Here is a 141,668-nt window from a genome sequence, read left to right as displayed (position 1 = left end):
GGTGAGATATAAAAGGGCTGAAAAATAATATAATGGACTGAGTCTAGTAGTACTCTAATGTTTTTGTAACTCTTAAATTCTTAATATCCAATTTTGCCCTTCTACAATTTTCTCTCTCGGGTCTTGACCCAACACCCCAAACAGCCACCAAATTAACCCAACCAACCCCAACGACCACCTATTCCAACGAACATTATCTTCTCTCCTTGGTTGCAGTAGGCCTGGCAAACGGGTCGTGTCTATCGTGTTCGTGTCGTTTTCGTGTAACACCTGTTATCTTAACGGGTCGTGTCGTGTCACACCCGTTATCTTAACGGGTCCTTAACAGGTCGTGTCACTTTACCCAACGGGTAAAGTGACCCGACCCGTTATGACCCATTATGACCCGTTAAGAAAAAAATATATTTTTTTTAAATTTGCACATACCACACATTGCCACATAAATATTACTTCAAAACATTAAAACATTTCTCGTTCAAGTACTATATCTACACTCGAAAATAAAAGCCTAATAAAAAAAATAATACATACACTACTAATATATTACAAATATTAAATGTGCAAGGATAAAGAGTTTTTGTTTTTAAGATTGTAAGTCTTTCTCAAAAGTTTACACCTTCATTTACAAAATCTTCAATTTACATCGATCATCATGAAATTGTATTCAATTTACACCTACATCTATATAATAATTATAGTTTTTACTTTTTAGGGATATAAAATTATTAAATTAATGTATATAATTATTAATATGATAGTTGATTCATACTTTTATTAAGTATATAAATTCCACTAGTGTAAATATTTTAAATTGAAGATCGAATTCATTCATTGTATTCATATAGGGTCAAGGAGTGTAGTTATAAAAAATCATCAAAATCGGAGTTAAAATAACCGTTAAATCTTGATTTTTCGTTTATAACCGTCGAAAAGCTTTGTCCCGTTCCTTGATCTCTGAATGTTTTTTTTTTGTGATTTTTTGCTGATGTGATCTCCAAGCATATACAAACAATTTTGACGGTTTTGATCATTGAAATTAGTTTTGGAGAATTCGTAAAATGATAGATTGACTAACACTTAGAGTTTATTTATACTTTTATTAAGTATAACATAAGATTTTGTGGTATCCACTTGTGTAAATATTTTAAATTGAAGATCGAATTCATTCATTATATTCATATAGGGTCAAGGAGTGTAGTTATAAAAAATCATCAAAATTGGAGTTAAAATAACCGTTAAATCGTGATTTTTCGTTTATAACCGTTGAAAAGCTTTGTCCCGTTACTTGATCTTTGAATGTTTTTTTTTTTGTGATTTTTTGCTGATGTGATCTCCAAGCATATACAAACAATTTTGACCGTTTGGATCGTTGAAATTAGTTTTGGAGAATTCGTAAAACGATAGATTGACTAACACTTAGAGTTTATTTATACTTTTATTAAGTATAACATAAGATTTTGTGGTATCCACTTGTGTAAATATTTTAAATTGAAGATCGAATTCATTCATTGTATTCATATAGGGTCAAGGAGTGTAGTTATAAAAAATCATCAAAATCGGAGTTAAAATAACCGTTAAATCTTGATTTTTCGTTTATAACCGTCGAAAAGCTTTGTCCCGTTACTTGATCTCTGAATGTTTTTTTTTTGTAATTTTTTGCTGATGTGATCTCCAAGCATATACAAACAATTTTGACGGTTTGGATCGTTGAAATTAGTTTTGGAGAATTCGTAAAACGATAGATTGACTAACACTTAAAGTTTATTTATACTTTTATTAAGTATAACATAAGATTTTGTGGTATCCACTTGTGTAAATATTTTAAATTGAAGATCGAATTCATTCATTGTATTCATATAGGGTCAAGAAGTGTAGTTATAAAAAATCATCAAAATCGGAGTTAAAATAACCGTTAAATCGTGATTTTTCGTTTATAACCGTTGAAAAGCTTTGTCCCGTTACTTGATCTCTGAATGTTTTTTTTTGTGATTTTTTGCTGATGTGATCTCCAAGCATATACAAACAATTTTGACGGTTTGGATCGTTGAAATTAGTTTTGGAGAATTCGTATGCCATTAATCAAGTTCCGTGTGTGTGTGTGTATATATATATTTATTAAGTAGATTTAAATCTATTTATTTTGTACGTATAAATTATAATTGACTGGTACACGGAATAGTACATACGTCACGTGTCACGTGTTCATTATAAAAATAGTGAGATATGTTATGATAGTCATGTGCGTGATAAAAAGTTAATAACTTAAAAAAAAAAAAAAATTTCTCACCACTTCTATTAATTTTCATTTTTCCCTCTCTTTTTTGTTTCCTTTTCAATTTTTTCTTATCATTTTCACTTTTCCCTCCAACATCTTTCCCTAATTCCCTCACTTTTTTGTTTTATTTTCAACTTTTCTTAACATTTTCATTTTCCCTCCATTTTTTTTTTCAAAAAGGACGGCAAGTTGGCAAATGCATGATCATGCATATTAAATTATTAATTAATATGCATTATAGTTTTTTATAAAATTTAATATATATATATATATATATATATAATATAATTAGTATAGATAGACTTAATATTTTGGGGGTATAATTATTATAGTATATATAATTATTATAATTATTATAAATTTTATAGTTAATTTAATATATATATATATATATATATTTATTATAATTTTTAGGGGTATAAAATTGTAAAATTAATGTATATAATTATTACAATATTTTTTTAGGGTTATAAAATTATAAAAATAATATTCTGCTTATCGTGTATCGTGTTTACCCACGTGTATACCCGACCCAACCCGTTATCTTAACAGGTGCTTATCGGGTTACCCGATAAGACCCGATTCGTTATCGTGTCGACCCAAACACCTGTTAATTTCGTGTCGTGTCGTGTCGGGTTATCGGGTCGTGTCAGAAATTGCCAGGCCTAGCTGCTGCTGAGTTTGTTGTGGGTTCTTATTGGTTGTCTTCTTTTTTGTCACCCATTTCAAATGGGCCCAAAAGAAAGGACTTTAGGGAAAGAAACCTTAGAGAAGAACTAGAGCAATAAAGAACAAGTTTGCAGGAGTAAAGCTCCACATGGCATATGACTCATCATAAATGGACAAGTTATCAATGACATGTGGCACAAATCAAGCAAAGGAAGCTCAAAACTTCCCCAAAATTCGGCCAAAAGGGGGAGATACCCCTTAACATCGGCAAAGGGTCCAAATTGCTCTCAAAACCGGAAAGAAAGTTAAAGCATCTTCACAATACAAGCAAGAATCGAAGATTGCTTACAAAATAGGCAAGAAAGCCTTATAATTCGGCCAAGCAAGGGAAAGTGGCTGAAACAAGACACAAATCAAAGCCAAATCCACCTAAAGGCATGGCTTTGGAAGTCTATAAATACAAGGTCCCAGGACAAACAAAGGGTCGACAACTTCTACATTCAAATGCCACAATTCTCACATTGAGAAGAACCTCTGCCAAATCTTTGAAGGCTAATACACTGCCAAAGCTCTCTTTAAAGAACACACAAACAAAGCAGAAGCTTTCTTTCAACCAAACCCGAAGCACTCCCTTGAAGAACTAACAAGCACACATGTCGATTCCTTCAAGACTTTGTTGTAAGCTCAAAACTTGTAACGATGTTTGATTCAAGATCAAGTCGTCAAGACCATTGAATCAACGAAATCTCACATCAACATCACCTTTGCTGCAGGTCATACACAAACCTTAAGGTGAAAACTATCTACACATTGTTTCAAGCTCAAAACTTGAAGCAGATCGTTCAATTGCTTGTCCGAGATCAAGTCATCGTAACCCTTGAATTAACAAGCAACCATCTACATCAAAATTGAAGACAAAATCAAAGGAAAAATTGTAAACAGAGATTGTAACCCTACAAATTCATCAATAAAAATTTACTTTGTACACCTGTTCTCATTTCATTCGATACAGAATTTTCGCGCTTACAAATTTGGCACCCCCATTGGGATATCTTTGCCTCTCATCTCTGTCTTCAAATCCGCAAAAAAGCACAAATTGCATCAAGAAATGATCAAGATGTTCCTGCAACCAACGCGAAGAACAAAAACATCATTTCCATAAATGGTGGCACTTTCGGCGTCACAACCCAAAGCAGGCAAGAGCTCTGTCTACCATGTTTTCTACTCTGCCAAATGAGCAAGAACACCCGAGGCACGAGCCCGTGATCACCCTGGCCTCGCTAAGAGTGCCAAAGGAAAAAAGCCCGGTGAGGTACTCTGAGTTGTTGACTTCCGATGCTGACTCAAGCAGCAACTCGTATCTCATAGCCATGCATGTCATGACTACTGGTGCGACTTCAATTGAGGAGTAGCTGGCACAAATGAGTGAAGCAATCACAAGGCTGATAAAGATTGTGGAAGAAAAGAACTTGCAGATAACTAAACTCATCAACAATTTGGAGGCGCAACACGACGAGAAAGCTGACCCAAATGTTGATCCACAAAGAAAGAAACGGACGAAGAAAATGAGCCTCTAGTAGAGAAAGCCTGAGAGAAGTTTGAGGTGGACTGAGCTACCACGCTTATGGGATCTCTCTCTATCTAACATCTGCAAGAGATGATCACAAACACCATTAAGATGGAGTATGAAAAAAGCTCACATGACTCTGTATTGTACTCAAAGCCCTAATCCAAGAAGATTGACGCCTTGAGAATGCCAAAAGGTTATCAACCACCCAAATTCATGTAATTTGATGGAAATGGCAATCCTAAGCAATATATTGCCTATTTCATTGAAACTTACAACAATGCTGGGATGGAGGGAGACTACCTCGTCAAACAGTTTGTTCACTCGCTAAAAGGTAACGTTTATGACTAGTACACCGACCTCGAGCCCGAGTCCATCAACAGTTGGGATCAACTTGGAAGGGAATTCCTCAACCGCTTATACGACACCCACCGCACCATAAGCATGCTAGAGCTAATAAGCAGTGGAAGGATGAACCTGTTGTCAACTACATCAATAAATGGCATTCATTAAGTCTAGATTGCAAAGATCGGCTTTTTGAAGCCTCCATCATTGAGATATGCGTTCAAGGTCTGCATTGGGGGCTATATTACATCCTTCAAGGCATAAAACCAATAACTTTTGAAGAATTGGCAACTCGATCCCATTACATGGAGTTAAGCATTGCCAATCATGAAAAGAAAGAGTCGATCACTGACTTCAAAAAGGATAAGGTGTTTGCTCCAAAGGTAGACAAGACTGGGAAAAAGCTCGCCAAGGAAACTTTCACCGTCCATACTACCCCCATCAAGATCTCCTCTAAAAGCAAAACAAAGGAGATAAAAGGTAAGCCTTCTTGCACCCAAGATAGGTAAAAAAACACCTTGAGGGAATTGGAGCAGAAGACATACCTTTTTCTTGACTCTGACATTGCTGCAATGCTAGACGACTTGCTAGAAAAGAAGGTAATTAAGTTACCTGAATGCAAGCGCCCTAAAGAGATAAATCGCGTTAACGATCCTAGGTATTGCAAGTATCATTGTATCGTGAGTCATCCTGTTGGCAAGTGCTTCATCCTTAAGGAGCTTATCATGAAGCTAACACAACAAGGGCAAATTGAACTCGACCTGGAAGACACAGTCGCAACACATACTACCAAGATTGTGTTTGGATCCTTCGATCTCGTGCCTCTCTAAGTGACACATGACCATTCACGTCTATGCTCAAGCCACACGGCACCTTCCGTACAACCATCGTTAGAGGCAAGCAACCAAAATGCACCTACCGACGATGAAGAATGGTGGACACTGGTGACCTACAAAAAGACAAAGAAGCCAAGACCACAAGCTACACGGCCAAAGGTGGAACAAGGGAGAAAACATCGCCGCTGTAACAATAGGAAGCCTAAAAGTAGCATAATAGCTGATAAGCCAATGTACATAGGGAAACCTATGGAGCAAGACCCAAGCATTCCCGTCTCCTTGCATGAGTACTTCCTAAAGGACTTCTTCCAATAATGCACTACCGCTGCCTGTCACATGGTTAAAGTGTAGATAAAAGGGCCCTCAAAAGGCAAAGTTATCGCCATCAAGGAAGAGAAGACCCTCACACCCAAAGAAGGCCTACCAACATACTTTAGCATCGAAGAAGCACTACTATTACCAATGGAGATGCGAAAAGCATTAGTAGCAGTCTTGGCGAGTCCCGACGACCACGAAATGCAAGAAAGCAAGGACGAAGGCTTGAAACTTCGGCCACATGAGTATGCCATATGTTGTACCGCCCATAACACAATCAACTTCACTGACGAAGACTTACTACTGGGATCAAAGCCTCACAACCGTTCTCTCTTCGTCTCTGGGTACGTGAGGAGGATAAAGTCAACCTCATACTTGTGGATGGTGGATCGGCCACAAACATCATGCCAAAGTTAACAATGACCACAATTGGCATCAAGGTGGATGAACTATTCTGAAGCCACCTCCTAATCCATGGTTTTAACCAAAGAGGACAAAGAGCAATAGGCATAATCCGAGTAGAAATGACCATTGATGAACTCAAATCAAGCAAGACATTCCATGTGAATGATGTAAGAACTTCTTACAGCTTGCTCTTAGGAAAGCCTTGGATCCACGAAAATGGAGTGTTGCCGTCCACCCTTCATTAATGCTTGAAGTTCTACTGAGAATGGGTAAAGGTGATACAAGGCGACACCAAGCCATTCACTGTAGTTAAGTCACACTTCGCGGATACCAAGTTCTACATGGATGAAGACATGGTACTCGAAACTCTTCTATAGTAGATCAAATCCACAAGCAAAATCATACCTAAGAAACAAGAGTGGCAAGCCATGCCCAAGAAGCAAGAAGGGGAAGTTGTGCCATCTTCAAACAAAGGCGATGATGAGCCTGCCAAACCCACAACAACCAAAGAAGTGTGACGCCCTCAAAATGACCAAACCTACTGGTTTTTCGATACATCCCAATATCAAGAAGAAAGAATGGGCAATCCCCATTCGAAACTGGAACAAGCAAAGTCGATACATAACTGCACAAGGACGATGTAAAGTTGCTCAAGACAAACGCGGTTTTACCTCTGACACAGCCATACAACGCTAAAATTTCAAAACCACCACAAGGTTTCGTAAAACCCCTGCCAATAGGGGCGGAACCAAGCACTCTTCCAACCAAGAGGACCGAAGAAAGTTTCGACCCAAACATCTACAAACTCATGTGAAAGGCTGGGTACGATTTTTGCCTCCCCTTCAAATATTGGAAAAAAGGTTTCAAACATCATCAACGATAAAGAACGTGACCTCACCAAGACTTAAAAGAAGTTAAAGGAGCATGATTACGGAGTTGACAACAACAACGCTGGACTTGGCTTCACACCAAATACACCCGTGAAGATTTCAAGAAAAACATAAAATGTTAGCACTCAACACATCAGTATAGCGTTGAACAAGATTAAGATGAGCCTAAACTCGCCCCTCGAACGTCAGTCTTCGATAGGCTGAATCCTTCAAAACCCTGAATTTGGATAGTTAATCACATTAGTAGTCCAGATCGAACTTTCGTCTTCAAACAGCTTAACACACCAACACCCTAAAGCTATTTTTTCGAAAGGTTGTCAAAACCTAAGAAGCAAAGCAACACGGCTAGCTCTCCTCCACGACGGTCGCCCTTCAAAAGACTTGAAGAAACCAAGAAGCCTTCTAGCAAGAGAAAGACAACGCCGAAGGAAGAAAAGCTCGACGATTTAGCAGAAAAATACGACTTTCGAAGCTCGATTTCTTCAAGGATTAAGCGCCAAACAACCTTGGAAGTCAACACAAAATGACAACTAAATGTAAAGAGAAACACCATCGTATACACTAGCCTATCTTTATGCCAACAAGCCCAAGGGGATGGCACTGAAGAGAAGGTCCAAGACATCTTCCATGTCATGATCCAAGAAGACAAAGATAACGAAATCCCCAAGGAAGACGTCACTACTGCACCACCACAACTTAAGGATAGGGGGCAAGCCACTGTTGACGATCTCAATGAGCTCAACTTAGGCACAAATGAAGAGTTAAAGCCTATCTTCGTAAGTGCATTGCTAACTGTGGACGAGATCGATGAGTACTACCAACTGCTATTAGAGTACAAAGACGTCTTTGCTTTAACCTACAAGGAAATACTCGGCCTTGACCCTACCATCGTCAACATTGTCTTGCAGTCAAGCCTGGAACGTGATCGATAAAGCAAACTCAAAGATGCTATCGAACCGAGTTCATCCCACAAATTAAGGCCAAGATTGACAAGCTAATCGAAGCAGGCTTCCTTTGAGAGGTGCAATACCCTAAGTGGATCTCCAACATCGTCATTGTCCTTAAGAAATCTAGACAAATACGTGTTTGCGTAGACTTCCGAGACCTCAATGATGCTTGCCGGAATGATGATTTTCCTTTGCCAATCATCAAAATTATGGTAGACGTGACCATTGGCCACGAGGCGTTATCATTCATGGACGACTCCTCTGGGTACAATCAAATCCGCATGGCTCCCGAAGACGAAGAACTAACAACCTTCCACACTCCAAAAGGTATCTACTACTACAAGGTAATGCCCTTTGGCTTGCAGAACGCTGGGGCTATATATCAACGTGCAATGCAGAAGATCTTTAATGACATGCTACATAAAAATGTAGAATGTTACATAGACGACGTAGTTGTCAAGACCAAAAAGAGATCTTATCACTTGAAGGATTTACGAATGGTAAATTACGACACTACAACCTTAAAATGAACCTGTTGAAATGTGCATTTGGCGTCACTTCTGGGAAGTTCCTCGGCTTCATTGTCAAGAATCGTGGCATTGAAGTAGACCAATTGAAGATCAAGGCCATCCAAAGCATACTCGAACCAAGGAACTTACACAAGCTAAAAGGTCTACAAGGGCAGCTAGCTTTCATTAGACGCTTCATTTCCAACCTTGCAAGACGTTGTTAACCCTTCAGTCAATTCATGAAGATGACGCTCTGTTCATATGGGATGACGCCTATCGCAATTCCTTTGAGAGCATAAAAAGGTACATGGCAAGCCCACTTATCTTAAGAGCTCTCGTGCCTAGAAAGTCGTTCATCCTATACATTCCGCATAAGAGTGTTCCATTGGAGCACTCTTGGCACATAAAAAAATGAAGGCCAAAAGGAAAGAGCACTCTACTACCTAACTTTCACTGGTGCCGAGCTTAACTACTCACTTATCAAGAAGATGTGCCCTGCCCTAGTCATTACCGTCCAAAAGCTAAAACACTACATTTATGCTTACGCCATCCACTTTGTTGCTAAAGTTGACCCATTCAAGAACGTTATGTCCAAACCCATTCTGATAGGGTGACTAGCTAAATGGGCGTTGTTTCTCAATCAATATAAGATCACCTACGTCGTAGCTAAAGTCGTCAAGGGACAAGCCCTAGCAGATTTCCTCGCCGACCATCCAATCTCAGCTGATTGGAAAATCTCAAACGACTTGCCTAACGAAGAGGTATTGTACATGGACATCTTCCCGACATGGACAATGTTCTTCGACGGATCAGCACGAATGGACGAAGCAGGGGCAGAAGCAGTTTTCATATCACCACAAAGATAAGTACTACCCTATTCCTTCTGACTAAGCGAGCCATGCTCCAACAACGTCGCTGAGTACCAAGCACTGACCATTGGACTCCAAATGGCGATCAACATAGAAATCACAACGTTAGAAGTGTATGCCAACTTCAAGCTCATAATCAAGCAACTCAACTGCTACAAAAGTTCGAGATTGTGACGCTAGAACATGTGCCAAGAAAAGAAAATCAAATGGTGGACGCTCTCGCTAACCTAGCCTCAAGTATGGCGCTAGGAGAAGATGAAGATGTGGGCATGCCAATTTGCCAAAGATGGGTGATCCCACTCATTCCTGAAATACTACTAGATGAGACAAACATCGTCTCAATACTTCCAGTCGACACTGAAGAATTAAGACAGCCATTGATCGACTACTTGGAGCATGGAAAGCTTCCAGACGATCTTAGACACCACTCAGAAATACGTCTATGAGCACCTCGCTTCCTCTACTGCAAAGGAACATTCCACCGACGCTCTTTTGAAAGAGTACTTTTAAGATGCCTAAGTGAAGAAGAAGCCAATCAAGCCATGGAAGAAGCACACTTAAGCATATACAAAACGCATCAATCTAGACCAAAACTACACTTCTAGCTCAAGAGAATAGGTTACTACTGGCCGAGCATGGTGAAGAACTACCTAGAACATGCCGCTAAAATGTGCCAAGCATGCCTATTCCATGCCAACTTCATACATCAACCGCCTGAACCATTACCCCTTACAGTTGCTTCATGGTCGTTTGATGCATGGGGATTAGACGTCGTAGGACCGATCACACCAAAGTCATCTACATGAGAAGCCTACATCCTAGCCATAATAGATTACCTTTCCAAGTGGGCTGAAGTCGTACCCCTAAGGGAAGTTAAGAAGGAAATTGTCGTCCGTTTCATCAAAGAGCATATCATTCATCGATATGGTGTGCCTTGCTACATCATCACCGACAACGAAAAACAATTCTCCAACTGACTCATGGATGACCTCTGCGAGACAAATTCAAGCAGCACAAGTCTTCCATGTATCATGTTCCAGCCAACTATCTTGCGGAAGTATTCAACAAAATGCTATGAAACCTCATGAAAAAGGTGATCGGCCGAACAATGAGAGTCTGACATAAAAGAATAAGAGAAGCACTTTGGGCATATAGGACGACACATAGGACTCCTACCCAAGTTACGCCTTATTCTTTCATACATAACGTGGAAGCTGATCTGCCGCTCGAAAGTTAAATCCCCTCACTAAGGATGACTATACAAGAAGGCTTGACTAAAAAGGAAAACGCAAAGCTACGACTTCAAGAGTTGGAAGCACCCGACAAAATGAGGCTTGAAGCTCAACAACACTTGGAATGCTACTAAGCACGGCTATCTAAGGCATTCAACAAGAAGGTTCACCCAAGGTCTTTCCAAACTGGAGATTTTGTATTGGCATTACGAAGACCTATCATCACAACTCACAAGACAAAAAGCAAGTTCACATCAAAATGGGATGGACCTTACATAATACAAGAGGTCTATACCAACGGCGCCTATGTAATCATAGCAGAAAATGACTTAAAGATCGGCCCTATCAACGGCAAGTTCTTAAAGCGCTACTTCCCCTAAACCAAAAAATCAATGCTCTTTGCCAACATGAGCCTAAACTACACATGACACAAAGTTCCTCGCCTACACGAGCCTAAACTAAACACGGCAACAATGTTCCTTGTTCGCACGAGCTTAAAAGGCAACACCCAATGCTCCTTGTTCGCACGAGCTTAAAAGGCGACACTCAATGCTCCCGACCCACAAGAGCATAAACTTTGTACGAAAAAGTCACCATCAAAACCATCAAAAAACAATCCATCATTGCTTTGAACTATGTCATAACTTGATCCCTTCTCAACTGAGGGTACGTAGGCAACTTGAAACTTCAAAACTTCAAGTACAATCACATCAGCAACAACAAAACAAATGCAAACACTTTGAAGAATAAGGAGCAAATTCAAAATTTGAATACTTTATTTCTTTAAAGGAAGAAGTCGGCTCCAAAGCTTTATTACCATAAAAATAAATAAATAAATAAAGGCTTAAAGTACAAAGAACAGAAGACACTACTTGAAAGCTATGTCCCTAAAACTACGACGACCATCTTCAAGCAAGCCTTCCAAAGTCTTCAAAGCCTCCACATCGGTGGGAAACAAGATGGGTAACTCTATAGCCATGCCTTTTTCTTGCTCTAGGCATGAAATCTTCTCTTGATGCTGAGAAAGTGTAGCTTCTTACTCCAAGAGAACACCCTGAAGTAGTGATGCTTTGACTTCCAAATGTTCTCGTTCTTACACCAACGCTTCTAGACGCGCATAGACAGAAGCCAAAGAAGTCTATGTGGCTTGATAACCATCCGAATCGACTTGCTGCGAAGATCGAACATGGGCAATTGATAAGTCTATTACAGCAAGTTGCTGAGCTTTAACCTCTAGATTCAACTTCTTTAAGGAAACATCATGTAAAAAAGAATACTTATATGAGGTAGCCATAAGCTCGGTAATCTTGACTCTTAAAAGTGAGGAATCAGCGTTAAGGTTGTCAATCACAGAAAAAAGCTTCGAGAAGTCTTCCTTGAGCAATGCAAGGTCCTCCAATAGGCACTTTGAAATCCTCTTCTCAATGTGGCTCTTGATATCTACAGCCGCGTGAAGGTTGATGTGATGGATAAGCTGCTCAGTGCCACTAAGGTTCGGCCTTCTAAGAGAGATCTCAGAACTAGTTGGCAAAGGTATTGGATGCGTAACAAGATCTGGCATGCCTATATCTACATTCAGCAACCATGGGTCATTTGGCAGATTCGAAACAAGCTATGCGCCAGGCAGATCTCCAATCTCCTCGTCCGTGGGTAGACTGCTTCCAAATAGCATTTCCGTAAAGGAATGAACGCACATGTTCACCAAATCAAAGGAACAAGAAGGCCTAGCCTAAAGAAGACAAAGAAAGATGTTAGAAACAAAAGTTGAACCAATGGCACCTGATGGATCTAAGTCTCTCTTTGGCTTGGTTGTCTTGTTGCGGCCACTTTTCTTCGAAGGCTTCTTGTACTTCATGGAACCCCAATACCAAAATCAAATCCATGAAGATATCTTCACACCTGACTTACCCTGAGGCTTCTGGGAAAGCTTGTAATACGCCCAAATCAAATAGTGGCAACTCACATGCAATCCTCAGCTATTGCGATGAGAAAATTCTTCCATACTAGGAAGAACCTCGTCATAAAACTTACCCTGGATCGGCAAGCCTCTTATCTTGTGGAGATCCCAAAGTGAAATTGACATCTCCCATTGAGCCGTGTGAAATGTGTTGGTCGCTAAACACCAATGCTCAATGAACGCACGAATAATGGAAAAATGACGATCATAACTAAACAAAGATGCGTATACAGCGTGATAAAGGCCCACGTTAGTAAGCACATCTTTGGATCGGCTCAAGACATCTTCAAGCCACTCCCAATAAAACTCAGCAAAGACGGTTTCTCCAATAGTCGACAAGGTGTTATTCCAAGTCATAGCTCTGCTATGGATGTGATTGCCAAAAACCTCAAATGAAGTCGGTGGATTGTCACAAACATGGTGCGAAGGACTCAAGATAAGAATCCTCGATGTACACGCTTTCTTCTTCGTATTTGATCGACCAAAATCTATCACCTCATAAGATACCTTAAAAGACCACAACTTGATATGCATCGAGTTGTCTTTCGCAGGACGAACAAGCGTCTTAGGGCTAGTCAACGACGCATAAAGCTTCAACGTCGTTCCCCTATCTTGCAAATCATCTTCCTTCATAAAAATGGTGATGGTATAGCTCTTAAAGCACTTGAAAAATACCGTGGCTGCAACAAAACAAACAAGGCAACATAAGCATAAGAGTATGATGGCAAAAAGAAAAAAAATTGCTTCACTAAAGCAAAAGACATGCAAGACAAACCTCGTGAGCGTTGAAGGATAACGATGACAAAGTCACACCGATGAAAAGAAATCAGCCACAAAGCTTGAGTAACAGAACAAAGAGGGCAGATATAAGATGATCCTTCAAAGCACACTACAGTAGCAAAGAAAACCAAAATGCTACATAATCACACGACACAACCCCACAGCGATTATGCAAGCAGTTTCTTGCACTGCACAGCAACGTCACCACCAAGGGAAAACTGTGACCAAAAAGCACTACACAGCGTAACCCCGCAGTCTTTTGCACAGCACCACGCGGTAAAAAGTGAGGCATTGCAACAAGCTTCAAGTAGCTACAACTCACGACATCAAGCAGAGTCAATGTGCATAGCAAGGATGTGTTGTGACAAGAACACACACCCAATTGTCCTATAAATAAGGGTCAATTGCTTCCTAATGCTATAGGGAAGATACATACTAAATAACAAAAGGAAAATTAAAACAAAGAAGCACATTCCACTTGCAACAAGGAAGCAAATTCCAAGCAAAAAAATGTAAGGTGATACAAGGCAATAGAAAAAAAAATTATGTTTTATTTTGCAACAAAAATCATCAAACAAAACAAAACAAAACAAAACAAAACAAAATTAAAGAAAGGGCTTCAATATTTCCAAAAAAAAAAAATTTAAAAAAAAAACATCAAAGGAAAGTACCTCTCCTTGCCAAAATACAAAAAGAAATCCCTCTAAGGCAAGGACAAGTCTTCAAGTTTCCCAAACCAAGAGGAAAAATACCCCCTTGTCCGAAAAAAATGGAAAGGGAAAGGAAAAAAAAATGCAAATCCTATTTACCCAAGGACAAGCATTAAATCTTTCCAAAACCTTGAAGGAAATCACCCTCATTGCCAAAATTGAAGGAGGCTCCTACTTAAGGAAGGAAATGCATTTTTCCCATACCCACAAGGAAAAAATTCAAGTCCCAAAATACATCAAATGTATTTTGCCAAAGATTATGGAAAATCAAATACACACAATAAATATGTGTTGATTTGTCCATTTTCAAATTTTCTTTCAAGATCAAGCCTCTACAGCCCTTGAAGAAAAAAAATTTCATTTTCACTCAAGATCAAGCCTCTGCGGCCCTTGAAGAAATATTCGTCCAAGAAATACGCCTCAACAGCCCTTGACAAAATTCATCATCTCAATTCAAGAAATATGCCTCAATGGCCCTTGAAGAAATGTTTTCATTCAATAAATACGCATCTACGGCCCTTGAAGAAGCAAACTAATTCAAGATCAAATCTCGACGACCCTTAAGTTAGGACATTCAGATTGCAGGACTTCAAAACACGTTTCCTACATGTGATAACCATATGCCTACAACGGGCCTTGAAGTGGGGGCATTTGTAGACATGTAAATTTCGTTGCATGCAAATGATGCATCACAAAGCTCTACATGGCATATGACTTATCACAAATAAACAAGTCATCAATGACATGTGGCACAAATCAAGCAAAGGAAGCTCAAAACTTCTCCAAAATTTGGCCAAAAGGGGAAAATACCCCTTAAAATCGGCAAATGGTCCAAATTGCTCTCAAAATCGGAAAGAAAGTTAAAGCATCTTCACAAAACAGGCAAGAATTGAAGATTCCTCACAATATAGGCAAGAAAGCCCTATAAGTTGGCCAAGCAAGGGAAAGTGGCTGAAACAAGATACAAATCAAAGCTAAATATACCCAAAGGCATGGCTTTGGAAGTCTATTAATACAAGGTCCCAGGACAAACAAAGGGTGGACAATTTCTACATTGAAGGGCCAAAATTCTCACAAAAAGAGAACCTCTGCCAAATCTTTGAAGACTAATACGCTGCCAAAGATCTCTTCGAAGAACGTACAACCAAAGCTGAAGCTTTCTTTCGACCAAAGCCGAAGCACTCCCTTGAAGAATTAACAAGCACACGTACCAATTCCTTCAAGACTTTGTTGCAAGTTTAAAACTTGTAACGACGTTTGATTCAAAATCAAGTCGTCAAGACCCTTGAATCAACGAAATCCCATATCAACATCACCTTTGCCGTAGGTCATACACAAACCTAGAGGTGAAGACTATCCAAGCATTGTTTCAAGCTCGAAACTTGAACCAATCGTTCAATCGTTCATCTAAGATCAAGTCATCGCGACCCTTAGATCAACAACCTACACATCTACATCAAATTTGGAGACTGAATAGAGGAAAGTTGCAAATAGAGATTGTAACCCTACAAATTCATCAATACAAATCTACTTTGTACACGTGTTCTCATTTCATTCGTTACAGAATTTCGTGTTTACAGAACTGGTTTGGTTCTGTTGTTTCAATATAAAGATCTTATCTTTGTTTTAGTTTGTAGTTAGAAGTTGAAGTTAGATTACAAGAATTGGGAAAGTAAAGGATAAGTGGCTCAGATTCACCTGTTATATTTTTTGGAATTGCTTATTTGATTTCTCAATTTTTTTCCAATTTCTTATATTTAGCTTTGTGCCTCGGTTTTTCAATTGGGGTTATGCTCCCTTGGTGTTGGATTGAAGCAAATAGCATGAATATTTTGTTATATATAGTTCTTTTTTTTCTTTTTTTCATTACTATGCTTTCTAGTCCGACTTTGTGTCAAACGCTTTACTAAATTAGTCCAGATTTGTCTATTTTAAGCAAGTCAAGCGTAATCCCTTAAGCTAGTCCAATCTAAGATAGTCCAAGGCAACAAACACACAATCGTGGGACTCACTCTACATCGAACTTCAATGATCCGAACTGTCTATTTTTGTAAGTCTCATTCATAGATCATCCTTACAAAAAATTCAATTCAATCCAAAATCATTTGTTTGTTTAACTATCATAATGAAATTTCATTGTTTCTTATAGAACAAATTGTTTGTCAATTTCTTTGAACGCAATTAGATGTCACAAATATTTTCGATTTGGCTAATATTTTTTAAAGATGATCTAAAAGGTGCGACTTGAAAAATAGACAATCCAAATAATTCGATATGATATGAGCCTCATAACTAATCACGTCATATATATCTACACACACCATTGTAATCTTGATTCACCAACCCCCACCATAACTAATCACGTCATATATATCTACACACACACACACGCACACCATTGTAATCTTGATTCACCAACCCAGCAAAATGATATTATTATCTTGATTCACCAAGCCATGACAGTGAAAGCTTTGAATTCGCCACCCGATTGTTACTTTTTAATCAACGACGTGGTTTTGTAAATTGCTATTAGTCAAACAAATATACTAAATGCAAGTGGCTTTTGACTATCGTGATGAAAATATATTAAGTTGTTGCATAATGACGTAGGTTCGAACTCTGTCAATAACTAATCTAACATCTAATTTAATAAAATCTATCGTTTTATAAAAAAAAAAAAAATACTAAACTAATAGTGATTTTTACATTGATTAATTCTTTATATATAAAAGTTAACTTTTGTATTTTTTTTGTATATTTTTTGAAATTCTAATGGGAAAAGAACAATCTAGGCATTGTCATTTAACTGTTACGATGAAATTTCAATGTTTCTTAGAACATACATGATGTTCATCAATTTCTTTAAACTCAATTAGATACCTCAAATATTTTTTATTTGGCTAGTACTTTGTAAGGAAGATCTATGAGATGCAACTTGAAAAATAAATTATTGAGATTGTTGAAGTTCGATGTAATATAAGCCCCACAACCAATCCCTACTTTGAAGAAATGGATATCCCTTCCTTCGGAAAGTGCTCGTCTCCAGATCCCTTTCCACCAAATCCATTTAGTCCGGGATCCGGGCCGTTGGATTTTGATTCAACGGCTACAATTATTATAACATTTAAAGTGACCTTCTGTTTATAATCGTTGGATTAAATTTTAACAATCCAGATCCCGAACTAGATGTTGTAGTGGAAAGGAATCCGGAAAGGATCCCTTTCCCCTTCCTTCAAAGATAGATACGATCGTTATCTTGATTCACCAACCCAGGAAAGTGAGAGATTTGAATTCGCCACCCGATTGTTATCTTTTTAATTAACGTGGTACTGTTAATTGAGATTAGTGATTTTTTTTTTTTAATGTGGAAGTGATTTTTACGTTCATTATTTGTTTATATATTAAAGTTCGAGACTAGAATAATGAATATTTTTTGGATACTAATTGCATCCCCACATATCCCCAATTGTAAATACTATCTTGTTTGAATAAAATCAATGATCTGAACCGTTCAATTTATCAATTTTTACTTAAAGATCACTCATAAAAATTACCATTTGAATCGGAGATTGTTTTATCATCCCAACTCATCAAAATAATTGTGGTTCACCATAAATATATTACTTGGTATCTATACCACCGTTGATTTGTTGTATACATTTGAATGACTAGATAATTTTTTGTTGAAATGACTTTTTATGGGGGTGATACTCAAATGAAGAGTAAGAAACTGAAGGGTTCCAACTATAAATTTGTATGATCAATACACGTTATTCGCAAGGGAAGAATAAGCTTATCCCTCCAAGAGGAGGAATGCAAGTATTACCTATATTTTTTAAAGCCACAACTTGGTCAAAAAAGTAAGCAAACGGAAAAGAACACCTCAACAAAACTATACAATTTTCGCTTAATGTCAAAATGGTCGATGTGTTATAGTCATTTGACCAATTTAGCCTCTGTGTATTTAATTTGGCATTTAGTCTTCGTGTTAATCTTTGCTAACCAATTAAGGACATTACATCCAATTTCTATAAATTCATAAAAATATTATAACCCATTATAGAAAGATATTTTTCAATTAAGATAAAAAGAAATTTAATTTCAAAATGAAAAAAAAAATTATTAAAACAAACCCACCTTGCCATCCATCCTGTCCTTAACCCAAATCCCAACCTTAACCACACACGCTGGCAACTCAACGAACGCGTCTCTAGATCCACCTGTCATTGCACGAGTTCCATTATTGTAGTCCTAATAAATTTAATCATGACCTCCTCATCTTCAACTTTGTAATTAAAAAGTAGACTGCAATTAAGAGAGCCATATACTACCCTTTATCTTTATTTTAAATTTAAGTTACAAAAAAATGCATATCAATAAGAAATAACACATATAAGAGATAATACTTCAAATCTAAAAAACTATTAAGGTTGTGACACAGAAAAGAGGGAGGCAAGAAAATTGGGAGAGGATAGAACGTTAGACAAGAGGTCGGGAAGTTGGGACAAGAGTAATTTTTCTTTTAATTTTTATTCTATTTTATTTTTAAATATTTTAAATCAAATAGATAATTTTATAATAGTTTATGAAAATTTTAAGAATGATTGGATGGAATGTCCTTAATTGACTAATAAAGATAAACACAAATATCAAATTGGCCAAATTAAAAACGGAGTGACTATACTGACCTAATTGCTAAAACACAAAAACCATTTTGACATTTAAGCCTATATTTTTTTCATATAAAACCATTTGAGAAATTTAGCCAAAAAAATCATCATATGTCCACGTTGCCATGCGCTATTTTATTTTTAATTGTGAAATTCCTTTGGTCTCGTTGCAAAGTAATTTGTTTTTGTTTTCAAAAGTATTGGGTTTGAAATACTGTTTTCCTCGAGTCATACTGTTATCTTTTGAAATAGTATTCTCCTCTAGTGCCAATGTTATCAATCGTTTACATGTAAAACCCTTTTTTTTTATAGGGAATTTAATAAAAATAGCCTAACAAAACAAGGTCTTAATAAAAACACTCAATGAACATTTTTTTTTGTATATACGATATTATTTACATTAAAAATGAGAAATTAAACTATTATCAATATGGTATTGCTTCAAATTTTTTTTTTTTTTTTTCAAACATGTGGGGAAAAAGCTGGGATGTTTTTGTGTTTGGTAAACAAAGGCCAACCTTTTTTTTCAAAAGTATTGGTCATTTGAAGCCAAAAAGTGGAAGTAGCAAATAGCAACTTCCAAAATATAAATCTTTTTTTTTTTTTTCAAAACACGAGTTAACAGTATCAATTTGAAAGCCCACTTTTACTTTAAAAAAAAAAAAAGTTTATCAAATACTCAATTGCATTTTTTATATCTATTTATGTTCACAATATAACAAAACATAATATTTTTTTAAAAAAATACAACAATATCATACTAACTCTAAACTTCACAATATACTACCGAATAATTTACTTTTAATTCGGCATATTTTCAATGATAAGAACAAATAAATAGACCCCAAACAAAGGCCCGGTCCTGTTTGGGTGAACAAAGACTCGGTCCTTTCTGCTTCCGCGGCGTTAAATGGCAGAGTTGTCCTTCGACTTTTCTCAGCTTAATTTTCTTTTAATTATTAGGAAAAACTCCCATCTCCTTATAAAATTATATATTCCAAGAAACAATCAAAATACCTGATCACAAAATAGGACAAACAATAGTGCTACCGTGGTTTTCTTAGCTGCCACTCCTTCCTGTTGAATTTCCAATCTTTTCCGCCCGCCGTTCAATCTTGAATCTTGTCCAATGGGCCGTTCAATCTTTGAAATCATAAGCTGGAAGGGAAATACTTTCATCCACTTGTATATTTTCTTAATTATTATTTTTAAGATCATTTTTAAAAAATAATTAATTAAATTCAAGATCCTTAGTTATTCACATGCATTCAAGAAATAGATTATCTTGATATTAACCAACATTTCATTATAAATTGTCCATTTATTAATTATATATGGATGACAAATTGATATTTGATTTAATTGATTTTTTTTTTTAACAAACGATATTATCTACATTAAATAGAGGGGTTAGCCTTAATTAGCCCCACAATAAGCTAGCAATAATGTGATCCAAATTCGTTTGTGGCGAGAATTGAAGCTAAGACTTCTCACTTACAAGTGAAGAAGAATACCACTAGATTGTAATACTAAGTGGCATTTAATTGATTTTTTATAAGAATAATTTTATAACAATGGTTAATAAATCAACGATTTTAAATACGATAACGGCAAAATTGGACAGGTCCAAGAAAATAAAATAATAGCAAAAATGGACAGGTCCAAGACTGCAAGTAGTTGGACTTTTCCACTCCTCCACAGTTATAAAATCAAGCATCAGTTAGCATTCATAATACTCAAAGAAACAAATTGAGACCTGGTCGAAGTCTGAAACAGCTAAAACCTCCCTGAAAATTCCCATAGAGCAATATGGCACTTTGGATTTGGGCAACAATTGGGGTGCTTGCACTTGTTCACATCCTGCAAACATGGATATCAAAAGGCAAGAACAAGAACAAGATGCTACCTCCTGGTCCGAGAGGGTTTCCTATCATTGGCAGCCTCCACTTGTTAGGGAAGGTCCCTAACAGGGATCTTTATCAACTAGCCAAGAAATACGGCGACATCATGTACATGCGGTTAGGCCTCCACCACAACGTTGTTATCTCGTCCCCACGAGCGGCCGAGCTGTTCCTCAAAACGCACGACCTTACTTTTGCAAGTAGACCACCTCATGAAGGTGCAAAGCACATCATATTTGGTCAAAAGAACATGAGCTTTGCTGAGTATGGCTCGTATTGGCGCGATATGCGAAAGATGTGCATGCTCGAATTACTTAGCAACCACAAGATCAACTCTTTCAAGGCCATGAGGAGAGAAGAGGTTTCTCTTCTGATTCAATCTGTCCAAGAGGAAGCCAATAATCGACGGGTTCCTATCAATCTCAGTGGCAAGATCTCATCGCTCGGCGTTGACCTGACCTGTCGGATGGTGTTTGGAAAGAAGTACAAGGACGATGAGTTTGACGAGAGGGGTTTCACGGCGGTGATGAAAGAGGCTATCCAATTAGTAGCAGCACCTAACTTGAATGACCACATTCCTTTTCTTGCGCCGCTTGACCTGCAAGGGCTCACCAAAAAAATGAAGACTATCAACAAGGCGTTTGATGCTTTTTTTGACAAGATAATCGACGACCATCTTCAATCCAAGGATGAAGAAAGAACAAAGGACTTTATTGATGTCATGCTGGGCCACATGGGGTCTGAAGAATCAGACTACCGAATCGAACGCGTGCATGTCAAGGCCCTTATGTTGGTAAGTATACATATCATTTTGCATATTTGTCTTTTCATTCTTGCTTGACATCAAGGAACTTGTTTCTTGTTGTACGATTTAACATGATGTGGTCTAAGATTGTGATTCTGAACTATTAGGTTGACTTTCTTTTGAATATATTAAATTGACTGTTAATGGTACAAATTTGTACTTCATCATGTACATTAAATTGTCATCTATGTACATGTACGTATCGCACTACTATATATATACTTCATCTAACAATGAAAAATTTATTGGCAGGACATGTTCGCGGCCTCAGTGGACACACCGTCAACTGCAATCCTGTGGGCGTTCTCAGAACTCCTTAGGCATCCACAAGTTATGAAGAAAGTCCAAAAGGAGCTAGAAAATGTTGTAGGTCTCAATAGAATGGTGGAGGAATCAGACTTGGAGAAATTGGAGTACTTGGACATGGTAGTGAAGGAAACCTTGAGGCTACATCCTGTGGTACCATTGTTGCTCCCTCATTTATCCATCGAAGATTGCACTGTCGATGGCTACCACATACCGAAAAATTCGCGCCTCATCATAAACGCATGGGCAATTGGGAGAGACCCAAGTGCTTGGGAAGATCCAGAGAAGTTTGTACCAGAAAGGTTTGAGGGCAGCAATATTGATGTTAAAGGAAAGCACTTTCAGCTTGTACCGTTTGGCTCTGGCAGAAGACGTTGCGCTGGAATGCAGTTAGGGCTTACTGTGATACAGTTTGTGTTGGCACAGATTGTGCATTGTTTTGATTGGGAACTTCCAGACAACATGTTGCCAAATGAGTTGGATATGACTGAGGTGTTTGGTCTTGTAGTTTCTAGGACCAAGGATTTGCTCCTTATTCCTTCATATCGCCTTCAGACTTGATCATGTTTTATGTGTCTGTAGTGTCTATATATTTTCCTACTTGTCATACGTTTATGTCGTGGACTAGCTATCTTTTCTGTGTTTCCCTCCTTTTTTTTAAAAGAGAGACAACTAGTAGCAAACCACTGTTATCTTTCCCTTCCGGAGGCATCTTTTCTGTGTTTCTACTGTCTTACATTTGTGTTCTTCACTTGATGAGGAGAACAAGAATGTAATAAATTAAATAAAGTGGTGTCAAATTTTCAATAATGAAAAGTCGTTATGAAACAACCTCAACAGCATGCTTACAGCAACTCTTATGAAAGGAAGTTGATTTTCACAGACCATTTAAATCTTTCACAGTTCTTTATTTTTCGATTATCAAATTAAACAAATCAAATAAAACAACAAACATAATTAAATAAAAATGCGTAGAGGAGAAAAAGGGCCCCTTACGGAAATACAAAAATGTGCCATTAATATTCTAATTCACTTTAATCACTTTCTATGTATAAAAAAATAAAAAAAAATAAAAAAAAAACCACGCAATTGTTGAATTAAAGGGTAGTTAGATCCAGGTTCAAAAATCCAAGCAATTTTTTAAATTGAACGTATATCATAAGAAGCTTACAAACGATACATCTATTACATACGCATAATATCCACGCAAAAAAATATATGTATGATCGAGGTATATTAAATAAGTAAAGAGATTGTTAAGTAAAAAGATTGAATGCAACGTGGTTGAAGGGGATTTAATTCTTATGATTTAAGATATTACAATTATTTGAAACTTTCAATTTTATCACAAACTTAATAAAAAGATACTAGTCAGTGGACGGATGAGGATCCTTTTCGGATTATTTTTATGGAAATTCTAGAGATCCTCACATCATGACCGTTCATTGTACATCATGCGATCAATTTTCGTTATGTAATATTTGTGTTTAATTTTAAATAAAAAATTCAAAGTAATTTATGATCACACGATATACGATAAACAGTTAGAATGTGAGAATTCCTAGAATCTCCATAATTTGAATTCGGATGGAATCTAAATCCGTCAATGAACCAACTTCTTATTGGGGCAACACCATTTTGTAAGCACGAATGTATGCATGTATTTTGCTTTGAAACGTCACCTTAATATAATGATAAAAATTTCATAATCAACCATCTTATCCCGAATTTGAATTAGTATGGCATTCGTATCGTTGACAACAATGGGTGATGCAAAATTTAACATATTACGTGTTTTTGTTTTTAATTTTGGAAATTTCCAAGTACTACACGTTACGAGGTCCTTGTAGAAATTTTAAGAAAATTTGACTATAAAATAAGAATGATTTTTGTTTTTTGTTGACTCAAGCAGACACTCCAAGTGACACTAGAAAATGCCGGCAATATGTGTGGTAGCGGTCAACTGAAGGAATCTATTTTTTATTTTTATTTTTATTTTTTGAAGTTAGTGAACTACCTTATAGTCTGCTTAATTTATTTAGCCCCGTGACTTTGCTTTCCATTTTTTTTATTTTCTCAACAAATATCAAGCCGTTAGGTGATATAATTTCAAAAATGCTCCTTTTTGTGATAGTTCAGATGTCCATTGTTGTGATTCATGCTGCTAATGTTCCCAAATAACCTAAACACTTCTTTGACTTTTTAAAACGTCAACGCGCCTCCAGATTATGCATTAATAACTCTTGGTAGTTTGATTTAGACCGTCAAAGAACAGTTTTGTATGTGTATCTTCAACAATGCCATTACGGGGACACTTTGTGAATAACTCCTTGTACTGCTCTCATGCCTAGTGGAACTCTTCATGTGGTTTTTGAGCAAAAGACAAAATTTCCCTCCTCATGGAAAGAGTCTTGGAGGCTGGATGGAACTCCCTTAGGAATTTTTCATTCAATAGCTCTCAGGAAGTAATGCTGCCAAATAGAAGTGTGAAGAGCCATGTCTTCTCCTTTTTTCTTTAGAGTGTAAGGAAAAAAGAAGTTTGATAGATTCGGCTGAAAATCTCTTAACCAAGATGTTCTTGCACCCCATCAAAAATTTAGTGATACGCATGTTAGGATCATCGTGAGATAACACATGAAAAGTAGGCGAATTCCAACATGTGATGCCTTATCTCAAATGAATCACCTTCCTCATTTTCTTGATAAACAATGCAACTCAGCAAGTCATTAGCACGAACTGCTAAAGACTCTCGCAAGGGTTGGCCAGCTGCTAGTATCACTAATGCTATTGTATCCTTATTGTTCAAAACCCCAGTAAACAGATTCTCCAGAAACATTCCATGTAGTGAGGGTTCCCACATCAAATTACGCTCCCTTCACCTCTGTCTTATTTTACGCTCACAGGGACGGAGGCACTAATAAGTCAGTATAGGCCAAGCCCCACCCTCACTCTTTTAGCCATTCGTAACATTCAATTTTATATATTTTTTACAAACTTTAGTAGTATACCTCTTTTAGTTTATATAAAACTCTTAAATTTTGTTCACCAATAATTAAAATAAGAGGTCTCTTTTTCATTGAATTTCCCAACAACACTCATCTTAAAAATAAATTTAACATTTTTATTTTATAAATAACTCTTAAAATTAAAATTTAAAGTCTATTTTAGTTTTACAAAAAATATTGTCAACCGAATAATAATAAACTTTGAGCTTTTCCTCGTCCCTTTCTTGATATTTCATATATTTCGTCTTCCAAATTCCCAACCCACAACATTATTAAAGTTTGTAAATCTCTTAGTTCTCTTTGAATTTTTTTCTTTCTTCAAATTCCCAATCCATTCTTCTCATTTTTTTGTTCGAAAGTTCCCAATTTATTCTATGTTAACTTGGGTCGAGATCATCTCCTTGAGCCATATTTTGAGACCACGTGATAATATAGCTATTAATGGTTGGACTAGCTCTTAAAATCATTAAAGAAGAAATCTAATCATCAACCGTCACATGATGTGGTCTCCAAAATATGGTCTAAAAACATGATCTTCCTAGCGTTTTTCATTGATTTGTTCCTCTTTAATTTTGATTAACTACTCTCTATATTGACTTGATATTAGAAGGTTAATTTCAACATGAAAATGTATTTAGTGCCTCAAAAAATTTAATTAGCTCAAACCCCAAGCATGTATTATACATTCTTGTAAATGCTATCTATTTTTTTAACATTTACGTGAGGCCCCTCTTCACGTAAAATGGGCAAGCTGTTGTCTCTATGACCTAGTACTGCCCATGCATAGATTGCAAATATGCAAAAGAAAAACCAAAATTACAATTAAATAAAAATTATTTACAGAAATAATTAATCAAGAATATGATACAAACAAATTATTTAAAACAATCATAGGTAGCGATGCCAAATTCTTGATAGAATTTTTAATAGTTGCACAAATAGGGTTAAATGCACTCAAATACTTGCAAGAGTACAAGATAATTGTAGTATACTTGCTCATGCAAGGTCATTCTCCACAAAGATTGGTTGAATAATTTGTACTTAAACTAGTCCTTCATTAACTATTTAAAAACAAATTTTATCAAAGATTTGAGATTTTGAAAATTGAAAGATAAAAACAAACTCAGACAATTTTAAATAAATTCATGAAAGTTTAAAGGTATTCAATCAATGTGACATCCCACATTGCCCAGGGGAGTGATCCTTATATGTATATTCTCATCCCTACCTAGCACAAGGCCTTTTGGGAGCTCACTGGCTTCGGGTTCCGTACGAACTCCGAAGTTAAGCGAGAAGGGGGCTAGAGCAATCCCATGATGAGTGACTCACTAGGAAGTTGCTCGTGAGTTCCCAAAAACAAAACCGTGAGGGAATGGTAAGCCCAAAGCGAACAATATCGTGCTACGGTGGTGGAGCGGGCCCGAGAAGTGATTCGCCTCGGGCCGGGATGTGACAATCAAGATGTTAAAGAAGTCTATAAAATCATGGTGTATTAAATCAGAAGTTATTTTAAAGGATTTTAAAAATTGAAAGATTTCAATAAATTTAGAGGAATTTAAAAGATTTTAAAAGATTTTAAGCTTTAATAAAGCATGCTTGTCTTCTAAGATTTTGAATGAATTCACCCAAAGTTCAGGGGTTTATTAAACTTTGTTAAACTTCATAAATTTATAACTCTTTTAACTCTTCAAATTGTCAATTGAGTACACTCAGCTTACTATATTAATACACTTGCTTTTGGGAAAAATACCGCTTGCTAAATTTATTTTTATTAACAACGAATGATTGATTGTGCTTATCCTAATATTAAAAATATTTTATGAGCTCAACAAGATTGCACCAAGCACCTCAAGAACAAGCGTCTTCATAAAACATTCCCAAATGTGCCTTAGAGCATCTCGAAGAAAAATTCTAATTTTTTGTTAAACTAGCTAATGAACAATATACAACACTAGTTTAGCTACTCAAATTATTTTATCTACTCAATTTAACTTTTTATTAATATTTTATTTTAACAAACTATAAATAATTTATTACTCTACGCACTCACTTTTTAAACCAACCTCCTCTCTTTCCTTTTGTCCTTGCTCAAGTGTCCACCTTGAATTTATTAATTTTTTTAGTATTTAGCAAGTAAGTAGTTGCACTCAAAATTTAAAGAATAACTATTAATTTTAGGAAAAACTAATGAAAATGATTTCAAAACTTTTAGTTTTAACAAAAAATTATGCTATAACTTTATTTTAATGATAAGGACAAGAGAAACAAAAAACAAAAAAAAAAAACCTACCTAAAGGCGCGTGCAATGAGTACCCAACCAATCCTTCAATTCCAAGCATATTTTATTCCTCTAAAATTAAAATTTCAAATTGAAGTGGGTTCCATTCGATTCAGAACCACATTTGGGAAGGTATGGTTGGGAGGGAGTCGGTCAGGTGTGGGCATTGACGTTGATCTCTATCATGTTTATTTTATCTTTTAGCCATGCATGACTTTATCGGTGTGGATGTTGATCTCTATCATGTTTTTTTTTAATTAAATCTTTTTTTTTTTTTGCATTCTAGTGAGAGAACTTGAAAATATGGTACAAGTTTCATAAATAGTGTAGAAAATTTCATAAACAGTGTCATACCATTAAATTTCATAAACAGTGTAGTACCGTTAAGTTTTATAAACAGTATAGTATCGTTAAGTTTCATTAACAGTGTAGTACTGTTAAGTTTCATAAACAGTATAGTAAATTTCATAAACAGTGTAGTACCATTAAGTTTCATAAATAGCGTAGTAAATTTCATAAAAAATTTATGTGAGTCTGCGCGTCAGCATTTTTTTAATATTAAAATTATATATTTTTTTGGTCCTTTTTATTAAAATTTAATATTTTTTATTAAATTTTAAATCTTTTTCATTAAATAAAACTATAACATGATTTTTTTTGTTAAAATAAATTTAGTCCAAACTCTATTTCTAAAAGTTCCTTTCATTTTATTCATGGTAGAGATTCTTTTACAGATCTCATAAAAATAATTTTTTTAATTTAACTATTTTAAATTTACAAAGTGGTCATATAATTGTTGAACAAAATATTAGCTCAAGCCTCAACCTCATCCAAATGCAACCGCCCCCAGAAATATAAAAGTTCAGGACAGGGACAAATGGGTAATTTAGTCATTTAACTACGACAATCCAAAAAGCAACCCAAAATGGAACGAAGGCAAATTGTCTGTTCTGCATATTTTTTTATAGAGATAATATGATAAAAAGTAATAGGAATATAAAATATTGATGTGGTTAACTGTGATAGCATAAATAGAAAAGGATAGGAAGGGTACCCAACAGGAGGGCATCAATCTGCCCCTCTTGTTTAGGTGCCCTCTCCATCTTCCTTTATTTTGTGCGATCACAATTAAACCAAATTAATATTTTATATTAATCTTTTTATATAAGTAATAAGATAAAAAATAATAAAAATATAAAAAATTCACATGATTTAACGGCCACGTACAAATAGAAAATGATGGAAGGGCATCAATCTGCCTCCAAATGGAACCTGGGTAATTGATATCGCCGCAGACAAAGCGGGAATCAATGGACCCCAAGCAGATAATCACGCTCCTTTTCTTAATCTCCGCCACCGTCATCTCCGCCCATGAATACCTCCGACCACCGCCTCGCAAGGCCCTCCATTTCCCATGGAGTCGAAAATCCTCTTCTCTTCCCCAGCAGGTGAGTGAATCGCCACCTTCTCGCTCCTCTGTTTCTGTCACTTTCTGGAAATGTCAAGATTTTCTGTGGAAAAATTTGGATCCCAACTCCACTTTCCACGAAAGCCGGAAAATATTGCTCCGTTTTAACTTGGGTTCTGTTTGGTTTGCCAGAAAATACTTCGCTTTCTGTCTAATCTTTGATTTGTTTACCTTTTTCTTTGGTTTGGTATGTTGAGTAATATTTTCTTTTTTTTAACAAACAATATTATCTTAGGTTTGACTTAGTCTGACAATGAGCTAACAATAATAATAATATAGTTCAAATTCGTATATTTCAAGAATTGAACCTAATGTCTCTCACTCGCTTACTAGGGAAGAGGAATACCACTAGAACTTACTACTAAGTAGCGGTATGTTGAGTAACTTGATTATTATTTTTTTAGGTAATAGAGGCAGCTAGTGTAACATTAAGAGAGCATGGTTGGAAATTGATCGAAATCAAGATGGGGTCGTTGTGTTGGTTTGCTCAGTGTAATGCTAGTTTTTGTTTGCGGTTGTGAGCTCTGTGGTAGTGTAAGATTAACAGGTGTTATTCCAAACTATCATTTTTTCAATCGTAGGCGCCACTAAGAATCAAATTCATTCTGACCAAAGCGACCTATCTCGATTTGAGTCCTTACCTTTGTCCACTGGATTTTTCTGTTATTTTCACTCAGACACTAGGTACTGAAAGTCATTTCGTGTTGCACCATGAGCTGCAGCACATTTTGTTCCAGTGGCTACTTTAACCAGCACCATATAACCTCCCCATTTGCAGCCAATTTCATACCTCTTCCTAGGGCCATGTTTGCTAACGCCTCTACCCAATTAAGCCTCGTAATTTTGTTTCAAGGCTTTGCCAATTATGACCTTAATTCATGAACCTTCATAGCTGGATAGGGCAGAAATAAACATACTTCAGGTGAAAAGTTTTCTGGTCAATCAATTGACTCCGTGCGTTCTGTCTTAAACAGAATAAGTTTCTAAGGTTTTTGGCTGAAGTACATATGGGAATGTTCCTTGAATTTCAACAAATCCTCTTTTATTCAATTAATTGGCATGTTAATGCGTATAAACTGAATTGAAATTTGGAGTTCTTGGATGTTATGATTGCATAATGAACATGATTATCATTGATAGCGACATAATCAACACGATTTGTACTCGGGGAAAGTAATTTGTTAGGTATTAGGTCTTTGTCTGATATTTTATTTTTATGGACTCCCAATTTTACAGTGTTCTTCAGGTTTTATTAATTATTTACCCTAATATTATACATTTCTGCACAAATGCCTATTGCAGGTGCACGTCTCTTTGGCAGGAGACAAGCACATGCGAGTGACGTGGGTCACTGGTGATAAATCTGCTACTTCAGTTGTCGAATATGGAACATCATCTGGGACATACAGTTCTGTAGCTCAAGGAGAAAGCACCTCTTATACTTATATACTCTATAGCTCAGGAAAGATACACCATACTGTCATTGGGCCTCTTGAACATGACACCGTCTACTTCTACCAATGTGGAGGCCAAGGTCCTGAGTTTCAGTTCAAGACCCCTCCAGCTCAATTTCCAATTACTTTTGCTGTGGCTGGAGATCTCGGACAAACTGGATGGACAAAGTCAACCCTAGACCACATAGACCAGTGCAAATATGATGTGCATCTGCTTCCTGGAGACCTTTCATATGCTGATTACATTCAGTCTCGGTGGGATACATTTGGTGAGCTGGTGCAGCCACTTGCAAGTGCAAGGCCATGGATGGTAACCCAAGGGAACCATGAAAAGGAAAATATACCATTGTTAAAGGATGGGTTTCAATCCTATAATTCAAGGTGGAAAATGCCGTATGAAGAAAGCGGATCAAGTTCAAATCTTTACTATTCCTTCGAACTTGCAGGTGTCCATGCTATCATGCTCGGTTCATATACTGATTATGATGAGTATTCAGATCAATACAGGTGGTTGAAGGTTAGTTAAATCCTCTTCTCCTATCAGAAGGAATAGTCTTTTTCTACACTAAGTAATAAACAGTATATTAGTAATAATCATTCTGATTCTTTATCAGTAGATTCTTGGATCTTGTAACTGTTTACGGTATGTGCCATCTGTTGGATGTTTTCTGTAACATTTTCATATAGGTCTTATATGTGTTTATGTGACATATTCTCATAGATCGCACTATGCTTTGATTGGCTAATAGTTTTTTGGATGGGTGCACATGGCATGCCCTCCCACCATGTGTCTTCATATCCTTTGTCTATGGAAACTTGAAAAGTTCAATGATGGGTAGTACGGATGGGCATTGGGTACCCATTGCACATTGGGTGCTAGGGATGTGGCGGTGGCAGTAGGTACCTGTGCTCATCCCTAGTGGCTACTAGTATCTGTTTGTATGCTCAATAAGTAGATGAACCCATTCTAACAATCCATCACAAAATAAGTTGGTACAGAAGTTAGGGATGGTCAAAAATATCTTTGGAGCCTCAACTGTGGAAGTAGAAACATATAAAAAGGAAATTTATTAACATAAATCTCGTTCTCATGTTGTTCCCAGTGTAGCCTTTAGGTGCAGAAGGTTAGTTTGATGATGAGGGGTCCATATTTGAATATACCTACAAGGCATTGTCTTCAAGTATTATTACTACACTACCAGTTTAGATGTACCTTTGGAGTCGTTTACTTTCATCTTCTATCTTGCTTTTGGAGCTTCTTGCTTCTTTCACTGCCTCTCTTGAGTCAATCTTTTTATAACATAACCAGTCATTCAGCTGCACATGTGACAGTTATTTGATGTCATTCTTGTGAAACAGAGTGATCTTTCAAAGGTTGACCGACAGAAGACACCTTGGCTGCTCGTGCTATTTCATGTTCCCTGGTACAATAGTAACAAGGCTCATCAAGGTGAAGGGGACAGCATGATGGCAGCAATGGAGCCATTGCTTTATGCTGCCAGTGTGGATATAGTGTTTGCTGGTCATGTTCATGCTTATGAACGGACGGTATAGCTATGTTAATTTCGCATGTTTTTCTATAGTATAAATTGAGGGCACTCAATGTTTAATCCATGACGCCCTGTTTGACAGAAACGCGTGAACAATGGAAGATCAGATACATGCGGTGCTGTCCACATAACCATTGGTGATGGCGGAAACAGAGAAGGGTTAGCTCACAAGTATGTATCTGTGCTCAAAATTTTCAAATTTCCAATTTTGGAAAATATAATGTTTGCTCAACTTTCATGTGCTTGGAAAAACAATCCTGAAATCGGTTCTCAATGGCATGAGATCTGGACATTTGAGTTTTCAATTCTCTATGATGTACTCAGCACATATGAGTCTCATCGGCATTAGACTCTTTCATTTCAAACGTGGTGGTTGTTTTAACTGTTAAAGTACTCCAACATTGGTGTTGGAAAAGAACGAAAGCTTCCACCCTTTCAATACAGAGCGGGGGTTTCCATTACCAATTTTTTGCAGTATTCTGTATATTTCAGCTGAAACAGCAGAGAAAAGCTGATTATATATTAAGATTTGATCCAATTTTTCACAAATTTACAGGTATAAAAGCCCATCACCTGAGTGGTCAGTTTTCCGGGAAGCAAGTTTCGGTCATGGTGAGCTGAATATAAAGAACTCGACCCATGCCTTATGGACCTGGCATAGGAATGACGATGACGAGCCTGTAAGATCCGATCAGGTCTGGATAACCTCGTTGGTTAGTTCGGGATGCGTTGCTGAGAAGAGACACGAACAAAGGAAGATACTCATCGAACCATAGAAGATGTAATCAAATGAAGTTTATCAAATCAAGGGGGTCTACATTTAAGATGAACTTTGTGCTATTTGAGCTCTCTTCTGGCTGGCCTGTTCGGAAAAGTGGCTTTCTACAGTTCGAATGTGCAAGCGTTTCTGTGTATTTGTCAAACTTTATGCATGCATGTACCATGTATATTTATGTAGTAGAATTTTCCCTGTATTTATGTAAAATGTAACTTATATATAGTAAGATTATCCCTTTATGTTGTTCTTAGTGGTAAATGTTATGTATTTCTGGTTATACATACAGAACTGAGGGTTCTGTTATACAACACTTAGGTTAAATTTTTAGAATAAAAAAATGAAATTAAAAATTAAAATAGCTATTAAACGGCCTATTAAAAATTAAAAAAAAAAAAAAAACGAAAACTGAAATAGCTTATAAATTATAAATGGCCATAGCCCCTTTAGCAAGTAACGCGAGCAACGAATAGGTCCCATCTTGGTCAAGGGTGGTGCTGTTTACAATAAATACTAGGATAGTGTTGTTCACACGTTTATTTTTAACTCTCACACTTTTGTTAATATTTTGTAATTGATATTTTTCAATTCATTTGATCCGACAGCTGAAAATTAAAAAGAATGTAAGTAGTAAAAAAGAGTGAATAGCACTACCCTATATACTATCCTCGAATCCATTTTCGACTCCCATTTGTAGACCTAGCATTCATGTCGCGTTTCTTGTGTTCATGTTGTTTTCGTGTCATACCCTATAGCTTAACGGATCGTGTCGTGTAATACCCGTTAAAATAAACAGGTAATATGACCCGACCCGAAATCAACCCATTAATATTATCAAGTAATATAACCTAACCTGTTACCCGTTAAGAAAAATATATTTTAAATCAATAAAAATGAAAATGAAAAACATAATTTGACCCAAAAAAATGTAAAAGATAATACTAAATTTCGAAGTTGACCCCTTCATAAAAATTGTAAAGCTTTTCATTGCGAGTGATTACATTTTTCATACTTCTACAATAATTATTATTAATTTTATTAATTTTGCACTCAAATAAAAAATATTGTTCATGAGATTTGGAGGGTTTTAAAAACCTAAACGACCATGTAACCATCGTCTAAGCGTTGAGGATGCAATTATGAACGTTTATTATGCTTTCATATCTTTCAGACTTACATATTAATGATTATGAATTTTGTTTATTTTGAACTCCCTTAAAAATACTATTCATGAGAGTTTGTATGGTTTTAAAAATTTAAACGATCATATACCCATCCTTAAAGCGTAGAGGATGTGACTACGAGCGTTTGCATATTTGTTTCATGTTTTTTGCACATGTAAATTAATTATTATAATTTTTTTTAATGTGTTTGGTATTTTTAAATTACTTTATATTTTTATTTTTGATGTGTTCTATGATTTTTAATCTCAATGTTTGCCTATAATATACTATAAAAATAAATAAATACATAAATAAAACTTAAAATTTAAACTTTATATAGAATAATTATTATTAAACAATATATACATATTCATGATATCTATTATATTCTATAGTAAGTTCTTTTTAGTAGTTTAAAAAATTAAAATCATCAAAATAAATTTTTTCTTATCGTGTTAAAACAGGTTACATGAGTGTCTCTCTCATGTAAACCTGTTAAGGATCCATTATTAACGAGTTATTATCGTGTGATCCAATAATGACCTGATTAGTTATCGTGTTGACCTGAAACCTGTTATTTTCATGTCGTTTACGTGTCGAACTAACGGATCGTGTAAGAAATTGCCAGGTCTACCTATTTGTATCATTGGATAGAAAATAGAGCATGTGTATTTTGAATTCATGAAAAAACTTAATTACTCACAAGCATGGGATTTTCAGAATAATGTATAAAAATTTAAATAACATGCCATATTAAGTCGGATTTGATTATTATCGGACCCGATCAACCTTTCTTCATTTATGGAACCATTTATAAATTATCATATTCAAACCTCATTCAGATATTCGGATTAGAAATCTCAATTTATATCCTATTAATTACATCAGATTCAAATTAAAATCTCATCCAAGACAGGTATAGCTTAAGCTAGACCGACAATACAAATTTTGCATCTAGGTATATTTATTATGTGGATACGATATATAATTATGAAGTAAAATATATCACAACGATGGATACAATTTATAAATATAAGGAAAAATATATCTCAAGGATGGATACGATTAATTATGTAACTTCCATAATTTCACCGAAAAAACCCTTCGGCGTTTCACTATAAATGAACTTGGACACTCTTAAGTGGTAAAGCATTAGAAATGAATGAGTTCATAGCAATGAGTAATCTAAAATGGGAGAGAATTGAGAAACTAACTAGATTTTCTTTTCATTCTTAGAAGTTTCTTCAACCTCATGATCCGGAGGGGGAGATCAAGGAAACTAGTGTTAATATGGTGATGCCGACGCTGGTGGAGAGGTGTGAAGAGAGCGTAGCGCTGAGATGGGGGTGGTGCGGAGGATGTCCCTCGCGTCCAAGGGACCACATCATCCGTATGCCCACACAAAACCAATTGCAGGTTATCTTTATAAAGAGTGTTAGCATTGGGAGAGTTTAAAAAGTCTGTAGTTCGACAATCATTGAGAGGGTATAAGTTGAGAAATGTTTAAAAAATAGAACCTGTCTTCTTCAGGTGCCATGTTAGTTACGGGGTCCCATTCCGTAGCAAGTGCATTCAGGTTGCTCTGGAACGGAGCAACCCTTTCGTCACTGGCATCACTGGCATCATCGTCAGCTCCTGCAGGACTAGACCCAATTAACACGACACGATCCTTTGAAAAATGAATACGAGAGTTAGACAAGGAGATGATAAACTGTGTCGTTTTAGGAAGAGAGGCTGCCTCTATGTGACTGCCTATTTTTTGTAACCAACGTGTCTATTTAGTTTAAGTTATTTTGAATACAATGATATATTTATACAAAAGGAATGAGAGGATTGCGTTAAGTCATTATCATATGTTTGTTTAAGTTATTTAATCTGCGTTTTGTTCCTCTCTCTTCTAGAAGACTTTTGTTCTTGTTTAGTTTGTGTTTAAATTTAAAACTCCTATAGTTCATTGCCTCATGAAGTTTTTTTAATACAATATATATACTGCTACTTAGTATTACAATCTAGTGATATTCTCTTCACGTGTAAGTGACAAGTCTTAGGTCCGAGTCACGCGATTAGCGAGTTCAAAACCAATTTATTCCCCTAACCCCTTAGTGTGTAAACGATAAATGAGGGGTGAGGAATTGCACTAAGGTACACAATAGACTAGCCATTATAATTGATTTCAAACTCCTCATCTACAAGAGTCGAATCTAAGACTTTTCACTTTACTTGAGAAGAATAATCATAGTACTAAGTAGTGGTTGCCCCATAAAGTTAAGTGGTGGTTGCCCATAAAGTTAAACATTAGATCTTATAATATAAAGATCAAGGAGCAAGGTGGAACAAGGTCCTAGTTCATAGGGTATAGAAGTTTATCCCTAAAAGTAAAATGTCATAAAAGAATTAAACCCAAATCGATTCAGTTAAATCCAAAGAATTAAAGTTGAGCCAACTAACTCAACCAAAAGCTTGAAGTGTCTGAAAAAGCTAACCTTAGCCAAGCACAAGCTCGAAAAAAAATCACTCGTGTTGAGCCCGTAGCTTGGCCAGGCTCATTTACACTCCAAGCACAACGGGCTTAAAAATGGCAAGGTAAATGGTAGTTCAAGGGAAAGAATTGACATTGACAAGAAAGTGCAAACTAAATGTTGGAGGAATGGGGTTTGACAACGAATGCTAGTTGGATGACATTTTCTTTGTCCTCTTTGGCATGTAATATTTAAGAACAATGTGTCAAACATAAAATTTTGATATTATACCTTGCCTAATAGAGCATTGGCATTTGCATTCGAGACTTCTTTAGAATTGAGTACCAAACCTGACCGCACTTAAGCATCTGTGGATTTTTCATATCTATCTATGCACTTGGAGTCTTGCTCTTGATCTCCTTCCCCCTCCAAAGTATAATCTGCTCATCCTTGAACAAAAGAGGGATGCAAGGCGCCAGATCCTGAATATATAAAGTACAGAAGAAGAAAAAATTAAGAAGAATGGGTTAGAAACCCATAAGCACCACCAAACTGTCTAAACTTAACCAATACAAACAGTACCCTTAATTTTACGCCTATCCTTTTGCAATCGCTGGTACCAACATGCGTGCAGTCTAGTCTCACTACCTCTTCAGTATTGAAGGCCTCCCTAACTCTATCCACAACATTCACATACACACCATTTCTAGCTGCAGAAGAAAAAATTGTGCTAAGTGACCACGAAATTTTTCCACATCCCATTTACTATTATAAACAACAAAGGAACGCAGACATCAGCCGAAACATCCAACAATCAAAATTCACTTCCTAAGTTCACCTATTTTAAGAGAAGACACTTACTAAGTTTCATTAGAGGTGGACAGTTTAGTCCTCCGTTTCTTAACTCCTTCGTTTCTTCAAATGACAAACTGTCAGCAACATTCTTCACAAGCTTTGGATATATCGGAGGATACGGCTTCCAGAGCATTACAGGTATTACAGGTCAATTCTACGGATCATAGTTTCTACCCCGATATAAAATAAGGACATTAATGTGTCGGTAAATAATCTTCCCACCGCACTTGTCCTGCATATACACTACCATACCCATCAGCTAATAATTTCCGAACAACGAAATTCAACCTATGATTCAATTATGGAGCATGAGTTAAGTTCAAACCCCAAGGTGGAAGCAAACATTGTCCATGTCAATAGCTGGCACTCCCAAACACTTGATCCTCACCGCCTCGGCTCGCTTCCAATGGTTGTGGATATCATCTAACATGTTATGTGTAACTCCTCCCTTTCCTGATACAAAAAATTCTCATCCAAGTCAATGACTACAAAGCTTACATATATAACCAGTTACATATTATACTATAAAATGCCTGAATAATTTCAGAATCCTAAACCCTAACCGAAAACCCTTACCCATATTGATTTGCCGAGAACAATCACTATGACGGTAGCGTTCCACCAGCTCCGCCGCTTCCTCCTCCGTTAGTGGGTCTCCGAGAACCCGTTTTCTCTCCTCCGCGACCCGGTCCAAGTCCACTTCTTGCTGGGCTGGTGTAACAATGCTCGTCCATTTCCGATCAAGCTGACCGGGCCCAAAAGGATAGAACTTGGGGGACTCTCGGTACGCAATAGGTTCGACCGCTGGGTTGGTCTCCAAATCCGAGGAGCTGAAGTCGAAGGGCAGGTCCGCTTTGAGAGGCCGGGACGGGTCATTCTTCGGGTCCGGAGCTTTAGACAGAGTCATGTTCTTTTTGGGCTTTGAGTGTTTGGAAACCGGAGAGAACGGAGGGTCGTATTCGTATGCGTCATCAGAGAGAGACTGGGTCAGAAGGCGGGAGATCGAAAGGAATGGTTTGATTGGGTCTAGGGTTAGGGTTAGGGTTTTGTGAGGTGAGTGACGCCATGAGAGTTGCTTCATCATCGCAGCGCAGCAGAGTTCAGTTCGGTTTGGTTGCTAACCAGACTGACTTGGCACTCGGACTGGGTGGGTTGAAGAAATGGGTATAACAGTAATTTGCGCGTGGCAACGAAGGGATAACATCGTAAATGCGACGGCCACAGTTAAAAGAAACCCATATGTTATGTCAAAAGAGTGCTACTAGAACTAGACACGCCCATACCAATGTTAATACATCTTTGTCGTGGACAAAAATGTATCAGCACATGTTGTCGAAGATGTCGTTTTAATATGATATATTATTAATACTCCGGTATGCATCAAATGTCCGTTCTAATTTTGATTCAACATTCCCGACTATTCAAAACAAAAACATATCAACATGTTACTGATACATCTTCGACAAACACGATACAACCGTTTGTCATTATGGCTTGCCAGTTGGATTTTGACAAACCGAGCATAAATAATTGAAAAGAGAAGGCAAAAATTCATGGTTGTTTTCAAATTCATTGATATCCATGAAACATGGCTTTACACAAACAGGTTTCTTGAAACACAAACCGAGCAACTCCAATGGCTTTCATCGCCAGGTTTCAGGATGATGTTGAAATTGTAGAAATCGAGGACAAAACTCACTCCGGCGAGACATTGCTTAATCTCTCTTCTTTGCATCGTATCTGGTCCTCGACCATAGACCTGAAAACATCCAAGAGGTTGTCCAGCCCCTCAGCCAGCGCCCCAGGGCTGTCCCCTACTGCTTTAAGTGCATACACAATGCTCTCAATAGTGGAGAGAAATCCCGGCTTCGGCTGAAGCCTCACTTCACTGTACAAGCTCATCTTCTCCACATTCAACTTCAAGTGGGGCAAGAGTTTCAACCAGGGGTTTTCCCCATACATTCTCTTTGCCTTTGACCATGTTCCATCCAAAACAATCAGATTCTTCACCTTAATATCCATCGCCTCAAGGTCCCCGACACTGACTGCTTCTTCAGATGGAAATAAGAGTACAGATCCAGGAGGAACTTCTACCTCAAACTCCACATACTCATCCAACTCCACGCTTCCCTTCAACGGCTGCTTTTGCAACTTCCGTACAACAAACCCCTCTGATAGTGCACCACGCGCATCTGCTATGTCTAAAATTGTATCAAATTTCAGATCCTTGCAACAGGTTTGTGGCATCCAATTATGCGAAAGTGAGCTAATGACCCCATGCTTACCAATGGTAGCAGTTATAACAGGATCACCATTACCCCTTTCGATACCTTCAACCGCATCAAAACCTACATCAGAATCCTCGGATAATGCATCCAACGCAGTAGAAGCAGAAACCTCATCGACATTGCATTGCCCATCTACGTGTATACCATCAGTGAAATCTTCACTACTGAATTCATGTTCTTTCTCCACAAAATCTACATCCCCTAATTGGCTTCGAGAACTACTCATATCACCTAAATCACTACCAAAATTGCATTTCTCACAATCAATCAAACTACTATTGTTTCTCTCTTCTGCCAAATTTGCAGATAACCCAAATCCCAACTTTCCCACATTTTCTTCCCCTGAGCTGAACCCATCACAATACTCAAAATCCAGCTTCTGGGTCTTTCTACTTTCAACAACTTCATCAAAACCTAAACTTTTCAAACCATTCCGGTCCGAACCCATTTGAGAAACCGAGTCCAGCGGCCGGATAACGAACTGGGATTCAAAATTAACATCAGAAACAGTAACTACACTGAGATTCTTGAGGCCTAATCTAGCAATCCTAGCGGAATTAAGTGGGTGATTCTTTTCTAAGCTGTGTTGAAGAATGGTCACACTTACAGAGTTATGGAGCCCCGGGTTCTGAATCCGAGAGCAGAGGCAGAGCCGGGCCGGTTTGGAGCACGATGGGCAAATTGGTCGTTTGGAAGCGGCCTGAGTAGTCACCATTTTTAGGGTTTGAGGAAGAAAGCAAGGGTTTTGGAGAAGTGAGCAGAGATTGTTGTTTCGGCTCCGAGAACCGAACCAGCGTCTATGTGTTCGAGTAGCCATGGTAGAAAAAGAAAACAAATGTGATAAGACGACGAGTAGCCTAATGTTTTACAAGACGACGTCTCGTTTTATATATGATTATATAAAGTTATTAGAGTAAATTGCCGATTTATTCCTAAAATTTCACCTAACTTTCGATTTACCTTCAAATTTTTAAATTGGAAAATCAAATACTTAAACTAATTTTTCTGGCCGGTTTCCTCTTGCCGTTAGTTTTCCGTAGATTTTATCCAAATTAAAATTAACTCTTATCACGCGCATGCCATGTGACTCTCCTTTGAAAATAAAAAACGTCACTTCGCTGGACATTTAGACACAAAAATTATAAAATCACACAAATTTAGATAAGTCAATATTTTAGAAATCTAAGATTTTTAATTATTTTAAAGAACAAGACGATCGACTTATTCTCCCATATTGTGCGCATATTTTTATTTAACAAAAATTTAGATAGAATGAAAAAATTAAGAAATCGATCGAAAAATTATCTTAAATTCTTAATTTTTTAATTAAAAAATTTAAAGAAAAAATCAAAAATTAAGTGAAAGTTAGGGGGAAAATCGGCAGTTTAGTCAAAGTTATTATATTAGAGGTATGAGCTTTCCACGCGCCAATACTGACGACAAACACAAAAGTCTCTGCCTGTAGAAGAAAAAAATCTTTAATTCGTGAGCGATTAAGGATAAACCAGTCTGGTTTTTTCCCCGATAATCTGAGAGTTTTCCCGGAAACCCAGTTGGAGAAGATGCACGATTTTTGCTTCACGATCCCCTACGGGTTGGTGCTGATCGGCGGAGGAGTTTTTGGATATTTCAAGAAGGGGAGCACGGCTTCTTTGGCTGGAGGCGCGGGCATCGGATTGCTCCTCACTCTTGCTGGATATATCAGTCTCAAAGCCTTCGAGAAGAAGAAGAACTCGTATCCTGCTCTGATTCTCGAAACGGGTACGATTTATTGATTTTTGATTTTTTTTTGTTTTAATGGTGTGGATTCCAGATTTGAAATGAAACTTTACGGAGATCATAGGACGTTAAAAGGGGAAATAAGTAAAAATAAAAAACCAAATCAGAATCCGGATCTTTGTTTGTTGAGATGAAAACATCGTGGGATCACAAAGTAGGTAACTTTTATGTAGTTTATTTATTTGATTGCATTAACTTTGCAGATGTTTATGTTTGAAAACTGACTTCTTTTTTGAGGTTGTTTTGTTCCCTCTAGTAATCTGGAGGCGTTGTGTTTGTTTCCTGTTAAAACTGTCTCTAGGTTTGTAGTTTTAGCTTCGGTTTCTGTTTGTCGTTGTGGAGAAGAACTTACATACAACTCATAGGCTAAGGTAACGGTATCCCGAATCAGTCACGCTATGCCGTGTGAGCAAGTTAAACACATGGTGACGGGTGATAGGCTTGGGATATCGTCACCTTAGAGTAACGCTAGAAATGCCAACGTAAAATCCCAAAGGTTTGGTTCTCCACTGATGTCGAAGTACGTTATTTCTTTATGTCTAGGCTCATTCTAAGCAGGGTTTATTTATGCCATAGAACTAAACAGTTATGCCTTAGTCAATGCAATATGATTTGACCATGGTACGGCAATTTGAGCGAAGTGGTTTTAGGTGTAATGTGCTCGGTGATTGCCTATCAAAATTTCAAGAATTTTAAGAATTGAAGAGACTAAGAAAGATGGTTTTGTATAAGGTCGCATTTGTTGTTTTTCTCGTCCTTTTTCTGTCTTCATGTTCGGCTCCTGTTACATTGATGCTCAATCTCTGTGAGATGTTGTTTTGGAACTAATTGATGCGCCTTGTAACAGTTTGTGCTGCCCTGCTTACGTGGGTCATGGGACAGCGCTATCTGCATACTTTTAAGATCATGCCGGCTGGTGTTGTTGCTGGTATCAGGTGAGTTCAGATTAAATCTGCCTTTTTATGTGTTTCTCATTCTTCAGTTCGCTGGATATTTATCTATCAATTATTTACTAGTGCACAGGAGCATTTCCAAATTTTGTGTGTGATCAGTCTGTTAGTTATTAGAAGTAACCTTATGCATCCGGTATATGACTTCATTGATTCCCCTGTTTTTTATTTCCAACGAGTAAATTCCATTCCCAATGCTTGAATATCTTATTTTCGTCCCTAGCTGGCATTAGCATAGAGTAATTGAACAAATGTAACCTTTTTAATTTACTGGTATTAATCAGTTTGTGCACTGGAGGCATGTGGAACATGTGTTGATGTGGTCAGTGGTTTGTGGATAGTTAGTTCTTTCAAAGATTAGCAGATGTTATATATAGTTGTCTTTCAAGAATGGCCTGTCTATAGCCCTTTAAATTTTATCGACGTCACTATTTGGTGAAACTTGACTTGGTTGAATTTTCATCCAAATTCAAATCACACACTTGGATATCATATTTTCCGGTCAATCCACCCAATCATGTGTCCCCGCTCACTGAACGAGTGAAGCTCTCCTGAATCATATTTTCTGTTGAAACTGTTTTAGCGCTGTACAATCAGTGCCATCGGAATATCATACTTGAATGATTCACCTTTTTCTGTCTTCCCGCATTCTCCACTATCTGTGGTCTCTGCAGAATAGGAGGGGTAAAAGAAGTCGATTAGGAAATGGGAGAGTAACGAGAGCTGGAGTGGAATCTAATTCTCAATCCTGTAACCCTGTTATATGATTGGGCATAAAGGAGGGAAGGCGATGCGCCTATATCAGATTATAAAGTCACATGTGGTTATCATTTTGCAGTAATCGTATAGCTTTTCTATCGTTGTCATGAATCCTAATTGTGGACTCTAATTTACCTATGATTAAAACCTTTACTTGGAGATCCTAACAGTTTCTATTATTCATAGATCTTCCTTTGTAACAGGATATATTCGAAGTTTTTGAATCTAAACTACTTTCTTTTTTTGCAGCGTTGTCATGACTGGATTTTATCTGTACAAAATTGCAACGGGTGGAAACCATATTCCGGCCAAGACCAAGTAATGGTATTTGAGGACATACTGCCAAAACTTATAAGCTGACATATTTAAATTACACCCTTCCACTTCCACATGCCCATATTTGATGTTACCAAGCTGTTAGTCAATCCAATATCACTAGATACTGTGCTATCAGGTGTGTCAGTGTGTGTATAAAACGATAGACAAGTCTGAAATTTGTCGAAATCTTGCTTCATTCATTGCCTCGTCCTTTGTTTACTTACTTTTAATCGAATCAAGTGACTGCGGTAATAGACCCTTTGATTTCTTTGTTTAGCCAACTCTTGTTTAATGGTCGAGGGGAACGGCCTTCAGTGCATGGGATTATAACCCTAGTTTCTCATGAATTCAAGTAAAATTCTGCTTGTTTGAAAACAGGAATTAGATGGATGGAAGACTTTATTTCAATGGGAACCTCAAATGAGTCCTAATTTTACTTAGGCCTCGTTTGGTGGTGAGGATTGAATTAGATTCACTATATGGATTAGCCATGAAGGAAACTTCTCTCTTCCACCGTAGTAGGATTGGAAGCAGTCCTTTTGGCCATACTCTTTAAGGAATCAACTGTCTCGGTTAGGCCTAGATTCTGTAAACCATCGTCTGCCATTAACTAAACTCGTCCTTTGCCTCGCGCATGCCATTGAGTGTCCGATCATGTCCCGACTTGGTCCAAAAAAAAATGAAATCATTAAGGGAGTCAATGTGAATGTGACCAGGTATCTAGCAACGATCAAGTCAATCTAAGTTTGTCAAAAACATCTGGTGTTTATGACTCATCAAACCAATCTCTTGACAAACTGGGAGGAAACTGTCATGAACTAATGTTTATGCCATCTTACATTTGTATGTTAGATGAAAACTAACGAAAAGTTCAAAAAAACTTTAGTTTTAATGAAAAAAGACGAATGAAGGTGTAGTGAATGGTACCAAAAAAATGTAAAAATATGGTTTTTCGTTAAAACTCCCTTGTATTAGACCATCAAATCAATCTCTACAGAACTTAGGCAAAGCCAACTTATGGTTCGAAAAACCCAACTCTCTTGCAAATTCTGCTATGCTCTGGTGTATGGTATACACCTACAAAAGGCTGGATGTGGGGCCAACAATCTAAAGACCAAGGGCGGCTAAGGACCCATCGAATACAATACAGTGGTGCATGCTGCAAGACCCTTGCATTCTATGCACAATGTCATCTCCTCTCATTACTACTTGTTCGAACAATGTTGTGGCTCCCAATTACAGAGCAGTTAAGAATACTAAGAAGAAGAACAAACACATTCCGGAAAATGAAGAGATTACCCCTTTGCATTAAAATTCGTGGTCCATTTATCATCTACATTGTACAACAATTGGAGAACTTAGACTGCTTACCCGACAGAAGAACATATTTACAGCTTCCCCATCTTTCATGCCTACGTATCCAACCGTAAAATTATGCTAAAATCAACAGAAACGTGAACAACTTCGACCATGGGTGTAACAAATGTAAACGCAACAAAATCAGGACTTAGCAATTCTGCGACCGGGAGTACTTGGGGGGCAGTGATGGGCACCTTTCGTTCATATGGGGGTACGTTTCCATAGTGTTGTATAAAGGTAATTCCATTCGATACTTCCCTTTAATTTGACAGAAAGGAAGCTTCACGGTGTCACCATCATTGCACCACTTTGGCAGGCGGCTTGAATTATTTTCAAAGAACTTGAGCATGTAAGCATCTTTTATCTGCATCAATGACAGAAAAAAAGGTATAATTAATAGAATCAACATATAAATTCCTTACGAGATAACTTCGTTACAAAGTACCAGCATTGAAATACTTTTTGATCAAGAGCTACATTAATCTAACAATTTCCTTGTTTATTTTGTAATTGTTACAACACTATCCAATTATTAAGTAGAAACATTACTACTTCATCAATTCATGTTGAAGAGGAAACAAAAGATATTCGTCATTCATCTTGTGTCTCCCTAGAACTAGTATCAATTCTCCCCCTTTCCAGATAGTGCATTAATTTTGGAGATGATGCAAAAAGGTGGCCCGGTTATTCAAAGCAAACAGATTAAATTTTGTTCACGATAAACTCACCGTAAATTCAGTGACCTGGATAGAGCTTGCAATTGGACCAAACAGTCCTGCCTCCTTATACATTTCAAGAATGAAGGCCACACACGATGTTGACTTCCCATCACTGTATTCCCAATCATCCTGTTCGGGAATTGTCAGCAGTTGGTCAAAAGATGATCCTCTCTTTTCAACTTCAACTAGAATATCCGGAAAAGTTAGGTTCTGCATGAAATACAAAGGGTACATCAGAAACTCAAATGGAAATTAATGACTCAACGATATTGACTAAAAAATGAAAATCTTGACCAATTGATACTGCACGTTTCAAACACCTTTGTTCCAAGTCTCGTGTTCAAGGCTTCATTCCACATGTTCGCAGCATATGCAGGCTGTATTTGATTCCAAACAGTCATAACAGATGCAACCTGCATAACCATAAAGCTAATGATCAGGAAAATGTTTAAGGTTTAAAAAAACATATTGAAGCTCACAGAAGCATCAGCAGAGAGTAGGAGAGTTGCCTCACAAATCACTATGAACCTAAACAAGGCATTTCTTTCTATCTTCTGTTCCAGTGAAAGAGCCCACTACTTATAACCCTATTGGAAACGTTTTAGTTAGACGAAATTTCTACCTTTATCCTCATCATAGACCCCTTTTAGTCCGCTATGAAACAGTCATATTATTTCTGCATCAGCACTTCGATATCCATACCCATCACGTTTATAGAGTTGTGTGAAAGCCAGAAGTTAATGATCATAAAGAGAAAGATTGGGGTAAAGCACCTAATAGTTAGCTTTTCAAGTCCTCTATTGAATCCCAGCCCTCAACCCAGACAGGTAATGGAAACTACCAAGTTCAATAATAACTAAACCGGAACTAAATAATCAAACACAAATACTAAGGGAACTAGTTACGATTGTAGCATTTACTTATACGTAAACTTAGCCACATAATGAAATATTAAATGTAGTAAAGATATGATACCACGTGAGCATCCAAAGGGGGTGGATAGTTGTCTTCTATAGTATCTATCCAGCTGAATATCAAGTTATGAAAACCATAAGGTTGACCTTCCATGCTCCTTGCATACTCCCAGGCAGCAGTCTCATTGAACTTAGCTCGTATATCAGGATGCAAGGGAAGCAATGCAATATGGGGATTGGAATCATCTTTATTTAGCTCAAATTCCCACCATTCATCCCATGGAAGCACAGCAATAATATCTTCCCCCTAGAATATGGAAGGAAAAAGCACCTTCAACATGAACTTCTTGAGAAGCACCACTTATAACATTAACAGCAGATTGTATTATATAGAATACTAGAAGAAAAATAGTAAAATTTTAAAAATAAAAAAAGTTGACCCGCAAATTCCTGTGCATTAATTGGAAATGAACCTCCAAACCAAAGCTTTATTCTTGAGGGAGAGAATATGCCACTAGGCCCAAGGTAAAACAGATGTATAATACGATATAATATTTTACGAACTTGTAGCTCACCTTCTCATTTTCGTGTCCTGATTCACCAACCCATAGCTTTCCTTCAGAATCCCTTAAACAAACAGCAGAATGACCAGCATAAGCTCCACTCACCCACTTTTCTAGAGTCTCAAATCCACCCCACCGTCCACGAATCTTAGATATTGCTAGGAAATCTCCAGAGTGAATATCATCAATGCTAATATTTGTTACCCAAGGTTGAGGACGCTGATCAAAGGAAGCACCCATGTGCTTCTCAAGAAACCCAATATTAGAGTTCTCACCCCATCCAGTATTCGTAAACAAAGGGAAGACATCCCACAACGCTTGAAGGGTGCCTAACATCCCTGCTTGCATAAGGAAAATAGAAACTCCCTTGTTTTTCACCTGAAAAGGTAAGATTAAAGACCAAATTAATCCCAACTTTTCCTTTCAAACCAAATCAAAATATCAAATAATATCTAAATACTAGAAAGTGGCAACTCACATATTCAAACTCGTCTTTTCCTTGCCACTCTTTAAACTCAAATGTATGCTCCCGAGACAGTAAATAGTAATCCCATGTGACAGTGTATGGAGTTGCAAAGACGTAAATATCCATACACGTCCAACTGTGAGGCTTACTAACCTGCGCACAGACAGATTCAGTTTTTAATCGTTATAATACAAATCAGGTATTTTCTCTACTTTAGTAATCAAAGAATCATAAGAAGTTCAGGTTCATAAATATGAAATTAATGACACCTATGTCGACACACCTGATACCTACTACCTGAAAATTCCCAAAAATTAAGCCAACATGATATGTTTTGGATCATAAAACCCACAAAACAATCTAAAGAAATACCAGAAGCTCAACTCAAAAATGTAATCAACACCTCAGGTCCGTTTGAGAATCATTTCAGTTTTCAGTTTTCAACTTTTAAATTTTAAATTTTAGTTTCTAGTTTCAGTTTTCATTTATACAGTGAAAATGAAAACCGAAAACTGCAATCGAAATGGTTATCAAACGGCCCTCACTATCCAACTTCCCCAACTCTGATGTTCTAGAATATCCAATAAACTTACCAATTGATTCAACCTAAGAAAAAACCAACAGCAGTAAACCCACAAGCCTAAGCTCCCACTATACAATCAACAACTCAAATAACCCACAAACCCAATTATCCAAATGCATAATAATTTACCTACAAAAAAGGATTAAAAATAAAAAATAAAAAAAAAATAAAAAAAAACTAAAATCCCTAAGAAAAACCACAAGTTAGTCATTTTTGAAACAAGAACGTAGAAACCCTCCTAAAAAATTCAAATTTAATGTCCTGGTAACCAAAACTTCAAATTTCCACAAACCCAGCTAAGGAATCTCAATACCCAATCATCCAAATACTCAAAAACTACAAATTGCCAAAAACCTAACTCGAAAATGAAATTTAATAAAAACCCAAAAAGTGATCCGAGACCTTGAGATGAAGAGTTCCGCCGCCAAATTCGCTGCCAGTCTTGTTGTGGAACTCCATCCACGCCGTGTTCTGGTAAAAGCACGCGCCTTTCCACTCAAAACTGTCGTTCGGGGACGACGCCGAGCCAACGAAGGTGGGCAGGAGATCGACCGCGCCGTGCAGAGAGTTGAGGATTGGCCATGAAATCTGTCTGGGCAGGAGAGGGAGGACGTCGCGGGGGTGAAATGGTAATTTGACCGAGTGTACGGAGAGAAAAGTGAGGGTGGTTATGGCGGCTGCGAACAGTAGAGAGGGAGAGGAAGCCATGGCTCTCTCTCTGTCAGAGGAGAGAGATCCCTGAGGTTGTTGAACCTGAACCCGTTCCGTTAGAGAGAGAAACGTTTTCTACACATTGATTTCGTATCACCACTTCCAACGACCAGTTTGTTTTGCTTTTATATTTATTTTGTCCTTTTTGATAGATTGTTAACTAACTTTATCATCTATTTTATTTTTTAAAATTCAAATTCATCTACTTTGATTTGTGAATTTTCTTCTCTCTAGAACTTATAGGTCGTTTCTTAAAACATATGTCGACCCGACGAATAATACTATGTCGCATATGCAATAAATTTAATTATAAATCTTCATTATTCATTAACATAGAAAATATTATATTTTAAAAAAAGCTGAAGAGATGAAAAAAAAAAATTAAAAAAAGTTTAATTAGTCTAGCGCACTCATATCAAACAAATATAAGAAATTAATAGATTCACAGTGATGTGAAGCGAATTTTGAGTTTTATAGACACGACTTTTAAGTTTGAGAAGGTGAAATGGGACTAAAATCAAGTTCTAGGGTGTAAAATGAAGCGACCTTTGAGTTTAAGGAAGTAAGGTGATAACTTCTAAGTTACATGGAGCATAGTGAGATTAAAATCGAGTTTCAGATAGTGTAGTTAAAGATAAGCCTAAATTGTATTTGTGCTTTGTGTGTAGATTTTTTAGGATTGTGACATGTGTCATATTATTATTGGTTGGTTGTAAAATTAGTTACAATTGTTTAGGAGGGCCTAATTTATAAATAAAAATGCCACATAAATCAAATTTATAAACTAGATTTAGTATTAAAACACTTCCAAACAGACTTTTAAAGTATGAAAACGGCAAAACAAAATGATCATTGTGTCGACCCACAATGACTTAATAGTTTCAAAATTATATCAATACATATTAGGTAAAATAATTTAGGCCCTCGTTTGGTGGACCGCATTAGATGATAAGTTCATTGTGTAAATCATAGCAATGGTCACTTAACTTTAATCAAATTGGAGCAATGATCCATCAACTAAAAATTTATTATTATTGGTCCCTCAAATCGTCAAAACGTGTAGCTATGGTCATTTTCATCAACTCCATCAAATTCTGTCGAAATGAGTTATGTTGAAAAAACTATTGCTACAACTTGGATAAAGATGAGGGATTATTGATACAATTTTTCTTATTTGATTTTTCATATTTGCCTCTTGATTTAGCCTCACGTGCATGACACGTGACTTATTTTGACGAAAATTCTAACGGAGTTGACGAAAATGACCATAACTGTACATTTTGATGAGTTGAGGGACCAATAGTAATAGATTTGTAGTTGAATGATCATTGCTCCAATTAGGTTAAAGTTAAGGGACCATTGTTACAATTTACTCTATGTTCATTTGAACTGGACATGAATATTAAATGTGGTGATATTACGGATCAGATATGAATTTCAAACCGTAAATATGTGTTTCCAAAATTATTATAAATTCAAAATATTATGAGTTTCCAAGCCACTCCAAGTCCGCCTATAATCCAAGCGAGGACACTAAACGTGCCTAAAAAAGTGAAATTACTTAAATTGGGTTCTGCCGAGCTTATACTAGTGCCCTAACTAAATTTGTATATTAATTTGCTATTGAGCTGCGATTAAGAAGAATGAAACATGAAATGTTCAAGTTCCAAAACACGAAATATTGTGGCTTGAATTGAATGCAATACATTTTACTTTTGTATTCCTGTTCTTTCTGGTTGTTTATGATAATGTCAATTGACGAGCAGATTTTATATTATATATTTAACCTTATTCTTAGTATATTTTGTCTATTATTTTGGAAGAATTTTGATACTTTAAATTGTATTTTCATATAGGACTTTCGACTTCATTTAGAGCAAAACGTGTTCAAATGGATGAATTTTGGAGTAATTCCAATTGAATGACGTTCGTGAGTCGATTAGCTTAATTGTCTCAAAATATCATATTTTTCCACCAAGCAATTATTTTCTGGCAATAGAATAAAGGAGTAGTGCATGATGTTAGAAAAGTGACGTTTTGGGCTTGACTGCGAGTTTTGGAGCCCAAGATGACCTATTTTGGATTCGGTCCCTTCTGGAAATGTGTTCAGAATGTTTTGATCTTTAAAACAAGTTGTCATAGCCGGATTTGGAAGAGATTTGAGGCTAAAACATGGCTGGACAATTCCTTGGCAGATTCTCCTAGCTTAATTAGGACTTTATTTTCTAGTATATTTTATTAGGGACATTTTAGATGCGGTTCCTAATTATAAATATTCTTTAAATGAAACCTTGTTGGTTTTCAATTTTTTATCAAAGTCCCTGTATAATTAATGTGATAATGTATTTCTATGTAGGTTACTATATTTTTTAAATTATAAATTATAGTTGTTTATATTAATGAGATTTTATATTAAAAAAAATGTAGTATCCCACATCGCCCGTGAGGGCGTGGTCTTTGGGCCTTATATATCCATTGCCAGCATGTACCTTTCAGTGAGGCCTTTTGGAGCTGCGGCTTGCAAAGACAAAACCGTGAGGTAGCCCTCTGCTGCGACCTAGTCCAGAGGGGGAATGCTAAAGCGGACAATATCACTGCGAGGGAGGGCTGGAATGTGACAATTTGGTATCAGAGCCAGACTCACGGTCGTGGTGTGCCGACGAGGACGTCGGGCTCCCTAAGGGGGGTGGATTGTAGTATCCCACATCGCCCGTGAGGGCGTGGTCTTTGGGCCTTATATATCCATTGCCAGCATGTACCTTTCAGTGAGGCCTTTTGGAGCTGCGGCTTGCAAAGACAAAACCGTGAGGTAGCCCTCTGCTGCGACCTAGTCCAGAGGGGGAATGCTAAAGCGGACAATATCACTGCGAGGGAGGGCTGGAATGTGACAATTTGGTATCAGAGCCAGACTCACGGTCGTGGTGTGCCGACGAGGACGTCGGGCTCCCTAAGGGGGGTGGATTGTAGTATCCCACATCGCCCGTGAGGGCGTGGTCTTTGGGCCTTATATATCCATTGCCAACCTTAAGTTTCAGTGAGGCCTTTTGCGGACTCCCTGAGGGGAGGGCAGGCGCTGGCTACGGCTGAGTACCGGTCCGCAGGAACAAAACCGTGCGGTAGCTCTGTCTGCGGGCAGGGAATGCCAAAGCGGACAATATCACTGGAGCTGAGGGTTGGGTAGTATCCCACATCGCCCGTGAGGGCGTGGTCTTTGGGCCTTATATATCCATTGCCAACCTTAAGTTTCAGTGAGGCCTTTTGCGGACTCCCTGAGGGGAGGGCAGGCGCTGGCTACGGCTGAGTACCGGTCCGCAGGAACAAAACCGTGCGGTAGCTCTGTCTGCGGGCAGGGAATGCCAAAGCGGACAATATCACTGGAGCTGAGTGTATCCCACATCGCCCGTGAGGGCGTGGTCTTTGGGCCTTATATATCCATTGCCAACCTTAAGTTTCAGTGAGGCCTTTTGCGGACTCCCTGAGGGGAGGGCAGGCGCTGGCTACGGCTGAGTACCGGTCCGCAGGAACAAAACCGTGCGGTAGCTCTGTCTGCGGGCAGGGAATGCCAAAGCGGACAATATCACTGGAGCTGAGGGTTGGGATGTGACAAAAAAACCTATAATTTGTGGGATTAAAATTAAATACTAAAACAAAAATTATACACTTCAATATATTGTGTGTCTTTATTTTCTAGTATATTTTATTAGGGACATTTTAGATGCGGTCCCTAATTATTAATATTCTTTAACTGAAACTTTGTTGGTTTTCAATTTTTTATCGAAATCTCTTTAATTAATGTGATAATGTATTTCTATGTAGTTACTATATTTTTTAAATTATAAATTAAAAATTTATAGTTGTTTATATTAATGAGATTTTAAATTTAAAAAAAAAACTATAATTTGTGGGATTAAAATTAAATACTAAAACAAAAATTATACACTTCAATATTGTGTGTGTGTGTGTGTGTGTGTGTGTGTGTGTGTGTAAACATGGTACATTCATCAAAATTAACAAAAAAAATTATTGTACCAAAATATAGGTACATTCTTCAAAATCATACAAAAAATAATAGATATTAGGCTTAATAACATTAGTAAATTTCTTTGATTAAATTTGACATGGATACATTCTCAAATCAAGGAAAAGAATGTACCCATATAAGTTTAAAAATGGATTAGAAAAAATTGAATAGATTATATATATAATATATATATAAAGGTACATTTTACATACAACAAACTGGTATATTTAAGAATAGGTACATTTTTTTTAACAAACGATATTATCTACACTATGAGGGAGGGGGTGGGTTTTGCCTCACAATAGGCTAATAATAGTGGTTCAAAGCCTTTAGCGAGAATCGAACCTAATACCTCTCACTTATAAGTGAAGAGGAATAATACTAGATTGTAGTACTAAGTGTCAGGATGGGTACATTTTAAGATTAAAATTTTGAAAAGTTACATGAATGGGTAATATAAGATTAAAAATTTGAAAACCTTTTTATAAAAAATTAAGGGGTACAAACTTACTCTTTTTTTTTTCTTTTTTTTGGGAAATGTTTTGAATTGAAAATTAGTTAGGAGTTTAATAAAGATGTGAGTATTAAAATCCTAAACCAATTATTAATTTTTATTTTAAATTATGTAGTTGACATGTAAATTCTCAATTTCTAGCCCCTTGGGCTTTTCTTCGGCCTTGGGCTTCTCGGCCCTGTATCGCAACCTGGTACCGAGATCACCTCTTCTTCTTAACTAGAGTCGTCATCCGGGGCCGGGTCATAAAGCTTGGTCAACCCTAGTTTTTACTTCTTCTTTCATGCGACTTTGGAGACAGGAAATTGGCTAGGGCTCTTGAAGATTTTCAGACTTTTAGTTTGAGATGTTTTCAATCTTTTTCTTCATAATAATATTTTCTTTGATTTTAATTATAAATATGCATAACTAATCCGTTTTGCTAAGGCGAAGCCTTAAGCCTTAACATGAATGTGTAATTTTTATTTGATTGCTTATGATTGATTGCATGTATGCTTTGAATTATTAATCACTGTGCTTAAACTATTTAATTATCTTAATGCTTGATCACCATTAGGATCTTTAGAAAAGTAATTTGATGCAAGTTTGGTCGGAAGGTTCCCTGAAATTGATGCTGGCTTCCTGTGGTTAATAATTGTAATCTCACTTAAGATGAACACTACGTCTTAAGGGTTGCATGGTTTTTCAAAAGGATTTCACAAAACATAATGAGTCTCTCATGTTCATATTTGATCCGAACGTCCGGATGGATTGCATGTTAAATATACATTCTATTTGGAGATTCCAAGTAGCATATATATATTAGGAAAACCTAACATTCAAAGTGGCATTTGTATATCATAAGTAATTGGTAAAAATACATCGGATTGCTAGGTGCTGGCGGAACCCTAGTGCTTTTATAAATTGATATTTAAAAGCTCTTTTCTTTTATTGTATTAATTTTGGCTGAATTTATTATTTGTTTTTAATTAAAATTTGTTTTTAATATTACGCAATTTCCAAATCATAGTTCTAAATTTTTAGTTTTAAGTAGTTAATTAGGAATTGTTTGTATGTAGTTAATCAGGAATTGTTTGTACATATATTATTTAAATAGTCCTTGTGGAGAATGACCTTCCATAAGTGTCTATACTACAACATTCTTGTACTCTAGCAAGTATTTTGTGTGATCTTAATATTCTTTTCGTAGGTACTAAAAATCCTATCATCAATCTTCGCAGATTGAGCAATGTCTTGTTTACAGTGTTTAGCTAAAACTTTTTAAATCCACGACACGTACAAAAGTTTATGTTTTTGCATTCAGCTCAACGTCATGAGAAATTTTTCCAGGTTCCCAACTCATTAGCTGACCTGGAGTTCCACCAATCTTGAATTGGCACCTATACACATTTTAACACCAACCCACCGTTTAAAGATTAGAAAAAAAAACATATTGGGATTTGGACTCACTCCTTCCTATCTCCCTTCTTCGGGAAAGTGAAAGGCATTTTATGAATTCAACACCAGCCAGCCTTCTCTCTTCCTCTCCTTTTGCCGTTTCCATGCACACCGGCAACCAAGCAATCTCTGACGAAAACATCCAAGATTTTTGCATTTACATTATTCAAAATTATAACTCAACAATTAATTTCAAAATTTTTATGCCATCTCTTTTAAAATCATATTTCAGTTGGGAAAGACTATAGAAGAAGAAGATGGTATCAAATTCATACTTTAGTTGGGTGATAAAGACTGGAGTTTTGGGTGGGTGTTCATAGTGGTGGGCATGATGTTGTTGTTGGGCGAAGGGCATCAACATCGAGTGGGTGATCTTAGTGGTGGCAGTAGAGGACATTCAGATGCAGGTGGTGGTGACGTTTTGGTCGGAGATTGCTTGCTTGGCAGTGTGCATAGAGACGGGGATGGACAGGGAAGAGAGAAGGTTGGTGCTATAGTGATGAAAAGGCCTTTCCTAAAAAAGGGAGAGAGGAAGAAGAGACTAGTGGGGCCCAAACCCCAATATGTTTTATTTTTTAATTCTTAAACAGCGTGTTCTATGAAAAATATTTACAGGTGTCAAGTCATTATGGATGGAACTCCAGGTCAGCTAATGAGCCCGGACAATGGAAAAATTTCTCCAACATCATAGTTTGGAACATCAATAATATTGCTTTGTTTAGGAAATCCATTATTCTTCTGCAAATTTAATTTAATTTTAAGAGATAATTGCAGTAGTGGTATATATATATTAGTCTAATTGGAGTTTGTATCTCTAAATTAAATTTCCATGAATATTGGTCATGAACTTATTACAATGTGTAGTAGTAGTTCTTAGGTTACTCTTTTAGAATTTTCATCCCTGTTTTACCTTTTAAACTCTTATTTAGGGTGAATTTATAATTATGCTACTCAAATGAACTGTAACTCTTTTAGAATATTCATCCATTGTTTTGCCTTTTAAACTTTTATTTTGGAATCTTGGATGAAATTTCTTAATAATATTTTCATTTTGTGAATCCTAAAACGCCACTTAAGCACCTATATCATTTCACATTTTCTAACCAGAAGATTTGAATTTTTAGTTTAATGATCAAAGCTTCAGTTAGGCCAAAATTCAAGTCTCTAATTCTTTTTAATTCTACATGATGAGCAATTAATTCTTTTTAATTCTAAAATTGAAGCAGGCAGCAATTTTAAAAATGCTTTTTAATTCTTTTTAATTTTTTTTAATTCTACATGATGAGCAATTAATTCTTTTTAATTCTACATGATGAGCAATTAATTCTTTTTAATTTATTTTTAATTCTAAAACATAGTGCTTTGAATTATTAATCACTATGCTTGAACTATCTAATTGTCTTAATGCCTAATCACCATTATGATATTTAGAAAAGTAATTTGATACAAATTTGGTCGGAAGGTCCCCTGAAATTGACGCTGGCTTCTTGTGATTGATAAATGTAATCTTGCTTAAGATGAACACCACGTCTAGAAGGTTGCATGGTTTTTCAAAGGGCTTTCACAAAACATAATGAGTCTCTCATGTTCATATTTGATCTGAACGTTCGGACATATTGCATGTTAGATATACATTCTATGTTGAAGGTTCCAAGTAGAATATACATTAGGAAAACCTAACATTTAAAGCAGCATGTGTAGATCATAAGTAATTGGTAAAAATACATAGGATTGCTAGGTGCTGGTCGAACCCTAGTGCTTTTATAAATTGGTATTTAAAAACTCTTTTCTTTTATCATATTAATTTTGACTGAATTTATTAGTTGTTTTTAATTGAAATTCGTTTTTAATATTACCCAATTTCCAAATCATATTTCTAAATTTTTAATTTTAGGTAGTTAATTAGGAATTATTTTTACATATATTATTTAAATAGTCCTTGTGGAGAACGACCTTGCATGAGCATCTATACAATAACATCTGAGTACTCTTGCAAATATTTGTGTGATTTTAACCTTCTTTTAGTAGGTACTAAAAAACCTATCATCAATCTTCGCAAAAGTTCGATTGTGTAGTGTCTTGTTTATGGTGTTTACTTAAAACTTTTCAAATCCACGACACGCACAAAAGTTTCTGTTTTTGCATTCAGCTCAACGTCATAGTTTGGAACATCAATAATATTGCCTTGTTTAGGAAATCCATTATTCTTCTACAAATTTAATTTAATTTTAAAAGATAATTGGTGTCACATCCTGGCCGGGGGCGAATCACTTTCCAGGCCCGCTCCCCCACCGTAGCAGGATATTGTCCGCTTTAGGCTTACCATTCCCTCACGGTTTTGTTTCTGGGAACTCACATGAGAACTTTCCAGTGGGTCACCCATCATGGGAATGCTCTCGTGCGCTACTCGCTTAACTTCGGAGTTTCCATGGAACCCGAAGCCAGTGAGCTCCCAAAAGGCCTCGTACTAGGTAGAGATGGGAATATACATATAAGGATCACTCCCCTGGGTGATGTGGGATGTCACAATCCACCCCCCTTAGGGGCCCGACGTCCTCGTTGGCACACACGCGACCAGGGTTAGGCTTTGATACCAAATTGTCACATTCCGGTCGGAGGCGGAGCACTTCCCGGGCCCGTTCCACCACCATAGCACGATATTGTCCGCTTTAGGCTTACCATTCCCTCACAGTTTAGTTTTTGGGAACTCACATGAGAACTTCCCAGTGGGTCACCCATCATGGGAGTGCTCTCGTGTGCTACTCGCTTAACTTCGGAGTTCCCATTGAACCCAAAGCCAGTGAGCTTCCAAAAGGCCTCGTGCTAGGTAGGGATGGGAATATACATATAAGGATCACTCCCTTGGGCAATGTGGGATGTCACAATTGGAGCAGTGGTCTATATATTTTAGTCTAATTGGAGTTTGTATCCCTAAACTAAAATTCTATGAATATTGGTCCATAAACTTATTACAATGTGTAGTAGTAGTTCTTAGGTTACTCTTTTAGAATTTTCATCCATGTTTTACCTTTTAAACTCTTATTTAGGATGAATTTATAATTATTCTACTCAAATGAACTATAGCTCTTTTAGAATTTTCATCAATTGTTTTGCCTTATAAACTTTTTTTATTTTGGAATCTTGGATGAAATTTATAATAGTATTTTCATTTTGTGAATCTTAGAAAACCATCTGAACACCTGTCTCATATCGCATTTTCTAGCTAGAAGATTTGAATTTTTAGTTTAATGATCAAAGCTTCAATTAGGCCAAAATTCAAGAACCAAATGCTCTAATTTTTTTAATTCTAAATGATGAGCAATTAATTCTTTTTAATTCTAAAATTGATGAGCAATTAGTATATATTGACATGAATTTTCATTTGAACGATGCCGTATAAAAGGTGATCTAATTGGAGAATCATGCTAGTTGTAGATGCTTTTGAGGAAACGAATATCCGACGCCAACTGCATGCCAAGTGTGTCCTTATCATTTACTAGCAATCCTTTAATTTGCAAGAAGCTTCTCAACGAGGAGAAAAGGACCACCACCACATCTCAAGTGCTTTGCTTATGAGGTGAGAGTTATGAGCCACCACGCAATTAAAATACCATCTTTGTTCTTGGTTTTTTACGAGAAGCAATAGTGATTTTTCATTGATAAGTGATAACGATTAAAAAGATTGCCAAACAAAGTACATTTTTTAGTGACCAATTCATTTTGGGACCGGCGGGTTATGGACATTATGCTTTCGTTGCACCACTCTGATTGTAAAAAATAAAAAAATAAAAAAAAAAATTAAATAAATAAAAAAATAAAAAAAAATAAATAAATAAAATAAAAAAAAAAAAAAAAAAAAACTCCACACTTAGACCATCTCCAATGGTTGGGCTAAAAGTCAAATTTTTTAGCCCGAAAAATTTAGCTTTTAGCCCAAAAACAGCTTTTCTACTCCAATCATTCTACCCTAAAATTTTAGCCCGGGATTATTAAAGAATGAATTTAGGCTTTTTTTTTGTTAAATTAATTTTTTTAAAAAAAATAAATATGTAGACTATCGTAAATTAATTTTATGTACATTTTAATCTAAAAAAATTTAAATTCCGATAAATATTAGCTAGAGTCCACCCCGATTTCTGGGCTAAATTTCGGGGGGAATTTGGCATTGGTTTAGCATTTAGCATTTAGCTCAAAATTTCCCCTTGGGTTGGAGTGCGTTTGGGGGGAAATTTTGGGGGGTAATTTGGCTTTTAGCCCACCATTGGAGTTGGTCTTATGAGCCCCCGCACAATTAAAAGGACTGGGTTTTTCTTCCTTCGCACTCGTCCCTTCGGTCAAACCAATCCAACGGCTTAGATGATTCCACGTCGGTAATCTGTCATATGTAAGACTTAGATGTTTCCACGTCTGTAATCTGTAATCTGTCATATGTCAAAGGTAGCTCGAGCTGTGTGAAAAGCATGACATGAGTTTTCAAATTGATCACCATTAATAAGAAGATAATGATGCTCTCTTGTTAATGAGGTGTTTCCAAGCTGCCAATACTTCGGATTTTTAATTACTTGAGCTACAAGTTAATTGAACTTTTGCATTTAAATACACCATTTAAATTCATTGCTTTTTATTTCTATAGAAATACAAATTAAATCTTAATAATATAACATGTTTGAGTGCATGAAGATTAAAATGATAAAGGAAACCTCAAGGAGTTAGTCTAATGGAACGCAAGCAAAGGTTTGGAACCCCCAACCCGAATCCAAACTCCCACGAGATGCATTTTTTAGGTCACCAACTCTACGTCAATGTACTATTTGCCTTAAGAGCCACAAGTACGCTACCATTTCATGTGGTACTGGGACTGTATAAGTAAGAAAATCAGTCTACCATCAATATGTGGTGAGATACATTCTATACATGTATTAAAAAAAAAAAAAATGAAGGAAATCATGAGACTAATATTTGATGTTTATATTGGGGAGGGTGACATTTTAAGTCCAAAAGAACGTTGTTCGTGAAAAATTCATTCACAACAAGGAGGTTGAGGAGTTGATAAACCCACGCTACCCTCTGCCTACCACAACATTTCTCCACAGCTTCTCACCACCACAAGAACCACCTCCTTCGTTCCCAACCACTACTCCAAACTTGACAAATATACATATATTGCCTCCAGTTAGCCACTTATACTGTCTTTCATTAGCACCCTCCAATGGCTATCTTAACCCAAACCAAGTTCCTCCCAAGTCCCATAAACCAACTCCACACATCCCACTCTCCAATCCTCCGCACTAGCGTGCATTGCTCCGCCTCCACCACCAAGGCGAACCCCGCCCCTGAAAAGCTAGTCCTCAAACCACCACTGCAACTGTTAGAGCCCTCACCCGCCCTACTCACAGACACCACCATCCGTCCTCCTCAACCTAATGACCCAAGTTTGCTATCCACATGGTCTCACCGTGCATGGGTGGCTAGTGGGTGCACAACAGTCCTAGTTTCTCTAGCCAAGTCCGTAACTTGTGCAGCTGATTCACACATATGGCTCGAGCCCTTTTTGGCAGGCTTGGTTGGGTATGTGCTGGCAGACCTCGGGTCTGGAGTGTACCATTGGGGCATTGACAATTATGGTGGGGCCTCGACTCCAATTTTTGGTCCCCAGATCGAAGCGTTCCAAGGCCATCACAAGTGGCCTTGGACGATCACTAGGCGCCAATTTGCCAACAACTTACATGCCCTAGCTCGTGTGGTGACTTTCTTTGTGCTTCCTATAGACCTAGTGTGTGATGATCCAGTAGTTAATGGGTTTGTTGCAGTGTGCTCTGGCTCCATTATGTTTAGCCAACAGTTTCATGCTTGGGCACACGGCACCAAGAGCCGCCTGCCGCCAGTTGTGGTGGCCTTGCAAGATTTAGGCGTCTTGGTATCGCGGCCGCAACATGCGGCACACCACCGGCAGCCTTACAACAACAATTACTGCATTGTGAGTGGGGTTTGGAACGAGCTTTTGGACCAGCAGAAGGTTTTCGAGGCATTGGAGATGGTCTTATTTTTTAAGTTAGGGTTAAGACCCAGGTCTTGGAGTGAACCTAGCTCTGAATGGATTGAAGAAACTGAGACTGCTTCACAACTTCAAGGCCAATGAACCTTTTTTACCTTTACATTCTTTTGGGGATTTTAATTAAATGGGTGATTTCCGCACTCACATTTTTACGTCCAACTCTCCTCTGTTTTCTCTAGCCATTGTATTGAATAAATCAAGGAAGAAACAATGGACGGAACTAAACAACGGCGTGTTGGAGGTGAATAGGGGAGTGCAGAAAACCTTCCCTTAATCGATTACCCACCATTTCTTCGGTTCACAATATTATTTACTCACTGCAGTATTTCTTTCAAAAGATTAGGTGATGTCTGTATATGATCACCAGCTATTGTATCAGCTTCATCTAGTTCAATATTCATGTACCAAGAAAATACGCACTTTCAAACGCAAACGTCTTCTTTATACGATGAAATACATTGTCCAGCAGCACTGTTGAACCAACTAGTGTTACAAACGGAAAATACAGAAATCAGCAATCTTTGGGTATGCACATTTAACCCTTCGAACTTCAGTATGTTGAGAAATCTTGTGTTTGTTAACCTTCGGCTCCTACTGGAGTGGAGATGGAGGATACACAGGGAAACCAATATCGGCGGACACCATCTTTGTGACCATCATCAATCATTGCAAGACCCTCCTGAGAAAATCAATGGTTTTATTAAGCCAAGGGAATCCTACTATACATTTAAAATAGACCAAAGGGAAAGAGAGGATCCTAAATGAGTCGATTAGTAAATGTCATCAACTTACATCTAATAAAGTGTCAAGGGCATCGATTGCACGGCCAGTGGTCCAAGATAGCCGTCTCTCCACCTCAACAACAGTCACAAAGCCTTTAGCCTAAGAGAACAGAAGCAGAACATAACCGTAAACATCAATCTAGACGATAAAAAGAAAATTAAGATTATTGAAACTGTTATTCCAGGTGAAGTTAGGAGGACGATAAAACAAAAATTGGAACCTGGGCTAGCTCTAGAATTTCATTATGGTCTTTGTTCAACTCAGTTGGAACGGAACGAACGAGCTTTCTCTTTCCAATAGAAATGACCTCATAACCATTACCCAATACCTGGAATCAAGTAACAGATGTGAGTGCAATGCAATGCTTCACTAAGCTATAATCATGCTAGTATGGTGCTGCCTACTGCAGGGATATGATACGATGAACTGCTTAAGGGAAAGTACATGAAATTCTTAAGAGTCGATAGCATGATAACAGATCATGAAATACAGAGTTTGAATATCTGAAGGTCAAAAATATTATTTCCTATTAGAAAGAAGGAATTGTAAACTTTGACATGTACTGAATGAATTGCGATACAGAGGAAAGGGTATCATATAGCTATCAGTAACGTACTGCTAAATGTACCTAATCTCACAACAAACCAATTCTGACTAAACAGCACCACCGATTACTTACAGCTGCAGTAACAAACTTAAAGCTAACTCTACTTTAAAATGAGATTATACTCGAACAATTGCTATTGTCATCAACCCTGGTAAGAAAACTTATTCCCCTATGTTATGCAAGGACAAGCTAAGCCACATAACCTTGAGCTTGCTTATAGCACGCAGGCAATCATCCTCGGAAACAGCTTCGCGATCACTCTTCCGCCTCTGACGAAGCAGACCGCATAGTTCCTGCAGGTTGATCAAACCCCCATTGTGGGGTCTTGTTGCCAAGCAAATGTCAACAATTTGCACCCCTGTCTAACCAAATCCGCTCCCTTTTAGAACACACTTACATATCCGAAGCAACCATAACAATTCACACCCAATCAAAGATATACAAAGAGATTAAGGAGACGGATACCAACCAAGTTCATAGTAGAAATCACCAATCCCCAAAAGCTCTGCCCAAAAGCCCTTATTGGATGCCAATGGATCTACTCCTACCTTGGTGCACATGTTATGAAATTGTGATCTGAAAGCTGGGTTCTTTCGAATGTCATTCTGCACCATGCGTATCAAACAGTCAATATAAATTATTTATCTTGAAGCGATATTACTACTCTAAGCTACACTAAGGAGAGGGGAGAGGGTTTGAACCCGAGACACAATGGATCAAAAAGAAGGCCTATCTGCCTGGGCAGTCCAACATTTGCCAAATAGCCAATGTAAATCGAATACAATATAAAAATTTTGACTTAATTTGGTATTGAAAGTGATTGATTGAGAAGAAAAATGGGACCTTGTGCTTTCGAGCGAAATCTTCCAACTGGGTTCGGAAAGTGGTGAGCTGCTCCTTCATGAGATCGGTTCTGATCTTGGCAACATTCTCGCCCAGCTGACGATATTGGTCCTGCAAGAAAAGCAAGGATTGGATAATTGAACTCGGTAACAAGTGGCCGCAATCAAAGAAGGAGAAGAAGAAAAATCACAAACCCTAGCGGCGGCAGCGGTCTGCAAGCCGCCGATTCCAGGTCTCCTCCTCATGGTTCTTCTTCTTCCGCGACCCGCTTCAGTGGAGCTGAGAAGAGGAAAGTAGTACGGAAAGCCAACTCACAAGCAATAACTTAGTAACCTAAAATTTGTTTAAATATATTGTTGGGAGTTACTTCGTCAACGATCAGAGTGGCGCAGCGGAAGCGTGGTGGGCCCATAACCCACAGGTCCCAGGATCGAAACCTGGCTCTGATATATTCCATTCAATTTTTTATTATTTTTTTTTCCGTCGATTGAGCGTAATTAACGGGCCATTGCCGATTTGCAGAAACTCTAAACTCTAGAGAGTAAGAAAGAAGTTGTTAAGAGCCTTTTATATGACAGTTTAGTAACAGTTTGGCCTTTATTTTTTTTAAATTAACAATTTCAACTTAAGTTACAAATATTGACAGACTTGAAGAAAGAGAGACTTTTTTTCTCCGACACAAATAAGAGTTAACAAGATATAGATAAACAGTATATAGAGAAAACAGGCGTGCACAAATTATTTCGCAAACTAAATTATGTGTATGCATAAAATTAGGTATGGTTATTATTATTATGAAATATGGTGTAAATGCCACACATATGAATGCGTGAAGCAAACCAACATATGAATGCGTGAAAAAGCAAACCAGCATGCCCATAGTAGATTTTGGTGACACCAATTAAAAGCGTAAACTGTACGTCCATGAAAACGGGAAATTCAATCCACGACTGAAAACTAATTAAATTTCACCACTGCATGTTGGAAATATGCATTTGAAGGCACATTTCTATAAGCTTACTTCTTGCTTGATCCTCAGTACGAAATTACATTCGGTTGGTCAAGTAAGACGAGACTCTCTATATGAGAATCCATGAAGTAGTACTCACATGCCACATCCATCTTTTCTAAACTATTTAGCTTGTCCGGTCTCAGGGTCGACCATATGACCCGGCCATCGACCATTTTGAGCACTAATTCACCACTCTTTTGAGAAATAAACGGCTTCTCTGTATCATGTTCTGCAGGCAAACAGTTTACAATTTAGTCCACGATTCCACCACGCCATACTCTGTCATCACCTACATGTGATAATCATATCCGTTCTGCCTTACAGATTCGACTACAAAGAACGCAAGGTTCACGTAACGCTGAGTCCAATGGAACGGACCATTGATGAAAGCAGGTTCGTGGAACGAAGCAAAACCTTCGATGAAACTCACACTTCTCCAAGAGGAATTGGCTAACGACCAAACCTCAACTTCGGTAGGTCCACTCAAATGACTTATAGTTCTCAAAACTTTGTAGTCATTGTCACACGAGTCATAGGAAAAGACATAACTTGCTACACGTTTAGTTGAATCCAGCCTGGCTAGGGTAACGCTAGGCCTCGCAAAACCACAAACTTTCCAACACTAGGGTTCCAAATTACGATTGCTTTGCAGTCAAAATAGTTAGCATTTGAAACAAGGCATACGAGGCCGTTACAAGTCCCGATCATGTCGAAAAACCTAGCTTGAATAGTAAAATTTTCACAGACGATAGGTTCTTGATCGTAAGCAAAACGATTAACAAGCTTGGCATACTCACCGAAATCCGAGTTATCCCGATGCAAATAGTAGGTCCTACTGGTGTTCTTTCTCTCGGCTAAAGCCTTCAGTAGGAGGGGAAAATCGGGTAGGTTTGTTTGGATTGTCCGGCTATGATGAAACTATTAGGGTCTCCTAGCCGTTAGGGTTAGGCTTTAGAGTTCCATGTTTTTAGGCTTATTTGTTGTTAAGTTGAATAATTCCTCCTTTACTTGAGGAACAAGATTGTCTTTCCCATTCAAACTAGTCATGCCCACGATTGTAGGTCCTGTAAAATCATGGGTGGTTATTTCCTTTCTTTCGCAAGTGTAAGGCTATTTTAAATAGCCAAAAAGGTTGTTCAGTTCAATAAGAATTCTCCCAGCTTTTGAGTAGTCATACTTTGCACAAGCTTTCAGCTATCCACTCGGTTTCAACATCTGGTATCAGAGCCCCATCACGGGGCCTGATCAAAACTTGCGACTCAGGTACTAGAGTGAAGAAACAAAGATATGGCGGGCGAGAGTAGTTTTGTGCAACCTGCTATTCCAAAGCTTGATGGTCACTATGATCATTGGAGTATGTTGATGGAGAATTTCCTGCGTTCCAAGGAGTATTGGAACCTGGTAGAGACAGGGATTACTGCTGCAGCAGAAGGTTCAGATCTTAGTGAGACACAGAAGAAGAGCTATGAGGATCAGAAGTTGAAGGATCTCAAGGCTAAGAACTATTTGTTCCAAGCCATTGATCGGTCGATCTTGGAGACCATCCTGAAGAAAGATACAGCAAAAGATATTTGGGATTCCTTGAAGCAAAAATATCAAGGAACAGCACGTATCAAGCGTGCTCAGTTACAGGCTCTTCGTAAAGAGTTTGAAGTGCTACATATGAAGGCTGGGGAGACGGTCAATGACTATTTCAGTCGAACTCTCATCATAGCGAACAAGATGAGAATGCATGGGGAGCGGATGGAAGATGTTGTGATCATTGAAAAGATTTTGAGATCTATGACCTCAAAATATGACTACGTTGTGTGCTCCATCGAGGAATCTAATGATCTAGACACCATGTCCATAGATCAGCTACAGAGTAGCCTCTTGGTGCACGAACAACGGATCAGTCGCCATGTAGACGATGAGCAAGCACTTCAAATCACTCATGGATCCCAGTAAGGAGGAAGAGGTGGAGGCCGAGGCACTTATCGAGGAAGAGGGAGAGGAAGGGGTAGGTTTGGGTTCGACAAATCTACCCTGGAGTGCTACAACTGTCATGGACTAGGGCACTTCCAATAGGAATGCCCTAAGCGAACCAAGGAACAACCGGTGAATTATGCAGAAGCAAAGGAGGAGATGTTGTTGATGGCTCTTGTGGATACCAATGAGGCTGCAGTGGAACACATCTGGTTCCTTGACTCTGGGTGCAGCAACCACATGTGTGGGAACAAAAATATGTTTCAGGATCTGGATACTGGGTTTCGAGAATCAGTGAAGCTTGGGAATGATTCAAGTCTTACTGTACAAGGCAAGGGTAAGATTCGAATGGAAGTAAATGGACTTGTGCATGTTATCACAGAAGTATTCTACGTACCAGATTTAAGAAACAACCTGCTGAGCATTGGGCAGTTACAAGAAAAAGGGCTGGCAATACTTATTCAACGTGGAACATGCAAAATCTTCCACAGCGAGACAGGCTTAATCATGGAGACTGCAATGACACATAACAGGATGTTTGCTGTGCGTGCTCATTATGTCCCAAGGAAACAACAATGCTTCTCATTGACCACAGATCAAGCAGAACTATGGCACTGTCGATACAAACATCTCAGCTGGAATGGACTCAAAGTGCTTCAACAAAAGAACATGGTGGTAGGGTTACCTAAGTTTAACGCCTCACAACGAGTGTGTGAAAACTGTTTGGTAGGACGACAACACCGTGATCCATTTCCGAAAGAAAGCACGTGGAGAGCCTCCAACATTCTCCAGTTGGTGCACGCTGACATATGTGGACCAATCAATTCGAGTTCAAATAGCAAGAAACGGTACCTCATCACCTTCATCGATGACTTCAGCAGAAAGACCTAGGTTTACTTCTTGGTGGAAAAGTCAGAAGCATTTGCCACATTCAAACTATACAAGGCAAAAGTTGAGAAGGAAACAGGAATACACATACAGGGTCTTAGAACAGATGGGGGGGCAAATTCACATCACAGGAATTCACCAATTTTTGCACAGAGAATGGAATACGTAGACAGTTGACGGCGGCCTATACACCCCAACAAAACGGGGTCGCAGAAAGGAAGAATCGAACCATTATGAATATGGTGCGAAGCATGCTGGCAGCAAAGCAGATTCCCAAGACTTTTTGGCCTGAGGCAGTGAATTGGACGATGCATGTCCTAAACCGATGTCCCACTCTTGTCATGAAGAATAAAACACCTGAGGAGGCATGGAGCGGGCACAAACCATCAGTGGACCATTTTCGAGTATTTGGAAGCATTTCTCACGTGCATGTACCTGATAAGAAACGGGTAAAACTTGATGACAAGAGTGTTAAATGCATATTATTGGGTGTAAGTGAAGAATCCAAGGCATATAGACTGTTTGATCCTCTCTCAACCAAGATAATTGTTAGTCGAGACGTGGTGTTTGAAGAAGATAAGCAGTGGAGTTGGGATGATGACTACAAACCATTCATACTGGCTGATCTCGAATGGGAGGATGAAACAGCAACAGAAGTGGAAGTCGAGGAAGATGAAGAAAGCGAAGAAGAGTCCGAAGCAAACGAAGAACTTGGAGATACTGGACCCGAGTCCGATGAAAGTAACAACACAAATCCTAATAACGAACGTGCACTTCGTGACATGCGAGCTAGAAGACCACCGGTGTGGATGCAAGACTACGAAAGCGGACAAGGCCTCTCTGATGAAGAAGGCTCAAACCTGGCACACTTAGCTTTCTTCACTGATGGGGATCCTGTTACATTCGAAGAAGCTATAAAGTCTGAAAAATGGAGAAAGGCTATGGACCAAGAAATTCAAGCCATTGAAAAGAACGACACGTGGGAACTAACAGTGCTGCCTCCAGGAGGAAAAACTATAGGGGTGAAGTGGGTTTTCAAGACGAAGCTCAATGAAAATGGGGAAGTGGACAAGTACAAGGCACGTTAGTTGCCAAGGGGTACTGCCAGCTACATGGAATTGATTATGCTGAAGTATTCGCACCAGTAGCACGGCTAGACACTATTCGAATCGTTATATCCCTTGCTGCTCAAAAAGCTTGGGTGGTTTACCAACTTGATGTAAAGTCAGCCTTTTTGCATGGGGAAATCAATGAAGAAGTCTACGTAGAACAGCCTCCAGGGTATGAACAGAAGGAACAGGAGTCCAAAGTTTATCGACTCAGAAAAGCATTGTACGGACTCAAACAGGCTCCCCGAGCCTGGTACAGTCGCATTGAGGCATATTTCATCAAAGAAAGCTTTATCAAATGCCCATACGAGCACACCTTGTTCATTAAAACTGCTGATGGAGGTAAAATCTTAATTGTGTGCTTATATGTTGATGACCTTATCTTTACTGGAAACGATGAAGGAATGTTCGAAGAGTTTAAGAAATCCATGATGAAAGAGTTTGACATGAGTGATCTCGGAAGAATGAGATACTTTCTTGGAATTGAGGTATTGCAAAGGACAGATGGTATCTTCATTTGTCAGCGAAAATATGCTCAGGAGATTCTTGAAAGATTTAATATGGATCAGTGCAACTCAGTGCACAATCCAGTGGTTCCTGGCTTTAAGCTCACGAAAGATGAAGGAGGAGTTGAAATTGACAGCACCTTTTACAAACAGATGGTGAGAAGCCTTATGTATTTGACTGCCACACGTCCTGATTTGATGTTCATTGTTAGTCTGATTAGTAGGTACATGGAGCGTCCTACTAAGGTTCATTTACTAGCAGCAAAAAGAGCTTTGAGGTACATAAAAGGCAGTGTTGGTTATGGGATGTTCTACAAAAAGGGAGGAAGTGAAGAACTCATGGGATACACTGACAGCGATTACGCTGGTGACCAGGATGACAGGAAGAGCACCTCAGGATACGTGTTTTTAATGAGCTCAGGAGCTGTTTCTTGGTCTTCAAAGAAACAACCAGTAGTTACGCTCTCTACCACTGAAGCTGAGTTCATAGCCGCAGCTGCAAGTGCATGTCAAGTTGTGTGGTTAAGAAGGATTTTTAAGTGCTTGAATCAAATGCAAAGCAATCCAACGGTAGTGTTCTGTGATAATATTTCAACAATTAAACTCTCAAAGAACCCGGTGATGCACGGTCGCAGCAAGCACATAGATGTAAGATTTCATTTCCTTCGAGATCTTGTCAGGGATGAAGTCTTAGAACTGATTCATTGTTCTACACAAGAACAAATTGCAGATGTTCTGACAAAGCCATTAAAGCTTGATGCATTTCTGAAGATGCGAGGTTTACTGGGTATGTGTGAATATCCAGGTGTAAACTGAATAACAATGGCATTCAGTTTAAGGGAGGATGATGAAACTATTAGGGTCTCCTAGCCGTTAGGGTTAGGCTTTAGAGTTCCAGGTTTTTAGGCTTATTTGTTGTTAAGTTGAATAATTCCTCCTTTACTTGAGGAACAAGATTGTCTTTCCCATTCAAACTAGTCATGCCCACGATTGTAGGTCCTGTAAAATCGTGGGTGGTTATTTCCTTTCCTTCGCAAGTGTAAGGCTATTTTAAATAGCCAAAAAGGTTGTTCAGTTCAATAAGAATTCTCCCAGCTTTTGAGTAGTCATACTTTGCACAAGCTTTCAGCTATCCACTCGGTTTCAACAAGCTGAAGTGCGTGCGAATGAAGGTAGGGTTTCTGACTAGAGGCCGCCATGAGTTGCACACCAAGCTGCATATGTTTAGAGATTTGACGGGCAAACCAAGAAATATTTGATATGTTATTTCTTCGGGGAATTTGTCTGACAATATATAGGTTCGTTTTCTCATGACTTTGCTCTTATTTGAAGAATTAGGAACAACAGAGGGGGTGGTCGGTTTATAAACTTATGAGAAAGAAGAGTCGGTGCGTTCCGGAGCTCTTTCTCCGATTATACTATTGGAAGTAGAGAGATTGGATCAAATTATTACTTTTTGTAGAAAAGGATAACCATTGGAGAAAGAAAAGAGCAGGAAAAAAAATGAAAAACCCGAGCGAGTGAATTCTTGGTGAGAATAAAACCTAAAACATTTCACTTAGCGGGAACAAAAACATATCTAGGAGTGTCAAGATAGACAACCAACATGAGACAACCTGCATGGATCACGATCAAAACAACATCAACACAATAATCTCAACGAAAGGAAATCTATTGGCATTAGAAATATTAACGGGAATAGATTGTATTTACATGAGGATTCTTCTTAATTTCATCTTCATTGAGTAACGAGTATAGACAAAGGTTCCGAGCATGAGGCCTAACCATCCAGAACACTTGCAGTTCCCAAAAAGGATGCTTCCAAGCTCAAGTACTGCCTGATAATAAAACATCACGATTGAGAGAGATGCTTTACCAGTAACTGGTTTCTTTTGCTTTCCCTTGTTGCTCTTCTTTCTCCTTGACATGCTGGTATTGGATTTCTTCTCTGAGAAACTATCATCGTCGAGAAAACTACTATTCCCATTCGCTCCATGGGAGCTTCGTGAATCAGAAGATTACTATCTACAGATATCTCCTCGACCAAAAAGAACATCTAAGTTTTATAATACGTTGAGCTCTATGGTTAATTGGTATTTTTCTTCGTTTAGTGGTAAAAAGATGCTTCAAATTTGAACCCCTTCGCTTCATTTATCTATCCGACAAAAAGAAAAATAAGTTTGTCAAATTTGATTATTTTAAAATTTTACAACATTCAAGTGTTGGACTAATCAATTACCAAAATATAATGGGTGAAAAATGGGTCTATAAGTGCTATACAAGTTTGTAATTGATCAAGTTGGCAATCAATTTAGTTTTCAATACTTAGAACATCTTCAATCCTTAGGGATAAAGTTTAAAATTTTAAGCCAGAAAATTTTAACCCATAACCTAAAAATTGTTTTTTTTCTCCAACTCTTAGATTATCTCCAACCCTTGGGGATAAAGTTTAAAAATTTAACCCAAAACCCAGAAAACTACTTTTCTCCTCTGACCCTTATGACTTAAAATTTTACTCTGAAATGATTAAATAATGATTTTAGCCTAATTTTTTTTTCAGTAATTTTGTTGAAAATAAAATGTATGTAGATTATCCTAATTTATTTTTATGAACATTTTTATCTAAAAATATTTAAATTCCGATAAGTAATTAAAAATCATACAAATACATAGGTATTTATAAAGTTTTAAGTTAATTTTGATTTAAATTATTTTAGACATTAGATTTAACATTGGGCCATCAAATCTTTTTTTTTTTTTCCAATTAGATTTGATCATATTCGTTAGATTATAAGTAACAAACAAAAAATGTTTGAAATATGACAGTTTGGTAGGTCCAAAATAATTTAAGCCAGCCTTAAATCTTGGGGAGAATTTAGCCCATAGATATATTTTCTCCCCGAGACTTATTTTAGCCCAATGGTTGTTGATGGTTTTTTTTTTTTTTTTTTTTTGGGGTTGGGGGTGGGGGGGGGGGGGGTGTGGGTTAAGCTTATATTTTAAGTTTTATGCCATGGGTAGGAGATGATCTTTATGGCTGAAAATTTTAGCCTGAAATTATTAAATAATGATTTTAGCTCCCTTTTTTTTTTTGGTTTGGTAACTCTTTTAAAAATAAAATTTATGTAGATTATTCTAATTAATTTTTATGAACATTTTAATTTAAAAATATTTAAATTCCGATAAGTAATTAAAAAGCATACAAATACATAGGTATTTATAAAGTTTTAAGTTAAATTTGATTTAAATAGTTTCTTAAATTATTTTAGATGTTAGATTTAATTTTGGGCCGTCAAATCTTTTTTTTTTAACCATTAGATTTGATCTCATTTGATCATAGCAGTTAGATTATAAGTAAAAAAACAAAATAAGGTTTGAAATATGACAATTTCGTGGGTCCAGAATAATTTAAGCCAGGCTTAAATCCTAACGGGAATCTAGCCCAGAAAAATATTTTCTCCCCAGAGCTTATTTTAGCCCAATGATTGGAGATGGTCTTAGGGCTTCAAAAAGGATATTGGCTAAAGAGAGATGCATCAAAGTGCTGTTGAGATTATGAATCCCTCGTCAGCAAAATAAATGGATTTTACGCGTGTTTTTAAGTAATTGAGCTACTCCCTATATTGTCAATTGATTTAATATTGGAACCTCTATTTTCTTTATGATATTAGAGCAGGTTGTCCTATGTGCAAATATAACATCCCACATCGTCCAAGGGAGTGATCCTTAAATGTATATTCTCATCCCTACCTAGCACGAAGCCTTTTGGGAGCTCACTGGTTTCGGGTTCCGTAGGAACTCCGAAGTTAAGCGAGAAGGGGGCTAGAGCAATCCCATGATGGGTGACCCACTGGGAAGTTGCTTGTGAGTTCCAAAAAACAAAACCATGAGGGAATGGTAAGCCCAAAGCGGACAATATCGTGCTACGGTGGTGGAGCGGGCCCGGGAAGCACATCGTCCAGGGAAGTGATCCTTAAATGTATATTCTCATCCCTACCTAGCACGAGGCCTTTTGGGAGCTCACTGGCTACTTCCTAATGGGTCACCCATAGGATTGCTCTAGCCCCCTTCTCGCTTAACTTCAGAGTTCCTGCGGAACCCGAAGCCAATGAGCTCCCAAAAGGCCTCGTGCTAGGTAGGGATGGGAATATACATTTAAGGATCACTCCCCTGGATGATGTGAGATGTTACACAAAGCCCAACAGTCACACGTGCTCCATTGGGTCTGTGGGCTCCATAGTGTGAGACCCAGTGAGGATCTCAATTCAGTCGTATTAAGATTATGAACTCCACATCCGGGAAAGAAGAGACCTCATTGCATGTGCTTATAAGTAGTTAGACTACTCTTCATATTGTCAAATGGTGTGAAACCTCACTTTCTTCAAGTGTTTTTACAACCTAGGAAACTTTTGTTGTTATAGAGTTTTCTATTTACACACCACAAAACATCTAAGTTCACCCATTAGTTTTTGTGTCTTTTGAAATCCAATTTTTACCCATGTTAAAAAAGGGTGGTGATATATGCACACTCATTTTTACCTTCCACTCATCACTTTCCACCTTCGATCATCAGATCAATCATTTGAAGATGATCAAATAACAAAAATTAACATGATGTGTGGAAAATAAAAAGAAATGTATGGTAATACTATCCTTAAAAAATTAAGAACCAACACAAAAAGTTAAGAAATCCACAACCTTGTCATCATATCTAACCATCAGCTGTCCTCCTAATCCTTTCTCTTTTCATCCCCTCCTCTCACATTTTCCTTTTTGTCTTTACCTCTCTATAAAAAAATCAATACAAAATGTTGATGTAGCGTAATCGTAACAGTTTAAATAGGAGAGGAGGGAATGAGAGAAATATTGCAAGGGAAGATAATCAAATTCCCCCTACAAAGTACAAGCAGTGCCGGCTTGGCGGAGGGGGGGAGCAACTTGTGAAATTGCACAGGGCCCCCAACTTTTGGCTGATATATAACTTTGTGATTTGATACTTTATTTCTTGTTTGGACTGAGGGACAAAAGAGATTAAGGATAGAATATGTGGATTTTTTATTTCACATTTTTAATATCATTTGTTGCTGAAGATTTGTATTTGGATAGTGAACAATTATGATATTAATACATGGTAATTTTTTTATTATTTTAGTACATTTTGATGAGTTTATGTAATAAGATACGAAACCAAAAGAGCCCGTTTATAATTTCTACATAGGGTCCTCAAAATTTCAGAAACGACCCTGCCTACAAGTCTCGCTGCTTCTAGCCTTATCCCAGTCTATCTCTCCCTCCTTCCGTGAACTTTAATTGAAATTAGAATTGAGTGTTACTCAAATTTTTTCCTCTCTCACTACATCCTTGATTTGGTTTACAGTTTTTTGTTGATGCGGTGCGTTGGTTAAAAATTTTGTCCAACATCAACTTTTATATTACTAATTGAGTGAAAATGAGACATCAAACAGCTCCTCAATGGTAAGAGCAGTTCCACCGGGGAACCTTTAGGCCGGCACCCAGCCAATCCACTCCAGCCGAGCAGATAGGCTGGCACCCAGCCCAAGCTGGTCTCTAGGCCGGCTCAGAATGTGTCGAGCCCTTACCCGGCCTACATGACGCGTCACACCTCCCTCGACCTGAATTCGACTCCCTGGGTGAAAACACTTTTCCCCTGCTCTAAATACCATAACCCACCACCTCCATTTTCATCAGCTTAAATTTCCTTACCTTCTTTTCATCGACTCAAAACCTTCCTAATTTCCTAAACTCCAATTAAAATATATATATATATATATAAATTTAAACATAAATATGAGAACCGTAATTGCTTTCTCTACTGCAACTCCGGGGGCAAAATCCCCACTAGAATCTATTGAATTTTGATGTATATTTGCTTGATGAAACAATTACAAGATGAAACATATATATAGGGAAGAAAAAGATCATAAGCCTAATTTTGCCTAACTTACCTATCTTGCTTGACTAACCTAACTTGCCTAACTTTGAACAAGAAAATTGACTAGCCTACCATTATTCCAACATGTTTATTTCATGCATTTTAACACTCCCCCTCAAGTTGGAGTGTGAATGTCGATGACACCCAACTTGCTAATTAAGACCTCAAATTGTGTCGAGCTTAGTGGTTTGGTGAACAAGTCTGCAGGTTGATTCGAGGTCCGTATGTAAGCTATTTGCACCATTCCCATTTGAATCTTCTCACGTACTAAGTGACAGTCTATCTCTATATGCTTCATTTGTTCATGAAACACTGGGTTCGAAGCAATGTGCATGGCAGCTTGATTATCACAAAACATTGTGACTGGTTGTGCATGATTTACTTGCAAGTCCTTCAAAATGTTTCTTAGCCATATAACTTCACAACAAGTAGTAGCCATAGAACGGTATTCTGCCTCTGCACTGGAACGAGATATTGTGTTTTGTTTCTTCGTTTTCCAAGATATCGGTGCTTGTCCAAGGAAGATACAATAACCGATTATTGACCTTCTAGTGTCTTTACACCGAGCCCAATCAGCATCACAAAAGGCTTGTAGTTGTAGTGAACCTGTAGAAGGCAAAAGAATTCCCTGTCCAGGAGATTGTTTGATGTACCTGAGAACCTTATGCACCGCTTCAAGGTGTGGTTGTCGTGGCTTGTCCATGAATTGGCTCAACATATTAACCACATAAGTCAGGTCAGGTCGCGTGATGGTTAAGTAAATCAGCCTCCCTACGAGTCGCCTGTATGAAGAAGGATCATGTAGGAGCGTCCCATCAGTTTGTGTAAGGGACAGGTTTGGTTCCATTGGTAATCGTGAGGGCTTCGCACCAAGGAACCCAGCATCTTCTAGTATCTCCAACGCATATTTGCGTTGGCACAAGGCAATCCCTTGTTTAGATCTTGCAACTTCTATCCCCAAAAAGTATTTGAGTTTTCCCAAATCCTTTAGTTTAAAATGTTGGGAAAGGAAGAGTTTAGTCTCTTCAATTTCTCTCAAATTGTTACCTGCAAGTATCACGTCATCAACATACACAAGTAATGCCATGAAACTGCCTTAACGGTTTCGGACGAACAATGAGTAATCTGACCATGATTGATGAAAACCAGCAGTCTTGAGAGCACTAGATAGCTTGATAAACCATTGTCTCGAGGCCTTTTTTAAACCATAAATGGATTTGTGTAATTTGCATACTCGTGTCCGAACGCAGGAGGCACGGACATATAAACCTCCTCGTATAAGTCACCATGCAAAAATGCGTTGTTCACATCAAGTTGATGAAGATGCCAGCCTCGTATGGAGGCAATACTCAGGAGGACGCGGACGGTGGTGAGCTTGGCAACTGGAGCAAAAGTTTCCCGATAATCAAGCCCCTCAGTTTGACTGTAGCCTTTAGCAACGAGACGAGCTTTGTAGCGTTCAACACTGTTGTCAGGTTTAAGCTTCACTTTATAGATCCATTTGCAACCGATGGGATGTTTGTGAGGTGGTAAGGGCACAAGAGTCCAAGTGCGATTGTCATGAAGGGCAACAATCTCTTTTTGCATGGCGTCACACCATTTTGGATCCTGAACTGCCTGCGAAAAACTGGTGGGTTCTTTGATAATGGTGAGGGTGGTGAGAAAGGTTTTGTGAGTGGGGGATACATGGTCATAAGATAAATAATGAGATATGGGGTGAGATGTACCTGATGACTGGACCATGCTTGTGGAAGATGTGGGAGCAACACGGGAAGGGAGGGCCACCTCAACATGAAAGTCCTGCAAAAATGTGGAAGTTTTGGTTGGTCGAGTGCTACGACGGATTGGAGGTGGTTGGTCTGGTGATGGAGTGGTTGGAGGTGGGGAAGAGTGTAGGGTATGTGAAGGTGTTGATAAGGTATCTGGTGGTGGAGTTGTAGTAGGTAAAGGAGATGAGAGTGGTGTGATGTCGGTAAGTGTGGGAGAGGTGGTGTTTATTTCTTCGGGTGCAAGGCTTGAGTGCGACTCAATGGGAGAGGTCAAGTCAAACGTGATAGGTGAGGGTGTAATGTTTGATGGAGACGGGGCAGCGGAAGTGGTATGATTTTGGAATGGAAAATGATTTTAAAAAAAAAACAACATCCCTAGAAACAAAAGTCTTATTGTGTTTTATATCAAACAATTTATAACCATTTTGACCATAAGGATACCCAAGAAAAATGCATTGGATTGCACGGGGGTCGAATTTAGAGGGCCTTTGGGCGTGTGTAGAAGCAAAACATAAACTACCGAAAACCTTTAAATGGGAATAGTTAGGTGCTTTGTGAAACAGTTTTTCGTAAGGTGTTTTACCTTGGAGAAGTGGAGTGGGTGTTCTATTAACGAGGTAGGCTGAGGTTAAGATTGCATCCCCCCAAAAACGTTTTGGCAAACAAGCTTGAAAGAGCAAAGCCCGAGCAACATTGAGCAAATGTCGGTGTTTACGTTCGGCAACACCATTTTGTTGTGGTGTGTTGACACAACTAGATTAATGTATGATGCCTTTGAGAGCATAAAATTGCTCAAGCTTAAACTGAAGGCCATTGTCACTTCGTATGATTTGAACTCTGGTATTGAATTGAGTCTCAATCATTTGAATGAATCCGACTAAAATGTCTTTTGTGTCAGATTTATGTTTCATCAAATAAACCCAAGTGCTTCTAGTGTAGTCATCTATGATGGTAAGGAAATACTTGGCACCTGAAATAGAAGCAACTTGATAACCACCCCAAATATCAATATGCAATAATTCAAAACATGATTTGGTAGAAATAGAGCTCAAAGGAAAGGGTGATCTTGTTTGTTTGGCCAATGGGCAAATTAAACATTTTTCCAAATCACAAGCCTTATTGTTAAATAAAGGTAATAACAAAGTGGCTTTATGAGATGGGTGTCCTAGGCGTTGGTGCCAAAGCTTTGGTGAGACGGTTTGAATATTGTTGCATGTTCCTTTCTTTGATGGGTCGAGGTAGTAAAGTCCATCCCTTTCAGTTCCTGTCCCAATCATCTTCCCCGAGCGAAGGTCCTGAACGACACAAAATTGGGTGAAGAAAATGGTGACATATAAGGAATCATAGGCTAGTTTACTGATAGATATTAAATTCAACCTAAAGAACGGCACACATAGGACATTTTCAAGGATAAGATTATGAGAGAAAACAACTTGTCCAATGTGAGTGACTTTGGCAACGGAACCATCTGGCAGTTCAACTGTATGATTTTCAACAGCTAGTGAGTTTGTAAGGAGACTAGGACTGCAAACTATGTGATCTGTGGCACCACTGTCCAGGATCCAAATACTTTTGGTTCCTTTACATGAAAAAGAGAAGGTTTTACCTGAAAGTTCTTCATGACTAGGAGGATTACTGACTTGATTGGCAAATGATGATTTGTTCTTGTTCAACATCTGAAGGATTTGCTTGCAGTCCTCCTGAGAGAACGGGAAATTAGGCACTGTCTCTTGCTTGTTACTTTGTGAAACTTGATTGCCCTTTGAAGAAAAGAAACGATTGGATTCGGTCTCTGTGGCTGCTTTCCGTTTTCGACAGAAATCGAAGGTGTGGCCTTTCCATCCGCAAAAAGTGCACTTGAGATGTGCACGACAATTTTTGGTGATGTGATTGGTTTTATTGCACTTTCCACATTGCATCTCCTTGTCTTCAGGTGTAGGTTCTCGCGACAGATTCTTCACTGCAAAGACAGCAGTTTCTAGTTGTGTGCTTTTTCCCATTGGAAACCTCTGCCTGGCGTTCATGTCGAAGGACCAATGCATATGCCTTGTTCACCGTAGGCAGTGGTTCGAGAAGAAGAGTATTGCTTCGAACCGTAACATACGATTCGTTCAATCCCATAAGGAACTTCATGGTTTTCTGAGTTTCAACATATAAGTTCATCTCATTCTTTGTTCCACAACTGCATGCTGGAATGGAACACAAAGTATCACGTTCATCCCATAAACTTTTAAGTTTAGTGAAGTAAGAACTTACACTCATATTGCTTTGGACGCAATCATAGATCTCGTTCTCAACATGGAACAGCTGAACTATATTACCTCTCCTGCAGATCGGTCCACATTTGTCGAACATCCTTGTAGTTGATGACACTCCCTGAAATCTCCTTTGACATGGAGCCTAGTAGCCATGTCTTGACCAAGTTGTTGCAGCGATTCCATTGCTGCAGCTCCTCAAAATTATCCTCACTTGGTTTGTTGATCGTCCCATCAACAAAACCAAGTTTGTTCTTGACCGTTAAGGCCATACTCATGGATTGAACCCATGTGTTATAGTTGTCTTCCACCAATGGTTGTGGTACGAGGATTGCACCAGGTTGATCCGAGTGGTGGAGATAGAGCGGGTGGTTGGGATTTTCCCATTTTGAATGAGAGGCCATGCCTAGAATGGTTGACCTCGTGGCTGCTTTAGAGCTGTGTTTTGTGGTTTTTTCCAGATCACAGCTCTGATACCATATTGAATTTTGATGTATATTTACTTGATGAAACAATTACAAGATGAAACATATATATAGGGAAGAAAAAGATCATAAGCCTAATTTTGTCTAACTTACCTATCTTGCTTGACTAACCTAACTTGCCTAACTTTGAACAAGAAAATTGACTAGCCTACCATTATTCCAACATGTTTATTTCATGCATTTTAACAGAATCATCACTGCCGCCAACTGCAACAACCACGGGGCAGCAGCAGCAGCAGCGCTTGCCGTGGCACTCTCCGGTGCCCTACCTATTCGGAGGCCTGGCGGGGATGTTGGGTCTGATTGCTTTTGCTCTGTTGATCCTTGCCTGCTCTTACTGGAAGCTTTCGAGCCGGTTGGAGGACAGAGAAGGAGGCGAGCGAGACTTAGAGAGCGGCGGCGGCGACGAGAAAACCAGCGAGCTTAACTCCCACAAACTTACCTTCGTAACTCAACTTTGGAGCTTCAATCGAAATGGAGAGGTGTTTCAGCTGTGGGTTGCGTCGTTTCGCAGTGTGGGTTGGGTTCCAGAGAGAAGAAGCAGGGAGTCCAGAGTGAAGAAGAAAAATTAAATTATTATTTTATAATAAAAAATAATAATATTTTAATAAAATGGACTAGGCTATTTTTTTTAGGGATGAAGATGCTTTGGCCTATTACTGTTGACTGTGGTCTATTACTGTTCACTTGAGTGGATAAATGCGTTGGGTGCTAGCGCAAAGTCTGTAGGGATGGAAATGCTCTAATAATGCCCTACTTTTAATGTTTTAGATAAAGTGAGAAGGCCAGCAGTCGGACTGGTGGACGAATCCAGCATGGTGGCAAGGGAGGAGGACTGCTAGGTGCTAGGGTTTTCAATTTTTTGAGTAGGAGGTAAAATTGGGTTTTGCACACTTGTTGGGTGAACATGTGTGATGGGGTCGTGACTATTGACTAGAAAAACTGTTTTTTAGCCATTCGCATCAAGACGATTTGTTACCCACCAATTAAAGGCAGTGTTTGTTCTATTAATTCAAGAGCTTAAAGCGTGCTTAATTTAACCTACACGTGAGATGACAATAAACCATTTACACATGCAACTCATATCACTGGTTTGGGGCATGCTTAATTTGGACATCACATGAAGTGATAATATATCACTCACTCATTCGATTTATATTAATTTAATGTCTTACTTAATTACAAACTCACATTAAGCGAATAATATGTATGTCTATGCTTTACATAAAAGTTCTCATTTCCATGAATGTTTGCGCGTTTCGAAAAGTAGTATCAAACATGGACCCAAAAAAAAGTAATGATAAAGAGACAAATTATTTAGGTTAAATTTTGTAAGTTATAAAATGTGATTGTTGATGATTAGAAATAAAAGATGATTTCACATTGATTGCAAATGTAGCTTTTAGTCAGTTAAAAGGCCACAAAATCAAACTGCAATTCTTCAATATTTCAGGACTTAATTTTATAAAACCAGAAATACTGAAATGATAATCGATAGAAAAATGTCCCCTTATATTTCATATGACAGTGCTACTGCTACATATCTAATATTATGGAAAATAAATTAATAAATGAATCCATACACAATAAATTGACAAAGTTAACCAAAAGTCCATAAACATCTCCACCCTGTAGTCCGATTCTCTACATGACCAAAACAGCAGCGAAAATCCCAACGGCCACAGACCCGGCGGCGGAGAACCTATTCAAAACGGCACCGTTACCAGGAAGGGGAGCCTCGGAGGGAGATCGAGTAACTGACGAGGGAGAAGTAGGCGGAGACGACGATGGGGGAGAAGGTGGAGAGTAGGCGACGGGAGATGTCGAGGGAGATGTCGAAGGAGAAGTCGATGATGAAGTGCTCGATGGAGAAGGAGCGGCGGCCGTAGGTGGAGTGCTCAAAGGAGAAGGAGCGGCGGCAGTAGGTGGAGTGCTCGACGGAGAAGGGGCGGCAGGAGCTTGTTTGGGAGAAAGCGTAGGAGACTTGGCTGGCGACGATGCAGGGGATTGCGCCCCGGTCGAAGCCAGCAACAGAGCAGCAATAAGCACCAAAACGACGCCGCTGAATCGAGCCATTTGTAGAGAGAGAAAGAGAGAAACTCAAACAGAGATTTAGAGAGAGAGAGAGAGAGGAGTCTAGTGAGGGTTTGAGAGGCGGCGAATTGTCTAGTGAGGGTTTGAGAGGCGAATTGCAGATGGGTTTAAGGAGAGCAGATCGGGGTTTATATAGAGGGAGGGGGAGGAGACGCGTGGCGTGTAGCATACCGTTGGACGATGGCGATTTTCTCGCTGTGATAATTGAAGGTCGGTGAAGAGAACGTGATACCAACTCAGAGCCGAAACACGCTTTGTTTATTGGACTGGGCTGGTTCTTTTATGGCCGTTGGATGTATGCTTTACAGCCTAGAACGGTTAACTATCCGACGGTGCAGATGGTAGGTTATCTGGCAGATTCGCTTCTTTCTTTTCTTTTTATTTTAGTTGGACTTTTCTTTTCTTTTGGAAATCTTTCTTTCTTTTATTTTCTGGCAGTACAGATTGTTATCTTAAAGCAAACGGATCCTTTCTTTCAATCTTGGTGCCAGATTGCAAAATTTGAAGCTAAGGTTGGGCATGTCAGCTAAGTTTTTATCGAAGTCTTTTTATGCACATTATCTTTGCATTTTTGTACGTTTTATTCTCAATTAATGAATATCGTACTTTTTTATAAAAATAAAAAATAAATAAATCAAACAGTTTAACCATTTTCTTAACGAACAATAGCATTAGCAGGTTAAATTGTTCATTTTTAGAAAGGAAGAGAATTTGTGGGGGTCAAACTTGCACCAAAGTGATAAACGTGATTGTTTTCCATCACTGTGATAAAGTGTCATCAGCACTACTAAACCATTTTTTACTTGTTTGATTTTTATAATATTAAAATAGACAGTTTTGATAATTAAGTAGAAATATCATTTTTAGGGCAAGCGTGAAATTTATTCCAAGTGAGATTTTGAAAAGAAGGAAAGAAAGTAGAAAGTGTCTTGTGGAATTGACTGATTCTCTTGTAAGAAGGGGCATGGAGTCCTTGAGTCAGTCCACTTTTAACCCTTCAAAGAGGGCATGGAAGCCTAGATAGGTTATAGCCCGTTCAACTTCCATTCAATTGTTAGGTTTTGACTCCATGTATTTGTCTTGCTGTGGAAAATAATGCCTCACCAGACACTGCATATATGATCCAGCTTCCGGCAATTGCAATGGCTTCTTTATTTTATTTTTTTTATATTAAAAAAATGATTTCTTAGATACAACAAGGACAAATCTTTTATATATATTTCAAGACTTACTTAGATCATAACACAAATATCTATTTAATAAAATATGATAGAAACCCCAAAAATGTAGATTGATACAGTAAAAATCTCTGTTTGGAAAATTTGAAGCTAAAGTAGGGCATGTTAGCTAGGATTAGAATTATTTTGTACATGAAGAAATAGACCGAATGGTTAAACCATTTTTTTAACAAACAATAGCTTTAAAGTGAACTTGTTATTTGTTAGGAGGGAGCGGGATTGATGGAAATTGAACCTGCACTAAAATGCACAAGCATGATTTCTTTTAGTCACTGCGATAAAGTATCATCAGCATGATTAAACCATTTTCTACTTGGTTGATTTTTATAATGTTAAAATAGACGATTTTGATAATCAAGTAGACATATCATTTTTAGGGTAAGCATGAAACATAGTCCAAGTGAGATTTTGTTAAGGAAAGAAAGAAGAAAATGTCAAGTGGAATTGACTGATTCTCTTGTAACTTGTAAGAAAGGGAATGGAGTGCTTGAGTCAATCCACTTTTAACCCTTCAAAGAGGGCATAGAAGACTAGATAGGTTATATAGCCCGTTCAACTTCCATTAGGTTTTGACTCGATATATTTGTCTTGCTATGAGAAGAATGCCTTACCGGACACTACACGTATGATCTAGCTCCCGGGCGAGGTACCCGTTAATATATATATATATATATATATATATTAACTTGGTTTACTCATGTTAACATATAATTGATGCGTACAATCCTGGCATCAAGACACTTCCGCATCGACATATTCGGATCATCTTGGTGTAGGACCCATTCCTTATTCCTTCTATGTTATTTGTCTCATTTAGTGTTCTAGTTAGTTGTGTGCTCTGAACACGTTCCTGATTTGCATATTAATTATAGTTAAATTTTTTTATCTTATTCATATTCTAGTTCTCATGTTTTCAATAAATGACTTTTATCACCCTTGAGTATTGGCCAGCATCTAACCATCCCGATGTCCGTGGGACATCAGGATCGAGGCCTGTCAGTAATAGCTTCCAAGTTAGATAGTTTACGGAAGTCCCCTCAAAGACAGGCCGGCTTCTTATTTTGTACTTGAATTTGGTGTATAGAGCAACACATATAACATTTATATGCACACTGAGGGACTAAACTCATTATGTCACTTCTAACTAGGTATATATATTTCTTGCTTAAAAATGAAATTTGTTCATGTTACCATTGTTCGTAACGATTTCATGTATGCCAATTATATTGTTGTATGAAAATTTTAGTTGGGGAGTTGGGAAAAACAATATTAGGAACATCTTTCAAACAATAATATTACATCAAAAGAATTAAAAGGACAAGACAAAAGAAAAAGTTGTTGCTACGGTCTCATTTTGCTTTACTGACAAATTTGATTGGATTCAGCAATGGATGCTTATACTTTCGTTGTAATGTGAATTATGTCGAAACATAAGTACTCTACCTTTGAGTTATTGTTTTCAAAAGTATTTTTTATTGTTTAAAAACGTTTTCAGCCATTTCAAAAATATTTTTCGAATAACAGAGGCTCTTGGATGAATGCAAGGCTAATTTGGTGATGACATATATTGAAATAATAATCGAAAAATAATGTCTCTTTATATTCTCATATAACACTGCTACAAATTTAAATTAATAAAAGAATTTAATACAATAATAAATGGAAATTCAAAAGTCCATAAACACCCCCACTCTACATAACCAATACAGCAACGAAGATCCCAGCGGCCACAGACGCGGAGGCAGAAAGCCTGTTCAAAACAGCACCGTTAGCAGGAGCGGGAGCCTCGGAGGGAGATCTAGAAACTGAAGATGGAGAGGTAGTCGGAGAGGGCGATTGGGGATAAGGTGGAGAGTCGGCGACGGGAGATGTCGATGGAGAAGCGGATGGTGAAGTGCTCGATGGAGAAGGAGCGGCGGCAGTAGGTGGAGTGCTCGAAGGAGAAGGGGCGGTGGGAGATTTTTTGGGAGAAAGTGCAGGAGACTTGGCTGGTGACGATGCAGGAGATTGCGCCCAGGTCGAGGCCAGCAAGAGAGAAACCATTAGCACCAAAACGACGCCGCTGAATCGAGCCATTTGTAGAGAGAGAGAAAGAGAGAGCTCAAACAAAGATTTTTAGAGAGAGAGGATGAGAGGAATTGAGTGAGGGATTGAGAGGCGACTGAATGAATGATGCGTTTAGGGAGGAGGGTGAGGAGTTTATATAGCCGGGGGCGGAGGACACGTGGCTTTAGAGTACCGTTGGACGGTGAGATTTTCTGGCTGTGAAAGTTGGATGGTGAGGTTGGGAAACGTGTTACCAAACTCAGAGCAGAAACGCGGTTTGTTTTATCGGGCTGGAATTTTGACCGTTGGATGGGTACTTTAGGTTATAACGGGTAGTTTTCCTATGGTGGAGATTGTAGGTTATCTGGCAGGTTCGCTTTGTTCTTTCCTGGCTGTACACATTGTAATTTCAATTTTAAAAGCAAACGCGGCGCCTCTTCCAATTTAGGGGGTGACTTTTAAATTCATGCGTACTTAATAATACGGAAAACTAACGAAAAAGATTTGAAAATTTTGAATTTTAACGATAATGATAAAATAAATGGCAAAATGAATAGTATCAGGATTTAAAAATTCATCAAAATCTTAAGGAAAGAGTGATCTATCGTTGTTTTTTTTTTTTTTTTTTGGGGTCAAAATCTATCATTAAACTCCATAAAATTTGTAGAAATCTATCATTAAAAAGTTCGTAAATTTCATGGATTTTTTATTAGTCAACAAAAATTTATGAAATCACAAAAGTCTATCACATAAAAAAAAAAAAAAACACTTGCAAAATCTATATAAATCTTAATACAATACAACACCCGAAGTGCAGAATTGAAAAATTGGAACATAGCCCATTTGTCGTCTACAAATATTACTTTTAATTTATATATTAAGAAATAAATTCGATTCTTTTAGTTATAGGATTTAGTTGGATCCATTCATCAATGAATTTGATTTAATGATTCATTCAAATATTTTTGTACTGCATTTAATAACGTATTATGTGATGCACTCAATCAACATCTAAATTAATGAAACAAAATTATTTATTAACGTGATGATAACACATCAATTGTCATATTATGTGATATAAAAATATTAATGCCAGAGTAGGGAAGAAAAATCTAAAATTTTGGTTGTACAGAGCAAAATCACCCAGATTTGATCCATCAAGGTCGAGTAGCCCGGCCCTCATGGGCGGGTTTGGGCCTAATGATTGAAGGTTTGGCCCAAACAAAGAAATTTAAACGAATAAATGTGTAGGGCTTAAGCCAAGACAGTCGAAAATGTCAATGAACGCAACGGTGAGGTATAATTAGGGGCAAAAATTGCATTTTTTATATGTACTTTTTGTATTCCGGTCTAAATCTCCCGAAAATTGCTTCTGGGCGATGACTTGATGAACACGAAATCTGTTACAATCGATCGGAGTTCCTACGAGAGTACCACGACGCGTCGGATGCTTAGAGTACCACGACGCATCGGATGCTTAGCTCGGATAGGTGAAACCTACTTTCCAACAGCTAAGCGCATTTCTAAGCTATTCCAATCAAGGACTGGGATTTTATACTAACAAGAACGATGTTTAGCAGAAACTACATGCCCTGTAATAAACACATTCTACGACGACTACATAATCTCTTTTCCTCTTCCTTTCAGTTGAAGCAAAGCTCGTACTGCAACCGCGGAATAAAGATGTACGTCGATCTAGAGTTCTCAAATGCAGTATGCTGGTACGCTTGCTGGTCGATAGACGAAAGTTCTAACGGTGTGAGAATAGCCAGATGGGTGATTATAAGTGAACTTTACGCCTGAGCTACCACCCCCAAGATGGGTGCAGTGCTCATGGAAGCTGCTGATAGGTCGTGCCAGGCATGCATCCCACCTGTCACTCTCGGGCATCGTCTCCGCCACTGTATATACCCCCTTATCATTCGTGAACGCCTGGTAATTTAGAACTTCACCTGATTTCGTAATGCATAGTGCAGCTACCTCAGCACCTGCATTATAATGAATCAAAGCTCAAAAACATTAATTTCTCCCTTCTACATTGTAAATGCACCTTAGATAGCGGTTAAAAGCTTAGACACCCACTATACCATTTTAACTTTCATTACCAGCTTCAAATGATCAAAGTCACCAGAAGATCGCATGGATGTGGACTTATCATAGTATCATGTATCAGGTGGACACAAAATCTAATAGACGTAATCACCAATGAAGAGGTTTTAGAAAAGCACATAGGGACAAATAACTACATTTTGTTTTCATGGTTTATATATTATAAGTTTCTAAAATCCTAAACCGTATCAAAGTCATGAAAAACAAATACCAACTTGTATATTGTGTTAGTGAGGATGTCCTAATGCTTTACAGGGTCGAACTTGATCCAACTAGATCAACCTCCAGATCAAGTGTAAAATGTATGCATGAACATGATGAAATCGTAGTTATGGAAAAGAGAAACACAATTTTGTTTTCCTATGTAGCAAATGTTAAATGCAAGTTTTTATTTCTAGGCATTTTTATGCATTTAATGTACATGATCACCACTTCTTGATTATCACACAGCATTCTTGATGAAGTACAAATGCATAGAAATCAAATTGTTCAAGTATAAGAATGGTACAGGAGCGATTCTGGAATGATATAAGACCTACTTTTCATCGTGTGATCCACCTACTTTTCATTCTTTGTATGTTAGTAAACGCATGATATGTCAGGAATGAGAATGATAGCATCCCTTTCATTCCCATTACTAACAACCAAACATGCCATTAGGCGACGAATTCAAATTGGAATATGAGAAGACTTTGTGCAGTACTATGACATAAAATCATTGCTCTAGCTGTGTGACCTTTAACATAAGAGGTCAATACCCGGGTTTTGTCAATACAAAACCTATAAATTAACTTCCAAAGATTTGCTATTGTTCTAAGGACTAGGCGAAAACCAGAAATTCTAATACATCTTCATATCTATGAAGCGAAAAGTATTCCAAACCCGTTAATCATATCGCTCAAACTAAACCATTACAAACAAAAACCAATGCAGAACAATACAATTACACAAACTCAGAGTAGGCAACATAATATAACCAGAGATATCTTCAATTTTTCTCAGTCTCAGAAAAATCATGTCAATACAATCTAATTATGCTCTTAAACATGCTCGCAAACCACATCCGAAAAACATCAATGGAAAAAATGCACAATGTTTATGATCATCACCAACCCATAAAAATTACAGCCCAGTTACTCGAACAGATGACGGGAAGTGATCAAAAACTAAAAATTAACAAACCAAAGACAAAAACCCGGCTCAGAATTTTCACAACTAACAAATAAATAAATGGGTATTGGGTGGGTTGAGCAAAGAGAGACAGAAGATGACCTTCTAGAACATGATCTTCGGGTCCGACGGCTGAGTCGCCACAGACATCGCAAACAACTCTGCCGTGGATTTCACCGGTCCAGGCTCCGACGCCGGAAATCAAGACTGTGAAGATAACAAACCCCAGCGCCACCATCAGCTCCTTCTTCGTGTGCGCTTCCATGGCTCTGCTATCTCCGCCCTGTCGGGTTCTAATTCTAAACGCCCACAACTCACTGTTTCTTCGAAATATTAATAGGCAAAGCAAAAGTGTGAGTCTATGGTTACGGGACCTACTGTTCCTTTTGCTTTGTTTAGCCTTAGCGTCGGTAGCGTGCCAAAGTATACATATAAGGGAAGCAGATCCTCTCCGGATCCATCCATCCGGAGCTCAAAGATCAAATAAATCTGGTTTTAAAATTTGATCCAGGTTAAAGATGGAAAACTCTTGAAAGTTATAATAATTTTTTACCGTAATATCAAATTTTAAAGGCCAAGATTATTTGATTCTTGGGCTCTAATGTAGATCTAGAGAGGATTTGCTCCCACATAAAAGATATCAAGATGATTTTTTTACCACTGTCATTACTCATTATATCAATTATTATTCATTTTTTGTACCCTCTTTGTTTAGCGATTAGTCTTATTAGATGTTGAGTCCCACATATGTTTCAGGGGGTAACTTATAAGTTCCAGCGAAAAGAGAGCGTTCACAAGTTAAAGTGAAACAAATTTGAGTTTTAAGAAGTAAAATGATGACTTTTAAGTTACAAGAGTCAAAGTAAGATCAAAATAAAGTTATAAAGAGCGTAACTAAAAATAAGCATAGAATATATAATAGTTCCACAATATTTATAGTCATTGAATGCTACACATTACTGAAGCTACATCTCAATTTCGTACTCAAAAATAAAAAAAATCACATTTTTATTTTATTTTTTTAAGAAGGAGGGGTGAACTTACTCTCACAATGAACTCACAATAATGTGGTTTCAATTCGCCTTAGGCGAGAATCAAATCTAAAATCTCATACTTTTACAAATGAAAATGAATACTACCAAATTGTAGTACTAAATGACAATTTCACATGTATTAGTTAGCTTGTAACACAATTTATTTTAACGTGGAATTTGAAAAAATTAAATAACAAACATGAACAAAGGAAAAAGAGTGTGATTACCCTAAATATCCTCATTCCTATCGAAAGGGAAAAATCATCGTACAATATTTAATAATAATAGTTTCATCATATTTAGAGAAATTTTAGTTGAACCTATATAATCTCTTTCTACATCCAATTTTAATTTATATATATATATATATATATATTTATTTATTTATCTTTACACCCATTCCTTACCAATTTTCTTGGTGAACTTGGGCTGCACGAGCTTCTTGATCAACTCACTTCGGGGGTTTGCTATTAAAAGCTGACAGATCAAACAAAAATATGAACTATATCAAACAGAACTAGTCTACCATAATATCATACCTTGAGACCCTTTCTATCTACATTTTTCTGGACCTCTTCAAGCATGGTGATCCCGCTAGAATCGATGCTTCCAACAACTGTAATTTGATTTTAATTTTAGCATTAGACTCGTAGTAAAGCTTAATGGCAGATATCGTAAAAGTTTAATTTGTGACCATTGCAGTTTGATCACTTACTGCCAATATCTATTATAACGTAGTGTAAGCTTGTTTCTCCCATTTTATCTTGTCTTCCTCCTCATGTACCACTTTGAGATCCTGTGAACCGGATTTTGAGCATAGATTAAATCTCTATCTCGCTGACTATGTTGTTTTCATATATCGATATTTAACTTGTATTTTATTACCTATGCCTTAAATAGTTTGCATTAGCCAAAGTAGATATTGGTGCATCAATTTGAAGAATAAGAACCCGTGGAATATTATTCACAACGTATGATCAATGCTTCTACAAATCGACGGTGGGGTCTCATCACCGGACAAAGAGGATACTTGACACCTCCTTTCCTCACCACGGCATTCAAGGTCATGGCTCCTCGGTTTGTTGTTTATCCAAGGCGTTTGGCTTCTATTGGAATTATTCTTTTTGTCAAGTTTGAAGATTAAGTTGTACTTCCTTAAGATGAAATAGATATTGTGCTTTATATGGTTGGAAAGTTCCGGATGTTTAGTTTATGAAGACTTTTATGGTTCGTGATTTTCGATTTTTCTAAAATATGTTATTGCTATTTTTGGTGCAGACAACACATAATGATGATTTCTTGCGAATAAATGGCTCAGATAAATGTTGATTAATTGCGTGATGAAAGTAGGATAAACATTGCGTGATAGTAGAATTTGATTATTTGGGATGTGGGTTTATTGATAAATTTTAGTTTTATTGTTAATTTCATCTCGTATTTGATGGTAATTATGCAAAAGGGTAAACTAAAAAAACAATTCACAATTAAAATTTAAGTTAGGTGTAGAAAGAGGTTATATGAGTAAATAAAATTTCCCTTATGTTTATTACTATTTAAAGATTATTATTATTTAAATCATTTAATGGAGATAGTTTAATCATCATAACGTATCATAATGTATTAGATATCCGCATGTATATTGACAAATAGCATCCTTAGAATAAGTCATCATTTTAATTGCCAGTGCATCCTCCTCTACCACTGCCAGTGCTTATGCGAGGCTTTGGAAGCACCTTTGGAAGGCTAACATTCCTCCCTAATTTAAGAATTTCACCTGGAGGGTGTGCCATGATATTCTTCCAAACTGCAGCTCATGTGCTTCTTACATGTCCGTTCGCCAGAGCCACCATCTTGCTAAGTTTGCTTTGTCTAGTAGCAATAATCTAGTTTTGATTGAGGAGCCTCCTACTCTCATTGAGCTCCTCCTCCGAGGCATATGTAACTCTAAATGGGTTTGGTTAATCAATACAACGCTTCCTTTCAAAACAAAAAAAATGTCATCATTTTCTTAAAATTATATGAATGTCTTCGAATCAAATTAATTTTTCCGAAAAATAAATTTATATGAAAATAAATGATTCCATTTATAATATTTATACAATGAAATGACACATTAGTAGGAAATGAGAACCTTCCTCCTCATCCTCTTCAAAAAAAGAACTTTCTTCCTTATTTGAAATGTCATGGTAAATCAATTATTATTTAAGAGATCAATCCATCAAATATTTCCATTTGAGGGACAATTTCTACGGACCACACTCTTCATTGTTTTTTGTTTTAATGATTATTTTTGGGCAAAAATTGTATTTTAATGATTCGAATCATCTATCTGTAGCACATGTTGATTTATAAAGTTTGACCGATCAAAATAGAAATTTCCGGTTATTTTCAATTATTTGATATTTTTCTTGATTTTTCTATGACATTTGTATTTTCAATAGCATTAGTTATTTTCAAATTGAGTAGGGCCTATTTGGAACGACATTTATAAGAATTACTTTTGTTCATAAGCGCTTTTAACCGGTGTGCTTAAGGTTAACTTCTAATAGAAAACCAAACCCATAAGCAGTCCAAATTGGGCAAATTTATGTTTTTTCATACCAAAATAAAACAAAACCCAACATTCGCGTTTCTCCGGTCGATATCTTCCTCTATGGGAATGAAACAAGTTAGAATTTGAGCATCCAATCCAAAAGAAAGCCGGATAACCATGTTTCTCCTCTAAATAATCTTTTTGGGAAGGACAGTTTTACATATTTCTGCCAAATGATCTATTTGAGTTGGGGCTTTTTGGAGCCAAGTATTTATGCTCAGAAACGCTTTTGGTAAAAATGCTTTTACTAGAAGCATGTTGAAATTTTGATTCAAAATGCAAACCGAGAGCAGCCCCAAACACATTCCCAAACAAATTATGAAACAGGTTAGGACGCTAGCCTTGGGTGCCGCTTGGTTGAGAGGCCAAAGATCTCTCAAGCCTTTGATCCAAGGTTTCTGTATCGACCAAAAAAGCAATTAACTTCTTGATGGACAAACCACATTGTTAATTTGTTCACTGAGATCAAAAGGGTAATGAACAGAGCGACTCAGTTAGGAACGTAATGACTTTCGGTTATCGGATAAGAAAAATCATAATCCATGTAACTTTTCGGATAACAAAAGTTAAACGGAACTGAATTGTATTGCATAAAGATCAATGGACTCAGGAATTTTGTTCTTCATGGTCAGAATTTTTGGTTTTATCAAGATCAATGGACAATTAATAGAGCAATTAAAAAAAAAACAATCAACTTCTTTGCTAGGCGAACCACATTACTTAAAGATCCTAATTAGCAAACCTATTGGCAAATGTAGGCTTTGATCAAAAGGTTAAGTATTTTCCAGAACATATTAGCTGCAATATATCAGCAATGCAAAGTTTCTGCTACTTCCAAGTTCTATTCTCTTCCTGAAATTTCCCTGCACACGAAAAACATATAGACGAAAAACTTTATCTCACGATCTCAAGAGGTCGAAACCATGTTGCATAACAGAAACAAAATGCAAAGTGTTTTACGAAAAGGAATGGGAGGTAAATACCGATAAGAAGAACAAAAATGGTAATTTCATACTCAGATAACTTGCATTTGTAATGAACAGAGCAACTCAATTCAGATTTCTACATAATAGTGCTAGAAAGAAGAAAAATCATTATAAATGGACTTGTAAATAAAACGAATATTGCAAGTCTGTTAGCTTGTGATCAGTGATTCAAATTCTTAAGAGTGTTCTTTACCACTTAAAAATGGCTGCATTGTTAAAAAAATGAATGTAATTTATACGTTCGACCTTCTCATTCAGCTAACAAACTAACAGAATCCAGATTCAGACTGCAAGCAAAACAAAAATCATGTCAAATGTATGAAGAGAAAGAAATGTGTTCATCACTAAGCAAAAGCACAGTAATAAAAGCTAGGTTCTGGACATACCAACTAAAAAAAGTCTTGTTTCAGAAGCTTTTCCAAAAGTTGCGTCAGATGAATCTGCTTAATTTTAACTCCCTGACCATACTTTCAAGCGTTGTATATCTAGCTTTAAGCTCCCACACCTGTTTATCATATATAGAGCTATTGCTAGCACATCCATTGCCGACGATGGTCACAATTCCCTCATCCGATCTCATCATATTAACACAACTTTCTTCTGCAACTGGAGAAGCCGAATTATGAGCCTGACCGGATAATTACTCACTGTCACTTCTTTGTCTAATCCCAATTTTTTTTTTTTTTTTTTTTTTTATGCTTGTCCCTATATTTCACGAATTCTGATAGACTTAGTTTTTCTTCTTTATCCATCTGTTCTTCAGCTTCCATTCCTTCATGTTTGGGAGGAAAACCAGGAGGAACCGAAGAGTGGTTAGTCTTCAGTAGCAGTTTCATACTCTTTGTTTTCTTTTTCTGCGGGACAGCAGCTTCACTTGCATCTTCGAGACCTGACACTGATTGCTTCCACCACTTCATGTACCTTGAGCTAACATCCGCCTTGAAAAGCCTAGATGGAAGATACATTTTTACCTTCTTGGTTTCCTCGATGTAGTTCTTCCATGCAGTATCTGACTTGTGCTTCGGTAGAGTAACAGAACCAGGAAGGTCTTGATCGTATCCAAATTGCATAGCTACCCGATGGGGAAGGTAGTGCTCTATAGTACCATTCAGTCCAACTAGCTCACTCACCCTCAAGCATCTAAACAAATGACTGTAGTTCATCATCCGAATCAGGTCCAACCAAAACCCACTTTTCCTTTTGAGGATAGTATTTAGGCAATGCCAGTTCTCAACGACATCCAATGCATAAGGCCGCCACATGAACTCTTCTCTTGCAGAGTCTAAAACCCTTCTCAAGTTCTTAACTTTTTGACGATTTGATGTATCCCATCTAGCCATTCTTGGCTCACCATAATTGAGAGGATTTGAGTTTTGCGGCCTAAGGTCCGAGAATCGTTCCCATGCCCAAACTTGAACTAACTGACTAACTGAAATGGTGACGAATGATGAGCTCTAAAACAGCATTACTGCTTATTTCCAGTTTGTTTGAATCTACGATTGCCTTTTTCAACACATGCAAATCTCTATAAATGCTGGCAAGAACAGCCGGTGCAAGGGCAATTCGAGTCCCCCTAGCTAAATGAATTGCTATGGAGAAAACATCGTTATGGATATAATAAAGACTACCAACAAAAACATAGCTGCACAACCAAAAGACAAGAAATGCATCATGCTCGATTTCACTCCTACTGTTCATGAACTTCTTCTGCCATAATTGTGTTGTTGCCGCTCCCTTACTGGACATTGCCCTCTTCTCTGCTAATAGTTTCTCATGGATTTCTTTCAGTTGTGATCTCACAAGAGGGCATATAACAGAGTCCCCCAAAATCCAAAACCCACCCCCCCCTCCTAAAACCATAACATCCTCCAACGTGATTGTTGCTTCACCCCATGGAAAAATGAAAGTATTTGTCTCACAACTCCATTTCTCTGCAAACCCGAAAACCAAATCGGTTTGTCTTTTGATTTGGTATGTCGAACTAAAGATTGCTTCATGTATACCAGCCTTCTTCCATGTAGAGTGGTGCGATCGACCCAAGTTTTCCAATCTTTATGGCCGCAAGTCCACCCACGATATTCAACCTTCACGCCCCATTTCTTCGGCTCGTAACTGGATGAAAGGTAGGATATAAAAGTTGGGAGCTTGGAAAGGGGTTCATCAATGGAGGAATTTGGGAAACTGGGTTTTAGAAAGTAGGCTGTTTTGAGAAATGGGTTTCTGGTCAAACCCTCGACTCTTCTCTCTTCCACCATGGATTCTTCTGGCTTCTCCATCACCGAAGCTCAAGAAAAAAGACAAAGGTTTAATCTCAATTTATTACCTTCAAATTTATTGGTTTTTAATATTTGATATATGAAGTGTTTTTTGTTCCAGTCTGATACTTAAAGTCATAATTCTTAGACACTTTCATACATGGTTAACTTTTCCATTAGAACCTCCGTTAACTAATAACGTGGCGCCCACATGAACAATGATTGAACATCACGTGTCAATTTGGGCCCAAGTGAATATTTTAAAATTCAAAAAAATAAAAAAACTATTTTTAACCCGTTATCTCCTACATCACCTCCCCACCGCACCCCACCCCACCCCACCCCCTCCCTCCACTGCAACCTGCACCCCAATCTTCCTTCTCTCATATGCAACTCGCTATAATCCAACCATGGCAGCCAAGCAGCCATGGCCGATTAAATCAAGCTGAAGACGAATAATCAACTTGATGGTCACTTGTAGTGATTGAGTAAGATTGTGATTGTTATGTAGAACCAGCAACTTGATGGTCAATCTCTATTTTGAATAAACTAAGCTCAATTCGCTACACAAATAAAAGGCCTAATTGGGTAAATGATCACCGTGGTTATAGACATATAAGTTATAGAGTAGTCGAAAGATAGTCCTCGCTGTAAAAAAATCAGATTAAACCCTTATGGTGAAGTCCTTTAGAAATGAAGCCTAAAACCAAAATTTCTGTTAGTTTCTCTGTTAAGCTTCCAGTGACTGCTAGAAACTTACTAGCTCTATCTAACCAGAGCAAGCTTGAATTCCAACAATCCTATATGGTGGGGGTGGTTAGCCCTCAATAGTACCAATTGTTACTCTTTGCTTTCTTTTTCTGCGGCACAGCAGCTATACTTGCATCTTTGAGACCTGAAACTGTTTGCTTCCTCTATTTCAAGTACCTTGTGCTAACATTCGCCTCTAAAAGCCTAGATGGAAGATACAACTTTACATTCTTGATTTCCTTGATTTAATTCTTCCAAGCAATATCAGAATTGTGATTACGTCGATGTGGAAGGTACTGCTTAAGACTTGAGTGCCAAGTCCAACTAGCTCAGTGACCCTCATGTTAGTTATTTATACATTGCATGCATAGAACCACATACATACGATGACATGCATACGTAAATATAATAGCCTTATCTGAAGAAGAGCTCGACATTGCTTCAATGAATGACAGAAGGTCTTCTACACTTAGCAGCCAATGATCAAGCTAGAATAGGGTTTGCTCAAAAGGGATGGGGCTGTGAGTGCAGGGACCTCCTAGTATATAGCCAACCATCCTAGATATCAGGCCTATCAACTGATACCCGGATATTCTATATTGATTAGGTCAATATAGTCCTATTTCGTGATGAACTCTTGTCAAAACATGATAAGGTTACTTGAATATAGTTGCATGTTATTAGGACTCCCAATTTTAGCCAAGTAAGCGCGTAATCTTCTCAACTTGATAACTCAAAGCTGAACTACAAGTTTGTCGAGAACTAGAAGTCATTCTCCTTGACACTCACATCTTACACCTCAAACATCTAACAAATATCAGTAATTCATCATCCAAGTCAGGACAAACCAAAACCAAGTAATCCTTTTGTAGATAGTATTTAGGCAAATGCCAGTTATCGACTGCTATTGCATAAGGGCGCCACATGAACAATTCCCCAGCTTAGTCTAAAACTACTCTCAAGTTTTGTACTTTTAGACCATTAACATCTGCCCATCTAGCCAATCTTGACCTAGCATAATTTATGACATTGGACTTTGGCCAAAGTTTTATTCCCATACTCCTGAACTAATCGGGAAGGGGACTTGAGGGTGAGTTCTAAATCAACACCACCTATTTTTAATTTGTCCAAAGCTACAATCTTCCTCTTCAACAAATCCAAATCTCTGTCAATGCTAGCAAGAACAGTGGGAGCAAGGGTGATTCAATGCTAAATGAATTGCAATGGGGAAAACATGCCTATGTATTACATTACCATCATGAAAAACATACCTTGACAACCAGTAAACAAGAAAAGCTTCGTGCTCAAATTCATGCCCGCCCTGATGAACTTCATCAACTACAAGCATGTGTGAGCCTTGTTAGACCCTCCCCTGTAAAATTCCTTTTTCTCTGCTAGCAGTTTCTCTTCTAATTGTTTCAGTTCTTTGGTTTTCAGAGAGCTTAAAACAGTCCCCCAAAACCATGACATCTTCTATTGACTGTTGCTTCACCCCACGGAAAGATGAAAGTATTGGTGTCAGAGCACCATTTCTCTGCAGACCCATATGCCGAGTTGGTCTGCCTTCGTAGTTCGTACGTCAAATTTAGGATTGCTTCATAAATCTATCTCCAACCCATGAGTGGAAAAGCCCAAATTTTAGCCCTGTGTTTTCAACTATTTGTTTATACTTACGAGGTTAGTCAATTTTTTCCTCCAACTTTATAATTTGTTAAACTTTCGTATTTCGTTATTTTTTTTATTTTTTCTTTTATTTTTTTGTTTTCTAACAATTTTGGAATTAGTTTTTGTATAATCTAACTCTTTATTTAAACACTATTTTATATGCATATGAGATCAGTTTTGCAAATCCTCACTAGCTAGCTGTTTTGTCGCTTAATCGAAATCAATTCTATGATTGAATAGCAGAAATGCTGCTAGGTATAGTAGTAACTGGAACTTTGAATTGCAGAGTTTCTAGGCTTTTGAAGAAGAAACAACTAAGAACGTGTCTCTATATAACTTTGTATTCATAAAATTATAAGCTTATAATCGTACTAAGCCTTGACTCAGACCATATGGTTATTGGGTTGATGCATGTTACAGTCACCAAATCTAACACGCGAATGGAAAGATGAGTGTTGTGGATGTTATTCCACGCTAACTCCATTGAACATTTTGTGAGAATTTGTGGGACTTGGGTTAGGGTGGATGTTTTCATGCCCTACTCCGAGGAGCTAACCTTGCATAATCCTCTATTTTAATTAAAAGAGTTATGTAGTATGAGGAATGAGACTTGATGAAGACATCTTTCAAATTCTCTAGGAATTAGCAAACAAAATACATGTTTATGAAGTTTCTCTTTATGTTTAATAGAAGGAAGGAAAAAAAAAAACACATGTTTCTAAAGGTAGAAATTTTCTAACTGCTAGCTATAATTCCATTTTTTTTTAATCTGTAACCCCATTAGCTTGTTGATGGTTAGCATCTCAAATGGTTCGGAAAGGGAAGGCAGGGTTTGAGCAGATAATTTTGTGTGAGACAAAAAGCATTGTCAGACAAGACCCAAGATGCGTATGCACACAAGCCAAGGATAAAGCACCACTGCCAAGGCTTGGCAGTGGTTGGAGGGTCCAACCTTTGATCTAACAAATCTTTAAGAAGCAACTCTGCATTTTCGTTCATTAACGTTGATGATTCTAATAGTTGGGACTTAAGTATATCCCGATGGTGCCTTCCCATCATGACTTCTAGTGCCACCACTCCAAAGCTGTATACATCACACTTATTCGTGACTCGCATAGTGAATGCAAGCTCTGCACATCAAGGAAAACAAAACAAGCAGCGTCAAAACATATCTCAATCAACGAAACAATGCCAAACATGCAGAGTATTGAATTGCTACATTACTAGGTGTCATGTAGCCAAATGAACCAGCAATATGCGTCTAATTGGATGAGTCAGTACTCAACAATCTTGCCATCCCAAAATCAGAGATGCGAGGCTCAAAATCCTGTTCGAGCAATATATTATTGATGGTTACATCACGGTGCACGATTGGTGGAGTGCAGTCATGGTGCAAGTAACAAAGTGCATGGGCAAGTCCTTTCACAATTTTGACCCTTGTAGCCCAGCCAAGTTCAGTAACCCCTTCAATCCCATATAAAGCTTTTCCCAGACTGCCTCTCTGTAAGAATTCATAAACCAAGAATATGCATTCCATCCTCGAACAGAATCCATACAGCCTTATGATTTGCAATGCTGGGTATTTGTCAAAGTTCGAATTTCATTTTCAAAACTTCGAAGATTAATTCCTGGAATATCATTAGAGTCTTCCATGTTAAGTCTCTTAACTGCAACAACTTGACCTGATTCAAGCTACAATCCTCCTTTGCCAATGCAATACTTCTCGTGAAAGTCGTCTACGACCTTGATAACTTCCCGAAATGTAAATTTCACTTCTTCTTGCATTATCATTGACTCAAAATTCTCAATTTTTTTAGAACTTTTGATTTTCTAAGAATGGCCTTGGAATTCTTCCGAAACTTTAAAATCAAAGTGATGGCAGCAACAACCATTGATAGGCCGCAAACAAGTACAAGGACACCAATTAGATCTGTGCTGTTATTCTTTCTGAAACTACATTCCGTTAGGCCTTCAACGTGCCCACACAAGCCAGAGTTTCTAGAAAAAGCATTTGCCAATGCTTTTCAGAAAATGCCACTAGTTGGGATTGGACCCTTCAAGTTATTATAAGACAAGTCATACCATTCCAAACAAACCATGCTGGAAAGTGCTGATGGGATTTCCCCTAAGAGATGGTTGTGTGAGACATTGAGAACCATCAACATCGTGAGCTTGTCCAAGTTTGAAGGTATTGCTCTCGATAGAGAATTGTTGTTAAGATCCAAAGAGGAACTCGTGTATATGTTAGTAATCACCGCTGGTATTGCACCAGACAAATTGTTGTGGTTTATGTTAAAGCACGTTCGCCTGGTATTTCGCCTGTCAGATTGTTGTTTGACAAATCTAGTAGTTGGAGGCTACTCAAACTGCCCAAACATGTTGGAATGACCCCTGTCAAGTTGTTCTGGCTTAGGTTCAGAACCTCCAGTTGTTTCAACTGCGAAATCTCTGGTGGGATTATCCCTGTGAGATTGTTTTCCTTAAGCCCTAAGTTCTAAAGACTTGTGAGATTGCATATTGTAACAGGAATTGACCCTGATAGCCGGTTGGTTAAAAGATGCAATATTGTCAAGTCTTTCAAATTTTTGATCTCCGAGGGAATCACGGCAGAGAAATAATTATCGCATAGATAAAGGTTTGTCCGTTTTGTCAACAATCTGATTTCAGTTGGAATATTTCCATGGAAGATGTTTCCTTGAAGCTGCAAAGAAACCAATTCAATCCAATTGGAGATAATGGAAGGCAAAATGTTTAGAGCATCCATAATGTTTAGAACATTCAAAAATGGATTGATAAGGGAAGGCAAGATGTTTCCTTGAAGATGTTTGTCCCTTTTTTTTCTCTCTCTTCTGCTTGAAAGTTTTGGACTTTTTGGGGGTTTAGGATGAAATATGATTCCAAAATGTTTAGAACATTCAAAAACGGTTTGATGAGAACGAGTCCACAATTTCCATCAATGGAATAAATTAGAGTTTGTGTGAGTAACGGAAGTTGGTCCGAAAATATGACGAGGGCTGCTCTATTTGCAGATCAGAGGTGAATATCCAATCATAATCCTAGCTAGCTAGCTATTTTTTTGCTTCATCAAAATCAATTCTATTATTATTATATTTTTTTTTTAGTACAACGATATATTTTACACTAAAGGAAGGGGGAGTTCGGCTAAGCTACAAAATGGGCAACTAAATTTGGTATCGAATTTGTCATCCTGAGATTCAAGCCTAAGACATTTCTCAGTTACTAGTGAAGAAGAATATCACCAAATCGTAGTACTGAGTGACAATTCTATTATTCAATAGCAGAAAAGCTCCTTAAGTATAGTAGTAACTTGAACCTTTTTTTTTTTTTGGTCAAACATGAACTTCATTGATAGAAGAAAATCTTAAAGATGTTAAATAAGATAAACATAAAAATAAGCTGCATTTAGGTCGAAAAGACAAGGAAGTCCAAAGAAAAAGCACATGATTACCAAATTAGATCAGTCCGTTGATAGAAATTGTCACCATCACAGTCGCTGTGCAACTTGCCATTCCAGTGCTCAGGTCCGTCACCACCAACAAAAACCAAAGGTCCCAAGACAAAAACACAAATACAAAGCAGCCCCAATGAAATACAACATAAATCCCTAAATTCACAACATCAAAGATCGACAAATAGTACTGTAAAATTATCCAAAAACACTCAATGGACCAAAGAAACAACCAAATCCAGTAACCGTGTCCACCACTTGAGGACCAGCACCGAAAGATTTTTGATACCAACAAAAAAAGTAGACAAAACATAATTAGAACAGCAAAAGGAGGCGGGGCAGAGACCCAAACCACCGAAGTGGTTTTGCACACCTTCATCTGAGTGAGGGACGACTCGCTCTCGAGGTGGGTAGCAAACACAATGGCTAGAAAACTTTTCTCAATTGAAGGTAAGCATCTAGAAGGCAATTGGAGGATATGTGGGTGAAAGGATGGAAAGACAGAGGAGAAGAGATGTATGAGACAGAAAGTGGGGAAATCTGAGATGTTGTAAGGTTTAGGGATTTGAGATATTTTTTGGGCTAATTGGGATTTGGTGTAGCAAAACGAAAAGAACGTGTCTGTATAACAGTCACCAAATCTGACACGCGAATGGAAAGATGAGTGATTTGGGTGGTGTGGATGTTAATCCACGGTATGAGAATTTGTTAGGGACAATTCTCACTCCCTTGAACATTTTGTGAGAATTTGTAGGAACCTTCGCCTTTGGGTGAGGGTCCACGTTTTTATGTCCTACACTGAGTAGCTAACCTCACATAATCCTTTATTTTAATTAAAAGAGTTATGTGTAGTATGAGGAATAAGGCCTGATTAAAACAACTTTCAAATTTTCTAGGAATTAGCAAAAAAAGTACATGTTTATGAAGTTTGTCTTAAATGTAGAGTTTTCTAACTAGGTAGTATTTTTTTTTTTTAGAGAACCTTAGCAGTACAAGAAAATTTTATTGTTTTGAAAAAATAAAGTTACACCTAGTCAGGGGGGAAATAAATCTTACCCCTCATAAAGCAAGAAAGCAAATACAGCAAGAGAGGTTATACCTTACCTTTCTTGAAAAAGAAAATACAAGAAAAAGACGGAGGACATAAACCTTGACCCTTTTGAAAAAGAAAATACAAGAAAAAGAGGGAGATGTAGGACAAAACCCCTATAACTAGGTAGCTGTAATATCATTCTTTTTAATCTGTAACCCTCTCAGCTTGTTGATGGTTAGCATCCCAAATGGTTCGGAAAGGGTAGGCAGGGTTTGAGTAGATAGTTTTTGTGAGACAAAAAGCATTGTCGGCCGAGACCCCGGATGCGTATGCACACAAACCAAGGATAAACTCATCACAAGCACCACTGCCTTTGCCAATGCATTGGTTGGAGGGTCCAACCTTTGATCTAACAAATCTTTAAGAAGCAACTCTGCATTTTCTTTCATTGATGTTGATGATTTCGATAGTTGAGACTCAAGCACATCCCCGGGGTGCCTTCCCATCATGACTTATAGTGCCACCACTCCAAAGCTATATACATCACACTTATCCGTAACTCACATAGTGAATGCAAGCTCTGCACATCAAGGAAAACAAAACAAGCAGCGTCAAAACATATCTCAATCAACGAAACAATGCCAAACATGCAGAGTATTGAATTACTACATTACTAGGTGTCATGTAGCCAAATGAACCAGCAATATGCGTCCAATTGGATGAGTCAGTACTCAACAATCTTGCCATCCCAAAATCAGATATGCGAGGCTCAAAATCCTGTTCGAGCAATATATTGTTGATGGTTACATCACGGTGCACGATTGGTGGAGTGCAGTCATGGTGCAAGTAACAAAGTGCATGGGCAAGTCCTTTCACAATTTTGACCCTTGTAGCCCAGCCAAGTTCAGTAACCCCTTCAATCCCATATAATGCTTTTCCCAGACTACCCCTCTCTAAGAATTCATAAAGCAAGAATATGCATCCCCTCCTGGAACAGAATCCATACAGCCTTATAATGTTACGATGCCGGGTATTTGTCAAAGTGCGGATTTCATTTTCAAAACTTTGAAGATTAATTCCCGGGATATCATTAGAGTCTTCTATGTTAAGTCTCTTAACTGCAACAACTTGACCTGATTCGAGCTTCGCCTTGTATACTCTACCAAATCCTCCTTTTCCAATGCAATACTTCTCGTAAAAGTCGTCTACGACCTTGATAACTTCTCGAAATGTAAATTTCACTTCTTCTTGCATTATCATCGACTCAAAATTCTCAAATTTTTTAGAACTTTTGATTTTCTTAAGAACGGCCTTGGATTTCTTCCAAAACTTTAAAATTAGAGCGATGGCAGCGATAACCATTGATAGGCCACAAACAGGTATAAGGACACCAATTAGAACTGTGTTGTTATTCTTTCTGATACTACATTCCTTTAGACCTTCAGCGTGCCCACATAAGCCAGAGTTTCCAGAAAAAACATTTGCCAATGCTTTTCGGAAAATGCCACCAGTTGGGATTGGGCCCTTCAAGTTATTATAAGAAAAGTCATACCGTTCCAAACGAGGCATACTGGAAAGTGTTGATGGGATTTCCCCTAAGAGATGGTTGTGTGAGACATTGAGAACCACTAACATCGTGAGCTTGTCCAGGTTTGAAGGTATTGCTCCCGATAGAGAATTGCTGCTAAGATCCAAGGAGTGACTTGTGTATATGTTAGTAATCACCGCTGGTATTTCACCCGATAAATTGTTGTGGCTTATGTTAAAGCTTGTTAAACAGCAAAACGAGCCTTGTCCGCCTGGTATTTCGCCTGTCAAATTGTTATTTGACAAATCTAGTAGCTGGAGGCTACTCAAACTGCCCAGACTCGTTGGAGTGACCCCTGTCAAGTTGTTCTGGCTTAGGTTCAGAGACTCCAGTTGTTTCAATTGCGAAATCTCTGGTAGGATTATCCCTGTGAGATTGTTTTCCTGAAGCCCTAAGTTCTGAAGAGTTGTTAGATTACATATTGTAACAGGAATTGTCCCTGATAGCCGGTTGGTTGAAAGAAGCAATATTATCAAGTCTTTCAAGTTTCCGATCTTCGAGGGAATTGCGGCAGAGAAATAATTATCATATAGATAAAGGTGTGTCAGTTTTGTCAACAATCCGATTTCAGCTAGAATATTTCCATGGAAGATGTTCCTTTGAAGCTGCAAAGAAACCAATTCAGTCTAATTGGAGATAAGGGAGGGCAAGATTGGACCAGTAAATGAGTTGAAAGCCAAACCCAATTCGGAAATCTTGTTCAGATTTGACAGGGACAGAGTTCAAATTTGACAGGGACAGAGGTAGATCGCCGCTGATGGAATTTTTGGCCAAAGCCAAGTAGGTGAGGTTGGTACAATGACCGAGTTCAGAAGGGATTGAAGAGTTTAAGAAATTCACCTCAAGATTAAGATACTAGAGTTCTTTGAGTTGGCCTATCGAGGATGGAATTCTTCCTTGTAAGGAATTTTGATACAGGTCAATACGCTGAAGGCGAGACATCAAACCAATATCTTCTGGAATTTGACCACTGAAAGAGTTCAGTTCTGAATGGAGATGTTTAAGCTTGGGAAAGCTTGTTGGAAGTCGCCCTCGGAAATAATTGTCGCTGAGATTGAGATACTCAAGCTTTCCCAGATTGGTAAATACTGCTTCTGGTATTTGGCCAGTCAAGGCATTCTCAGACAAGTCCAAGAACGTCAAGTTCCAACATTTAGATATAAACGCTGGGAATTTTGATTCCATATTGTTTTGAGAAAGATCAAGGTATGTCAATAAAGGCATGACGGAAAAGTTAGATCCATCAGGGGTTCTTATTAACTGGTTTTTTCCGAAAAGCACATACCTTACCCGTTTCGGGAATTGTACCATGGAGATCATTGTTGTAGAAGCTGAGATACTCCAACTTCGTTAACTTGCCTATCTCCTCGGGTATTTCTCGGGTGAAATAGTTGTTGCCCAAGTCTAAGATAGTGAGCCTGGAAGCTTGCTAATGGCAGATAGTATAGGGCCGGTGAAATTATTGCCATTAAGGTTGAAGTGAGTGAGACTGAGAAATGGGGTGAAGTTGAATTTGGTTATGTGGCAGTGATTTTGTGGTTGGAGAGGTCTATTTTGGCAACTGTTTTGGTGTTTTGGTTGCAGACAATGGCAGTCTAGTTGCAGAGGTTATTGAGGTTTGTACAAGACCATGAATTGAGGGACGATGTTGGAGAAGCAAAGCTGTTTTTCCAGCTTATCAGAGCTTCTGCCTGACTTCTTGAGGATGACGTGGCTTTCAACGGAAGCAATGAGAGCAAGAAAATACGAAGGAGAAGAAGAAGAGGCAGTTTCCGAACTGATTTCATGGCGTGTTGATAGCGAGTTGCTGTTATGTTTGATAGCATTTGAAGTTATGTGTTTTATCCAAGGCTCTTAGCTCTATATATATAGTTGCAGTTCTTTATGCAGACCAGATTTGTTTCTCATTTTTTCGTAGTGCATGTCCTCCCCCTCCCCCTCGGCTTTAGCTTCACCGAACCTCGATGGATAGGTTGGTGCAACCGCAGATCACGCTGACGGCCAAGCTAGTCTTCCCATTCACAGGCATTCATATGGTGCACCGCAGAACACGCTGACGGCTAAGCGAGTGAGTCTTCCCATTCATACTACCTGTTAGTGTTACTTTGGTTTCGCTGGGTTTAATTTCCAGAAGGCTGAACAGAAGCAAGAACAAAAGACAGAGGAAGCTGAACCGAAAAAGTTTTCTTTCTTTTCTCTCTTGCAAAAGTATTGCAGAGGAATAATCTTTTGTACAGCACACACAATGCGCACTCACACTGCTTTACATTTAATTGATGGCCTTAGCTTTAGGACCACACAAAACACTACTTTTAATCTTAGTCACTCATCAACCTAATTACATGGATCAAATACCACATGGCACTCATGGCCTTACATCATTTAACCTTACACTTGGCAGATATGCTCAAGTGAATACACACATTAAAACTCACCTTATTTCTAATACTTAATCAGCTATAGACTTATAATTCAACACTCCTCTTTAAGTCTTGAGCTGATTTCACTCCTAGCATGCTCCTGAGATAATTAAACCGATCTTTAGGCAGAGGTTTTGTGAAGATATCAGCAAGTTGCTCATTAGTTGGACAGTACACCAGATCAATGATGCCATCCTTCAGTGCATCCTTGATGAAATGGTATCTTCTGTTAATGTGTTTGGTCTTTTGATGGAACACAGAGTTCTTGGTGATTGCAATTGCTGAGGTGTTGTCACAGTGCACTGGAGTGGCTTCAGTTTGAAATTCACCAAAATCTTCAAGAACAAATCTCAACCAAATGGCTTGAGTAGTTGTTTCTGAAGCACTAATGTACTCTGCTTCTGCAGTGGAAAGAGCAACACAATTTTGCTTCACAGATGCCCAAGAGAATACTCCACTGCCAAAGGAGAAAGCATAACCAGAAGTACTCTTATTGTCCTCAATTGATCCACTCCAGTCACTGTCACAGAACCCAATTAACATTGAGTTCTTACCTTTCACATATTCCAGACCATAATCAAGTGTGCCCTTAATGTATCTTAGCACTCTTTTAGCAATTCCAACATGATTACTGGTAGGGCAGTGCATAAATCTGGCTAACAGACTAGATGCATACATAATATCGGGCCTGGTTGCAGTGAGATATAAGAGACTTCCCACCATGCTTCTGTATAACTCTTCACTTGCTGCACCACTTCCATCATCCGTGGTTAACTTCTCAGTTGCAACCAATGGAGTAAGTACAGGTTTGCACTCTTTTAGACCAAATTTGTTTAACAGAGAGCTTGCATATTTCTTTTGGTGGATGAAAATGCTTGAAGTTGATTGAATTATTCCCATTCCAAGGAAATGATGAAGAAGACCCAAATCAGTCATCTCATACTTTCGTGTCATGTCTTCCTTGAATTTTTCAAGCATTTGTTTGTTGCTCCCAGTATAGATTATGTCATCCACATAGATCGACACAATCAAAATGTCTTTCTCTTCTGCCTTGATGTATAGCGTTGGTTCACTTAAACTTCTTGTGAAACCACATTGTAAGAAATATGTATTGATCTCTCCATACCAGGCCCGTGGTGCCTGTTTTAGGCCATACAAGGCTTTGTGAAGTTTATATACCCTGTCTTCCTCCCCTTTAGCTACAAAACCATCAGGCTGCTCCACATAAACCTCCTCCTCTAGAACACCATTTAGAAAAGCCGACTTGACATCAAGTTGATAGAGTTTCCACCTCTTTTGTGCAGCCAATGCTATAAGGGTTCTGATTGTATCTAACCGAGCAACAGGAGCAAAAGTCTCATTGTAGTCTATTCCTAGTTTCTGGGCATATCCCTTTGCAACAAGCCTTGCCTTGTTCTTTTGCACGGTTCCATCCAGGTTGAGTTTGGTTTTAAACACCCATTTTACTCCAATTACAGGCTTGTTACTTGGCCTGTCTACTAACTCCCAGGTTGCATTCTTTTCAATCATGGAGAGCTCATCCTTCATAGCATTCATCCAAGATTCATCCTTAACTGCATCTTCAAATTTCTCTGGTTCTATAATGCACAGATTGCATTGAGCAAGTACATCATCCAGCTTTCTCCATTTTAATGGAGTATGATCAAATGCCTGAGTGTCACTCACACCTGCACTTGACTGAGAATTGTCCTGTGTATCATCAATACCACTTGCAGCTTCTTCCAATATACCAGGTGATAAACCACTTGAACCTTGAGTGTCATTTTCTGTATTCTCACTTCTTGGTGTATCCACAGTGTCAATTTCATAAGTAGGCAGTGACATATATCTTTCTGTGCTTCTTTCCCAATTCCAAGCTGAGTTTTCATCGAACACAACATCTCTTGACAGAATCAGTCTCTTAGAGAGTGGATCAAATACTCTATAACCTTTCTCACATTTTGCATATCCAACAAAGACTCCTTTTATACTCTTGGGTTCTAGCTTATGTCTTAGCTCAGATGGAGTATGAACATAACAAACTGAGCCAAAAACTTTCAAATGAGCAATACCAGGTTTCCTTTTGCTGTAAGCTTCAAAAGGTGTTATACTATCCAGTGATTTGGTAGGACATCTGTTTAACAGATAGACAGCAGTATGCACAGCTTCTGCCCACATATAGTAAGGCATTCCTTTATCATGAAGCATAGACTTGGCCATTTCAATCACAGTTCTGTTTTTTCTTTCAACCACTCCATTTTGCTGTGGAGTGTAAGAGAGAGACAGTTGCCTTTGGATTCCCTCTGTGTCACAGAATTGCTTGAATTCATTTGATAAGAACTCCCCTCCTCTATCACTCCTTACACATTTTACCTTCATTCCACTTTGCAACTCAGTCATGGCCTTGAATTTCTGAAAACAAGTAAAAGCTTCAGATTTGAATCTAAGGAAATACACCCATATCATCCTGGTTGCATCATCTACAAGCAACATGAAGTACTTGTTTCCTCCAGTAGACTCGATTCTCATTGGTCCACACAGATCTACATGAACCAATTCAAGTGGAGCACTAGCTCTTTGTGCTTGCCCACTAGGAAACCTTTCTCTGTGTTGCTTACCATATTGACAGCCTTCACACACTTTGTCATACTCATCCAGATATGGTAATCCATGAACCATGTCATTATCCTTCAATTTCTTGATTCCACCAAAGTGTAGGTGGCCTAATCTTCTGTGCCAAGTCAAATAACAATGAGCAAAACTGGTCTTCAACACAAGTTGTTTCTCAGGCTGTAGAGATAGAGGATAGCACCTGTTTTCTTTCATTTTTACACAGATAATTTGACATTTCAGAGAAGGACCATCAAAAACAGTACACATATGTCCACCAAACACAAGATAATATCCGTGCTCATCCATTTGTCCTACACTTAATAGATTCTCTTTCAACCCAGGTAGGTACATGACTTCTCGAATGTATTTTCTTCCTCTATTAGTCTCAATTTCCAGTGATCCCATTCCTGCCACATTAACTAACCCTCCTGTTGGCATTTGAACTTTCCCTGCAACATTTGTATTCACATCAACAAGAAGATCAACATTTCCTGTCATATGATTACTGCAGCCACTATCTATGTACCAATCTCCATTAACCTTAGTCTCAGCAACTGCAGAATTTACAAAAAATAAGTTTCCTGTTACTTCCATTTGGCTTGCACAGTTTGCCTTTTGAACAGACTTTCCAACAGTACACTCTCTGGCCCAATGACCAAATCTATCACAGTTATGACACCTGGATTTCCCCTTATATCTACATTCACCATAATGAAACTTTGAACAGACCTTACACTGAGGTTTTACACCCTCTTGACCCATTATCTGTGAGGAAGTACTATTCTGTGCAACATTTGTGAATGATTTCTGCTGAAACTTTGGTTTCGAATCCCATTTCTTACCCTTTTGATTCCAATTTTTCTGTGGTTTAAAAGTACTAGACTGAGCATAACTTCGATTCTGCCCTTTTGAACTAACAGTAAAAGAAGAAAATGCTCTCTCAGCTACATCTGAGGAATGCAAATCAAACCTCTGCTCTTGACTCTTCAATATAGCTAGTACCTCTTGCAGTTCAACATATTCTAAACATTTGGTGTTTTCTATCACTAAGCATATAGGATCATATATCTTAGTGAGACTGATTAACACCTTCTGAACTAATCTCTCATTTGACAGAATTTCACCAAACGTCTTCATTTGATTTATCAAATCATTTAAACAAGTAAGATACCCAGTCAAGGATTCATCATCACGCATTCTAGTGTATTCAAACTCTTGTCTAAGGTTCTGGAGTTTCACAGATCTTACCTGATCCCCACCGTGATATTCGCCATATAACAGATCCCATGCCATTTTTGCTGAGTCTGCGTTTGCGATTCGAGGGAAAATCTGGTCAGAGACTGCGTTTTGAATGATTCCGAGAGCTTTTGCATCTTTCATGAAGATTGCAGCCATTTTCTCATCATTGTCAGCATCAACATCTGTATCTTCATCAGTCTTAGCTTTCTTCTTCTTCGAATCAGAAACCGGAATCCCATTTTCCACCAGATTCCACAGTCCATATGACTTGAAAATTGTAACCATTTTGATTCTCCAGAACTCGTAGTTCTCACCGGAGAAGATCGGGGTCCTCACTTCAGCACTCCCAGATCCAGCCATCGTGAGCTTGTGTGAATCCAGAAACACGTAGTTCTTAGATTACAGATAAGCTCCGGCAAACTTCACCGAGTCCAGAAACGGTGATGTTTGAGCTCACAGAAAACACGCTCAGATCTAATCGAAACAAGGCTCTGAGGCCATGTTAGTGTTACTTTGGTTTCGCTGGGTTTAATTTCCAGAAGGCTGAACAGAAGCAAGAACAAAAGACAGAGGAAGCTGAACCGAAAAAGTTTTCTTTCTTTTCTCTCTTGCAAAAGTATTGCAGAGGAATAATCTTTTGTACAGCACACACAATGCGCACTCACACTGCTTTACATTTAATTGATGGCCTTAGCTTTAGGACCACACAAAACACTACTTTTAATCTTAGTCACTCATCAACCTAATTACATGGATCAAATACCACATGGCACTCATGGCCTTACATCATTTAACCTTACACTTGGCAGATATGCTCAAGTGAATACACACATTAAAACTCACCTTATTTCTAATACTTAATCAGCTATAGACTTATAATTCAACACTACCGAGTTCTCTCTTTGTGCTTTAGCCTCTTCCAATTGTTTCTCTCGTGCTTGTTATATCATCTTTTTTTTATTCATTATCATATACTTTCTATTGTCAATGTCTAATCTGTTAATTTTCCAATTCAAAAAAGAAAACTAAGACTAACTGTAGTTTTTTTTTACTTTTCCGTTTGCTTCTCGAAGCCGACACCAGCTTTTTTGTACGTCAATTCAGTGCATCTGTCGACGAGACTGAATTCCATATTAAGGAAATTGATGCCTTGCATGATAGTTTAAACAAGAAGTTTAGCCTGCGCGTTGCAGCAGAGATTAGCAATAGATCTTAAACATCATCCGTGTAGATATATAAAAGCTATTTGCATAAAATATGAACATAGTATTTACATAAAATATATAGTAGTTGTAAATAGTTTCACCGTCTACACCAGTATTATATACACACAAAGAGTTGTTCAAAATATAACTACTATTTCACAAATGTATCCCCGGAATTGTGGTGCTTTGACCACTCACTGCTATTCCCAAATGAACACTAAAGAGTATAATTCTCCATTTCAGGTGCTTTTTTATTCTTCTTAAATTTTATTTTATTTGATGAAAGAACATCTGCATTTAGGTTACTTTTATAAAGCCAAAACTTTGAGTGGCGAGATGATTATGAATTCATAGACCAAAACTTTAATAAGTCATTGATCAAGTTCGGTTTCAGAGATTATTTTGATGTCGCGGGTCATTTTTAGGGATCATTTTGTTGTTGTGGATCAATTTTAAAGACTATTTGTGAAAAAAAAAAAAATAGGACTTATATATGGTACCCATTTATGTGCTATATCAGCATTTAACATTTTTTAACATAATTATGATGGAATGACCACTTTAATTTGCGACACCTATTTTCAGGACTACATTGATTGATTTTCAATTTTAAAGGCCATGTTGATGGTGAGGGTCAATTTCAGGGATAATTTGTGATAAAAACCCATAAAAATATGCATGGCAAATTAGTACCAAATTATATCAATGTCAATATTTCGAATTGTTGCGTCATGGAAATTCAATAAAACAAACAACGAATTGCAGGAGAATTTAACAGAAAAGAGGTGCATAGTTTTAGACCACAAGAACCTTTCAAGTTCTAAACTGGACAAACCATAGTTCCTTCAATTTTTTTCGAAAACGGAAGAGCAGTCGAAGAACTACTCAAAAGATAAAAGCCATCAATTTCTATGGTTGGCAAACCGCAGTTTTTTTACAAAATACCAAGTTATCAAAAACTCCTGCTGCATATATGCAATCCATGAAACATCTATAAAATACCAAGTTCCTGCAATTCCAAAGTGTGATTCGGGTCCTCCATTTTTCCTGCACCAAGAACAAGAGCACACAAAAGAAAGCGTTTACTCCACGATTCCAAAAGGTCGGTACCATGTTGAATAACAGAAACACGGTGTAATTGTAACGCAAAAAGAAATAAGATTGCGTTCAAGTTGACATGTCTGCTGGAGGTTACTAATAGGAAAAGCACAATTGGTAAAGAAATATGTAATGCAATTTATAAGACCGATTTTGTACATGGATACTTTGCACTCATAATGACGAGAGGAACTAATCAGCCTAATCATCTATGTACTTCAAAAAAATGATGACGAGATGAATGAATGTATAATTTCAATGACATACTGATAAAACAGATAAACGGGGTCGAGAATCAGACAGGAAGCAAACAAGAAAGCAAACAGAAATCACGTCTTATGTACAGCATTTCACACCGAACGTTAAATGGATGAAAAAATTGAACACAAAATTTTGCAAACATGAGTAATGAAAGAAGAAAAAAGAATGCACTCATCACCGATTTGGACAAAAATGCAGTAAATTATAAGTTATAACAAGGTTTGGAAATACCAACTGATAGGAGAGCCATATTCCATACGTTCTCCTAAAACTTGCTCCACTACACATCTGCATTTAACTCATCTAGCATGCTTTCAAGCCTCTTAATCCTAGCTGTAATCTCTGAACCTCGCTTCTCAAACTCCAAAACTCGGCTCTCAAATAAAGGGCTACTGCTGGCACATTCTTTACCAACGACTCTTCCATTGTCCTTATCTGACTTGGTACAAACTGAACTTTCTCCTGCAATTTTAGATTCCGAACTCGGAACTCCACCTGATAATTTCTCACTGTCACTATCTTGTATAATCACAAAATTCTCATACTTCTTATTTCTTTTCAAAACTTTTGATATTGTTAGCTTATCATCATCATCCATAGGATCTTCAGCTTCCATAATGTTGCATTTCGGAGCAAACCCAGGAGGTACAAGGGGACGGTTAACCATCAATGGCGACCGATCGGCACCCTTTGCTTTCTTTTTCTGTGGACTAGCAGCTTCACTTGCATCTTCAAGGCCAGACACTGATTTCTTCCACCACTTGGTATACTTTATGCTAACATCGGCCTCGAAAAGCCTACATGGAAGATATAATTTCACATTCTTGATTTCATTGTTGTAATACTTCCAGGCTGTATCAGAATTGTGAAAAAGTCGTGCAATAGAACATGGAATGTCTTGATCAAATCCAAATTGCATAGCTACACGATGCGGTAGGTAGTGCTCAATGGTACCAAGACCAACTAGCTCACTTACTCTCAAACATCTAATGAATGACAGTAATTCATCATTTGAATCAGAACCAGCCAAAACCCATGTTCCCTTTTGTGGATAGTATTCAGGCAAATGCAAGTTCTCAATGACATCCAAGGCGTAAGGGCGCCACTTGAAATCTCCTCCTGCTGAATCTAAAACCTTTCTCAAGTTTTCAACTTCCATGCCATTTAATTTATCCCATCTAGCCAATCTTGTCTCACCAAAATTTATAACATTCGCCTTTGGCCTAAATTCCAAGAATCTTTCCCACGCCCAAACCTGAAGTAAATGGAATGGCGACTTAAGGGTGACTTGTAAATCAGCACCTCCTATTTCCAATTGGTTTGAAGCTACAATTTTCCTTTTCAACAAACCCAAATCTTTGTAAATGCTAGCAAGAACAGCGGGTGCAAGAGCGATTTTAATCCCCCTAGCTAAATGAATTGCTATGGAGAATACAGGTCTATGTGTTACATCATTATGGTTAAAAACATACCTCGACAACCAATACACAAGAAATGCTTCATGCTCAAATTTGTGCCCGCTCTTAATGAACTTCTTCAACCACAAGCTTGTGTTGGACTTCTTAGCCGGACTCCTGTAAAATTTCTTTCTCTCTTCTAGTAGCTCCTCTTCAATTTCTTTAAGTTGTGTGGTTTCGAGAGGGCTTAAAACAGAGTCCCCCAAAACCGAGAAACTGCCTAAAACCATGACATCCTCCAATGTGATTGTTGCTTCACCCCATGGAAAAATAAACGTATTGGTTTCGGGACACCATTTCTCTGCAAGCCCGTACACCAAACTGTTTTGTCTTCGTATTTGGTGCGTTGAATTAAGGATTGCTTCATAAATACCAACCGCCTTCCATGAAGATTGGTGCACAGAAGCCATTTGATCAACCCAGGATTTCCAATCTTTTGTTCCTTGTCTCCATCCGTGGAACTCAACTTGCAAAGGCCATTTCTTTGGCTCGAAACGGGAAGGGATGGAGGAGAAACTGTGAGGGAGCTTAAAAGGAAGTTCATCAATGGTGGAAATTGGCAAAGTGGGTTTTAGAAAGTAGGCTTTTTTAAGAAAGGGGTTTCCACCGGATGGCGGAACCATCAACTCCTCCCTTTCTTCAACCATTGATTCCGGTGGGTTCTCCATCTCACCAAAGCTCAAGACCTCACTTTCCCTCTCGTTTTTTTGTTCTTTTCAGTTTTATGGGTTTGAATAAAACCTCAGGTCAAGCACAAAAGAAGTGTGAAAGGGGGTTCGATTGAATAATACGAAAAAATGGTTTATATGAGCGCGAACGTCCAATCGTATGCCGTTTAGAGCGCCCTTACGGCTTCTACGCAAAACAAAATCAACATGAAACACTGCAGCGTTTTTGTTCACCATCATGTGGTATATATTTACCATCTTATTTAAATAAGTTTGAATTTTGAGATTCGTGTAGTGGATAAGCACAAATCTTAAAATTTAAACTCATTTAACAGTGATAAATACGGTGGTGAACAAAAATGCATGAATTTAAATTAAGTGCGCACTTATTTACCATATTTTCTCACTCATTTTAGGATAATAGTAGAGAGACTAAATTTGTAAAGTAAATTCTGTGCCAACAATAGAAATGGGCACATTTATCAACGTTTAAGTAATAAATTAATCATTAACTTCTATGTCCTTAAGTTTTCAAAATTTTGTGTACAAATTAAATCTTTCTAAAAGCATCTCTAAATGAGATGTCTAAATGTATAAATCATTAATAATGGTAATAAAAGAAAGCAGTAATGTTTTCCAACTGAAAAGTTAAATTTGATGTGGCATGACATAGAAAGACATAGCTTCTCCTTGCTGCCAAATTTGACAGCGCCTTCAAAAAAAAAAAAAAATTATTAAATTCTTTTGATTAATTTTTTTATTGATTCAAGGCATTGCCTTTTTGTTTTTTTTTTTTTCATTATCAATGCAATATTAAATAGTTTTATACCTTTTAATTCATTTTGTTTCATTCCCAATGCAAGGAAAGTAATATGATTTTTTGTTTTATGTTTAAAATTAGGCATATCGAATGAAGGGCAAAATTTTAAAAGATGTCAAAATGCCATATAAACCTTCAAATTTAAATTTTAGGTTTAAAATTTGACATCTTTGTCCACATGCCTGATGCAAATTTTCTTAGAACGCGGCTGCCGTCAGCCTTGCATCACTCCCCTTATAGGCACTCGGGCCTTGGACTTCCGCTAGAGCTTTCCAACGGGCTTCCCCTTAGCCCAATAGCCCAAATGGGCTGGCGCCACTTTGTAAGGCATTGGATTGGACTTGCAGTTAGTCCACAGGGTTATTGCCAACACTGGAGCTGCTCTAATAGAGATGAAAACCACATGCGTTGGTGGATCGTACCTCTATTAGAAAGATAATATAAGTAAATAGTAAATGTAGCACTACTTTATTTTATCGGGCCATGTACTGTGCGCAGTGAGTAGTTCAAATTTCAAAATTTGTATTCTCTCCCTACCCTCTTCGTCTTCCTTCTTCTTCCTCCCTAACTTTCTGAAAAAATGGCAGTTGACGAAGCAGCACCAGAAGCATCATCATCACGCCGCATATAAGAACAGAGAGAGGAAACCATGGTCTCTCCAAAACATAGTCACAAACAAAAGAGGAGACTCACAAGGTTCTTAAAGCCACGCTAACCGGTTTCACTACCGCAGTGGGTCCCCTAAAACCGCACTACTCTGAGAGGTCTTTCCTCACGACCTCTAGTAATGTCCATCGAAGGTGTTCTTCAAAGGATGGAAGATTCCTTAGGTAAAGTGGAGCCAATGGGTCGACAGGCTAGCCAGTAAAAACTGCTCCATCTGGAACTAGTCTGAAATTTGTGACGCAATTTTGAGCTCCGGATATGACATCAGGGGAACACAACAAGAATGTGGTTATTGGGTTGTGAAGAATGTTGAGGTTCCACAATAAAACTAATCGGTAATATGGAAAGTAATCCAACTACTTATAAGCAAGATCCCTCTTATCATTAATGTAGAATCTTATTCTCAACACACCGCCTCATTTATGGCGAACATGTAGCTTTCCTGTCGTTGTGGCTACAAAGGTTTGTTTTTGCTTCTCTTCCTGAGGATTGCATTGGTAAGAATGTTTTTCCAATTGCAAGCATGTTTGTCACAGGGGAAGAGGGATGCTCTTGCGCCCGCCAGTCCTTCCAAGTCTTTACAGAGACTTAGCTTGCTGAAGAAGCAAGCTCTTTCCTGTGGGGAGGAGGTTGTGGTTACTAGACCGTTTCAGTTCTTGCACTTGTGGAGAGGTTTCAACCCCTGATAGAGAGTCCCCCCGAAAGCTCTTAAACCTCGCGACACGAGCCTAGGGCCACCTGGTGGCACAAAGTAACTTCTAAATCAATTAATCTGCCTCTTGTGAGAACTGTTTTTATTAACAAAGCCTGAAGGATCTCTCCAGGATCCTATGGGGGTTTGATGACCATGAACGCAAACAACAAAAAAGGTGCTCTGGAAGAAGTAAAGAAAACAAAGCCTGATGACTGCATGGAGAGTGCTACGTATCAAACTCAGAGAGTTGGATTATTAACAAGGGTTGCGAATGTGGAGAAACTTCTGGGGGTAAACCCAAAAGAGAAACAAAATCCTTAGGCCACAATTGTTCATTATTATTAAATTTAAATTATGATAGTCGAAACAGGTTTGTTTGATATAAATTGTCGGCAAAGACTATTCTATAATCCAGGATAGATTTTAGATATAAAAGAACTGAAATGTGTGCTGACTTGCCGTTTTGATCCTCTCATTTTGATTTCACCCTTGGGTTGTTTTATTAATTTTTAATCTTGTCAGATAGAAGCTTCATTGGATCTAGAAACTTCTGTAAGGAGCTCTCACACCAGGTGGGATTAGCGTTGGATCAGGTGAGACCAAATTCAGGGGAGTCCCATGCTTTTGTGAGAAGCATCCTAGAAATGACATGATCTGACACCCCTAAACCAAGTTTTTTTCCCTACTCAATGGCATTTGTGTCATTCGAATTGCACATATTATCACTTCATTCATGGTTCCGACTTCAAATTCCCTATCAGCACATAAAGACATTTCATTCTAAATTATTCTAATTCACATAGAGGAGACTTAAACTTGGTGTAAGGTGGGCGGCAAACTGGCCGGCCTAACCCACGTATGCAAAATAAAGTTGTTTTTTGTTACATCCCCAGAAAATTGCTAGGAAGATAAATGTGGATTTGGTTGGAAATTCACTGTGGGATTTTTGCCAATTAAAGGAAAGGTTAACTTTTGGTAATGGAAATAATAGGAGGTTGTTTCTCTTAACACAAATAGAAGAACAAATTAATATTGAAAAAACAAAACCCATTTTTGGTATTGTCAAAGAAAATAGAATGCCTGGCTGTCCCTCTATATTTAGCAAACTTGACCTAGTTTGTTTTGGCCGTCCGAACTCAATGGTTTGGATAGAGAGAGCAAGCAAAAGAAACAATGTGCGGGATGAAGCTCTTGGTTCTTGAAGGACCAGAAACTAGCCTTCTGGTTTTTCCAGAGCCGAGGGTGTTTTTGTAACATATCATATCGATATCCCCTATTTGTCTAACCAATTTCTCAGGCTTGTTTCGTCTGTACTTCTTGGTTTCTCGGATCGAGTCGTGTACCAAAGTTTTGAAATTCTTTTGGTATGTTATGAGTGGTTTTTTCGAGGAATCCATGCAAGATTTGGGATGACAATTTGAAGGTGGTTGTGATCGGATTAGAGTTGACGAGGCAAAAGGAAAAGATGAATTGCTTCCAATGTTGCATGTCAGAAGAGAAAATCACCAGGAAGTCGTTAAAAAAGAGTATCAAGGAATACCATGACACCAAAACCTTAGCCTCTTTTGCTAACATTTCCTTCAAAACAGGTAAATTCTTCTCTTGCCGTATATCTTCCCTAAAAATGGAATGACGCCATTACATTGAATGACATACATACATACATATGATGTACATGATTACTCTCTAATAGGGAATGGATCTGTGACGAGGACTTCGTTTCCAATCGTTAAATCACGTTAGGGATTATATCATGCATTCATATATCAAAGATTTATGATGTCTTTCAACACTTTGGTCTATCAATCATGTATTCATATTCAAGGGCTGAAATTTATCAGTTTTTTTCTTTACATATGTACGTATACATACATATATTTATCTTTATGTGATGTGGAAGATTTTACTTGAAATATCCCCAATTTATTTGCCTTTGGTTTGATGGAGATTTGTCCTTTTGAAGGCTAAGATTGGTTTTACCGTATAAAAACCGACCTTCTCTCCTTGTTAAATTTATCACAAATTGTCCAATCTTCTGAAACTGAAAGTTGGCTGCAGATCCTAATCTATAATTTCTAGTATACTAGTAATACTTGGCAGTGTGGAACAGCTAGTTGAAACGGTTGGCCTCTAAGTTTGAGAATTTTAACCTGCAGACAGCAGCAGGAGGAAGTACATTGCCGAAGAGATAGCGAAGGTTGGCAAAGGAAATATTTCGGCTCAGATTTTTGCTTTCCGGGAACTTTGTGTTGCAACTAACAACTTCCATCCAGACAAATTGATAGGCGAAGGCGGTTTTGGGAGGGTTTACAAAGGGAAACTTGATGTCACAGAACAAGTACTATTTCCATCCATCTCTCGTCCTTCCATCCTTTTGTTTTTCCCCTCAACATACAATAATTTAGTTGAATCATAACCCCTACTGTTCGCTCGTTTCAGGTTGTTGCTGTTAAGCAACTAGACAGGAATGGATTCCAAGGAAACAGAGAGTTCCTTGTAGAAGTTTTGATATTAAGTCTTCTTCACCATCCCTACCTCGTCAATTTGGTTGGGTATTGCGCGGATGGCGATCAGAGGATTTTGGTGTATGAGTACATGGCCAATGGATCCCTAGAGGACCATCTTCTTGGTAAGCACCAATTTACTTATTTGCATTTGCACTTTCCAGGCACTTAAGTATATATCAGTAACATTTCTTAACACTTGTTTTCTGATCAACAACAAAACTTTGGATCTCAGATTTAACTCCAGGAAAAAAGCCTTTGGATTGGAATACTAGGATGACAATTGCAGCAGGGGCAGCAAAAGGACTTGAATACTTACATGAACAAGCGAATCCCCCTGTGATATATCGGGATTTCAAAGCATCCAACATACTTTTGGACGAGAACTTCAATCCAAAACTTTCCGATTTTGGTCTTGCAAAGTTAGGTCCAACCGGGGGTAAGACTCATGTATCGACCAGGGTGATGGGGACCTATGGCTACTGTGCACCTGAATATGCACTCACAGGGCAGTTGACAACGAAATCCGACATTTACAGCTTTGGAGTTGTGTTTTTGGAGATAATCACAGGACGGAGAGTCATAGACAATAACAGACGAACTGAGGAGCAGAATTTAGTTACTTGGGTATGTCCATAATTTTAAAACCTCTCAAGCTATTTCGGCAGAACTCTTTGAAATCCTCCTATAATGGCCAACTCCCCCTCAAATTAATAACATGATTTTTCGCAGGCACAACCATTATTTAAAGACAGAAGGAAGTTTACATTAATGGTAGATCCATTGCTAGAAGGGAATTACCATATCAAGGGTCTTTACCAAGCTCTAGCTGTTGCAGCAATGTGTCTCCAAGAAGAAGCTGCTACACGACCACTGATCAGTGACGTTGTAACGGCGTTAGAGTATTTAGCTGTAGATGGCGAAGCAGATGATGCGAATGGTGATGGAAATGTCTGACACTACTGATGGTGCTAGTGTTGAGGGTAAGGGGGTACATAATGAGAAAGGGAGCCTATGGATTCTAATGTTTCATGAAATCAAAATGTGATCATATCATGTTGTGTTGTAGCTAGCTAGGCTGCTCTGTAAAATACCAACTCCGTGCCATTACCGAAAAATTACTTCTTTTATCCACTTTTGGTGTTAGCATGCTGGTGAGATTTTTGGTGATCATTCTGTGATTAGAAGTTGTGACTTGTGACACAAGAATTGTAAGTTTGATCATAAAAGAATTGGGGAAGGGTGAGGCACTTTAACTAGGCAGGCTCAAATGGCCCAAAAAGAGAACAAGCTTACCCCAATTCAAATGGGAGAGATGTTCGAACTAGGATGCATGTAGTGGAAACATGGTCTTAGACAATTGATCTGACTCACATATGCATTTAATTCTTATGCAAACTGATGCAGAGATAGTATGATTATTTAGTTGGTTTCGAAAACTCCTTCAGTTTGTGCTAATTGTTGTAACAATGTCAAATTGCAGCCATCATTATCCTTCAATATAAAGTATAAATATTTAGGTGTGTTTGATTCATAGTGTGCATGAAGGATTAAATGAGTGTAGGAGGGTGAGAAACTTATCCATAGTGAGAATTTGATATGGCAATATTTGGGCCCGGCCTGTGCCCATGCCCACCCCTATGTCCAATAAACTCATGTATTTTGATCCTATATAATTAACAATTCACTATAGTAATATAATTACAATTAATTGTTTAATTATTATTCATATAATATTGTTAGTACTATCATAGGTGTGTGACCTCTTAGGTTTTAACTAAGACTAAGACTGGTAGTGAAATTAACTATAAGTTAATTTAATTTCACAAGTCATGAGTGACACCTACCAAAATGTCATGACAACTCAAATTAGATTAAAGTAATTGTGACTAATCATGATGCTTTTTCAAAACTTGATTGTAGTTAATATGCAATTCGGTTCTTTTTTATCAACCTTATCTCAATTAAATAATTGGGGAAGGATGAGGCACTTTGAATAGGTAGGCCCAAATGGCCCAAAAAAGAGAATAAGCTTGCCCTTGTTAAAGGAGTGAGGCTAGAACTAGGGTGCACGTGTGTATTTATTTTTGTGTAAACTGATGTATAGACAAGGTTCTAAAATATGTTAAGCGTTAATTGGGTGGTGAGTTGAAGGCTAGCGTCTACCGGCTAGGTGGGGCCTAAGTGACTAGGCAAATTTAAGTAAATTTATTACATATTTGTATAAATAAGTGCCTATTTATACTTATAAAAATGCATAATTGTATTAGGATACACAAAATAAAATGACATATAGATTAAAGTGTTTTAACATATTGAAAATATGGGGAACAAACAAATAATGAGTGTTCATCTAAGTATTCAACAAGTCTTTTATAATTTATTTAACAAAAACAAAATCTAAAATGGAAGTGGACAATTTTTTGTCTAAATGAGAGTTGGGACTTAGGCGAATGTCTAAGCAAGTCCAGACGGGCTACGCAGGTGCCTAGGCGGACTAGACGGACGTCTAAGGAGGTTTAGGTACCTTTTCTTAATTTTCAAATGCCTAGAGATTACCTAAAGAGTTGGCCAACCACCTAAAGCCTAAGTGGGGACTAGGTGAAGATTTTTAAAACAGCATGCATAAATAACATGATTTCATTATTTGGTTTCAAGATTATTTTCAGTTGTGTGCCAATTGTTGTAGCAATGTCAAATTCCATGCATTTTTATTCTTCAATATTAAAAAAGAAATGTGATTTCTACACACTTATTTTCTCTTTCTATCATTCTTAGTTTTTTTTTTCATTTACTTTATTTAAATTGAATGCGAGAAATAAACAGGGAATGAACATGAAAGGAAGATAGTGTGTGAAAATTTTTATAATTAAAAAAAAATGAGATGAACTTTGTTGATCGGGAAAATGAAAAAGGCACGAATTATTGTAAGGTTTTTTTGTGACCAGATCTAATAAAAAAAGGTGCTGTCAAATGGATGCAGCAGGTACGGTTTGTGGTAGTAAAGTTCGGTGGCAGAGAAACTATGTTTCAGTGCCAGGATTTCCCGCCAAAGAGCAGTAGGGTTTTGAAGAATACGAAAAAAGTACACTAGGGTTTTGCACTTTTTTTCCCCTCTCATTTAAAAAAGAGTGATGTTAGAGAGATTAAACTTTTAAAATAAATTTACAAACTAAATAATGTGTCATCAATAGAAAATAAGCACGTTAATCAATGCTTGACAATCCAATCATCAACAACTACATTATTTGATTTGTAAATTTGATTTAAAAAAATACTTCAAATGTCTAAAGTTAAACATGCATGAAAACACTAATCCTAGGAAAATTCTAGCCCTAACCCTAAGAACAACTCCAAAAGTTGGGGCTAAAATTTAGGTTTTAACCCAAAAACAGTTTTCCTCCTCCAATGATTTTCCCCTAAATTTAGTCCGAGATTATTAAAAAATAAATTTAGGCTAATTTTTCTTTTCGGTAAAATTTAAAAAAATCAAATTTATGTAGATTACCCAAGTTTATTTAAACATTTCAACCAAAAACTATTTAAATTCCTATAAATAATGAGAAATTACTAAACATACCCAATGAAAATATTTTAGATCTTTTTTTTATCTTTAAATTTGTCTATATTCGATCTCAGTTGTTGAATTTAATGTACTTGTAAATTAAATTAAAAAAAAAAAATTTGAATATGGACCATAGGATCAACCAACGACCCATTATTTCCAATCATTGGATCACAAAAAAAAAAAAAAACCGTTTGCTCGTGCAAGTGACTGACATGCGTCAACCTGCTAGCCCTTTGCGCTGATTGCCCTATCGCCTGTCGCGTGGAAGAGCATCGGGCACGTTAGTGCATCGAGACTGGACTTGGGTTCGGCACATCCACGTGCAGTGGTGAGCTAGAAAAATGGTTTGACCCCTTTTTTGGGTTAAATCTCCCCAAATTTTAAGTTATCTTAAAACTTATTTTAGAACCAATGGTTGGAGACAATTTAAGTGGATTTAAAACCTAATTTTAGATTTTAACCCAACAATTAAAAATGGTCAAACTTTATAAAGTGACCAATAATGAATCCCAAAGTCACCAGTAATGAAAACATAATGCTTATTATTATTATTTTTTAATATTTAGCAAGTAAATAGTTGCCATTTAAATGTAAAGAATGACTGTTCATTTTATTGTAATAGAGCCTTCAACTTTTAAGCTTCTCATTATCCGTAAATGTCCCACTGCCCTTAACACTTTTTTTAGTACTCCTTGAACCTACTGATTTACAACCACCCACACTAAAGACTTTCTAATTATTTGCCTCCATCCAATCAAGCGCTAGGCTCTCAACAACCAATGGAGCTCGCCTCTTCCAGGACTGGGCCCATCCCCTTGGCGTTAGGATGACCAAAAACAAAAAAGATGATTTTTTTCTACTCAGTTTAACTTTTTATCTCTAACAACACTTTCTATTTTAACAAATTTTGAATAATTTTTTTATTAACAATTCAAACCCAACTCACTCATTTTCTAAAACGGAAAGAGATCCTCTCCGGATCCCTTCCACCTAATCCTTCTCATCAAACAATCCAGACCCTTGAAATTTGATCCAACGACTAAAGTTATCATAACTTTAAAGTGGGTCCGTGTTTTTAGCCATTTGATCAATTTTTAAGGATCCAAATTGTTTGATAAGGAGAATTAGATGGAAGGGATTCGGAAAAGATCCCTATCCTTCTGAAACAACATTCTCTCTCTTTCTATTCTCCTTGATCAAAGGTCCACTCTTAAGTGTGATTATTTTTTAATATTTAGGAAGTGAATAATTGCTTGACTATTTATTTTGAATATTGATTATTTTATAACATCTCTTGCGATGATTTTTTTTTTAATTTAGCTCGTTAAAATAGAATTATAATTGTTTCACAGCATCTCTTGAAAATACGACTTTCGTATAGTAGAGTTTGTTCGTGTTCATTAAACATACTCTAACCAAACAAATTAGCAATTATTCATGATTCGATTATTGCCCAAGTTTCATCATCAGTGACAAGGTACAGCAATTAGCTTTGGTGGCACCAAACTACTTTTAATATTTTAGAATATTAGAATATAAGTGGCCCCAAGTACTCATCATTATAATTAAATTAATTTATATATGAAATTAGGAGAGACAACGTTAAACCCTAATCATCGCAGTCACTTCAAAATTACAGTTCTATCCTCTTTTCCTCTTCATGGGTTATCAAGGACCAAAAGGTTGTCAAGAAAAATAAAATAAATTTGTTAATAATTATTTATATAATACGTAAAATTACAATATTCACTTTTTTAACTCTAGTGCTAGTGGACTTCGAAATATTTTTTCACCTACTATATTTTTTTTTTCCATTTTTGGACATGAAATTAAAAAATTAATGAAAATAACAAATAAAAGTAAAGAAAACACAAAAGACATCTCATCGAGCTCAATTAGTTTTGAATCATTTTAAAACGAACATAAGTTCAAACTTTACAAAACCTAAACCCGAAATAAGTAAATTAAAATTTTTAAAATTTCAACTGTGTCCCAATAGACTTGTCCACAACTATACCATATGTTAACATCCAATTTGGGTGCAAGAGGCGAACACATTGACATTAGTTGGCCTAATCCTGTGTCTAAGGAAAAGAAGAAAATTCAATAAATCACATGTTTAGAATTAGACGACTCAAAAGTGGCACATCTGAAAAACTCCAAACCTCTTAGGCCTAAAATCGTAAATTTAGTATATTATTTTCAAATTTTAATATTAAGAAATTGCAGAGACAAATATTTGCCAGCCATATATGATATTATTCTAAATATTTGGCTTTCTTCCTAAATTTTCCGAGTTAGAAAACCCCAGGGTTTAGAGAGAGCCTCTGCAGTCTTCACCTCCTTCAATCTCTCTCTCTCTCTCTCTCTCTCTCATGGCCATGCTCTGCTCTTCTGCTTCGAACTCAGACCCACTAGTCTCCGACCTCAAATAACTCCCCCACAAACGCCACCTAATTTACAGGTTTGCCACCCAAAGCTTAGCAAGACGGCCGCTTCTATAAGCCACAGTTGGAGCAGTAAGCTGGGGAAAGTTGCTCTTTCCAACCTCATGGCTTTGGGGTTCTCCTCCATCCAGACCAGCCATTTAAGACCATCTTGCCCTTCTTATTTCTCCTTATTCCGCACCTGTCCCCGTTCGTCCAGGTCCCTGTGGACTCGTCCCAGGTGAACTTCAATCTTCACTCAAAGTTCACTACTTTCTGTTCTAGCTTTTTCTATTTGGGTTTTTTGAATATTCCACCATACGTATGTGATTTATTTATTTTTTGGGTTTTAAAAAATATTTTTTTTTTCCATATTAATGTTAGAAAAGGTTTTGGGTTCTTTGTTTATGGTTTTGGATTAAACAAATGGTTGTGAAGTTATATGAATGTTTGGTTTGTAGTTAAACTTCAATTACTTGGTGGAACTATGGGAGAATTTTATTTATTTCATTTTAATTTTACTGTTTCTGAACTAATTTGTTGGGAACTATGTAGTATTACTTGCATTTATTGTGAATTGGAGGAGGAATTTGAGTAGGAAGTGGGGAAACTCAAATGCGGATTGTTTTATGGGTCGGTGCTGTCTTTGGGATTTCGATGTTAGTTGTTAATGTGAAAATATAGTTCAATTCCACAACTCATTGGAATGCCGGGTTCCTTTTCAAGTTTTCCTGTATGTTTTGTGCTTCCTTTGCATACTTGGAATGCAGGAAGAAATTGATGTACTGTCTGTTTTTTCTTTTGCTGCCTGTGATGTTGGAATTGATAACATTGCAGACCACAGGCTTTTGCGGCCCAGGCTGATGTTGGGATTTCAGGTAATCCGACAATCCCTTTCAACCCAGTTCACTATAATCCCGAAAGAAAATCCAACGATAATAGAAAAGCATGGAGACACGAGGCTTGGGCATTGAGAAAGGAAAAGGTGAAGGAAAATCCTTATGGAAGTAACATATCCTGTAGAGTAAATATTGAAACATATACGCCAGAAAGGAATGAGGGTTCCCTACATTTGGATGATAAGTTGGATGTAAAGTCCGAAGCCTCATTTTACAAAACATCAGTAACTGATGACCAAATCAGTGAAAGTTATGCAAACATACATGAGGCTGAGGCTTCTCCTGAGGTACAATCGGGTAAAGCACATGGTGAAGGAAATAATGTTGACAAAGTGAATGGTTATGGAGGGATTGACAAGATTAAAGTGGACAAGGTGAATGGTTACAGACGGGGCGGTCAGAATGTGTTGGCTTATGGAGCGATTGACAAGATTAAGGTGAACAAGGTGAATGGTCATGGACGGGACCATCAGAATGTGTCAGCTTATGGAAGGGTTGATAAGATAAAAGTGGACAAGGTGAATGGTTATGGACAGGACCGTCAGAACGTGTCAGCTTCTGGAGGGATTGACAATATTAAAGAGAAGAAGGTGAATGGTCATGTAGATGCTGCTCATGTGATTCAAAGGGACAAGTCAGCTAAAAAACCTTCTGAAACTAAAGCTGCTACAGCAGTAAATGAGGTAGATCTTCGTGAGAAGCTTAGTAGCATATATGACAAGGTTCTTGTTGTCAACAGTGTCCCTGATGCGAAAAAAATTGTCAGGATGCTTACAGATCAATACAGGCATCTTGTCCATGCCTGTGACACGGAGGTATATATGCTTCAAGTTTATCTTAACTTTGATTGATACAAGTTCTGTCTGCACGTAATTTTTTTGAATTGCCTTTTCTTTTAAAATAAATGTGTGATTGGGTATTGGATGTTTAAGACTTCTTATTTACAAGCTACTGTGCAATTGTTAATGGTAGAATTTTTACAGGTGGCGAATATAGAAGTGAAGCTAGAAACACCTGTTGATCATGGAGAAATAATATGTTTTAGCATCTATTCTGGACCAGATGTGGATTTCGGAAATGGGAAGTCTTGTATTTGGGTGGATGTTCTTGATGGTGGTGGCAAGGAACTTTTAATGGAGTTTGCTCCCTTTTTCGAAGATCCCTCCATCAAAAAGGTTGCTTTTTCTTTCCTTTAAGATAGTCTTGACTCACAGCATCTTGCAAACAACTTAATCATCATTAGATAGTGGCACTTCTGGGACATGACTACTGTATTTTGTTTTTCGACAATGAAACCACAAGGATTTTGACAGATTTGATTCATATTGAGGGCTTGGAGCTTGGAACTCAAAATTTTACTGTATACGTCTACGGACAACTGGGCTGTGAGCCCGTGATTGAGGGTGGGAGTAGCTTTTTTTTAAAAGGCCCTCCTTTTTATTTCTGAAAAATTTAGTCACAGTAATCAGATGTTTACTATTACCTGTTGCTTTGCACAATGCTATTGTTGGTAAATGATTTTCTATTTTTGCGAGCATTTTCTCCATTCTCTTTATGCATTTTGGTCATTGCTGTTTTCAATTGATAGAAATATCAGTTTGTTCCAAACTCATCCACAGGACATGTTTCAATACCTTAGTGACTTCAGGCTAAATGAACTTTTTGTTTTTCAGAACTGCTTCTGTTTCTGACTGATAAAGGATCAATGCCTTGTGTCGAAAATTTTCCCAATAATCATATATAAAAGTACTACTCACCTCTATTTTCTTTCTTCTCTGTTTTATTTTCCTCTTAATAAGACTGGTCTTATATCCTTTTTTCTTATTGACTACTGTTGGCTGTTTTAATTGGTATGTGCTTTTCTCTCTTAGCCTGGAAAATTACTTGGCTGGTGTTTCACCATACATGGAAGATGCCTGTTGAGAAATAAATTCGACAATGACAGTCCCCTATCTTTTGTAGGTTTGGCACAATTATAGCTTCGATAACCATGTAATAGAGAACTATGGGATTAAGCTTTCTGGTTTCCATGCTGACACGATGCACATGGCTCGCTTGTGGGATTCATCAAGGCGGTTAAAAGGTGGTTATTCTCTTGAAGCACTTTCACATGACCCAAAGGTCATGTCTGGGGCGCAACTGAGTGATGAGAAGGATTTGATTGGTAAAATATCAATGAAAACAATATTTGGCAGGAAGAAAGTGAAGAAAGATGGAAGTGATGGGAAAGTGACCATTATTGACCCTGTTGAAGTGCTACAAAGGGAAAAGAGAAAACCATGGATTTGTTATTCTGCCTTAGATTCAATAAGCACACTGAAGCTTTATGAGAGTATGAAAAACCAACTAAGCAAAAAGGAGTGGAAAATTGATGGAAAACCAGAACCTGGAACCATGTTTAATTTCTATGAAAAATATTGGAGACCATTTGGTGAGCTTTTAGTTAAGATGGAAACTAAGGGAATGTTGGTTAATCGGGATTATTTAGCTGAGATTGAGAAGTTGGCCAAAGCAGAACAAGAGATTGCTGCAAACAGATTTCGCAGGTGGGCGTCTAGGTACTGCCCTGATGCCAACTACATGAATGTGGGAAGTGATGTGCAACTACGCCAGCTCCTCTTTGGTGGGATTGCAAACAGGTACACATTTCAAATTTCAATTGATAAATTTATTCTGTTTAGTTATAATTATCTTGCTGTAGGTAATTATTTTGGTAGACTCCAAATTACAGGGTGCAAGATACTAAATGCATGCTATTTTGATGTTTTGGTTATATCAGCTTTAGTTGGTGACTGTGGAATGGAAGTCAACAAACCATGTTTACTTGCTTCTAAATACAGAAACTGTAATATCTACTTGACGTTTTTATTTCAACACCGTATTCACTTTAGTAAGTCTAGTGCTACAGTGATGTTGACATAGTGAGCTTATCATCCATTGCTATTTGTCTGGGCTTTTGAAAGTTTTACCTGTTATAGAAGCTTTCGGAGCTGAATACTTTATTTTATCCTATGATATGGTTATAGATATGCTTAGTTCTCATAAGTTGTGTCCTTTTGTTTTTCTTTCCTTCTGGATAAGAGGAAGTATCAAAGGTTAAAAGTTTACAATCTTATGTCAGAACTGTTCACCACTCTGCTTTGCTGGTCTTAATAGTTAAGGGCAGCATATGCTTAGCATGACTACATGCGCAGGAAGCATAGTTACAAAATTTTATGAGAATTTGATTCATGTGAGAAGAAAATACTCTCAGTCTCCTTTATTTAATCGTCAAGTTAAAATTTAAAACTTAGGCTAGAAAGGAAAGATTTTAGGTAAGTGGTTTTGTATGATTGAAAATGAACCTCGACTGTCCCGATGAGGTATACTAATACAATGAGGTCTACTAGTAAAAACAAAGCTATCCGTTGGAACTATTTTTATTGTAACCAAAAGAAAATTCAATCACTCACTCTAGAGACTGTCTTTTTGGAACCTGAATTATCCCCCATTTGAATAGAATCTTTAATTTTTACGCTATTCAAATGCAGGGATAATAGCAAAAAAGAATCTTACTTCTATTCCCCCCTAGCCTGATGGAGACAAGAAAGCTTTATAAATTTGACCTGATTGTTTCCTGTTACAGAAAGGACTCCAACCAGTTTCTTCCAACGGAGAAGACTTTCAGAGTTCCAAACATTGATGGAGTGATTGAAGAAGGGAAGAATACAGCCTCAAAATTTCGCAATATTACTCTGCATAATATTGTTTCCAATCTTCCAGCTGAGATTTACACAGCAAGTGGTTGGCCCTCAGTTGGTGGAGATGCTTTGAAAATTTTATCTGGGAAGGTCTCTTCAGAATTTCATTTTGTGGATGATGACCAGGGAGATGTTGGAGATGCTTGTGAGACGGTGGATGCTGAATATTTGGGAACACAAGAGGATATGTCTGAGGTTGATATATCTGCTTATGGAACAGCTTTTAAAGCCTTTGAGAAAGAGGAGAAGGGGAAAGGGAAGGAAGCTTGCCACGCCATTGCTGCTTTATGCCAAGTTTGCTCTATTGATTCCTTGATATCCAACTTCATCCTTCCTTTGCAGGTCATTTCGGCCATTATTTCATACTTTTTATGCTTATTAAACCTCCACTATTGGCAAGCTAACTCCTCATTCTTGAGTTTATGAACTGAAAATTTATGTGGATGTTTACAATGATATTGGTTTATTTCTACTACAGAGCAGTAATATATCAGGCAAGAATAAGCGAATTCATTGTTCTCTAAATATCAACACCGAAACGGGGCGTCTGTCTGCGAGGAGGCCTAATTTACAGGTATTATTAGTTCTGTCAACTTTTTATTGCGATCTATTTAAATGAAGTGCCATCAATGCTTTATCCAAGACATCCACCATTCAATAAGGATGAAATCTGGATGGCCAGCTTCCCTTGGTTTCCTGATCACTTAATAAAACATCAATGATTTTCAATTAAATATCTTGCTTGTAACCAGTGTCTCCAACTCTAGTGGAAACTTGGGAGGTATGCATGTTCATCCTTTTTTTTTTTTGGTTCTCCTGACTCAGAACCAACCTGCTTTGGAGAAAGACCGGTATAAGATCCGCCAGGCTTTTGTAGCTGCACCTGGGAATTCTCTTATTGTTGCTGATTATGGACAGGTGTGTTGTCTGTATTATCTGCTTACTTAATTCATGATTTTAAATATTTAATTGATGTGTTCGTATGACAGCTTGAACTCAGGATTCTTGCTCATCTTTCCAACTGTACAAGTATGTTGGATGCCTTCAAAGCTGGTGGAGATTTTCATTCAAGGACTGCAATGAACATGTACCAGCATATTCGTGACGCCGTTGAGAGTGAAGAAGTGCTACTTGAGTGGGATCCTCAACCTGGTGAAGAGAAACCCCCAGTTCCATTATTGAAGGTAAAACAGTATAATCTTTTTTTCCTAGTGTAGTAGTGAGGATTTATTTGAGATGATAGTTGGAAAATGAGTTTTGTGAGAAGAAAATTTCTTCGCCTTAGGAAGCAAAAAGAAAGATTTCTTCGCCAAAAGAAGCAAAAAATATGAGCATTGATCATTATAATTTAACCTTGGAGAAGAAAATGCTGTATAATTCTTTCTGTTGCTCCCTCTTTATTTCATGAAGTTGGCAATGTTTTGTTTGAGACAGTGAAAGTCTCAAAAGGATATAAACTTGTTTAAATGGTGAGGGCTTGGGGCGAGGTTTAGAGTATTATACCATTGGAAAATAATGAAGCAAGTAAAAGGCACAATTCAGTAGTATTATTGCCTTTGCCTTAGTCTTAATCGGGAAGGGTTTTCTTCTCCCTAAAATGAAACTGCTGTGCCATGAACTAAAAGATGAAACTTTGTTTTAGAATGAATTAAATACTGCTTCCTACAATGATGGGACTTGGGGTAGACATTGTATGAAAATACAACACATTTGTTTTTGTTCCTTTTTCATTAGCAACTACGAAGCTTATATATTTGAGTTTTCTAGTTTTTTTGTTAAATTTTGTGCTCCCTAGACCCCCTTGGTGAGAACCTCATGCAGTGGGCACCCTTTAAAATCGATTTGTTATTTTATATAAATTTATCTTGCCGAATTTCATGTTGCATATTTTCCAATTTGGACGGCTGATACATTGATTTTGTAATTTAATACAGATACCATCTATTAGCATGTAACATTTTGATATTTGGGGTTGTTTTTTTGCCAGTCTAATCTGGTTTGTTGCATGCGGTTACTGTTATAGATTTTACTCTGACCACTATCTTCTGATTCAATAATATTCCATATTCAGGATAACTTTGCTTCTGAAAGAAGGAAAGCTAAAATGCTTAACTTTTCCATTGCATATGGGAAAACTCCAGTTGGGCTTTCCCGGGATTGGAAGGTAATCTTGCAACACTAATGGCATGTTTACTTGCTTTGTATGGGTATGGGAACAAATCCGTTCCTTCCATTTCCGTTCCTTGCAAGTAAGCATGCCCTAAGCTTGAAGCATAATAAGATATTTATATTGTTTCTTTATCAATTTGAATGATCCGCTATGGTATGGTGGTTCCAGGTATCTGTTCAGGAAGCAGAAAACACAGTTAAACTGTGGTACAAAGAAAGACAAGAAGTGCTTATTTGGCAAGAAGAACGTAAAAAAGAAGCTATAGAAAATAGATGTGTTCACACATTACTTGGACGGGCTCGCCAGTTCCCAGCAGTATCTCGTGATAAACGTGCTCTAAGAGGTCATATTGAAAGGGCTGCTATCAATACACCAGTGCAGGTTCTTCCAGAGCATTTCCTTGTCTTTTCTCCCCACCACTCACCTCCTGTTCCCTCGCTTCCCCTCTTCCTTCCTCTCCTCCCTCTGTAGTCATGTGAGATTTTGGTTGTGTGACTGTAACAGGGCAGTGCTGCTGATGTTGCCATGTGTGCTATGTTAGAAATATCCAAGAATGCACGTTTGAATGAACTTGGGTGGAGGCTGCTTTTACAGGTTAACTCCTGATTACCTTAGATATTAAACTAGATATTAAACTAGATATAAGACTATCAACACATGAGCAAAAATATGAATTTCGTAATCAATCTAGAAAAGAATACACGGCACTATAAATACTAAATGCCCAGATTTAAGTACTAAATGCTCAGATTTAAGGCATCCGGAAAATATATAAAATCTGCTTCATGACGGTAAAATTTTCTGGTATACGTTTTCTAATAAATGGTGGAAAGGAGTGTGATCTCATGGTATTATAATCTGAGATTTGGTAGGTGAGAAAAATATGAGTAAAGGGGGTCAAAACAAAATACACACATAATATTTGTATTTTTAGATTCTGTGTTTGCTTAGTTTTCTCTCCCATAATGTCCTATGTTGATCTCGCATTATGTCCTTCGTCGAAATTAAGTGGAAGTACTATCTTCTTGTACCCTTTCAAGCCACATTATCTGGCTCTCTGTCTTTGTTGATTTCTCAGTAAGTTTTTATAATGTCTAGAAATGTGGGCAAAAACAATTTTCATCTTAGTTGACCATCCAGCGCAGTTCCTTGTCCTTGAATGTATGTACTTTGATTGTTTTAAAAGATTTAGATATTATGTTTTGATGGGTAGTTTTTTTTGCACTGTGTATCCCTCTAAATGTTATCCATTTTACTCTTATTTACCCTTTTCTTTATGGAATAAAAGAATTTTATTGGCTTCCTTCTCCCCTGCTTTCTCCTTCACCCCTTTCCCAGTTTTTCCTTGTCTTCCCTTGTTGAGAGGTCGGTCATGCCGGTCCATTAAATTGTTTTTCCAGGTTTTAAAAAGTTTCTATAATTTAAATTTAGATGTGGGTGTAATGGAAAATTTTAAGAAATTTACAAGGAGGGTGGGTGTTATAAGCAGTATAGTGTGGAAATAAATGCATCATTTCTTAAGTTAATCAGACAGCAGAACATGTCGCCATTTCTTTTCCAGCTCTATTTCTGAAAGCATCCTTCTAAATCATGTTTTCCTTGCTTAATTTCTTCTGTTACAAATCTTCATATTTAATCTTGGATTCACATGTTCCTTGATGCATTTTCCTTCTCATTGAATAGTTTCAAGTTTCTTTTACTAGCGCAACATTTATACAACCCTTAAATTACTGTGAGAATTTGAACGAGTTTGCGTGCCTTCCGGTTGACAGTTGAATATTTAATCAAAGGGTTAAACAAAACAAATAGTAGCTTTGACAAGAATTGTGGAAATAACCTTTATCTGGAAAGCAGGTTCATGATGAAGTGATCCTGGAAGGGCCATCAGAGTCTGCTGAGGAAGCAAAGAAATTAGTTGTTGAGTGCATGTCTTTTCCCTTCAACGGCAAGAATAATCTTAAAGTCGACCTTGCCGTTGATGCCAAGTGTGCACAAAACTGGTACGCGGGCAAGTAGATGCGGTGGCTAATCACAAAATTGGGCTTTTGGTTTGAGACCCTCGACAGTTGGTGTGTTATGCATCCGGCGGGCAGCTATTTGCAGTGTTTGCTCTAAGTGCTTTCACTCGTAAGAGGTTTTTTTGCCTGAGGAATCGGTTGTTTTAGTCTGTTGATGTGAAATTTTCCGGTCATCAAAGAGTTGATGCGTCACATTTCGGCCAAGGATTACTAGAAGAGGGTTCGGTCTGCTGCTTTGATGTGCACTATGTGAGGTTTAGACCTTTGGGGAAGAAGGCTCATGGAAGAGCAGGCCTTGTATATGTAGAAATAGTCTACTACCTGTTGAATTTTAACTCTTCTAATGCCTTTGTACTTTCTTTGGTGAAACTGAAAATGTATATTTTGAACAAGAGCATGAAGATGCGATACTTATTATTTCCTGTCTTCTACAGCTTCTCCCTTTCTTTTTATCATTTGGTATAATGATTTTTCTTTTCTGGATGGATCACGTCACCTGTACCCTTGCGCATGACCAAACGGGACCTCCTTGAATTGGATCCACCATGAGATTGATTTTTCATGAACCCCAATACAAGGGGTTTCCGTGGTTGTGTATGGGTAATGCGGTCCTCCCGGTGGGACACAAGAATTTCTTGTGGAAATGGCCAATAAGGGGAATTGACATGCATTAACGGTTAAAAATCATCCAAACTTAGTTGACAACTGACAGTAGCTTACCTTATCTTAGGTTATGATATCGGGTAGTAGCATACCTTATCTTAGGTTATGATATCGGGTATCACGGAGTTTGTGTATTTCCAACTTGAATAAGAAACCAATCGGCTACAATTTCTACCTTAAGCTGCGCAGACAGATGCTGGAAGCTTACATCAGTCAAATGGCAATTAAATTCAACTCATGCGAACTGTAGGACTTCAAAATCATTCACTCCACTCAAAACGCACGCTCGAATTCAATACAAGTTGGCAATACATACAACTAGAAACTATTTGTCATGCTGCTGAGGATTGATTCCCCAGGATGATGCCAACTGCACCAAAAGTTGATCCGGCGTTGCACCTTCCCAGTCCTCGGGCAGATCCATTGTTACAGAAGCTTCATGCAGATTCAAAACGAGTTCTTTCTTTACGTCAGTGGGAAGACCAAAAACATCAGATCCATTTTCGAGCACTATTTCAACCAACTGCAAAACGGAAAAAAGGGGACTAAATGGTCAAACTGAGACATCTCCATGACCAGACACCAAAAGCAATAAAATTGAAAAGACGGACATTTTCAATGCTATCGAATTCTATGAAGCAGAGGAACGCAGAGAACGCGTACGCTTCCCATTACTATTTGGCAATTATCAGAGAAAATAGACTCAACCAAAAAACTTATTACGGACATGAAACACTTAATATGAAGTCTAACCATTAAGAAGGAAACTAATGAAACACATCCTTGAAAATAGTGAACTCACACATCCGTTACAAAGGAAAATACCTGCTGAATCCAAGCCAGACAGATGTCAAACAAGTTTGGCTCTGGTAAAAATTGCCCAACAGCATGCAAGACCTCAGTTGCTGTCTCATTTGAAAGTTGGTCAATCACAGGACCTGATCTGTCCATCAACTTTACAAGCAAGATATCATCTCCTGTAGACAACACTTCCAAAAAGGCCGTATCCAGATCACCCACTTGAAGAGCATCCATTGCATTAGTCCAAGAATTCCAGATTGGATTCCGCTCTTGGCCCACATTATCATCTTCCATAGCCTCTGCAGTTAATTCAGGTATAGCCACTCTTCCAGATCTAGATGTTCCATTGTCCTCTCCAGCCACACGAATTGCTTCCAAGGTAGCTTCATCTTTGGAAGCTTGCCAAACACTTCTTGCGGAAGGCCCCTCACCAAACCTAACAGGTCCAGCCCCTTTATCCCATGCTCGCCTGCTGTTACCTTGATCACTCCCATTCTCTGATTTGGGTGACCTACCATCCCCAGGACCACCTCCTACAGCCTTCCTCGAACCAATATGTCCACCTCTGGAACCACCATATGTTGGAAAATCCCACACCTCAGACATGTCAGATCTCCAAGTAGGGCCCCGTCCCCTCATGCCAGAAACATGTCCATCATTTTGGGCAAATCGTTCACCATATGGAATTCGTCCATCTCCACCTCTTCCAAACTTGTTACCAGTGTAATCAGGAAAGCCATTATACTTGCCTAAAGGCCTATTAGAAGAACCCTCATACCCCATCGAAAAATTACTGCCTCTTCTACCTGATGATATTGATAAATCTCTTGCCAAGTCTTCAACAACTCTCTCAAGACCCCTTACTCTGTTCTCCAAAGTTATCATGCTGTCATGAGACCCGCCCATGAAATCCTGCAACATGCTCATCAGATGACCTTGTTGTCTCTCCAGCTGCAACAATTGCCTTTGGATAGCCAACCAATTTCCTTTGTTATTGACAAGGGATCCTTCAGGTTGGCCATCAGGTTTAGAGAAACCTGCACGACTACTGGACGACTCCCTTTGATTTATATCAATCCTGTCATCAATATCAACTGCTCTCATTCTGGAGTCTTTTCCATTCGCCCTTTCTTCTAGCCATTTATCCCTCGCAAGGTCATCATGATCTCGTTGTTTAGTATACAGACCAGCTATTCCTCTCTCTGTGTTACGGTATTTACTGCTGAAAGATCCATGAATATCATCAAATTGGCTGTTTGCAATCCGGTTTTGAGTTTCTTTGGAATTTGTATCATTTGCCTCTGGTTCTACCTCATTATTTGAGTTTGAAGAATTGACATGTCTACGAGGAACAACTACCTCAACAGGCAAATCATCAGAAACCCTCTTTTCAAGTTTCTGGAAGAATTCTGGGTTTAGCTCTTTGTCAGTTAAGATGGGCAGTTTCTTCTTCAAAGCTACACCTGCTTTATCTCCACCGGCTTTGGATTCAGAAACAGAATCTGAAGTAGGAGATGAACCATTAGATGAACCCTTTGCTCCTTGATCTGTTTTCTCACCAGGCTTTGAATTTTTTGGCTCATTCTTCTCTGACAACTCAGCTGATTCAGAATTTTCTTTATTAAAATGCGACAACAACAGAATGATCCGGTGAGAGCCAAAAGGAATTGAATCATTTTAATAAAGGTCGTATTATTGATAAGCTTACCATGAGACGAGACTTTCTTGTCATTTGGAGCTTCATCGTCTCCTTTCCCAGCTATCTTTTTCCAAAACTGCAATGCCTCTGTCATGCTATCTCTGACAGGTTTAATCTGTAAACCAAAACGAACAATATTTTAGAGACTAGTACAACAGAAATACATAGCCACCCTTCTATCTCGTTACATAATTCATGTACGAACGTTGGCCGACTCCAAAATTCAATATTTCAAGCAGATTGCTTTTTCCTAGCCAGTAAAGTGAAAATTTGGGAAATAATATTAGGTGCCTGTCCGATGTGTGAAACCCATATTCAGTATCCAAGTGAGGAAATACTATAGCAAAGTAGTCCAACATTTTACTTGATTTTCACCTACCCCTATCTCTTGCAGTAAACACCAAAAAAATTCCTAAACTAGAAGTTCCATGTAAAAAATAACATTACACTGAACAGAATTTTCTCGTGCAAAAATAATCCATTAACATACTGTTCTGTGTTAAATCGCCAATGTGTAATGGTGTGCCAGATATGAATACAAAGCCATGAGTTATTGAAAAAATGTAAATTGAACGATCCAACATGAAAATGTTATACTTAAGTACTCGCCAAAACATTTTTGCTGTAAGATGAAAAGTACACACTTCAGGAATATGCAACAAAAGACTACCTTGTCAAAACGGCAAGACTCAAGGACAGTCAGGGTGGAAGCAGTTCTATCTGTAATCAAGTTGCTTGAATGCAATGCTAATGCAACCAGCACATCAGCTGCTGCTTTACGTGTTGCCCAATCTGTGCTTCCAAGGCATTCATGAATACTTTGCAGTAGATTATCCAAGCTTTGGGACGCGATCGCTCCAACCTACAACAAGTAGGTACCTCTTCGATCAGTAAAAGTCCAATTAAATCATCCAAAGTATAGATCGAAGTGATCGTTCTATCCACCTGCATTCTATTGGCAATAAGACTATGTATAAGTTCACACTACACCAAACACAACACATTTCAAGTCAACACTCCAAACCAAATTACCACTCTTTTTCTATCTTCTGTGTCCTACATCTTTTTAGCAAGCAAACAACCACATAAGTATCGACTTTACTACAAAATCTACAACAATGTGCATGACTATATCGAGTCGAGACCACAATGTACATGCCCACAAAATCATTTGAGTGCGAAAAGGCAAATGTAGATATTCTACTGAGCAAACCTTAGACAGGCTCGAAACAACCGGCAAGAGCGATGCCTTAGCCAAGAAGTTAGGATTGTTAAGCAACTTGCAGATCCTTGGACACAGCTTTTGAAAAGACGAAACAGGCGGGTCTAAAGCGCAGTCTACAATCTTAGCCATACACAGTGCCGCACCAGATTGCACCCCCTTGTTCTGCTCGGCCATAGCCTCAAACAAAGGCTTCATAAACAAACCCACAACCGACCCATTGTCGCTCACACTCTCTGCCTTCAAGTACTGCGCCGACAGCGAGCCAATGGCGTCGCGGCACGCGTCCCGGACGCCGGAATCGGCATCCTTGAGCCTCTTGACGATGTGGGCAATGATTTTGGTCAAATGGGTGGAGGTGAAATCGGGGTGGGAAGCAGAGACCAATGCAAGCAGGCGTAAAGACTCCTTCTTGACGGCGGGTTTCGGATCGGCGGAGGCGTCGTAGAGGCAATTGAGGAGCATAGGCAGGCCCTCCGGCGCCAGGGTTTGGATGATTTTCTCGAGATCTTCGACGGCGATTTGGTACGTGTCTCGGTCGGAGAGTTTGGAGAGGGAGGTGAGGATTCTCTGCTTGAGCTCCACCATGGCCAGGTGGGTCGAGAGGGAAGAAGCAGCAGAGGACTTTGAAGAGGAGTTTGGTGGTTGCTGCGGCTGCGGCGGCATTGTGGGTGATGGGTTTGGGGGCTTTGCCGGTTTGGAAATTCTGGGTCCGGCAAAACTCATGGTTTCGAGTTGATGTGGTATAGTTTCGGGGATGGATGTAAAATGGAAAAGGGTTCTCTCTGATTCGGAGATTTAAGCTTTCAGAATTCGACAGTGAGAGAGGAACAGCCAATGATGTTGCAGAGAGGGGAGAGAGAGAGAGAGAGAGAGAGAGAGAGAGAGAGGTGAGGGGTGGAGTGAGAGAGAAGGCTTGTCAATCAAAGTAAGCAAGATGGAAGCTGCAGAAATTGAAAAGGAGCGATCTGAGTGGGAAGGGAATGTGAGTATTAAAGCTATCCATGTTTTTACTCTTTTCCCAGAAAATAAAATAAATTTATTAGACGTTTTACCAGTTTTCAAATTACATTATTGAGATTTTTTTTTTTTTAAATGTGTGGGAAAATTATTTTCTAAAAGAAATTTCAAATTACAATTTGAAATTTTTGCAATGTTTGTTATTTCTGAGCAAATTTTAGGACATGTTTAGAAATGGAAAGGGGGATCGTATCAACTAGCACCCGTAAACCCTAGTTGATCTGATTCCTGATTATTAATTTGATTACAAATTTTTAAGAAGTAGCTAATACTTTTCCGATTTCTTACGTACTAGTACATATAAGAGATCAGGCTCTTTAACGGAAGAAGTCTCTGAAAATGAGGAATAGTTGTGAGATCTGTTACACATCGAACTTCAAATATTCAAACCGTCAATTTTATAAATCTCGATCCATAGATTATCTATGAAAAATTCAATTCAAATCCGAAACCATTTGCCCATTTAATTGTCACGATGAAATTTCAATGTTTTTATTTTTTATTTTTTTATTTTTAAAAATGATAGCATAGTCTTTCATTAATCAACACCAAACAATTACAAAGTGTCATTGGGTACATAATTCCGATGACCAATAAATTGATCTAGAATGAATTTGCACAAAACAGACAAATAACATTAAACCCCTAGTAGACACCCACAAGCTCAACCACACAATCGCCAAGCACAACTGTACCAGTATAGATCTGTCACAATAAACGATAACCTCAACAGAGAGATACCCGGCAAACACAACGGTCATCGCTGAATAGTGAGGCTACAAAAAGTCATCACGAAAGTGTGAGACCACGTCACATAATACACAACACACAAAGGCGAAGACGAAATTAGCCAAAAACCAGCGTCACCGCGGTGCATAAGGACGAGAGGAACTAACCTACACCAAGAAGAATCCGATGTACAACTCAAAAACAGGGGGAACGAGGCACCCAACCCTAGGCCTCCTCCAAACTCTGGACAGTGGGACGCCCGCGTCCCCACTCAAGCCAAGCCAAGCCACACAGAGACGAACACACCAAGCTCCCATACCAAGCCGATCCTCCAGAGTTGAGAACACCGAAGTTGTCGAGGACGGAGACACCACCATGGAACCGAGTTGACGAGGGGGGATCCAAGCCACCTACATCACAGATCTAAACCCCACACAAGGAAAACGAGAGCCAAATCGAAGAGAATCTTGAAAAGGCATGGCCTGGGTCGGGGTATAGGGCATAGATCCATGGAAATCTGCACCCAAAATGGTGGGAGAGAAGCAAGGGAGGGGAAAGGAGGAAGGGAAAGGTCGGGAATGAGGGGTCGGCGTGAGGAGGTGGGAAGAAAAATGAGAATGGCGAGGGGTGGATGGTTGAGATGGGGAAGAGGGGGGAAAGGAAGGGAGGAGGAACTAGGAAAGGGAAGGGAGAGGCTACCACCGGCCCCCAGCCATAGTCAGAGCCTGGCGGCAAAGTGGTTGACGGCTAGGGTTTGCTGGGAGAGGGAGAGCATTTTGGGAGATAATTTTCAAAAAACAAAGGAAGGGGAGAGCTTTCAATGTTTCTTAAAACATTGCGTTTGTCAATTTCTTTGAACTCAATTAAATGCCTCAAATATTTCCGATTTAGCTAATATTATGCAAGAATGATATATGAGGTATAACTTGAAATAAACCGTTTGGAACTTTGGATCGTTAAAAAAGTGTATAAATTCACATAACATTTCAAAAAATTTTCAATATTTTATGAGTTGTGGAAGAGCATTAATCAAAAGAGGACTATCGGCAATGTGAGGGCCACCTATAAGACAATCATGGATATAATATAAAGACAGCAACATGGTGATTGCAATTTCCCACACTTAAATTTGAAAAATAAGCATGTTGGGTATGTATATGTTACTTCTATACTTTTTTTTTTTTTTTTTTTTTTTTTAAATTTAATTTGGGTGGGATATATTCTTGTTAAAATTGGGATTTTGTATCAGAGGGAAACTTGGTGACTTGTGGTGGAAGAGATTGAAATCCAACTTTAAAAGAAGTTAGGAGAGTTTCATCATGGGAATCATCTTCCTGGTAAATGGACAAGTAACGCCTTGGCTCCAGCCTTGGGTTGCCTTTCCAAATTGGTTGGTGCAATGCACGAGTTACTCGTTTTGAAAGCGGGGAGCTTAAACAATTTGCTGCCCATTCAAGTTGAGCGGTGGTGTCGGGTGCCCGTGTTAGGACTGTCACGTTTGCCGTCTTTGTGACAGTTTTATTTGGAATTTTTGTTTGTGGTGGTCTATTGTGGTAACATTATAGGGTTTAAATTTTTTTGTATCTTGTGCAAATTGTTTGTTCTTAGCTATGAAAAACTTTATCGCTTCTATCAAGAAAAAATAAATAAATAAAATTTGGGTGCTGGTGAAGGTTAATGCCTCTTCTTGTACATCCTCTCCATACATCATCGACATGTGACTCGTTGAATTCCCTTCATCGTCCTTGAACTTGTTGAACATTTCTGCTTCACAAATTCGTACATTTCTCACTTGTTGAAGCCGAAGTCGATTGTCCCATATCAGATCTTGGACCAGCCGGATCTTGGGCTGCAAAATAAATTGCTTCCAAATGGTATATTCCACAATCGGGGACACGCTATGTTTTACTAGTCCAGGCCAACTTCTTTGAATGTGGTGGATTGGCAATTGGTATCAGCATTTCACATAAGGTCGCTGATGGATCCACACTCGGTAAATTCATTCGTCGCTGGGCTGCTATTATTGCCCTTGGCTCCATGGCTGTCGCTGTTGAAATAGGTGCTACAGCATCACGTTTCCCACCTCTGGATTTCCTCAACTCACCGGTTGATCGAGCTCCGATAAATTTGTCTTTGGTAGTGTTGTAAAAAGGAGATTGGTGCTTGATGCTCCAAAGATTGCTTCTCTCAAGTTTCTAAGCTGCCAGTACCGCGGTTCCAAATCCTACCAGAGCTGAAGTTGTGTCAGCGCTTGTTTGGAAATGTGCAATGCAAGCATCGAGATCAAACAATGGTTCCGAAAGGCCATCTGCGTGGAATCAAGCTATAAACCTACAGAGAATATTGCTTCCGCCCATGCGAGACAACGTGTTGGGAAATCTTACTTCCCCCCTTCTTTAGTTTATAGCAAGGACAGAAGAAGGTGAAGTTGT

At 37.9% G+C, this 141,668-nt stretch overlaps 15 protein-coding genes, 1 non-coding gene and 3 pseudogenes across 18 annotated transcripts; 8 read left to right on the top strand and 11 right to left on the bottom strand.

Annotated features, from left to right (window-relative positions):
* The first annotated feature begins 20,701 nt into the window (after positions 1–20,701).
* On the top strand, positions 20,702–22,830 carry LOC103966978 (cytochrome P450 71AU50). Its single transcript, XM_009380225.3, has 2 exons — positions 20,702–21,670; positions 21,935–22,830. Exons 1-2 carry the CDS (start codon positions 20,786–20,788, stop codon positions 22,547–22,549), a joined length of 1,500 nt encoding a protein of 499 aa, XP_009378500.2. The 5' UTR covers positions 20,702–20,785; the 3' UTR covers positions 22,550–22,830.
* A 5,722-nt stretch (positions 22,831–28,552) lies between these two features.
* Positions 28,553–32,764, top strand: LOC103966969 (purple acid phosphatase 18). The gene is made up of 5 exons (XM_009380213.3): positions 28,553–28,719; positions 30,042–30,710; positions 31,553–31,741; positions 31,826–31,914; positions 32,300–32,764. The coding sequence occupies exons 1-5, from the start codon at positions 28,582–28,584 to the stop codon at positions 32,517–32,519; spliced, it is 1,305 nt and encodes a 434-aa protein (XP_009378488.2). The 5' UTR covers positions 28,553–28,581; the 3' UTR covers positions 32,520–32,764.
* Positions 32,765–35,322: 2,558 nt separating this feature from the next.
* On the bottom strand, positions 35,323–38,136 carry LOC103966988 (annotated as a pseudogene).
* Positions 38,137–38,371: 235 nt separating this feature from the next.
* LOC103966996 lies at positions 38,372–40,127 on the bottom strand. Its single transcript, XM_048564210.1, has 2 exons — positions 39,891–40,127; positions 38,372–39,764 (listed from the first exon to the last, which is right to left on the bottom strand). Exons 1-2 carry the CDS (start codon positions 40,098–40,100, stop codon positions 38,691–38,693), a joined length of 1,284 nt encoding a protein of 427 aa, XP_048420167.1. The 5' UTR covers positions 40,101–40,127; the 3' UTR covers positions 38,372–38,690.
* Positions 40,128–40,794: 667 nt separating this feature from the next.
* On the top strand, positions 40,795–43,289 carry LOC103967005 (protein FATTY ACID EXPORT 6). The gene is made up of 3 exons (XM_009380257.3): positions 40,795–41,044; positions 41,910–41,997; positions 43,021–43,289. The coding sequence occupies exons 1-3, from the start codon at positions 40,846–40,848 to the stop codon at positions 43,091–43,093; spliced, it is 360 nt and encodes a 119-aa protein (XP_009378532.1). The 5' UTR covers positions 40,795–40,845; the 3' UTR covers positions 43,094–43,289.
* Positions 43,290–44,366: 1,077 nt separating this feature from the next.
* On the bottom strand, positions 44,367–48,503 carry LOC103967027. The gene is made up of 7 exons (XM_009380274.3): positions 48,096–48,503; positions 47,123–47,263; positions 46,657–47,022; positions 46,143–46,388; positions 45,488–45,580; positions 45,177–45,377; positions 44,367–44,812 (listed from the first exon to the last, which is right to left on the bottom strand). Exons 1-7 carry the CDS (start codon positions 48,399–48,401, stop codon positions 44,597–44,599), a joined length of 1,569 nt encoding a protein of 522 aa, XP_009378549.1. The 5' UTR covers positions 48,402–48,503; the 3' UTR covers positions 44,367–44,596.
* Positions 48,504–59,332: 10,829 nt separating this feature from the next.
* On the top strand, positions 59,333–60,858 carry LOC103967035 (fatty acid desaturase 4, chloroplastic-like). Its single transcript, XM_009380279.3, has one exon. It carries the CDS (start codon positions 59,586–59,588, stop codon positions 60,513–60,515), a length of 930 nt encoding a protein of 309 aa, XP_009378554.1. The 5' UTR covers positions 59,333–59,585; the 3' UTR covers positions 60,516–60,858.
* Positions 60,852–63,011, bottom strand: LOC103926606 (vacuolar protein sorting-associated protein 22 homolog 1). The gene is made up of 7 exons (XM_018652328.2): positions 62,859–63,011; positions 62,665–62,775; positions 62,291–62,426; positions 62,025–62,179; positions 61,435–61,542; positions 61,224–61,313; positions 60,852–61,110 (listed from the first exon to the last, which is right to left on the bottom strand). Exons 1-7 carry the CDS (start codon positions 62,907–62,909, stop codon positions 61,009–61,011), a joined length of 753 nt encoding a protein of 250 aa, XP_018507844.2. The 5' UTR covers positions 62,910–63,011; the 3' UTR covers positions 60,852–61,008.
* A 30-nt stretch (positions 63,012–63,041) lies between these two features.
* Positions 63,042–63,113, top strand: TRNAM-CAU. The gene has a single exon. It is a non-coding gene; the product is annotated as a tRNA-Met (tRNA).
* A 1,850-nt stretch (positions 63,114–64,963) lies between these two features.
* On the top strand, positions 64,964–65,743 carry LOC125468451 (annotated as a pseudogene).
* An 11,077-nt stretch (positions 65,744–76,820) lies between these two features.
* Positions 76,821–78,607, bottom strand: LOC125468450. Its single transcript, XM_048564216.1, has 2 exons — positions 77,473–78,607; positions 76,821–77,161 (listed from the first exon to the last, which is right to left on the bottom strand). The coding sequence occupies exons 1-2, from the start codon at positions 77,906–77,908 to the stop codon at positions 77,124–77,126; spliced, it is 474 nt and encodes a 157-aa protein (XP_048420173.1). The 5' UTR covers positions 77,909–78,607; the 3' UTR covers positions 76,821–77,123.
* A 1,643-nt stretch (positions 78,608–80,250) lies between these two features.
* LOC103967045 (classical arabinogalactan protein 1-like) lies at positions 80,251–80,682 on the bottom strand. The gene has a single exon (XM_048564096.1). It carries the CDS (start codon positions 80,680–80,682, stop codon positions 80,251–80,253), a length of 432 nt encoding a protein of 143 aa, XP_048420053.1.
* A 2,948-nt stretch (positions 80,683–83,630) lies between these two features.
* Positions 83,631–84,014, bottom strand: LOC103926658 (classical arabinogalactan protein 1). Its single transcript, XM_009335474.2, has one exon. The coding sequence runs from the start codon at positions 84,012–84,014 to the stop codon at positions 83,631–83,633; it is 384 nt and encodes a 127-aa protein (XP_009333749.2).
* Positions 84,015–85,513: 1,499 nt separating this feature from the next.
* On the bottom strand, positions 85,514–87,590 carry LOC103967061. Its single transcript, XM_009380307.3, has 2 exons — positions 87,366–87,590; positions 85,514–85,972 (listed from the first exon to the last, which is right to left on the bottom strand). Exons 1-2 carry the CDS (start codon positions 87,526–87,528, stop codon positions 85,689–85,691), a joined length of 447 nt encoding a protein of 148 aa, XP_009378582.2. The 5' UTR covers positions 87,529–87,590; the 3' UTR covers positions 85,514–85,688.
* A 3,800-nt stretch (positions 87,591–91,390) lies between these two features.
* On the bottom strand, positions 91,391–96,229 carry LOC125468407 (annotated as a pseudogene).
* Positions 96,230–111,746: 15,517 nt separating this feature from the next.
* Positions 111,747–113,620, bottom strand: LOC103926691. The gene has a single exon (XM_009335507.2). The coding sequence runs from the start codon at positions 113,595–113,597 to the stop codon at positions 111,753–111,755; it is 1,845 nt and encodes a 614-aa protein (XP_009333782.2). The 5' UTR covers positions 113,598–113,620; the 3' UTR covers positions 111,747–111,752.
* Positions 113,621–116,971: 3,351 nt separating this feature from the next.
* LOC103967078 (probable serine/threonine-protein kinase PBL23) lies at positions 116,972–119,658 on the top strand. The gene is made up of 5 exons (XM_009380326.3): positions 116,972–117,366; positions 117,934–118,115; positions 118,217–118,406; positions 118,517–118,908; positions 119,014–119,658. Exons 1-5 carry the CDS (start codon positions 117,243–117,245, stop codon positions 119,236–119,238), a joined length of 1,113 nt encoding a protein of 370 aa, XP_009378601.2. The 5' UTR covers positions 116,972–117,242; the 3' UTR covers positions 119,239–119,658.
* Positions 119,659–124,124: 4,466 nt separating this feature from the next.
* On the top strand, positions 124,125–133,519 carry LOC103967086 (DNA polymerase I B, chloroplastic/mitochondrial-like). Its single transcript, XM_009380335.3, has 12 exons — positions 124,125–124,516; positions 125,113–125,989; positions 126,158–126,349; positions 127,137–127,813; positions 128,800–129,256; positions 129,393–129,488; positions 129,740–129,832; positions 129,904–130,098; positions 130,986–131,078; positions 131,253–131,465; positions 131,589–131,678; positions 132,939–133,519. The coding sequence occupies exons 1-12, from the start codon at positions 124,401–124,403 to the stop codon at positions 133,098–133,100; spliced, it is 3,261 nt and encodes a 1,086-aa protein (XP_009378610.2). The 5' UTR covers positions 124,125–124,400; the 3' UTR covers positions 133,101–133,519.
* A 455-nt stretch (positions 133,520–133,974) lies between these two features.
* Positions 133,975–138,571, bottom strand: LOC103967096 (microtubule-associated protein TORTIFOLIA1-like). Of its 3 annotated transcripts, none has more exons than XM_009370176.3 (5): positions 137,479–138,571; positions 136,936–137,127; positions 136,275–136,380; positions 134,591–136,182; positions 133,975–134,288 (listed from the first exon to the last, which is right to left on the bottom strand). In XM_009370176.3, exons 1-5 carry the CDS (start codon positions 138,211–138,213, stop codon positions 134,091–134,093), a joined length of 2,823 nt encoding a protein of 940 aa, XP_009368451.2. In that variant the 5' UTR covers positions 138,214–138,571; the 3' UTR covers positions 133,975–134,090. The 3 variants fall into 3 exon arrangements, with proteins under 3 accessions (XP_009368451.2, XP_009378634.2, XP_009368453.2); XM_009380359.3 differs by having other exon boundaries at positions 134,591–136,155; positions 137,479–138,570; XM_009370178.3 differs by having other exon boundaries at positions 134,591–136,167; positions 137,479–138,567.
* Positions 138,572–141,668: the final 3,097 nt, after the last annotated feature.

This window comes from the organism of the source record quoted next, unplaced genomic scaffold, assembly GCF_019419815.1.
Source record: "Pyrus x bretschneideri cultivar Hongxiangsu unplaced genomic scaffold, Pyrus_bretschneideri_v1 Contig38, whole genome shotgun sequence".
Classification (NCBI taxonomy): domain Eukaryota; kingdom Viridiplantae; phylum Streptophyta; class Magnoliopsida; order Rosales; family Rosaceae; genus Pyrus; species Pyrus x bretschneideri.
This window is presented reverse-complemented; position numbering and strand designations above follow the sequence as displayed.

Bases quoted from the DNA above. Each gene is read 5' to 3' on its own strand.
- LOC103967035 (XM_009380279.3), top strand. From the start codon at position 59,586: ATGGCTATCTTAACCCAAACCAAGTTCCTCCCAAGTCCCATAAACCAA.
- LOC103926606 (XM_018652328.2), bottom strand. From the start codon at position 62,909: ATGAGGAGGAGACCTGGAATCGGCGGCTTGCAGACCGCTGCCGCCGCT. The intron at 62,180-62,290 runs GTTGGTATCCGT...TTGGTTAGACAG, and splicing joins TGATTTCTACTATGAACTTG to GGGTGCAAATTGTTGACATT. The intron at 61,543-62,024 runs GTTATGTGGCTT...ACTTGATTCCAG, and splicing joins GTGCTATAAGCAAGCTCAAG to GTATTGGGTAATGGTTATGA.
- LOC103926658 (XM_009335474.2), bottom strand. From the start codon at position 84,014: ATGGCTCGATTCAGCGGCGTCGTTTTGGTGCTAATGGTTTCTCTCTTG.
- LOC103967045 (XM_048564096.1), bottom strand. From the start codon at position 80,682: ATGGCTCGATTCAGCGGCGTCGTTTTGGTGCTTATTGCTGCTCTGTTG.
- LOC103967078 (XM_009380326.3), top strand. From the start codon at position 117,243: ATGAATTGCTTCCAATGTTGCATGTCAGAAGAGAAAATCACCAGGAAG. The intron at 118,116-118,216 runs GTACTATTTCCA...CGCTCGTTTCAG, and splicing joins AACTTGATGTCACAGAACAA to GTTGTTGCTGTTAAGCAACT. The intron at 118,909-119,013 runs GTATGTCCATAA...GATTTTTCGCAG, and splicing joins AGCAGAATTTAGTTACTTGG to GCACAACCATTATTTAAAGA.
- LOC103966969 (XM_009380213.3), top strand. From the start codon at position 28,582: ATGGACCCCAAGCAGATAATCACGCTCCTTTTCTTAATCTCCGCCACC. The intron at 30,711-31,552 runs GTTAGTTAAATC...CTTGTGAAACAG, and splicing joins ATCAATACAGGTGGTTGAAG to AGTGATCTTTCAAAGGTTGA. The intron at 31,742-31,825 runs GTATAGCTATGT...CCTGTTTGACAG, and splicing joins TTCATGCTTATGAACGGACG to AAACGCGTGAACAATGGAAG.
- LOC103967096 (XM_009370176.3), bottom strand. From the start codon at position 138,213: ATGAGTTTTGCCGGACCCAGAATTTCCAAACCGGCAAAGCCCCCAAAC. The intron at 137,128-137,478 runs GTTTGCTCAGTA...TACTTGTTGTAG, and splicing joins TTGTTTCGAGCCTGTCTAAG to GTTGGAGCGATCGCGTCCCA. The intron at 134,289-134,590 runs GTATTTTCCTTT...TCCGTTTTGCAG, and splicing joins GTCTGGCTTGGATTCAGCAG to TTGGTTGAAATAGTGCTCGA.
- LOC103966978 (XM_009380225.3), top strand. From the start codon at position 20,786: ATGGCACTTTGGATTTGGGCAACAATTGGGGTGCTTGCACTTGTTCAC. The intron at 21,671-21,934 runs GTAAGTATACAT...ATTTATTGGCAG, and splicing joins ATGTCAAGGCCCTTATGTTG to GACATGTTCGCGGCCTCAGT.
- LOC125468450 (XM_048564216.1), bottom strand. From the start codon at position 77,908: ATGCATTGGTCCTTCGACATGAACGCCAGGCAGAGGTTTCCAATGGGA. The intron at 77,162-77,472 runs GTAAAACCTTCT...TGTGTCGTTCAG, and splicing joins TAGTCATGAAGAACTTTCAG to GACCTTCGCTCGGGGAAGAT.
- LOC103966996 (XM_048564210.1), bottom strand. From the start codon at position 40,100: ATGGCTACTCGAACACATAGACGCTGGTTCGGTTCTCGGAGCCGAAAC. The intron at 39,765-39,890 runs GTAAGTGTGACC...TTTGAATCCCAG, and splicing joins ACCCGGGGCTCCATAACTCT to TTCGTTATCCGGCCGCTGGA.
- LOC103967061 (XM_009380307.3), bottom strand. From the start codon at position 87,528: ATGGAAGCGCACACGAAGAAGGAGCTGATGGTGGCGCTGGGGTTTGTT. The intron at 85,973-87,365 runs GTCATCTTCTGT...ATTATAATGCAG, and splicing joins CGAAGATCATGTTCTAGAAG to GTGCTGAGGTAGCTGCACTA.
- LOC103967086 (XM_009380335.3), top strand. From the start codon at position 124,401: ATGGCTTTGGGGTTCTCCTCCATCCAGACCAGCCATTTAAGACCATCT. The intron at 129,489-129,739 runs GTATTATTAGTT...CTCCTGACTCAG, and splicing joins CGAGGAGGCCTAATTTACAG to AACCAACCTGCTTTGGAGAA. The intron at 131,679-132,938 runs GTTAACTCCTGA...TCTGGAAAGCAG, and splicing joins GGTGGAGGCTGCTTTTACAG to GTTCATGATGAAGTGATCCT.
- LOC103926691 (XM_009335507.2), bottom strand. From the start codon at position 113,597: ATGGAGAACCCACCGGAATCAATGGTTGAAGAAAGGGAGGAGTTGATG.
- LOC103967027 (XM_009380274.3), bottom strand. From the start codon at position 48,401: ATGGCTTCCTCTCCCTCTCTACTGTTCGCAGCCGCCATAACCACCCTC. The intron at 47,264-48,095 runs GTCTCGGATCAC...GTCTGTGCGCAG, and splicing joins GCGGAACTCTTCATCTCAAG to GTTAGTAAGCCTCACAGTTG. The intron at 44,813-45,176 runs GTGAGTTTATCG...TCATTGATGCAG, and splicing joins TCCAGGTCACTGAATTTACG to ATAAAAGATGCTTACATGCT.
- LOC103967005 (XM_009380257.3), top strand. From the start codon at position 40,846: ATGCACGATTTTTGCTTCACGATCCCCTACGGGTTGGTGCTGATCGGC. The intron at 41,045-41,909 runs GTACGATTTATT...GCCTTGTAACAG, and splicing joins TGCTCTGATTCTCGAAACGG to TTTGTGCTGCCCTGCTTACG. The intron at 41,998-43,020 runs GTGAGTTCAGAT...CTTTTTTTGCAG, and splicing joins GGTGTTGTTGCTGGTATCAG to CGTTGTCATGACTGGATTTT.